The sequence below is a fragment of the Daucus carota genome, chromosome 6 (genome assembly GCF_001625215.2).
Source record: "Daucus carota subsp. sativus chromosome 6, DH1 v3.0, whole genome shotgun sequence".
Lineage (NCBI taxonomy): Eukaryota > Viridiplantae > Streptophyta > Magnoliopsida > Apiales > Apiaceae > Daucus > Daucus carota.
The window spans coordinates 33,198,672-33,338,696 of NC_030386.2; the positions used below are offsets into that span (position 1 = coordinate 33,198,672).

At 34.3% G+C, this 140,025-nt stretch overlaps 15 protein-coding genes, 2 long non-coding RNA genes, 1 other non-coding gene and 1 pseudogene across 36 annotated transcripts in view; 7 read left to right on the top strand and 12 right to left on the bottom strand.

Moving 5' to 3' along the window:
* Positions 1 to 623, bottom strand: part of LOC135146945 (uncharacterized) — a 2,512-nt gene extending 1,889 nt beyond the window's left edge. The window contains exon 1 of one of the 2 annotated variants that reach the window (XM_064078874.1): positions 145 to 623. In XM_064078874.1, coding sequence (XP_063934944.1) covers positions 145 to 211 — 67 coding nt within the window. In that variant the 5' untranslated portion in view covers positions 212 to 623. The other variant, XM_064078873.1, reaches the window with a different exon arrangement.
* Positions 624 to 5,765: 5,142 nt separating this feature from the next.
* LOC108226265 (uncharacterized) lies at positions 5,766 to 6,320 on the bottom strand. The gene has a single exon (XM_017401211.1). It carries the CDS (start codon positions 6,318 to 6,320, stop codon positions 5,766 to 5,768), a length of 555 nt encoding a protein of 184 aa, XP_017256700.1.
* A 3,334-nt stretch (positions 6,321 to 9,654) lies between these two features.
* Positions 9,655 to 11,403, bottom strand: LOC108226748 (uncharacterized). The gene is made up of 2 exons (XR_010284276.1): positions 11,061 to 11,403; positions 9,655 to 10,032 (listed from the first exon to the last, which is right to left on the bottom strand). It is a non-coding gene; the product is annotated as an uncharacterized LOC108226748 (long non-coding RNA).
* A 5,301-nt stretch (positions 11,404 to 16,704) lies between these two features.
* On the top strand, positions 16,705 to 16,776 carry TRNAC-GCA (transfer RNA cysteine (anticodon GCA)). Its single transcript has one exon. It is a non-coding gene; the product is annotated as a tRNA-Cys (tRNA).
* A 183-nt stretch (positions 16,777 to 16,959) lies between these two features.
* On the bottom strand, positions 16,960 to 23,971 carry LOC108227288 (ABC transporter G family member 22). Of its 8 annotated transcripts, none has more exons than XM_017402355.2 (11): positions 23,813 to 23,971; positions 22,635 to 23,030; positions 21,013 to 21,083; positions 20,193 to 20,428; positions 19,456 to 19,611; positions 19,157 to 19,340; positions 18,717 to 19,028; positions 18,256 to 18,543; positions 17,768 to 18,052; positions 17,570 to 17,677; positions 16,960 to 17,456 (listed from the first exon to the last, which is right to left on the bottom strand). In XM_017402355.2, the coding sequence occupies exons 2-11, from the start codon at positions 23,020 to 23,022 to the stop codon at positions 17,244 to 17,246; spliced, it is 2,241 nt and encodes a 746-aa protein (XP_017257844.1). In that variant the 5' UTR covers positions 23,023 to 23,030; positions 23,813 to 23,971; the 3' UTR covers positions 16,960 to 17,243. The 8 variants fall into 8 exon arrangements, with proteins under 8 accessions (XP_017257844.1, XP_017257843.1, XP_063934937.1 ...); XM_017402354.2 differs by having other exon boundaries at positions 22,635 to 23,026; positions 23,813 to 23,957; XM_064078867.1 differs by lacking the exons at positions 22,635 to 23,030; positions 23,813 to 23,971 and adding an exon at positions 21,429 to 21,604.
* A 3,266-nt stretch (positions 23,972 to 27,237) lies between these two features.
* LOC108227289 (arginine-specific demethylase JMJ22) lies at positions 27,238 to 30,830 on the bottom strand. The gene is made up of 2 exons (XM_017402359.2): positions 29,441 to 30,830; positions 27,238 to 27,739 (listed from the first exon to the last, which is right to left on the bottom strand). The coding sequence occupies exons 1-2, from the start codon at positions 30,709 to 30,711 to the stop codon at positions 27,499 to 27,501; spliced, it is 1,512 nt and encodes a 503-aa protein (XP_017257848.1). The 5' UTR covers positions 30,712 to 30,830; the 3' UTR covers positions 27,238 to 27,498.
* Positions 30,831 to 32,060: 1,230 nt separating this feature from the next.
* LOC108228121 (myosin-binding protein 7) lies at positions 32,061 to 36,389 on the top strand. Its single transcript, XM_017403607.2, has 4 exons — positions 32,061 to 32,359; positions 32,446 to 33,976; positions 34,948 to 34,994; positions 35,529 to 36,389. The coding sequence occupies exons 2-4, from the start codon at positions 32,579 to 32,581 to the stop codon at positions 35,653 to 35,655; spliced, it is 1,572 nt and encodes a 523-aa protein (XP_017259096.1). The 5' UTR covers positions 32,061 to 32,359; positions 32,446 to 32,578; the 3' UTR covers positions 35,656 to 36,389.
* Positions 36,390 to 38,046: 1,657 nt separating this feature from the next.
* LOC108225342 (uncharacterized) lies at positions 38,047 to 42,194 on the top strand. Its single transcript, XM_017400184.2, has 8 exons — positions 38,047 to 38,351; positions 38,438 to 38,641; positions 38,725 to 38,818; positions 38,998 to 39,068; positions 40,531 to 40,596; positions 40,723 to 40,823; positions 41,586 to 41,691; positions 41,917 to 42,194. Exons 1-8 carry the CDS (start codon positions 38,240 to 38,242, stop codon positions 42,009 to 42,011), a joined length of 849 nt encoding a protein of 282 aa, XP_017255673.1. The 5' UTR covers positions 38,047 to 38,239; the 3' UTR covers positions 42,012 to 42,194.
* A 3,864-nt stretch (positions 42,195 to 46,058) lies between these two features.
* Positions 46,059 to 63,775, bottom strand: LOC108227420 (ubiquitin C-terminal hydrolase 12). 4 transcript variants are annotated; one of them, XM_017402545.2, is made up of 32 exons: positions 63,596 to 63,775; positions 63,214 to 63,298; positions 62,895 to 63,042; positions 62,648 to 62,805; positions 61,896 to 62,161; positions 61,593 to 61,811; positions 61,411 to 61,519; positions 61,180 to 61,295; positions 59,299 to 59,397; positions 58,551 to 58,660; positions 58,314 to 58,388; positions 56,971 to 57,049; positions 56,679 to 56,825; positions 56,527 to 56,607; positions 56,303 to 56,422; positions 54,121 to 54,243; positions 53,544 to 53,621; positions 53,353 to 53,441; positions 52,165 to 52,273; positions 51,829 to 51,897; positions 51,635 to 51,745; positions 49,786 to 49,841; positions 49,498 to 49,675; positions 49,227 to 49,328; positions 49,072 to 49,143; positions 48,518 to 48,583; positions 47,793 to 47,858; positions 47,573 to 47,659; positions 47,326 to 47,442; positions 47,087 to 47,161; positions 46,899 to 46,982; positions 46,059 to 46,575 (listed from the first exon to the last, which is right to left on the bottom strand). In XM_017402545.2, exons 1-32 carry the CDS (start codon positions 63,623 to 63,625, stop codon positions 46,534 to 46,536), a joined length of 3,366 nt encoding a protein of 1,121 aa, XP_017258034.1. In that variant the 5' UTR covers positions 63,626 to 63,775; the 3' UTR covers positions 46,059 to 46,533. The 4 variants fall into 4 exon arrangements, with proteins under 4 accessions (XP_017258034.1, XP_017258035.1, XP_063935080.1 ...); XM_017402546.2 differs by having other exon boundaries at positions 63,232 to 63,298; positions 63,596 to 63,749; XM_064079010.1 differs by having other exon boundaries at positions 63,232 to 63,301; positions 63,596 to 63,732.
* Positions 63,776 to 67,666: 3,891 nt separating this feature from the next.
* On the bottom strand, positions 67,667 to 82,813 carry LOC108227386 (ubiquitin C-terminal hydrolase 13). Of its 2 annotated transcripts, none has more exons than XM_017402500.2 (32): positions 82,642 to 82,813; positions 82,298 to 82,394; positions 82,002 to 82,155; positions 81,746 to 81,903; positions 79,948 to 80,213; positions 79,651 to 79,869; positions 79,467 to 79,575; positions 79,267 to 79,382; positions 78,134 to 78,232; positions 76,952 to 77,061; positions 76,648 to 76,722; positions 76,126 to 76,204; positions 75,895 to 76,041; positions 75,731 to 75,811; positions 75,473 to 75,592; positions 74,959 to 75,081; positions 73,309 to 73,386; positions 73,118 to 73,206; positions 72,336 to 72,444; positions 72,060 to 72,128; positions 71,823 to 71,933; positions 70,863 to 70,918; positions 70,581 to 70,758; positions 70,342 to 70,443; positions 70,169 to 70,240; positions 69,986 to 70,051; positions 69,325 to 69,390; positions 69,076 to 69,165; positions 68,842 to 68,958; positions 68,614 to 68,688; positions 68,431 to 68,517; positions 67,667 to 68,264 (listed from the first exon to the last, which is right to left on the bottom strand). In XM_017402500.2, exons 1-32 carry the CDS (start codon positions 82,669 to 82,671, stop codon positions 68,223 to 68,225), a joined length of 3,390 nt encoding a protein of 1,129 aa, XP_017257989.1. In that variant the 5' UTR covers positions 82,672 to 82,813; the 3' UTR covers positions 67,667 to 68,222. The 2 variants fall into 2 exon arrangements, with proteins under 2 accessions (XP_017257989.1, XP_017257988.1); XM_017402499.2 differs by having other exon boundaries at positions 70,327 to 70,443.
* Positions 82,814 to 88,053: 5,240 nt separating this feature from the next.
* LOC108226849 (uncharacterized) lies at positions 88,054 to 90,133 on the top strand. The gene is made up of 3 exons (XM_017401840.2): positions 88,054 to 88,407; positions 89,149 to 89,374; positions 89,856 to 90,133. The coding sequence occupies exons 1-3, from the start codon at positions 88,122 to 88,124 to the stop codon at positions 89,962 to 89,964; spliced, it is 621 nt and encodes a 206-aa protein (XP_017257329.1). The 5' UTR covers positions 88,054 to 88,121; the 3' UTR covers positions 89,965 to 90,133.
* A 1,795-nt stretch (positions 90,134 to 91,928) lies between these two features.
* Positions 91,929 to 96,744, top strand: LOC108225412 (uncharacterized). 5 transcript variants are annotated; one of them, XM_064078947.1, is made up of 12 exons: positions 91,941 to 92,086; positions 92,206 to 92,347; positions 92,448 to 92,684; positions 93,113 to 93,235; positions 93,473 to 93,706; positions 93,791 to 93,880; positions 93,974 to 94,123; positions 94,802 to 94,960; positions 95,061 to 95,180; positions 95,275 to 95,379; positions 95,497 to 95,621; positions 96,427 to 96,737. In XM_064078947.1, exons 3-11 carry the CDS (start codon positions 92,649 to 92,651, stop codon positions 95,617 to 95,619), a joined length of 1,140 nt encoding a protein of 379 aa, XP_063935017.1. In that variant the 5' UTR covers positions 91,941 to 92,086; positions 92,206 to 92,347; positions 92,448 to 92,648; the 3' UTR covers positions 95,620 to 95,621; positions 96,427 to 96,737. The 5 variants fall into 5 exon arrangements, with proteins under 5 accessions (XP_063935016.1, XP_017255757.1, XP_063935018.1 ...); XM_064078946.1 differs by lacking the exon at positions 92,206 to 92,347 and having other exon boundaries at positions 91,929 to 92,086; XM_017400268.2 differs by lacking the exon at positions 92,206 to 92,347 and having other exon boundaries at positions 91,929 to 92,086; positions 95,064 to 95,180; positions 96,427 to 96,733.
* Positions 96,726 to 97,911, bottom strand: LOC108226266 (pentatricopeptide repeat-containing protein At2g20710, mitochondrial-like; annotated as a pseudogene).
* A 2,296-nt stretch (positions 97,912 to 100,207) lies between these two features.
* LOC108225172 (probable glycosyltransferase At5g11130) lies at positions 100,208 to 104,220 on the top strand. The gene is made up of 3 exons (XM_017399989.2): positions 100,208 to 100,828; positions 102,881 to 103,451; positions 103,665 to 104,220. Exons 1-3 carry the CDS (start codon positions 100,396 to 100,398, stop codon positions 104,143 to 104,145), a joined length of 1,485 nt encoding a protein of 494 aa, XP_017255478.1. The 5' UTR covers positions 100,208 to 100,395; the 3' UTR covers positions 104,146 to 104,220.
* Positions 104,221 to 105,582: 1,362 nt separating this feature from the next.
* On the bottom strand, positions 105,583 to 109,356 carry LOC108193063 (uncharacterized). Its single transcript, XM_017359636.2, has 10 exons — positions 109,228 to 109,356; positions 108,854 to 109,080; positions 108,570 to 108,774; positions 108,246 to 108,336; positions 108,014 to 108,159; positions 107,150 to 107,393; positions 106,950 to 107,054; positions 106,664 to 106,846; positions 106,364 to 106,565; positions 105,583 to 106,227 (listed from the first exon to the last, which is right to left on the bottom strand). The coding sequence occupies exons 2-10, from the start codon at positions 109,074 to 109,076 to the stop codon at positions 105,749 to 105,751; spliced, it is 1,878 nt and encodes a 625-aa protein (XP_017215125.1). The 5' UTR covers positions 109,077 to 109,080; positions 109,228 to 109,356; the 3' UTR covers positions 105,583 to 105,748.
* Positions 109,357 to 112,304: 2,948 nt separating this feature from the next.
* Positions 112,305 to 115,189, bottom strand: LOC108226565 (uncharacterized). The gene is given in 10 exon segments (XM_064079949.1): positions 112,305 to 112,723; positions 112,726 to 112,947; positions 113,010 to 113,214; positions 113,294 to 113,476; positions 113,585 to 113,689; positions 113,795 to 114,038; positions 114,212 to 114,357; positions 114,452 to 114,538; positions 114,670 to 114,878; positions 114,975 to 115,189. Coding segments are annotated over 10 exon segments (1,800 nt in total). The 5' UTR covers positions 115,147 to 115,189; the 3' UTR covers positions 112,305 to 112,496.
* Positions 115,190 to 115,887: 698 nt separating this feature from the next.
* On the bottom strand, positions 115,888 to 117,270 carry LOC108226828 (uncharacterized). The gene is made up of 2 exons (XM_064080497.1): positions 116,532 to 117,270; positions 115,888 to 116,431 (listed from the first exon to the last, which is right to left on the bottom strand). Exons 1-2 carry the CDS (start codon positions 117,095 to 117,097, stop codon positions 116,353 to 116,355), a joined length of 645 nt encoding a protein of 214 aa, XP_063936567.1. The 5' UTR covers positions 117,098 to 117,270; the 3' UTR covers positions 115,888 to 116,352.
* A 6,533-nt stretch (positions 117,271 to 123,803) lies between these two features.
* LOC108224939 (uncharacterized) lies at positions 123,804 to 128,384 on the top strand. The gene is made up of 6 exons (XM_017399705.2): positions 123,804 to 123,985; positions 125,823 to 125,861; positions 125,950 to 126,625; positions 126,725 to 126,804; positions 126,892 to 127,408; positions 127,523 to 128,384. Exons 3-6 carry the CDS (start codon positions 126,569 to 126,571, stop codon positions 128,282 to 128,284), a joined length of 1,416 nt encoding a protein of 471 aa, XP_017255194.2. The 5' UTR covers positions 123,804 to 123,985; positions 125,823 to 125,861; positions 125,950 to 126,568; the 3' UTR covers positions 128,285 to 128,384.
* Positions 128,385 to 130,721: 2,337 nt separating this feature from the next.
* Positions 130,722 to 133,912, bottom strand: LOC108226964 (uncharacterized). 3 transcript variants are annotated; one of them, XR_010284288.1, is made up of 5 exons: positions 133,731 to 133,912; positions 133,382 to 133,580; positions 132,777 to 132,878; positions 131,816 to 132,460; positions 130,722 to 131,245 (listed from the first exon to the last, which is right to left on the bottom strand). It is a non-coding gene; the product is annotated as an uncharacterized LOC108226964 (long non-coding RNA). The 3 variants fall into 3 exon arrangements; XR_010284287.1 differs by having other exon boundaries at positions 131,816 to 132,535; XR_001807762.2 differs by having other exon boundaries at positions 131,816 to 132,535; positions 133,382 to 133,555; positions 133,731 to 133,911.
* Positions 133,913 to 140,025: the final 6,113 nt, after the last annotated feature.

Genomic DNA, 140,025 nt, shown 5'->3' on the forward strand with positions numbered 1-140,025 from the left:
CAACATCTTCATCATTAAGTCTACTAGGATAATCATTAGCATCTAACTCAGCATTATTAGGAAAGGCATCTCCCATTTCATTCAGCAATTCGAATAAAGAAGTAACTGGATGATCAAGAACGATAGGGGGACGGAAATCCTTACCTCTTTTTGAAGCTCGAGCAGCCAACCTTTTTGCCCTCTCCTCAGCAATAGAGTGATTTTCGGCCATTGACAAACACCAAAATCTTGAAGATCAAACACCAAAAGATGCCTCCGAAAGCTTGAAATCTTGATGAAACTTTGGAGAACAAACACCAAATCTTGAAGATCAAACACCAAAATAGGCCTCCAAAACCTTGAAATTTTGATGAATCTTTGAAGGTGTGAAGAACAAACACGAAATCCTGAAGATCAAACACCAAAATAGGCCTCCAAAACCTTGAGATTTTGATGAATCTTTGAAGGTGCGAAGAACAAACACCAAATCTTGAGGATCGAACACCAAAATAGGCTTCAAAAGACTTGAAAAAATGAAGAACCACTAAGATTTTTTGAAATCCATGAAGAAACTACTAAAATTCTAGAGAGAAAAAGTTGAGATGAAAGGAAGTTATGAAGTGTGGGGAGTGAAACTACACTCACTTATATAAGCCACAGTTGGTCGCAAAAAAAAACAAAAAACAAAAAAAGGGCTATATAGCCGTTGTATAGCTCCTAGGGAGCAATAAAAGAACAAAATAACGGTAGAGCAAAAACCAACGTTTGGTAGAGAAGAAATTGGGCAGGCCCCACCCTTTTTTTATTATTCATTTTCCTTTTTCTAAAAAGGAAAAAGTAAATAGTAAAAGAAAAAACAGAAAGCAGAGTCGCGGATTCAAAACCAAAGTTTGGCTGAAAATAAAATGGGCTGGGCCCCGCTACCTTTTTAATTTATTTTTTCTTTTTCTATAAAAGAAAATGAAAAAAAGAAATAAAAAAAAAGAAAAAAAATAAAAAAATAAAAAATCAGAACAAATAGCGGTCGACTAAGCCCCGCCGAGTAAGAGCCTTATTTCAGCCGAGTAAAAAGAGCTGAGCTCCTAAGATTTTTTTAATTTTCTGAAAAAAAGAAAATGAAAAATAAAATTTAAAAAAAAAAAAAAAAAAAAAGCAAAAAAATCAAGCCGAGCAAGCTCCGCCGAGCAAGATGCAGTTATGGCCGAGCAGGAAAAGAAGGGTGGACCCCAGAGCAGTTTTTTTAATTTATTTTTTGGCAAAAAAAGAAAAGAAAAGAAAAAGAAATGAAAAATGAAATGCAAAATAAAGGAAATCAAGCAGAGTACACACCGCCGAGCAGAAGCCTTATTTCGGCCGAGAAGAAAATGGGCCTGGCCCACAATGTTTTTCTCTTTTTTTTTATTTAATTTTAAAGTAAAAAAAAAAAAAAAAAAAAAATGGAAAACTGAAAAAATCAGAAAAAGCGGCCGAGTAAAACTATACGAGTAACAGGCCTGTTGTGGCCGAGTAGAAAAGGTCATGCGGGCCCACCCAGCTTTATATTAAAAAAATACTAACAAAATAAAAAAGGATTGAGTAAATCCCCGAGCAAGTGCAGCCGAGCAAGTCACTGGTTTTGGCCGACTAAGTCCTTACGTGGGCCCTGTAGGTTTTCTTTTCCTGCTTAAAAAAAAAAAAAGAGTAAATATTTAATTTACTTCGCAAATAATTATGAAAAAATAATAGAAAAATCCCTGAAAATTCTAAAAATTAAGGGACTAAATAAAATATTTTTCTCGGTCGAGAAATAATATTTTAAAAATATTTTGAGTATATATTCAGTACTCAAATAAATACCTGAAAGGTGCGGAAATTCTTAAAAATAGGGAGGAATTCCCGAAAATTCTCAAAAATACCCGGAGGTAAATGAAAAATTGTAGAAAAATATAAAAGACTCGATAAGTCATGAAAACGACTCGATAAGTCTTAGGCTTGATAAGTCGCATAAAAACCTCTATAACTTTTGAAAAGTTTCTACAAAACTTATCGAAAGTTGGGGGGCAAATGATATGGGTCAGAAATAATATTTAATTATTATTAGATATTAAAGGACCAAAAATATGAAAGCCCAGTTAATTAGGCCCTGAGACACTTAAATATTAATTAATTTCGTAATTAATTAATAAGGCCCACAAGCAGGTCCACGATTGAGCTACTTGGACTGTCAAAGTTCAAGAATTGAGCTTCCAGCCCACTCGAGGCTGGAATCCAGTAACTAGCCCTGTCAAGGCCCGAATACACGACTCCTACTCCGTGTAGGAGACTTGATAGAAGGCTCTAGAGCCTCGGTGTTCTACGAGTATTCTAACTCCTCACGATAAACATCTAGTGTCTTAGATAAACATCGACTCTACAAGATAAGAGTCTTATCTTATCTCAAGATAAGAAGCCTACTTCTATGAGGTTTCTAATAAGTAGAATCATACTTCTACCTTGTCTCTGGCACCGAGACTACTATATAAAGGGCTCTACCCCTTCAAACTAGAACGACGTTCAGACTTGATTCTTTACACAGCTAAAGATACGTAGGCATCTCGAATCCCGAGAACAGTCTTAAAAGCACGACGCTTCACCTTCGTTTTTCGATCCATAACAAGTGGGTAAAGTGATGATACCCATTTATTTTTAATAATAAATTTGAGATAGTGGAAGTAGTGAGGGTAATAATGTTTTTGTTATTATATAATGAAAATAGTGGAAGGATGTAGTGGGAGTAATAGTGTTTTATATTGTAAAAATTTGCTTTAAGAATGTATAAAAGTGATGGGATATCTCAAAAACAAAACTGTATAAAATTGACCGGACTTATTGTTTTTTACTCGGCAGAAAGTCACTGAAAGTGAATCTGTTCCATCGTTCAGCTGACACCCACAGAGCTGCAGCCTGCAAGTTGTAAGTCTATTATGCTGTGAAAATTATGCTGGCCTAGAATTTCTTGTGGCCAAATGACTCTCTCCCTGTATCTCTGTATGAGTCTGAAAGCGGTCACAATCCCAGGGGTCCAAACACGGTCCATTCTGTACTGTAAAACTACTTTTCAAACCACCTGCTTTCTATTATCGGTTTTTCTATGGTGTGCCCATTGGCACATGCTAAGCGCGGAAAATTTTATGCTTAGATCATTTTGATTGGTTCCTCTCTCTTGATAATGGTGGACCCCCCTGCAAATACATCAACCACACCAATCAAAATCTTCCAAATACAAAAATTTCCGCGCTTAGCATGTGCCCATGGGCACACACTAGACAAACCGTTCTATTATTACTGCAAAATAATTCTGGAATACGGAAATTAGTAAATTCATATCCACTGCCTTACATTTAATTTTTTAATGACTAATCAGTGATTCAATTATATTAAGATATCCTAATCACTGGTTTTGACGTGTAAAGTGACATGCGGTTCCGGTTAATTACATAGTTTAAATACGTAAGCTTTATTAATACATCTTTAATCATTAGCTTTGTCATCATTATATGATAATCGATTAGCTCTCTCAGATCCTCTACTGTTTACTTAAAATAACAAGAGTCGACCAAGTCATAATTAAAGGGCATGATTTAACAAAATTAACAAAGAGGAGTCACTTTCCCACCTACACGGCTACACTAAACATTATTATTACTTTTCCACCGGCATCATCAAACACAAACGTCAGGTGGTTTGATTTAATTATTGAATGAGCGCATAAGATTGTCAGTTCTTATCTTAACGGACCCGCTGGAAGCTCCGGTCAAATTGATATGGCTTCAAATTTCAATTGATTGTTCAGACAAATTAGCTACAGTGCCGATGTTTGGCATTAGGAAAAAAGGTTTGTCTAGTGTAGTGTGTGCTTGTGAGCATATTCTAAGAATTAAATTTTATAGGTTTGGAAAATTTTGATTGGTGTGGTCGGTGTATTTGCAGGGGGTCCATCATTGTTAAAAAATAATAACCAATCAAAATGTGTCAAACTTATAAAATTCAGTGTTTAGCATGTACTCATGGCACACACTAGAAAAACCGTAGAAAAAATACTAGTAATTGAGTTAAGTTGACATGTGTTGTTGAGTACTGAAATTTAATATATTTAATTTAAAAACAATTAAGTTATTAAGTCATATTAATTACAAATTATAAAATTAAAATTATTATTATCACTATTATTATATATTTACATAATTAATTTTATTTGTATTAAATATTACTATGTAATTATTTAAACAAAAATAAAATTGACTCACGTACGGCGTACCTCCATCCATCTCATACCACCTCTTTGTTGATATCAAAAATTCATGCGTTAAGAGATTGAGATATGAGTTTATATTTTTTACAACAAAACATCATGTGTGAGTTTAGAATTGATGAAATCACTAGACCGTATCTGAATTTATATCTATGAACAAAACAATTCTTAAATTATTCTATAAATATATTTTATTTATAAGTTCCATACAGGAAACTAGAGGTCATGTAAATTAATGTAAACTCTGAAGTGTGCTGCCAGATAACACACTGTTATGCCCAATTTCCTTATTTTTAAAGTATAAATATAATGACTTAAATTTCGAATAAATGACGAGATTTGATATTTGCACATCCATGATTCTCCAAACGTAAATACTGTCGAAACGAAATACAAACACTAAAATATCGTTATCAAGATGAACAAGATGATATAAAATAAAACAAATACGATACGTATTAGAAACCAGCCTACCTGCCAGAGTAAGATAGATTTACGTGTACACTGAGACTAAGAAGCAAAAAATCTCGTTGGTCCTTTAATTAACAATTTTCCGTTAACAAAATTGCGCTAGCATAAAATCCTTGCAACTAAAAGTAGTTTGAACTCCATTGGGTTTAAATTGCATTACAATGTTGAAAATATTGGACAGATATTACAGAACAATATAAATTTGTCGTGATAAATTCGCATTACTCTATTTAGTGGTCACTTACTAGTTAGAACGCCCATCATCCCTATGAACGCATTACTCTATTTAGTGGTCACTTACTAGTTAGAACGCCCTTCATCCCTATGAATAATATACCTTCGGGTTTGGATACAGATACCAAAAGAAAAAAAAAGAAGGTAAGAAACGAGTAAAATTAGATGAAAATTCGGAAAAAGAGTGAGATGTATTTGTTATTAATACTTAGATTTGAGACGGTGAAGAAAAACAACGGATGTAATAATATCATTATTATCATCGAATGGAGATAGTGGAAGTAAAGAGTGGTGTAATAATAATATTTTATATTATACTAAATCGTTAGTGTTTTCAAAATGTACGAAATGATAGACATGCCAACGAGGAACTTCAATTCAAATCGCCGTAATTGGATTTTTCTTACAGTCATGTATTTTAATTAAATATCGATAAAGTTTTGATTTCTCCAGTTTCATAATTTAACAGCCCTTCCATCATCGTGATTCTTCGACGAATTTGAGCCCATAATATATTGGATGTTGAACTTGTCAGCAAAGAAGAATTTGAAATTTGCCAATGAAAATTTTCTATTCCAAACATTATCTTTTTCAACCAAATAGTAAGATTCCGCTTCTGAATTAAAAGACCAAAAATTTCATTTCCGATTTTAGCAAGATTGAAATATCTGAACCCAACCCGAAATTTCGAATCTTTGTGTATATTTGAGCGAGGAAAAAAGCTAGGATTTTTGTTTGCCAGTATGGGACTGAATTTACAGTTGATAGAATAGAACAAACACTGTAAAACTACATAAAAAGCATCATCTATTCATCTGCCTTCCCTTTGAGAGAGGCTTCTCCAAAACCCAGTCCCATAAAACTTATCCCACATTTCCTTCTCCAATTCCATCACTTCTTTATCCATTTCCACCGGCGATCCATACCATTCCTGATCGGATCCGCAGCTCATCGTATGCACCTCGTCGAAAAATCCGCACTCGCAACTTCTTCCACCGTGCCACGACACCGCTCTCTTGAGCAATCTCCTCCGTCTCTTCATTCTCAAGGCTCTCCGGCACAGCCTTGCAGGCACTTTGTAAACCATCAGGAATATAATTGCCACCGCTCCCACGGGTAGGCAGCAGCATACGGCGGCGCAGCCGGCGGTTGTCACGCCGGCTGCCTCCGCGAAACTGAGGGAGTTGTTTTGGTCGGATGATTTTGAGGTGGAGGCAAGGAGCGGTTGCCTCCGATCGAGCGGTGATCGAAGAATCGTGTCTGGAGACATCGCGGGCGAAAATTGTTCTCTACTGGGCGAAGGTGATCGAAAAACGATGTCTCGAGACATCGTATATGAAAACTGTTCTCCACTGAGCGCGACCATAGACGGTACGTGTGTATGTGATGTTGTCTTTTTGAAATTTCGGGATTTGTAATAGGAGAGAAAAAGACAAGAAGAAGAGGGAAGGGAAACTAGGGTTTGTCAAAATGAAGCACGGCAAACCAAATGAACAAGGTCGGGAAGAATATGTATTTATTGTTGTTTAATTTGGGAATTAAGGTGGAGAGAATAAAAGGGGATTGAGGGATGAGAATTAATGGTGTGTGCTTTTATATGTGTAGAGAGATGAATGAGAGAGATGGAAAGAGAGGGAGACGACGTTGTGTAGTTAGTTGTGTGGACGAAATGAAATGGGTTTATATATATTCGCACGCTAATCTCAGAAGTATCTGGATGTTGACGATGATGAGTGAGATGTGCTACTTAAACACGGTGCTATTAATTTTTAAGGGTTTATCTTGTGTGCCTGTGTGCACACATTAGTTACCAAAATCTATAATTTTGGTGGATTTTGATTGGTGTGGAAACTGAATTTTTAATTATTGTATCAAACAATATATCATAATATTGAGCCTCCTGTGAAGTAAAGTTTTATAATATTTTTTAATTTATTTTTTTAAATAAAAATTTAACCGACAATTTTTTTTTAGAGGAATTTTTTTAAAGCAAATATTATGGAACTATACTTTGTAAGAGTTTCAAAATGTGTGCTAAAAAATAACGTAAATAACCTGTTGGGACATGAGAGTAATATTAGAAGTGGCATGAAAAATATTAGTCGGATTTTATTCGCTTTTATATTTGAATAGTAAAAATTTCAAATTTAAAAATAAAAATCATATATTATCTTTGTACTAAGAAAAATGATTAAGGGTCTATTTGGGAGTGCTGTTAAAAATTGTTGTGCAGTCAAAAAAAGTGATGTTATAGAAATCAGATAACTGTTTGGTAATTTTTTTTGATATTTACTTATTTTGAGTTTATTATAAAAAAATAATTTTTTTTGGCGATGTTTGATAGTAAAATTTGTTACGGCTTCCTGCAAAAACTGAAAATAGCTTTTTTCCAAAAGTATGGGAGGACCTGCTTTTTCCAAAAGCAGCTTTACGGTTAAAAACTGCTGTTCAGAAAAACTACCTTTAAATATACGAAACAGTTTTTCACCTGTTTTTCAGAAAAAGCTGCTGTTGTTGTCTGCAACAGCACCCAAATACACTTCCCCGAGAAAAAAAAAAATTAATAACACGGTCATCCTATTACAAATAGGAATTCCGGCTAGGCGCGGGACTGCCGATACGTTACTCTAATATTAATTAAAAAATTTATTTTCAACTCATGATATCGTTTGATTTTGGGTGGAGACTCGTGAACAATTATTTAACGAAATAACTTAAAAATCAAACTAGAATAATTAAACAAGAAGTTTTGAAACTAAAGTCAGTGTGCGGCCATATCTAGCTGGTGTTAACCCATAACAGGTCATGAATGACCTGACTGATAACTGGATAAGAAGAACACACAACATCTGGGTTGAAATCAACGTATACGGTGGGTATACACTCGTTTCATTAGCATAAACAAAGATATAGTTGTGAGGACAATCTACACAAGTGATATTATCGTGGTTTAAATAATTGGTTATGGCAATATGACACCCGAGACGTATATGTTGACTGCGTAAACAGAAACACCTGGACCATAATATCTCGATCAGATCCAACACCGAATCCTCCTTCGTCCCCATCATGTCTTTTTTCTTTTTCACCGCCCAGTTCACCACATCCACTCTCCCCTTTAGAGTATTTTTATAGCTACTGTAGAGTCCATATGAAGGCATTATTTTAGGGAAATAATTGTTAAGTTTCATAATCCGGTAATTAAACTCTGATATTACAATATCACATGTAGGCGTGTTAAAATGTTCAGGACAAAAATGAGCAACAGACTGGAATTTCTTACATCCTAACTTCATTTATAAAATAAGAGAGGACAGGGTTGAAAACGTGAGGGAATTGACCTTTCAGTACACGTATAAGTCGTAAACTTGTGGTGTTCTAGAGGAAGACAAATAAAGAGTTCATTATAAATTGGCTTTCATACTAACCTACTAATTAAATAGAGTGACTCATATTCAATAGACACATTTCTTATTTAGGAACGAGGAGGGCATTTTCTTCTCGTTATTGGTTTCTAAATAATTTTGATCTATTTAATAATTTATATGATCCTAATTTGTATGTTAATTCTCTTGATATTTAAACAATTTAAAAAGTGGTGTGATTGAATGCGAGATATAGGTGTTGACACCGCTATTGATATTGGACTACATATAGAGATTTATCTTTGGTTAAACACCTTCGTTTAAATGGATAATAGAGGCCTCTCTCACCACCGCTACGTAACAGAAAATTGAACTTAGTACAAATAAAATTATTGAGAGAGAATGATAATGAGTCTGTTTTGATGTTACGCAATCAACACTCAGTCCGTCTCGATTCAATGCTTTCTTCCTGTTGATAATATAGGTCCCCATGAACTCTCAAAAATAATTTTGCTCTAGAAGACGAGACAGAAGCACGTTGAAGCCAAATATTATTTCATTTTTTAAACTGTCTAGGTTTTTTGAAAAGAAAAACAAATAAGTACATATATAATTTCTTCGGCATGTAACTGAGTGATGATGCCAGTGGCAACATAGACTTATGGCTTATTTACAAAGAAAGATGGCTTCAATTTTTGTTTGGATTGTTTGGCTAGCTAATAAAAATATTTAAAATGGTGTTTTTGAAGCCAATCAATAACTATTTGATTTGGAGCTTTTTTGTACTTTATAAAATTAAGAAAATCCGACCATCTTGAACTAAATTTAAATATTTTCGATATCCGAATATTATTCGTATTCACATTCGAATACAGGAAATTATCCATTTAAAAGCCCCAAGCGGTCAGGCCTTTGTACTATAGACCGATCAGGAACTGTACCTCTTTGGGCTGCCTAACAAAAGCAAAATTGAACTGATCGGTATTAGGCTAAAGTTGGTGGGTTTTACCCAACGGCCCCAAACATCTTCCAATAATGAAGATCCGTTATTGCACCCATACTTCGGCCTGACACAACTGGAATTAGCTGTGAAAACAATTATGCAGTCTGATTATAGTTTTATTCCTATTTCCAGAAAATATTAATCGAAGAATCTTATCAGTGATTTTACTTGAATTAGAAAGCTGAGCTTAAAAAAATAAAAATTATGTCGAAGCAATTTTAATTGTTGTTGCACCTCCATCAAAAATTCCGAGTACCGTGTTTATCCCGCTTGTTATCGACATTTTAGCGTTTCTGTAATACCAATCTATTATAACAAGCACGCTAAAAATATTTACTTTTAACAACTCAAATAAGCAGGCCATTGATCAAAGGCACAGTACAAATCTAAAGTGTTGATACATACATTTGAGCTGCACCATATAATTCTTGATTTATAAACAGCAAACTTAAAGAAGAAGAATAGAAAGAAAAGTGGGAGTTAAATACAAGGAGTGGACAGCTTCCTGTACTGCAAAATTCCTTTGTACAAAGCTTGCCAGTTCCTAGGCATTGAACCCTCCTCCATTTGTCCATGCTTACCATTATCCCTCAATACCCTTGAGTTATTCGACCAATTTTTCTTCTTTATCTCACCAAATTTTCTATCCTTATTCTCCACCTGCAGGGAGCAAAATCTAACCCTCTTCTTTCTTTCATCTTGTCCAGACCCTGCATGTTTAATATAAATACACACGCATACAAAAGCATCAACATCAACTCAACAAATCATATTAGTACTACTCTAGCTGCTAATTAATATGTTCCTCTGTTTACTCAATTGCTGGTTAACTTAAATCAGTACTTTATGTTCTTCCTTAGATCTGATTTTGAGTACGACTTTTGAAACACAATTACATTATTTGAGGTTTTGCGAGACAGATCCGAGTGCCTGAAAATCCTATACATGAAATGTTTTGGATGAGAACTAAATATTTTGCTCCTAATTTTCTGTAAAATACGACAATGTAAAAAACATCATATACGGTGGGTGTTTGGCAAACTGAGTTTATGGCTTATTTGGAAGATAAGTGGGCTTTAACTTATTTGTGAACCGTTTGACAAGGTAAGAGAAGTACTTAAATGAGGTTTTAGAAGCTCAAAACAAAAAAGATAGAAAACTTAGCTTTTTTGGGTTTGAAGCTTATTGTAACAGAACAAATAACGGGTATCCAAACACTTTTAATAACTTATACCAAACTAACTCTTCATTTGTAATCCGCTTCTATATTTTAAGCTATAAGTGATCACTTCTTTGAAGTCATTCCAAACAAACCTTATAATATACCGTACAGACATCATGCATCATGCCACTACTTCAAATTTTGTGGATTTGATTAATCTCTTTGAAATGGTCATGCAGAGTTCAAACTAATAATTGGTTCAGATAAAGTATATGAATTTTACAAAAATACAATGTCTAGATAACATCAAAAGAGTACACTGATTACAACTTGATTGGAGCTTGGAGAAATCTGAACGTCTGCACATATATATAATCTCCCTTTCATCTTGCAGTAATTATAGACTCATCTTAACTTCTCAAAACTACAATTAACCAAACTTACACATAATTTAACTTCAAAATGTGTATTTACCTACTACATACCTATTACCTAGTTCATTTACCTGCATAATTTGAATTTACACATGATCATGTAATAGAAAACGGATCATAGTTAAGAAAAACTACTGCATACCTAGTTCAAATTCAATCTTCTCCATGAAATCAGAGAGGAGGCGCTTATGAGCTTGAAGAGAGAAAAACACTATGCTTCCGGAGACTGCAATGACAGCCATTATTCCAGCTCCCATAGAATCATCCATCTCTCTCTGATCAAAATCTCTCAACCTTTATTCTCTCTCTAGAGATATTGTGTGTGAGTATTATGTTGAGATCATCAAAGAATGGTGAGATTAAAAAGTATAAAGTTGAACATTTTATTAAGGTCCAAAGATGACCGCAAGAGCGACATCACAATAAAGAATGGGAGGAAACAAGTTGGAAAAGATGTTGATGCATTTCAAGAAAATGAATGCATGCAAAGAATATGATTTGATAAATAGCTAATTGGTTTGTATTGCATATTACAGAGTTTTTGGCGGAGACTCCAATGCTATTTTACTTTGTTTTTTTACATGCACCATCCATCACAACATGCTCATTAACTCGCTTCTTGACCTCATATACTCGACTCATTACAAAGAGAGACGCAAGGTTCACATAAAGATTCCTTTCGTTTAGTCTTAAAATAATTTTAAGCATGTGATCTTAACACGTTAATTATCATTAATACCGCCAAACCCCAATCAATTATGACCATGCTTTTGGTTTGTAAATTTATAATTGACATACTTTCTTGTATTAATCGTAGATATTTTACGTCCAATGATTCCGAATAATACAGTGTTAGATCTACGGATTATTTACGTCTTTCTTAAAAGAGACGACAATTGATGGCTAGCGGCAGCGTGCAATTCTGGATACCAAGTTAACGATACTTGATTAGAAAATGCTTCAGGTATAAAATTCGATACCAAATCATTCTCAAAATGAGTATGTATTAAACTTTAATTGGAATGTACTCTCGCATATGCATTAATAACATCAATTAGAACAACTCGGTCATTTTATATAAAATTTTGTACTAGCACTACTCTACTTATTGTAGAGGCTTCTGCGTGTATCGTTCGTGAGGATCGTGCGTGCAACATTAATCTGCTGATCTTCCTCTCTTATTCCACAGATTATAGATTTATAGTAACTAGTTGATAGCCCGTGCCAAGCACGGGTTTAAATAAAATTTTAAAATTTGTTATTTATCGGAATAATAATGTCTTTTTAGTTACATTGTCATATTTTTATTATACCTATTTAAATTATTGTTTTTATATGATATTTAAATTATTGTTATTTAATATAAGACTTTCTATATATTAAAATTTGATCCTACTTTGAATTTATTTCATAACAATATGGGTCCCTGTTCTATGGAGTCCACAAAATAAGAGTATTGGCGTCCAAAATTATTTAAAAATAATCTACTCGTTTCAATTTTAATTGTTTTTAGTCTACAATATTTGTAAACATCTGACAATTTGCAGGTTATGTTCTACAATATAATCATTGCAATCAAAAGATAAAACAATTATATTATAAATCACTAAACACTATATATGTTCTAAAATATACTCCCTCCGTCCCTTTGGGATGTATACGTTTGGAATGGACACGGAGATTAAGGAAAGTGTATAAAGTAGTGTAAAGTAATAGGAAAGAGAAAAAAAAGTAGTTAAAGTGGTGGGACCCATGTATATTTAATTGATAGATTTGAAAAGGTAGATGGAAGTAGTGGGTACGTGGGTGGGATTTTTATACTATAAAAATTTACTATTTTGGGAAAGTTTTGAAATGTATAGAATTGAATGGGACATCCCGAAAAGGAAAGTGTATAGAAATCAGAGGGACGGAGGGAGTAACTCATAAGTTGAATAATGATATTAATGATTGTAAATGTTGGAAGATGTTAATGATTAATTGATAATTATATATTTAAAACTACTTAAAGATGGTAAATTATATAAAAAAATTTGAATAATTAAAGATATTGTTTATGATTAAACTAAAAGATTATGACTGGTACTTACTGCGTCTTAAATGCGTACTTTATGGAACTTAACTCTAACATTATGCTTTATTTTAGTAAAATTACTATGTTGTTTGATGATTTTTAAATAGTGAAAATAATATTCAAGATCAACACATATAAGTTCGTTTATAGCGTCTTTAATCTTGAACAAAAATTCAAAATTTTAAGTCACAATTATTTTATTCATTTAATAGGCAAACATTATATATAATTCTAGTTGGAGTTTTTGTAGATCTAACAGTTGTTGTAGTTGTTTGATAAACTGATATTGTAGTTTGACAAAATTAATTAACTTTTCAAAAATAATTTGATATCAAATATTTTGACGTATGTGTAGAGCTTCTTTTATTATAAGTTGAAATATGGATAATGACTTCATTTTCTTTGAGTTTCTATTTGTCAAAGTCAGTGTTACCACCGCCTTATTCGTCTTTATCGCAATCTTCTGAAAAACACTGAATATTAATAATAATTATTATTAAAAAAATATGACCAAGTTTTTTGATACTTTGGTATCAATATTGAATCTTGTTTGTTTTAATTCTGAAATATGATAGAAATTTTATAGATTTGTTTCGTAAATTAAATTGTATGAGTTTTAAAAATTAAAACGAATATTTGACGCATGTCTAGAGTTTCGGTTCTTTTATTATATATTGCAATATGGACAATGACTTCGTTTTTTTGAGTTTCTATTTGTCAAGTCAGTGTTACCACCGCCTTATTCGTCTTTATCGTAATTTCCTGAAAAACACTAAATGATAATAATTATTATTATTAAAAAATATATGATCAAGTTTTTTGGTACTTTGGTATCAATATTGAATCTTGTTTATTTTAATTCTAAAATATGTTAGAAGTTTTATAAATTTATTTCGTAAATTAAATTGTATGAGTTTTAAAAATTAAAAAAAATATTTTTGTTGACATTATTACTCTATTGATAGGATATTATATTACTATCAATATGAAGTCCCTATTTATTTAAACTCTAAAGCATAATAAAAGATTTATTGAGTTGTTCCGTATATTAAATTATTTGAGTTTTAAAAAATTAAAACAAATAATTTTGTTGGTAATATATTTTTATTAGTGAGATAATTGTTATAATACAAAATCCTGTCAAATATAGAATTTTTTTGATAATAGTAATAATTGTTAAATAAAAAATAATATGATTATAGCCAAATTTTGATATGAATTTTATAGAACTGTTTCATAAGTTAAATTGTTAGGGATTTAATTGTGCGTATAGGATAAATGTTATATTACAAAATCCTAAACACTATGGAAATCTTTTTATAGCAGGATAATAATCTTAATCAATATTGAAAATTTTAATAATAAAATCCGAATTAATATAGAATTCTTTTCATAAATGTATAATAATAATTATAAAATCCTTAAAATGTATAATAATAAGTATAAAATCCTAACAGTATGAAAATCTTTTCATAATTCTATAATGGTTATTGTTATTAAATAAAAAATTCATATAACATTGTCCTAATCAATATTAAAGTTTTTAATAATAAAATTCTAATCAATACAGAAGTCTTTCATTGTCCTAATGAATATTGAGGTCTTTAATAATAAAATTTTATTCTATATAGAAGTCTTTTGATAATAATATAATAATGACTATAAAATCCTAATCAATACGAAAGTGACCGAATTTTGGTACTTTGGTACCGATGTTCCACCGAAACGTGGTTTCGCTTATTAATAAAGGGTATTGATTGTAATAGGAATTTGCATTAGTTAGTGTGAACTTAAAAATACTCCATCTGTCCCTCTAATTTTTTTTACAGTTTTTCAACACGTGCTCGAAATGTATTTTAACGCGCATATAAAACATAGTTTGTAAACTTATTTTTAAATTTTTTTTTTGTATAAAAATATAAACATCAAATTTTTATTTAGAAGAAAAAAAAAGTTGAAAATAATTTATCGAACTACATTTTATGAGAGTATTAGAATGTGTGTCAAGCTTCCGTCCCTCAATGCAAACAAATGAGGGGGACGGAAGGAGTACATTCAAACCTTGAATACTTGTGTTTTCATTTTAATCTTATGGCAGTTGTTGAAGTTGGACTTGCTCAACTCAAATGCACGTCTTTTACAACAACTTTGTAACCCACGCATTTGTTACATATGACCATATGTTTTATTTCTAACTAAAAGACATGTTGAAGATTGTTAAAAATCTTGTCGGGTATAATTTTATTGAGAAACTAGAATAATTAACTACTGTACTACTCAGCAAGTTGTGCAGCATCACAACGAATCACATGAGCTCCGTTATGAATTAATTATTCTCGCATTTGGTGCCGTAACGTGAAAGTTAAATATGCTTAGATCATTCTCCTTCTCCAATTGCACGTATGTAGGATTCTAGGCCAGCCATCGGTAACTGGTCAAGGTGAAAAGAGCAGTGTTATGTATAAAAATTTAGAATATAAAATTTTGTCAAATAAAATATAATAATTAAGTTGATATATTTTAATCGGTAGTATTTAGATGAATACACGAAACTCATTCCAATAAAAACATGACCCATTTCATTTTGCGAAAATTTTTGTATCAAATTATATCCAAAAAGTTATAAAAATATGTTAAAGTTGATATCCAAACAGGCCCACTACAGCGGGGAAATTATATATCCTATGAGCCACTATCCTCAATCTGTTGTTATTTGGGCCGAAATGTGAAAATTAGTGTACATTTACACCGAAGGCTCAGAGAAATGCAAGCTTGGGCAGTGGTGATGCCGTGATGCTAGCTAGCCCCATGCTCAACATAGTTAGGGCTGGCAACACAAACAAAATATAAAAAAAAAAAAAAAAAAAAAATCTGGAAATCATTCATCCGATCGTAATATCGAAAGTACGGATAAGATTCTAAATGTAAATAGTAAATTTATACTATGGTGGCATGGTGCCATAATGCCATTCTGATCATTAGGATCCAAACAGTTAACGGGAACAAAAACATTAATTCTCGCAATTAGAATCTCATAATCCAACGGCGTCAAAATGACATGAGGTTACAGTAACTGTAAAGCACAAGACTACAAAAACTGTAGTTGTACAATGTTGGTGATAAATACTTTATACTTCCATCTGAAAACACAGGATATTACATGAGATTATTACAAGAACATAAGAAGAGTTTACATAGAGCGAAGAAAAAACAGATGCATAACAAGTACTAGATATCAAGTAGAGGTGAGGAAGAAGATGGGTTGGAGTAGGAAATGGAGAAAAATGAAACAAGTACATGAAACAGATACAAATATAACTCCGTAAACCAATAATCTCATCCTCATCACTATCTTCAAGACTACTACTACTACTACTTAGTCACCTGCTGGAGTGGTAGCTGATCCATCATTCAGTTATATTTCTACATTCCATTCCTTTGCTTACTCTTCACTGGATTGCTCAATTGTACAGTAATTTTTTTAGTTTTTTTTCATTATGACCTTTCTCTCTTGGACACGTGTGAGATTACTAGGTTATTAGAAGTTTGAGTCATCACATCGATTATTATTGAATGTTATATTATAATATGTTGCACTCAAAATCAATTAAAACACACTCAATAGTCAATACGGTGTTAACTCTTCACTGTTATCCCTCCGTTGTTTTAGTCTCGTGTAATTTACTGAAAAATTACGTTTGACGGACGCCCAGGGTCCATAGCTCAGTGGTAGAGCATTTGACTGCAGATCAAGAGGTCACCGGTTCGAACCCGGTTGGGCCCTTTTTTGCTGCAGAGTGTCAAAAAGTTTTTAAATTTAAATGTTTCCACACTTGGAAAGTAACAAATTTCTGTGGTTCACTATCATAAATTAGAGCACGCATTTTTAATAAGCAATCTGGTCTGTCTAACTAGCTACCTGTATTGACAATATTTCTCCTTGTTTGATATTTTTCAACTTAACGAGTTGCAATGTATACAGCACTTGTGATTTCAGTATAAATGTCAATAACAGTTTAATAAACATAAAGTACAATTGATCTATTGTCATCAGACTATGACCATTTGGTAGGCAATGACATCTACATTAATCCGTAAACTGGAACTCAAAAGTACTTAAATTAATACATGGATGTAAACTTCTTCCAGATGTATAGTTTACAAGCGCTTGGCCAGTGATTTTGTCTGGTGAATTGCCTCGCATCATTTAGTATAGCTCTTTAAGTTTTAAGTTGCTCAACTGGTTATTCATCAGTGTAGCCTCATTCCTCGCAGTGATATGTAGGCTAACATACGGTACCCGAAAATCATAGCTGACAAGGCACATACTTCTGCAATGCCACTATCTATTTTTACATCATCAATTGTCTGAGTCACGTCTTCGTACTGCACCTTCAAGAGGAGTCTGTAAGTGTGATAATTGAACGAGAGATACCGGAGCCATGCTATGAATACAGGGACATCCTGCAAAATTGTGAAGCCGTGTTTGTCAGAATGTCAGTTAACATGACCTTTGCCTATATGGTACTCCAAGGAAGAAGGGTGGCAAAAGTTTATAGCATATTTTGTGCACTAACCTTCACAAAGTAGCCACCAGCCAACATGAAGGTCATCACGGTAACTGACCCTAGAGTAGTAGCCTTCTTCAAATCCATTAGTGTAGCCCCAATAGCTATTCCAAGCCCCTGCAAATTTGCTCAACTTGTAATATAGTATAATGGAAACTACTGGTATTGTAGAATGCTGGTGATTGGATTACGGAAATAAATTGATACCTGCGCTGCAACAATACAGAGGAAAACTGTGAGCATGGTTAAGAAAAATGCTTCAGCACTTTGTTTTAAGCCTGCCATGAAATAGACAACCAGAAGGAATAAGGATGGCAGTAAAAGGTCAAGTGGAAGGTCGCTTGTCGTTCTAGCCAGAAAATATGCACTTAGTCTGTACATGTCCGCTGCTCGTTCCTTGTTTAACATAGCTCTTTCTTGAGGAAACATGAAAATTGCTGTAAAAACCGGGAAAAATCCCCAAAACACAGCAATGAAGAATAGCAGCCCTGCCTGAAAACCAATCAAATTGTGGATAAGAAGATTGACAGTACATCCTTATCCTTATATGGGTTAAGTAAACAACTCATCTAAAACCTTAAGGTGTTAGAGAAATGCCCCAACAAGATCACATATTATTCAACCATATGAGCTCAAGAAATTTACTATATATTAACAGTCCTGTAGTTAATTATTTAAATGACTAATAGTGATACCTGGTCGTGCAGTTCTGTTGCACTATGTCCACCTGATTGCCACCAAAGTAATCCCAGTATTACGGCTGTGGTAATAACTTGTGTAACTCTTAACCAGCTAAAGTAGTCATGCCGCCTTTCTTTTAGTCCTCTCCAGAATAATATGGAGAACTGTACCCTCCAGCTTGCTCCCCATTCTCGCTTTGCAGAATTTACTTTTGACTTCACCTCTTCAGTAACCGGTATAGGAACAAGAAGTCTTTTCTTCTCGTTTTCAGCCACTCGTGTCTCATATGATTCCACGAGATACTATTTTGAAAGAAAGCATGATTAGGAATATAACAGATTACCATTTTTTTCTAATGAAGAATGTCACTTAATCGTGTCATTGTATAAAAAATGTGTCATTAAAGAATCCTTTTTTAGCATTTAATTTTAGATCTTTATTAAACTATACTTGTATATGTGATTAATTTCTTCACCTCGTGCACAACCGCTGGAGATGGCTTTCCGTTTTTTGTTTCTCTTTCTGAATTCCCTAATATCTGTACTCTGTCCTCCAATTCGGATGGGACGGAAACATCATTTAAATTTCCATTTGCAAGATCCAGCAGAAACTCAGCAGGGTTCATGGCAATCAGAGGAGAGCATCCTATGGATGAAAAATATTCCATAGCTTCTGATGCATTCCCAAAGTAAAGCAGGCTGCCTTTACTAAGAAGGAGCAACTTGTCAAACTTGTGAAACAGTCTGCTAGATGGCTGGTGAATGGTAGTGACCACTGTTTTCCCATCCTAAAATCAATATACGAACAATAAATATTTACTTTGACTTGCACATTATTACTATATGATCAATTGATCATCAACATCTTAGAATTCTGCAAAAGCCTTTAAAAGCTAGGACTCCAGGTACAATTTACCTCAGCGATGTCATGTAACACTTGAACTATTCTCAAAGCAGTTGTTGAATCCAACCCTGAAGTGGGTTCATCTAGAAACAGAAGGGAAGGATTAATGATTATTTCGTTGCCTATGCAAACACGCTTCCTCTCTCCACCCGAAATTCCTCGAACAAAAGAGCCACCTATCATTGTGTCTTGACACCTGAGTACAATACAATCCTTACCGATCAGCTTTCTAATATCAGCTCTCTTATGATATTCCATAACTCAGTGTTGTATGAGTTTTAAGATTCAGTGTGACATGGAAACAATCTTACCTCTCTAATCCAAGTTCGTACATTACATCTGTGGCTCGTTGCTCCTTTTCCTGTTTTGATAATGCTTTTGGCAGTCGTAGAAGAGCCGCATATGTTAATGTCTCTCTCACTGTAAGATGAGGAAACAGTACATCGTCTTGTGTAACAAATCCTATCCTGCAAGTTACTCAGGATACATGATTATGTCCACCATTAGGCTATTGCATACTTATGCAACGTCTCAAGAAAAGAGTACCATTGTGAGTTGAACTTCATACTTAATTAATTAATATAGACTCCACTGATCTTATAAAAGAACATACTTAATTAATACAGACTCCATTGATTTTATTAGTCAGGGGTGCTGTGATCGCATAGTTGTTAGAGGCGCTTTAGTACAGAGGTGTGTTAGCAATCTCATCATATAAGACTTTCAGTTCCTGATTCTAACATGTTATCATCTTGTAATGTTGATAAATATTATCTTTCGGCTGAAAAGAGTAGCTGATCTCCCATATGTTTTGAAGCATTTATGCTTGCCAAAGTAGTCTTTATTATATACTATTGAATTTCTTATGACAGATTACTTTTTCCTTATCTCCAGAATTGATGATACTGCTGTTAAATAAAAGAAACTAAGTTCTCCTTATACTTTATCATGGTATAATAATTCCCCATTCATTTTCTTCCTTTTGAAACAAGGTCTAGTATTATGATCTGGAAATCAACTTATGACAGTCTGAAATCTATTAGCATACCTGCTCTTCAGGTTCTTTGAATATGGTTGATCATTGTAAGTGATTGAACCACCTGGTGCAGGGTCCTTCACCCTGCCCCCTAGCAAGCTCAGAAGTGATGTTTTTCCACTCCCTGATGGTCCCATGAGTGCCAGGACTTCTCCCGGATTTACTGAACCAGTTATTCCATGTAAAATATTCCTCTCTTCTGTATATGTCACCCCTTTGATAATCACCTTGTATGTCACCTCAGTAAACTGCACGAGTTCAACGATCAAATTAACATACTATAAATTAAACAACAAATGATGAAGCTCCTAAGGTTTAGTGTTAATTTAATGATATGATGGTCCACAGATAAGTTCTCTAATCTTCATGACACCTGCAGTTGCTTTCTTTACTTTCTAAATGCTATGATAAACTTGCACTGAAGTTGAATCATGGACAAGACTGAAATAATTACAACTTGGTAATTAGTAAAGATGGAGGATCTTAAAAGCATCTGTGGCATGACCTAGTTCTTTCTCCTAGGATGGTGTTTCAGATCATTAATGTCATATTTTAGCGGCTTGTTAGAAGGAAAATATTTTGTATATTAATGCCATACATGTAAGATTGTGAGCCTCTATACAAGACTGAACCTGACATGATAGCCATGTTCATTTGGTCTGTACGTTGATCTCTAGCTAGATAAACACCTCCATCCTTGCCTGTTTAATAGATATTAATAATCGATACCTCCATCCTTGCCTGTTCAAGTAGAAACTAAATCATTCATGACTCTCGAACATGTTTGTAGACAAAGGGGGAAGCTTGCGTACATACATGAAAAGTATGTTACCTTAAGGTAAAGTGGCAAGGTTGGCTCTGTTTGAATCCTCTTCTTGCGGGCTCCTGCTTCAAGATCTTCCGCTGCAAGAACATGTACAATGTAAGATAATCTTTCTTGCAGTTCTCAGAATTGATGATTGACTCTCAAATTTAGCAATACTACTGCATGATATTATGATATGAGTAGCTATTTTTTCCCTTGAGACCGTGTTTTCAACTTAGCACCTTCAACCATTGATTTTTCAGTTGAGCACCTGGGACTATTGGTGCTATAGTGGTTGCTTGACAGTGTTCCTAATGCACACTATTCAGTTGACCAAAACATAATTCTTTTTCTTCTTGTCATCCCTTATTCCATGGCTAAAGTATTTTAACTTAAGCTTTATATTATATGGCCTAAATAAGTTTCTAGGAGACTGACAGTACCTAATACTCAAGTATTCGATACTGTTGTTCAACAAGTAGCTAGTTGAACTTTTTTCAAACATAAATCAACCTCAGAACAGATTGAGCTGGGAGACAACATTGAGTAAGGTGATCTTTTTTCAAATCTCTCACTTTCCGAGGACTGTGTTCGATCAAATCGGGCTATCAGAAGTGCTAATAACCACACACACAAAAAATAGATATGAACATAGCAGCTGCATTATTATCCAACTCTGGTAACGTCCAAGTTAATGGGACCAGCAGGAAAGAAACTAAGAAACTTTGGCCAATTTGAATTCATGGCTTACGGTCACAATCACCCTACAACCGGCAGATAACTATTTTTCCAATATTGTGGACCAATAATTGATTAGTTAGACTCTTGCTGCCATTTGATGTACACACATCATTCATCAATTAATATGACATGTTACAGTTGGCTCTTGGTTGTAACCTGTAACATATTTCTTTCCATTAGACAGATTGCAGATGGTGCTTAGACTAACTGGACTAGAGATACATCTAAATAAATTAAAAAGTTGAAATAACAAAATTTGACATATCAACATGACACTTCATTAGTTCCCAGTAAAAATTTTGGATTCTTTGTTCTGTGCATTTAGCAGTCCTCCTATTAGACCAGAACATTGGTGGCTTCACTTTTCACCAGTTTCTCTCTTTTTCTACTAGGCCGCTAAGAATTAGGTAAATTATGGTTGTATTGATTGGAGGATTTAGTTGGCAGTTTCTTTCCTTTTTGGAAGGTATACAGTAAGAATCCGTTACCCTCAGACTCACATGCAGTTAAGCAAATGACTCTACTCAGACTCGAAACCTCAATCTTTTGTTACCGAGAAAAAAAGGGTATCCAAGCTAAGCTACATGCAAGGGATACAAATTTTTACTATGCATGTGCTGTGTTTATAGTCATCAAATTAAAAATGTCATTCCCCTGAGATTGTGTTCACTTGGATGAAATGGAATTAGGGGAGAAAGGAATGAAAATTTTATATATTTTCTCTAATCACCCCCAATTTAGAGTACAAATTTCATTTCATCCAAGTGAAGGCAACTTAAATTTCCTGGCCCACAAATGGATTTGGGGTTCATGAAAATACTGTCTAACCCCCAAAGAAACCTGTTTACAGATAAATTAAACTAGTTAATGATATGATTAATGAAGAACTTTGGGTAAAAAGAGCTTACGAATATCATCGTCGTCACTAAAAGGCCTGGAATCAGCAATTTCATCAGGAGGCACGGTGAAGCCAGTGAAAGAGAAAGACAATCCCAAGCTAGCACTAGAAGCTCTGCTAAGAGCAGCCCCGCTGCCCAAATCATCAAGATCAAATTTCATTTGCGCACTCCTCGTTTTCCTAATATGTGAATTGTGCCTGTTGCTACTGCTCCCACGTCCAGGCGATGCACCTATCAGCACTCCTCTGCTCGACTTTCTTGACAAGGTCCCTCCATTCTCTGGCCCGCCCTCACTCGATGCTGGGGACTTCATGGCCGTCATTGCTGCTGATATCGTCTCCACGAGCTGATCCGATTTGGTTCTCAGTAATCCTGTTGCTGAACTTAGCTTATCCATTTCTCTATCTTGCACCAAAAAAATTTGTAAATGGCAACTCAATGCTTTGTATGTTAAATACTCCTTATAGTTAGTTGCAAAAGAGATACTATATAAGAGCAAGCTGCAAAATTACATGTGAGTTGTGAGCTTCTACTTAAGTAGCTCTGTGAACAACAAAATGTGTTGCTTGAACACTGAGAAAAGAGTTTATGCAGCTCTTTGTAGAAAGAACTAGCTAGCGCATGTGATATTGTAAAAGTTTAAATTACTTTATGTCAAAAGATTTCACATGAAGTTAGTTGGATGGCTCTCAGACTCCCAGCCCCTCAAATTTTGAATTTCTTGCGTGAAATTTGTTTTCGGGTTGTCAATGTACAGTTCATAATTATTGCGGCAAAAAGAACATGTCCTGAAAAAAGAACTAGGAGAAAAACTTGATAAGTAGTATTTGATATGAGTTGAAAGCTAAAAAGACGTTGATATAAGATTAAGTAGTTTCAACATTGAAGGTTCCAACTATTCTTATTTCTGTCGACAAAAAGTTTAATCTTTTCATAATTTGTAAAAATCCTATATTAAGTTTAGGGGTGTTTGTCGATTCTTAATTTCATGTAATAAATAAATATTTGTGAAAAAATAATACATAAATGAGTGATTTTTGTCGTAAAAAATGCCAACTATGTGTAATGCATGTGAGACTAATATCTACATATGTGAAGAAAGACAAATCACATATGGAATATATTCTACATGTGATTGGAGAATTACTATACTAAGAGAAGAAGCTGATTGCCAAAACGAAACATACCTTTGGGTATAGAAAGGAATTTCTCTATTTGTGGAGGCAACCAATATACTAAAAACTCTTTGTATCTCTACCCTCCTAATTCAGTATGCTACTAACCTAACCACATTTCTTCCTTCTTATAAGCAATACATGACTTGTAAACGTAGACATGTCAAGTTACCAAACTACCCCTGATCGCTTTTACATGATTCAGACATATGCATAAACATGCATACATTTCCAGCCTTTTGAAGATTACTTGGAGCCGACCATATCTATCATGTTCAAAGAGTTGTGTAATGACGACCGTACACGTGGTTGAAGTATTGCTAATTCCCTGTAATTAATTACTTTTAACATTAATGGTTTCTTAGCATTATATGGTAGTTGCATGGCTGCCTTATCCAATAATGAGTAGACATAACACCTTTGATTGAAACACTGAGCATCAGTGTGAGGCCTTCCTTGCTTCTTTCTCTACTTCCCCTTTGTGCAGGGAATTGGCCAACTTTTTTGGTGTTTTGCTTGCGAGATAATCGCCATCCTTTGTGTATTAATGTATTTTTCCACAATCGGTTTTCGTATTACTCGTTTGAAGAAGATAGATTTGGCTTTTCCCTGCACAAAGGGAACATCGCTCGTTTAATCGTATTGTCACTGCTTCTAACTAGGTATACTTGACTAATCGATCAATTGCGGACATACATACATGTAACACTTCATTAATTATGAGCATTTAGTTTCAGCCGGCTTTTGCCTAGTCACCGCAAACGAAAATTATACGTTCTCGAGAATGAGAATCAAAAATGAGAATCGGAAATCGGTTCGCAGGCATATAGTAGTATGGCGAAACATAGCATGCATGCATGGCAAATTCCTAAGCGTGCAATGATAAATAGGTGCAGACTCTTGGCTATGAAAGAAAAATAACGTAATAAACGTCTTTTAATTTGATTAAAATTGCCTCTGGGAAAATTGGAACTGATTTACAAAATTTGTGCCGTGGAACGGAGGAAACCGGGGAGGCACGTGACAGCGATGGCACTCTACATGTACGTTTCGTAATTAAGGTGAACGACAGAGTGAGCTCGGACACATACAGCTGTACATCTTACGAGTCGTTGCCACGTGTGCTGAGAATCAAATGCTGGAGAGCAGAGACACCTCATGTTGACTTGCACTATACCGATTCTTCCACGTGGTGTTGTTGATCACGTATCTCCGATGATTAGACCTCTACCCTTCTTTCACCTTTACATACTACCAGTCTACCACCACCTTTATCTCTGTGTTTTTATTATACCCCGTTTTCTGTATCTGGTAATTTAACTTTTTATGCATCTCGCTTTTGCATTTATAATCATATACTCCCTCTGTCCCATTTAATTCTATACGTTTCTTTTTAACTGCTCGACACGCATTTCAATGCTCTTATAAAATATAGTTCCGTAACTTATTTTTGAGATATTCTTTTTCTGTATAAAAATATAACATCCAAACTTTAATTCAAAAAAGAAAAATTTTAAAAATAGATTGCACAACTACACTTTTTAAGAGCATTAAAGTCCGTGCCGCATCCCCGTCCCCCAATGTATACAACTCAGGGGGACGGAGGGAGTAACATTTTGTTTTTACAATACATGCGTATATGCTTTACTGATCATATTTGTTCTAATAATTTTCATTCTATTTTCGGATAAATCAGAGTCGAACCCGGGTACCTGGGCTATCCGTGCTCAACCATGACATTTTTAAGTAGAACACAACTGCTTACAAGGGTCTGGACTCCAAATATACGTTCGAATTCAGCCACGCTCGTTACCTCCTGATGTATATTCGGATTCGTCAGAGCGTCTTGAAATTCATAAAACTCTTAGTTAAACATTATAAATAAAAATTATATAAAAAATCAACTTTAATGACATATTCATTTTATATGTAATTTTAATCAACATCATGATTAGAGCTGTAATTCGAGTCGGGCGGCTCGCGAGCTCGCCCGGCTCGAACTCGTTTAAGTGGGCTCGGCTCGACTCGACTCGTTAAACGAGCCGAGTTCGGGCAAAGGTTTTGGCTCGTTTAATTAAACGAGCCGGCTCGACTCGACTCGTGAAATTAAACGAGCCGAGTTCGGGTAGAGGTTTGGGCTCGATTAAGTGTAAAATTATACGAGCTGGCTCGCTCGACTCGTTAAAACCGGCTCGTTTAGCTAAACGAGCCGGCTCGACTCGACTCGTGAAATTAACCGAGTCGAGTTCGGGCAAAGATTTAGGCTCGATTAGTTAACCGAGCCGGCTCGGCTCGACTCGATTAAACTTGGCTCGAATTAGGCTCGGCTCGAAACTCGCCCGGCTCGACTCGAATTACAGCCCTAATCATGATGTTGTCTACTCCCTCCGTCCCATTTAGATGTATACATTTGTATCGGGCACGGAGACTAAGAAAATTGTATAAAGTAATGTAAAGTAATAAGAAAGAGAAAGAAAAGTAGGTAAAGTGGTGGGACCCATTAATATTTAAGTGATAGATGTAGAAAAGTATATGAAGTTAGTCGGTGAGTGGGATTTTTATATTATAAAAATTTACTATTTTAGGAAAGTTTTGAAATGTATAGAATTGAATTGGACATCCCGAAAAGGAAAGTGTATAGAAATCAGAGGAACTGAGGGAGTATAATTTTACTCAATGATTTGATGTTAGTTAATTTTTTTACAAGTTCAACAAATTTTCCATATATCTTACAACAGTCTCCAATTTATAGAACCATTTTAAATAAACACAGTTGGAGATGCTATGGTGATACAATTAAACATTATCTAGACCCACTGCGAGAAGATTAGGTGGAGTTTATTGATTAGATTCCTAATTTAACAGGAAAAGTAGCACAAATTGCAAAATATGTTATCTCAGAGATATTGCCCGCATAATCCACAAAACTTAATCCACAATGCATGCCAATAACGGAGAGCCACGTTTGCTTGCATTATTGTGGGATGAGGCCATATGCAGCAAAAGAAGAAGCAACTAGAAACAGGAAGTGGTAGAAATGTGCTAATTGTGGCTAATCCACCGAATTAACCTTTAATATTAACAAATGCACCGACCACGGTCAAAAGTTCACAAACAAACATTTTATATTAAAAACATTTTACGCACACGCCACTAATGGAGCCTCGAACACTGCTTCTTTCTTGGCTTATTTCTTTTATGCATCCATAAATTTTCAAATATTAACATCTGCACCCTCAGCATTCGGTTGAGGGAATCAAAATGAAAATGGCAATAATGATAATTGCAGAAAAAACATTTTAAGTTCGACGATCACCTGATGTTGTCATGTAAACAAACCCTAACAAGCGGTGGAAACTCATGCAACTCATTCCCACACAGACAACAGCTAGATCAACTAGCAGGTGGTGCTTGAGTGATCTGATCTGATGAACCAATGGAACAAAAAGGTTATCGAGACTACACTTTTTCATGAATATATAAAATTAATGCCTTTACTTTTATATGCCTATGTCAATACCGTTCTAGTTCTCTCATACATAAGTTAAAACATAAATGAAAGCAATCAGGTGCAAAAACTGATTAATCAAAAAGGAAGAGAAGACAAAATATTGATGGTGCGCTTAACTTTCAGTCAGGTGACGCCTCTGTGAGGGGATTTCTCCTGGTGGCAAGAGCTTGACTTTGCTGCTGTATCTCTAGAAAGAAAACTTAAAGGCACCTGCCTTGGTATCTGTCACTGAATCCCAAAAGGACGGTTTTTCATGCTGTGCCATTCTTTCTTCAGCTTTCTGCATCAACTGATCAATAGTTCCAGGAAACATTGCTTCAATGGCGTTCTTGAACTTGTCATATAATTTAACCCTGTCTTTTGTTCCAGATACAAGACTGCTAGCATTTGGCTTCTTCAAAAAATCAAGAACATTCAATAAATTCCTCCTGCAAAAATAATAATCAAATCATCATATTGTTTGAGTGAATATATGTATATAAGCATTCACTTCCACCATAATCTTATTTTTATACATTTTTATAAACAGAGTATATCACCTCACTACTGCCATACTATTGCTCCATCCACATTCGGGGATGGATCTAAAAATCTAACATAGTGGGGGCAAAAACTACAACAAACTGGCAAAAAAAAAACCCTGGAAGAAACATATCAAAAAAAAGGAAGAAGAAGATTTGAAAGAAAAACAGCTTATTGAAAAAAAAAATTGTCTCAGCGGGCTTTGAACTCAAACTTTCCATTTATATCGGCTCAAAACAAGACTGTGATGCAATCAGTATGAATAATTTTACAAGTGCATCTCCTATTGACTAAACCACGGGGCATCTGCTAGAATCATTAAGATTATCACACATAGTGTAGCTCCGTCCCTGAACATAGTCCAGCAGAACATCAATATTTTTTTAATATATAAATTAGAGGAAACATCTCGACTTTTATGTGAGACTCTGATATTTTTATAAGAACGTGATTTCAATATAACTATAACAAGCATATACAGACAGGCATGAAATGGAAGTGAGCTTTCAACCAATGATTTATGATCACTATGAATCGTCATCAATTCTCCTGTAATACTCTACTGGACATACAACAAATTACTTGAAGATGTGATCATATGTTCATACTTCAGTTCCGAGCGTTGCAACAAAAGTAAACCATTTTTGACATTTATTTTGTCAATTAAAGGACAAATACAAAAATTCACATAGGAAACAATTAAGTTTCAATAATCCCCAGTCTTAATTTCTGTCCCCTCTGGCCTCCACGGCTTAGGTGACCACACTCGGGTATAAAAAAAAAAAAAAAACCGAGGAATTAGGAGTGTTAAGTAATTAACTCTCCCAAAACCTTCAGCTGCCAGGAAGAAGCATTTTTTGATCATATATCATATTCAACATTTCCCCACATTCGAACACGTGGACAGACACAACACCAAACAAACAAATGAATTTAAATCCTGATGGCGTGACAGTTAGACCCAAAAACTGTTAAGTAATGATTCTACGAAAACCTTAAGGCGTTAGGAAGAGGCCTTGGATACCAATTTCCCAATCAGCACACATATATACCAAAGGGACTACCGAAATTGTCATGAATACCAATTTCCAAAATTAGTGTTTTAATAGTGTGATGAAATACCAAGTAGACCGGAAACTATTTATGCACAAAAAAGAAAAAAAAAAAGTTTAGCATATTTTTTTGTTAAACTAGCATGTAAAACCTTTAGTACTGATCCAACCGAGTTAGCAAGTTTATTTAGTACATGGCTGGAAACATAGATTGAGATATGAAACTATGAAGCACATGAAGCACATGAACTCAAACCAGCCTAAATACCGCTTATGTTGTTTTTCGATCTTACTTACTAAATGACATATGCATCATTTAATCAAAACTAAGCCAGTGATTACCATAGAACTAGAAGAATCAGTACACACACATGCGCGCAAAAAATCAAGCGGACAATAAAAATGTGAAAGTCTCATGTACAGCATCTTTAGAATCTTTGCCACAAGGTACTGGACGGAAGAACTGCCACTACTCCCATTATTAGTTATTCGTAAGTCATTTGATATATAAAACTTGATAATTTCAAAGTAGCAATTATATTAAAACCAAAATACCTGCTGACAAAATTTTGGGTGATAGCAACAGAATCTTCAAGGTTGATCACTAAATGCCACCATCCATTGGGGACAAAAATCACCTCCCCGGCTTTACAAATACACTCAATCGGTTTCTTTTTCCAATCCTTTGTAGCACTGTAAAAGTTCATGAACCACTCAATGATTGAAACAGGACATGCCACCTCTGCACCATCCGGGCTTGGATGAACTCCCGGAGGCACCACATCTGGAGGGAACAGTACCCATTTCTTAGACCCCTTGATTACTGCATTCCAAGCTGATGTCGAGTTAGGATCAATGTGGAATGATGAACCAGACCCAGCTGGCCCAATGATAATCCATCTATAATCAGGTCTCTCCTTCCCCAAAACATTAAACAAATCCTCGTTAAAGTACACAGGAACCTCATAATCCGAATCCAAGATCGGAACTTTCTCACCAAACTTTGGGTCAAAAAGATACAACGGCCTTTCTTCCCTCGCTTGATCAGAATACCTAAAAAAATCATCAATCTTCATTTCCACCGGCCCAACTGCAAATCTTACATCACCACACGTCTCAACCAAATATTCCCTGTCCCATTTCCCCAATGCAGCCCAACCATCCAAACACCCTTCCAACAGAACCGGCTTATTCGGTTCCTCAAAATCCCTCACAAACTCATCAACAGAAATCCCTTTCCTCCTCAATATATTATCCCTCTCAAGCCAGTCAGGTCTCATTTCAAGATTTGCACAAAGCCAACTCTGAAACAAATAATCGGAATAAAAGTCCTTAACTTTCAACCCCAATGACCCTCCACCATTCAAACTCCCTGCCAAAGGCTTATAAGCCTTAGCATAAGTATATCTCCAAGACCCATCAAACAAAAAATCCCCACCATACTTTTCCAACACAAGATTTCTCCAGAGAGGCTCATGGGTACAAAAAACATAAAAAGATTTACTAACGGCAGCTAAATTGCCCAAATGGGTAGCATCTAAAAGGCCTAAAATATCAAGAACAAGCTCATCAGTCAGGGTTTGAAGATTACCAAGTCCTGTGTTTCTTGAATTGTGTGCACTTGAGCTGAAATAGAGATTCCCTAATGGTTGGACCCCGCAAGCTGAGGTTTTTAGTTTAAAACCTCCATCATCATCTTCTTCTTCTTGTTCTTTTTGTTCTTGAGCATTTTCTTGCTGTATGTAATTACACCTTTGTTTTGTTGAAGTGCCTCGTCTCCTTCGTTTTCTAGATCGAAATAGCAAGTTTGTGGACCAGCCCACCATTGTTAGCAGGTGTAGCTGGATGAAGGTGAAGGAGGACTTGAGCCGCCGCGGCTGTGTGGGTCAGTTTGCTCAGAATTACTCCCTCCGTGCCTAGGTTTGATACATTGACGACTGAGCATGGATTTTAAGGTATTTTAATTTATTTTTTATATCACTAAAAATAATAGTAGTATTTAAACTTTTGCAAGAATAAATGTGAAATAATATACATTATAAAAAAAAAATTATGAAATAATATTGTATACATATTAGAAATACATGACAATTAATGAGAGAATTATAAAAAATGAGATCGAAACCAGGACAGGAAAAATTTCAAAGCTAAATCACATAAATAGTTTTCTTTTCCCTCTCGTTTTGAGAGTCGACTCCCGTGTTAAATTTCAGCCGTCAATTCTCCGCCTTCCATATCTTCATCTTCTCACCAATTAACCCCTTCACTCTCTCATCTACTCTATTAGAGCAAGTCCCTATTTAGTGTTAAGGCATTTGAAAAACTTGATCCAACAATGTTCTAGTGATGCCCTGTATCATTCAAACCCTATTTTTGAGGTACTCTCCTTTCCCTATCCCATATTTTATAATAAATTCTTATCAGCACCATCTTTCTCTCTCTATTTTATATTATGTTTTAATGATGAAAGTGAACTTTTAATAATAAAATATTAAACGTATAGTGAAAATAAGGCACATTGTTGGAGTTGAAGTTAATACTAGGACATAATTTTTTATATTATATTTAAGGCTCCAACTAGGACTTGCTCTTACTATTTTACTAGTTTAAATCAGTTAAAATTTTAAAATTGTGCATTATATATATATAATCATATAATTAAACATACATACATATAATCATATCAATTTTATATTACAAAAATAATTATTAGATATGATATCATGTTAAATATTTTTAAGATATGATTAAACTTTATCATATTAGAAGATCTTAACCAATGACACTAAATACATACATATATACATAAATCTGTTCATAAAAAATATAACATCATAATGATATTTATGTTTCGTAGATATTAAATTATACATCTTAATATTTTTGAACAATTTTACCAATTTTGACATCAATCTATAATTTTGCAAAAACATAAAAGCATATCTCTTAAAAACATGAATAAAACATTAAGACTTTTCCTGAATCTTATTCCTATCCAAGCAAAAGTTTTAACCTTATTGTATTTGTATTTGATTAATATGAAATCATGATCAAATCAAATAACATGGATATCACTTCATAATGAAGAAGGAAGATATTAGATATTTATTCATTCATCAATTATAAAAAGTTTTTTTGTCGATACAAATGGCTTGAAAAGAACATGGTTTGGGCCATACAAGTTACTTTGACAAAGAAAAATACATGTCACCTACTAAACACATGAGTGGACTATTATTATGCGCCTAATTTTGGTCCTCCTTCCCAAAATAAAAACAGAACTGAATCAAAACGCTCGCTCCATTTTATTGTAATCCTCCCCGACAATTTCTCCAGTTACCATATCCAACACCCCATGTATACATACACATATACATACATACAGAATAAACTATTTTTAGCCCCAATTCAGTAAAAATATACAAAATTAGGGCTTGGATTTGGATCATGAATATCTCTCCATCGTTATTCCCGGTAATTCAATATTATATAATCTGTTTCTATTGATGGATAGAATAATACTTGAGTTTATGAATGTTTTGTTTTGTTTTGTTTTGTAGGATTGCCTTTGATTTGTTGATTAGTTGAGATTGTAGGAGCTGTTTATAAGATTTTTTAGATTAGAGGGGGATTGTGATAGATTTAATAGGTGTTTTTCGGTTTGAGTTGATTTTCATTGGTGTGAATTTGGTTATGGAGTTGGAGATTGCGCCTCATTCTACGAGTAGGGTCCAGTGTGGTGATTGTGAGTGTGATTGTTCAACGATGAATAGGTCATCTTCTGGGACTTGGCTTCGTACGGTGAAGCGGAAGTATGGGGAATTTGAGGTTGAGAAAGAGGAGTTTGAGATACCTGGATTGGATATTGATATTTCTCAGGTTGCGAAGGTTGAGCTTGGGAATGAATGTTTTATGCTTCGTGAAATGGTTACGAATCAACAGGAGTCGATAAATGAGCTATCGGTGGAGTTGGAGAAGGAGAGGAATGCGTCGTCATCTTCGGCTAATGAGGCAATGTCGATGATTTTGAGGTTACAGAGAGAGAAGGCTGAGGTTCAGATGGAGCTTAGGCAGTTTAAGCGGTATGCAGAGGAGAAGATTGCACATGATGGAGAAGAGATCTTGGCATTGGAGGAATTGTTGTATAAGAAGGACGAAGTTATTGAATCGCTCACGTGTGAGATAGAAGCTTATAAGAATAGGTTGATGAGTTATGGTATTATGGATCGCGAGGCTGAGGGAGAAAAAGGTGTTGTTAGCCGAGAGAATAGCACAGACAGCTGGGAGGGCTCGTATGACATTCCGACTTATGATTACCCTCCAATTAAGTGCAGTACAAATGAGAATCAGGTCACTCATGAAGTCAAAAATGATGTAGCTGATGTGGAGAATGTAGTTGGCGACAGGCCACCGTCTCGAGATGATCTGAAGGATTTGGAATATCGGATAAATCAATTGGAACAAAGTCCAACGCAAAGTCAGCCTGATGTAGAAGCTTTTGCCACAAATAATGTGCTTGAAAAGGTGATAGTTGGTCATTCTCCAAGGCCATACAGGCATGTGAGAAGATCCTCTAATGACAGTTCAAGCTCAATTCCTGCGATTGTTAAGGAAACAAGTTCAGATATTACCTATGATCTTGGCAGTGCTAAGAAGAAGGAATGTGTACATGTACATGTAGAGGAATATCCTGATTTAAGAAATTTTGATATCTCATCTGAAGTTGAAGATGACATGAGTGATAGAGTATATACTGTTGATTCTGTTCATGGTGTTCCATATAATAGCGTCACGGAACAAAAGGTTTCTGTTGGAACATCTGAAGATTATGTGACCAAGCATAAGGAGCCACTCTATGCAGGAGATCTGGGGGATCCGGAAATTAAGAGGCTGTATACGAGACTTCAGGCACTTGAGGCTGACAGAGAATCTATGCGGCAGGCACTGATTTCTATAGGTACAGAGAAGGCACAATTGGTATTACTGAAGGAGATAGCTCAACAACTGTGTCAAGATATGTCACCTGCGAGAACACTGCCTGTGAGAAAGACATCTGTTATTAGTAGCTTCTCAATTTTCTCATTTTTTAAGGTAAGTGTATATGGGATTATGCAATCATTTTTTAACCTTCTTGTTGTCCATTCCTTCCATCTATTGAGTTGATTCTTACTTTAACAAATATTGTTATGTTATTGTGCTTTCTTTATTATGTCCGTTATGATCATTTTTAGGACAAGTGATACTCTTCAAATTACTGTAGCTGTAAAATCCAAGAAATCAAGTCAGTCATATGCTTATCTTTATATTCTAATACGGGAACTAATTTCCGGATGTGTCCAACTTGTGTTCTAATTTGAAAAAATCAATAGAACTAGTACACTAATCCCTATAAAGGGCATGTTATTATTAATTCAGAAAAATCAGCAAATAAATCTATAACGTGCTCTGCAAATTACTCTGTAAAATCAATCGAGTTGGTCTTATTGCACCTATCTATGAATTCTGGTGTTGTCACATCTACACTGAAGCACATGAACTAACACAGACATATTTGAGCTTTCAGGTAAACTTTTCTAACGTTAAATTTAAATAATTTTGAATGTCACAGTTATTAATTTACAGGATAGACACTTAGTTACTTTATTTGGCTAATTTATCTTCAAACATGCTCCTAATGAGGATTTTTATCTAAAAGCCACTTTGATTGTATAAGTGTCATGCTTCATGTTTAATATTTTGTGCATGGTCAATTACAAAAAATTTAATACTCTGTTTCACATGCCTCCACCAGGCTCAAACCCAGAACCCTCGATCTCTTGTTACCAAGAGAATAAGGTATATAAATTTGAGATGAAAATATTTCATTACTTTTAGGAGTCATTGTCTTAGAAATTTGTCTATGGAATAGGACTAGGGCCACTATTTCAGACAGCATTGTCCAAATTCTATAATTGGCCCGTTTATTATTATTTTTCGATCTCAGACAGCATTCTCCAACTTTCTTCTTTAGCTTATTCATTAATCATCCTTTTTCCTTACCGTTATTCCTCTTTTGTGTACAGTGGATTGTGTCATTTGTTTTTTGGAGAAGGAAAGTACGTCAACCCAGGTAAGTTAATTATGTTTTCTGTCTCCCTCTAATTTGCTTGTTACTCCAGTGACCTGTTTGTATACTTCTCACTTCAGGCATTTCAGACTGGATTTAAATAGGTTTTATTATTGCAGTTGCAGCAATAATAAAATATTCCTTTAATAATATAGCGCTTCTAGATTTCTTTTGACTCTCAATGAAATATTCTTAGAGTCCTATATGAGATCACTCGTATATTATTTTACTTGTTTAAATCAGGCGATTTTTGTTATGGAGTGAAAAATCTAGGAGAATCTTTGAATCGTCATCTATTATCGTGGAAAGTGGAAACAAATAAGAATGATTTGTACATAGCCTAGTTTAATTTGTAAAAGGACAATAGTATTGGAATAGTGTGTGCCTTAGATGACAACAATTATACTAGAATAGTGTAACTGAATTTCTCAATGCTGCCGTAGTTGGCGGATCAACTCTGTGCTAGTGTGCTAGATAGGTTCTGATCTGAATTTGTCTGATGTAATGCTTTAGTAATATTCTTGAACTTTTTTTTAGGTATACGTTTGGCATGTCACCAAAAAATATTGGATTACTGACCCTTTTGGACAAGGGACCCTATGGAAGGCCATGGAGATCTATTTCAAGTACAAAAATTGGATCTATTTCAAGTACAAAAGTTTGAAATTATGATAATGATGAAGAGTGCAGACCATCATCGTCTTCAGGTTCAAGATTGTGTTTCTGGTTTTCATGAGCAAGTTTAGTATGTGACATTTCAGTATGCAGTGTTCTTATATTTCCTTTGTTAAGATTGAAGTGCTTAGTGCTTGACCACCGAAGATATGGATACAATTGATTCTTGAGCTTGTATTCTTCTGCATTCATTTTATCTCGAGTATTCCGATGTTCAGAAATTAGTCTTGTATATTACCCAACACGAGCATCCTCCCTATGTAGTCTTGTACAGTAGATTCAGTGATGGTTGCCAGTCAGACAAGTTGCTATTCTTTTTTGTGAAGCAGTTTGAATTGTTCCAAGCAAGGAAACCCAAGGAGTGTGATGCTGCTTCTTGCTAGTCGTGAGCATTGCTTGTTTATGTATCGTTAAATTTCTGATTTTTTGTGTTGTGCTGATTGCACTCTGATAAGATTGATCAAATTCTAAGAACTGGCTTGAAATCTTTAACTTTAGTTTGTGAAAATGATTGTAGCTTTTATAGCTTGCAGTAATTTCCTCATTTTAATGCATGTCTGATAGAGTTTTACTTTTGTGGAAGTATTCCACGAAAGAAAGGGTGGATAGGTTGGTTGCAAACATGAAACATGTTCGAGTCCTAGCAACCAAGTATTATGTATGTGGTTCTGCTTTTGTATCAAACGGTATTACAGTTTTCGTGAATATACAGATATTAGTATATTACTGTTTTAGCAGTGAGGCCTCCAATGGCGATACCTAGTGTAGAAATTTTAGAAGTTTGGTTGTAGCTACACTTGGATGCTTGAATACATCTAATTGTTTCAAGTGAGTCTGCCAATAGTTTCACAAGCACAAAAAAGGGAATGAATTTGAATCTTCAAAACAGTGACATGTTCTTATTCAGGTGTTGGTCTGATGCTGTATGTAAATGGTGTGATTGTAGTTCTTTTATGACTCCGGGTACAAGTACACAGTGTGATTGTAGTTCTTTAATGACTCCGGTACAAATTTTTGACACATAAATGCATTCTCAGACTCACCAAGAACTTCAGCATAAGCACCGCAGTGGTGTGACGAATATTTTTAACAACCAAAGCACGAAGTTTGAGTTTATAAAAGCATCACTTTTTCTAATAAAAAGGTCGGGGACTCGGGGGAGCTATGAGCTATCGACTATTGAATAAAAAAAATAAAAATTATAAACATAAAAGAAGTAAGTTTTTTTAATGATTTATATAATATAACAGTACTAAAGGTATACTCCCTCCGTCTCAATTTATACGTCCAGTTTGGGAAAAAAATTTGTCCCAAAATACTTGTCCCTCTCTTCTTTCAATACAAATTTATCTACATATTAATTGTGATTTTTTTGAAACTCAACATTATTCTCATTTCTCAATGCACTAAATCCCTATATTTATTGTGATTTTTTTGAAACTCAACAATATTCTCACTTATCAATACACTAATTAATGATACATGTGATAAGATTCTATCTAACCAACTTTTTTCTTAATATGTGTGTTTATTCCAATATGCACCTATAAATTGAGACGGATTTGAATGGATTAGTATTCTTTTCCGTGAAATCAAATTGGAACAATTTGCAGACAATTAATAAGTTGAAATAAGTGCACCTTTTAAATTTATGAGATTAAGAGCATCTCCAACCCTCCCGAGCCTTTAGCTAAAAGTCTAGGTGGCTTTTCAAAATTAAATTTTATAACCAATGTTCACAAAAAATGTAACTCCAACCACAACACGCCAATGGTTATATTTGTCGATCCGCTACAGATCTGTAGCGAATTCCACGTCATCTCCTGCAATTTATTTTCATCCTTCCCGCTGATTACATATTATTTATTACCATGTTAAACTGATATATTGTATTTATAACAATCTAAATACTAATAACATACTATTTTTAAATTATAGCCAACCAATATAGCCAATACCATTGAAGCATAATGTCTTACAGGAACGCCATTAGAGATGCTCTAATGACATATCTGACTACAACAAGAAGTGGCATGTTTGGTGACAACAAAAGATGCTTATTTTAGCACTTTAATCTGCTTCTATTTTAGCACTTATTACGTATAATCTATTTTTTAATTTAAACAATAAGTGACTTGCTAAGATGTGTTAAGTTACTTTGTGCAAGATCCGTCCTAAAAAACGGTGATTATCACTATATAATCCATGTTTTGTAACTCACCGAACTGATCAATATCCGATTATTCAATTAATCATTCGATTGATTCTGGATCAATCCAATTAATCCTCGACTAATCATTATTTCGTAACTTTGGGACACCGAATGCAAGTCAATTTCATTTATTATAAAAAAAACAATTAATTAACGAAAATGCAATTTGAAGCAGAGGTAGAACTTTGGTTTAACACAGTTTGAAAATAAAAGGGCGGTAGTATCCGAGCAGATGCAGAGAGAAAGCACGAAGAATTGAGGGAGATACGGGCCATACGGCAGGGAAGAATCGTGGGGAGAGAGAGAGAGAGAGACGGCAGGGAAGAATCGTGGGGGGAGAGAGAGAGAGGGAGAGAGGACGATGGAGGAGTCAATCGGGAAATTGGGGAAAACACTAGGAGGCTTCTGCGCAAATCTTCAAAACAGCTGTCACGCTCTCAAGCAGTCCGTCGAACGCCGCCCCATTCCTCTTGGTCACAATTCTCTTCTTTTCCCTAAATCACCTTACATTTTAACTCCATTTCTTCTTCCTCACACATCTCTCTCTTTATATGTTCAGATTCCGCGTCAACTAATTTCGTGCGATGCCTGAATGGCCGAGTATCATCCACCTCCACCGATCTCAACTTGCTCCACTCTATGGCCTTTGATACGGTGTCGTTTGAGGAGCTTCTTGGTCACTGCAATCAAGTTTACAACAAGAATTACACCGATATACTTGACCTCGAAGACCGCTTGTTCACCTTCGGCTACTCTCCTCATGGTTAAACTCTTTTTTTGTTCATATATATATTCGTATCAAATTTTAACGCTATAATATAATAATTACATTACAAAAACACGTAGATGCTGAACCTGAACAAGTCGAAGATAAAGAAGATTGTTTATTAGAGGATTCACCTCCGCAGTCAAGTCTGAAAGCAATTCAAGATGATAATTTGTATCCTCTCTCAGTTTTTATTAATTTTTTCGGATTTCATATTTAGTTCTCTTATGTTGATAAGTATAATTTATAATGGTAATAAATCATATTTTGCACCGGCTTGTAGGAATGTTTTGAAAGAGGTGTACGTTATGTTTGTCATGTCTGCAATTTATCTTTACTTGACTCTTTTATAGATTTGACGATTCAATGAGTTTACAGAATCTTGGACTTTCTGACGCTTGTCTTGCAACTATTGCTTCTCAAGGTTAGTACAATTACTATTTCTACTACTCAAATTCAATGCTAAAGCTATGACTTTTGAGTTTTGACAACTTACAATATTGCTAGGTATCTATTCTACTTTGATGGGTGATTGGGTGTTATAGGCAGCATTGTACAAAACTCTGGCTGCACCAAGTGAGCCAGTGTTAAAAAGTCTAGGTGGAATAGGCAACCCGAGGGCTAAGACGCCTAGACTGTTAAAAACATTACTGTTGGTCAAGCTAACACATCCTTTTGAAAAACTTATCCCAACGACCACGAGTAAGCAGTCGTACTTTTTAAAACTTATGCCACACATACAAAATTTACCTAATAGTCGATAGGGATGGGCTTTTGAGAACTTAACCTGATGCTTAAGCAGAAACGTTTGAACTTCCTAAATTCTAGCTATTCATTTTATCTCAGTATAGAGTTAAACAAGTCAATTTGCTTTCTGTTTCCTTTACCAAGTTATTTTACATTTTTACTTTATGTTTACAGTTTACTGTTACTATTGATATTATTTAACATGTTTCCACACTCGAAGACCAGTGCTTTGGAGATCACATCTCCACTTGTTAGAAATATAGTAGATTAGGGCTATAAGCTGGAAAAGTCTACAGTCCTACTTGATATGATATATTTGGTATCAACAAATACTCAAAAGTTACTTTTGGATGTTTTGCCCCATGTACCGCCAAAGTGTTATTTGATTTGTAAAATTTATTCACTACTAATTATTATTTTAATTTTTGAATGATAATAGATCCAGCCAATAATTTCTTCTTGGTCCTGCTTACATAACAACTCAATCCAGCAAACTAATATAAATGAAGTGGTTAGTCTAATATTACACTTAATCAATCGCCGGATTGTTTTGTAAAAAATTGATGTGAGATGTAATATTCCAGTAACACAGAATTAAACTGACATGGCTTTATCTCTAGTAATTACAGAATTTATGCTGATATTTATGATGTTATTTGAAGGAATAGATGCAAAAATAATTGGGCACCCATCCCCTGATTTTTTTTAATGTAATTTTTTTAATTGTGAGTATCTTGAGTGTTTTCTTTTGTGAGGGCTGTTAAATATATATGGGCGTTTATATATATATATGGGCCTTTTTATAAGATATCCGCAATTCCTCTATTCGTAATACAATACACAATTCAATGGGTTCCTTCAAGCTAGCTATATGCTGTTTATTGTCAGCGACTTCTAGATAAGGCTGTAAGATTTTATGTTGAGCTGTTACATATCCAAGACCCCGAAACAAAAGACGTTCCACAATTTTGTAAAGAGATTACTTCTCAATACAATTTTTTTTTTCAAATTCATTAAAATGTCATGTACCAGTTCTTGAATACCGCACACACACACATATCCGTTTTTTGTGTATGATATTAATGGTTTATGGGAACTTGTCACTTGCCAATTTAAACTTTTGAATATGTCATCTCCAGCAAATGATAACGTTCAGATGGAAGAAGAATATCAAGCTAGCACTAAATTCTTTGAATTGCCTGAAGGTAAATATATACTGGTATATGTTTTTTTTTACTCTGTCCATATTAATCATATTCTGCTCCTTAATTAAGATTTATTTTTGTTTTCTTTATTTTAAAATTTTACTTGGTGCCTGGGGGCAATTTCAGACGAGTTGGAGTCATGCAAGGGTTCTGGATCCTTCCTAACTGTATCCAAAGATGATTATGCAAGCATACCATCATACATGAAAATCTTAGCTTCGTGGGAGGTAAATTATTTTTGCCTCTCATGTATTGTGAATAAATATACTTCTAACAAGTTTTGAAATTTGTCCATGGTTTTTTCGATTGTTCAAATTTAAAGTAATGGATGGTGTGGGAGGCATGATGGTGCCTTATAAGTGGTAATGAGTTGAATAGGAGAGAGTCTTTGATTGCAAAAATAAAGTTTACTTGAAAGTATCAGGTAGCAACCAAGTGAAACTCCACTAGAAGCTTCATTGAGCCTTATTATATTATGAAAAAGAGAATCTATCACAAACTATAAATATATCGGGACGATGTCATTGGTCCAAGCCTGCAGAATGAGCAGAAAATGAGTTTTATTTGATCTGGTGACTTTTGAGTTGCTAAAAAATATTCATGCATTTTTATTTGACCTTGTGACTTATTTTATGATTAGATGACTACGTTACAAAATCTGCAGGTGATAGAATTTATTGCTTAAGAAAACCCTGAATACGAGGTGCAAGGTTTCGTCTAAATGCTCCATTATTGCCATGAAATGAATTTTTTCGGCTTCTTGGGTTGCTTTATGTTCAAACCATTTAAAGAAAGAACTTTGAATAATTAACAGAGATATTAAGGAAAAAAAACAATAAATTAAGAAATCTGAAACATAAAATCATGCAATATTGCTCCCAAGACGAGACACATGCACACTTCATGACATCACTGTTATGCATTTTATTCATAAGGTTCTATCTTAATTTGTGGAGTCGATACAAGTTTATGCATATCACACTTTGCAGGACGTGACAGCTGCTGTTGAGAAGCTGAATGCGAGCTTGGCTATAAAGGAGAAATTGCAGGGAAGCTATTTTTTTGGTCAAGACGAAATTGCATCATTGGGATTAGGTTTTTATATAATCTTCTCACTATTCTTTGGATTATTTTTTTAACTGATATATTTTTAGACTAAAGATCAGAACAATAAAAGGTCGGATATTATATTATGTAGAACCCTGCTAAAATAAGGATTTGGGTAGTATGCTAATACAGATGTTAATCTTTTAAAAATGTAGGAGACTTGTTAATACTTATCATGTATATGATCAAGAGAGATTTAATTTGATGGTGCAGGGCCTAAAGGAAGATCATTTGTGCTGATGCTGTTACGGATGAACAAATTAGTTATTGAGAACATTGATGGTTCTGTATGCTACAAAGTGTTGTAGGCAAACATGATGTTCGACTATTACTGGTGGAAATGAAAAAAACTTGTTAGATAGCATAGTATCATTCAAAAGAATCTTTGTTCTTTTCAGTTACTAAAATTTTTGGTCTTGGCGATAATTATTTCGTAGTTTACAACCATATATTCTGTAATTTGCTGCTATGCAACTCTTTGTTCACTTGTATTATCCTGCCCGAGGATCAGCTAGAAGATTACTGTCTATCCTCATTAAAGCTCTGTCATTGCACTTAAAGTATGGTCAGATTCTGTAATTAATTCAATTTATTTGCTTCCAGGTGAAACGAATAGAGGACGAGAGTAATATTATGTATCTCAAAATTTTACTTCCAAATGACGTGATAAATGACTGTTTTTAATTGGATGATTTATGTGTATACAAGGATCTCATTAATATTAGTGTTAATGGAATTAATAAAAATACCAACTAAGTTTTGGGGATTTTTTTGGTGTCTCGAGCATTTTTCCAAATGATACATAGTATATTTGTGGGACATTATGTAAAATTTGATAAACATTTATGATATTTTGGTTTGTTTATATTAATTGGTTAAATTTTAAAAATAATATGTTATTATTATTTTAAATTTGTATAAATGACGTGAAGTCACTGTGGAGGTTTAGTCAACACTAGGAGTTTGATTAAAATTATAGATATATTTTAGAATTGATTTTTTGTTTAATTTATAATATGTATTAATTAATTGTGGCTAATAGTTGTACATAGACAAACTAATCTAGTTAATATGTCTGTTATTCTCTATGAAAATGTAACATCTTCATACAACATCATTTGGAACATTTTATGAAAATGTAAAATTCTCATCATACAACATCATCATCTGAACATGATTCACTTTGGTGTTTAAAATGTCGTCTAAACATGAGCTAGTTTGGTATTTTTACTCCTAGAACTGGGATAAGTATAATATGTTAATAAAAACTCTTCACATGAGCTTCCAGGGATATATTTTACCATTCAATTTATGAACAATTGTTTTAACAACATTACATACAGCTAGTGACAAAATCTAAAATCATTTTTAATCAAAGTGGTGATCGGGAGCTCAATTTATGACTTTCTCAAAAGAGTAAAACATACCTTTAACATTGTATTAGTTAAAAGAAATGCTAATGTTGCTCATGTAAATATACTTGCTAATATTATGTTTAAGGTGATTCTTCAATTTCGTTTATTATTTCTTTATATTGTTACTACTGTTCATCGTATTATTACTCATCTTCAATTGTTTCAAGTATTAGTACCAATACACATTCATTTTTTCTCTACAATAATAATCACGCAAGACTGATTTTGATATCAAAGAAGTTATTGGTTCTGACAAGATTGCTACTTGGAAATGTTGCAAATCTTAGGACAAATTGTACTAGTTGCTAAAATTCCTACAGAGATCGGACACAAAATTACCCGTGGTATGACTGATATATCAATTTGGAAGATAAGAAGGGTCTTCTGATATCATTATCCTTTTTTGGAGCAATTTGAGATCCCTATCAGTATAAATAATTACATGCCTAGTTTTCTTTCATTTACTCAACTTCTTAAGAGCTCGACTCATTAAGCACAAACAGCGCAAATAATCGACCAACTGAAATTTCAATTACATAAGGCTAAAACACACAACAGCCATTCAAGTTTACACCAATATACACGTCAACCCTCAAAGTTAAAAAATGAACGGTCCAGCCACTGGAGTTACAGAAATGTAACTGTTAGCCACAATGGGCAGAGAGTGCATGCCACACCCAGTTGCTGAGAGTATTCTCACATATACACTCAGCTACCACTGCCACCTGCCACGGTTCGGTTCCTCTGTTGTGCATAACATTGGTGGTGCTTTTTAATTTTTTATTCATTTTATAACAAGGTGCCAAATATTGTTATACACATCCTTCTTAAATAATATTAGCTCAATATTCTATGTCATCTGATTTGAATATATATTATTTTATTAAAATGATTTAATTTAACTTTATAATGAAAAGGTTGTGCTGGAAGAAAATGTATATTTTAAGAAAAAAAGATTTTTATAATTGAAAAATAAACGTGTTTGCTTTAAAATAAAATTATTATATTCAAAATTTATAATTTATTATAAATTATCATAATGATTAATTTTTTAAAAAATAACTTATAAATAGAAAAAATATTCATTCTAATATATTCAATAAATATTCAACTTCACTAATAATATTATAATATATTAATAATAAAAAATGACTGAGAAACACAATTTTTTTCCACGTGCAAAACCCTACAAGTTAGGCCGAGCAAAAAACCGATTTAAAAACGAAACCGAACCGAAATCGAGAAAAATCGATCTGAATGTAACCGAGCTGAAATCGAAACTGAAAAATTAACGACCGATCCGATTTAAATCATTGGGATCCGGTTATACCCCCAAACCGAACCGATAAAAACGGAACCGAAATGATTAAACAATAATAAATATTATATATAATATATAATAAATCTTTGCTATCGTGAATAGTCTGTAATGCCTCAAAGAGTTATGAGCTCAACTCCTGTAATCCTTGGACACGAGCTTAACTCCTGAATGATTCTTAAAACAAGAAACTGAATTATATAAACCAAACTGAGGCCCTTGTAGAAAGCTTGTTTGCAAATCATTAGTAGAGTTTCTGCTCAAAGCTTCAGTCTTCATTCTATTTGGCATTTCAGAAGCCATGACCGCTCCTTGAATTTATTTTATTTTACAAAATTAAGAAATATATATTAACAATACAATAAAATAAAAACACATTCAATGATTTTATTTTAAAGTAAGTCACTATTATAACAATAAATTATAAATTTAGAATTTAACACACCCAATGGTTTTATTTTAAAACAAACATGTGTATTTTTTGTTTTTAAATTAAAAATCTTTTTAATAGAAAATACATATTAGTTTAGAATAACTTTTTCATTAAAAAAATATTTATTAAAATCATTATAACACAATAATAAATATTATAAGTCGCGTGACGTGGATTATGCGTTAACATTATTTAAGAAAAATGTTTATTGCTATCGGGGTGCACTTGTTTTAATAAAGGATAATGTTGTACTAGACATAAAGGTTAAAGGGAGGAGGACAGTGGTTGACTGGTTGTGAACGAGGAAAAAATACATGTATGTGACTCTGACTATACGTCTGTCACTCAAAGGGAAAGAGTGTGCCATTCACTCTACCTTCAATGTGGCTAATGACGACATTTCTGTAACTTGAATGACTGGACCGGACGTTTTTAAACTTTAAAGGCTAACCTGAATATTGAAGCAAACTTGGATGGCAAATGTAGTAATAAGCCATCACATAATTACAGAAACCAAATGCCCAACACTCCGCTTTATAGCCATGTTCATCAACATAATTACAGAAACCAAATGCCCAACACTCCGCTTTATAGCCATGTTCATCACGCGGGGCACAAAGCAACTATGGTGAAGAGTGGAAGACTGTTTATCGTTTCATTTAAGATGACTGACATGTATTCTTGAAGTTTTTAGACCAATATCAAGCTGAATTCTAACTAAAATTCTGGGCTTCAAAAGAAGATTATAATCCAATTGTTAAGTTCTCATCACTACAGTAGCCATTGGACCTTACATCTTCACTAAACATTACGTATTAGTTTAACTGATAACAATAGGTGATCAGATTACATAATCCCCTGTAATAATACTTGTACATAACAAAGGACTGTATTTTTCTCCAATAAATATTGCTCAAACTTACTTCTCTTCAAATATACAATGCCCTAGACTCTAAAGTTACACATATCTCACCTCCTTAGACCCTTGATCTTTGTGGTGATAAAAGATACTTTTAGTTTGGTTTTAAGCAGCATTTTTTCACTCCTTCCCAGGACAGGAAGACACTTCACACCCAATTAAATCATTTCACACAAACATCAACTCATAAATATGACAAATCAATTGGCCAGTTTTAAGAAGGTGTTCTGTTGGGAGAAATTCAGGAGATGACACATACAGGAAGGCATATACAGTGAACTAGGATAAAACTAAGATAATATTCTTTACAAATTCACCATATTGCTGTACATGCACTGTCAATCAATCACAAGACGGCATGATAAGCAAGGATGATAATTTAGATAACTTTGAACATGTAACCAACTTTACCCAGCTTACACCTTCCCTTAAATCAAAATCTTTTATGTACGCACTATCCCGATGACCAAAATAATTCAAAAAATCCAAAGAACTAACCTGCATGTATCAAAGATGAAAAGCAATTTCTCCAATTGAGTCTGAATAATTGCTTTCCTTTGCCTACATAATTACTCAAAACCCAAGAAACTAACTAGGAAAACACAGAACACAACTTATGTCGGGTCTTCTTCCTGCCACATCGCAATTTGATGTTTTCCTATCCTTCCCCTCTTGTACATTCAGTTTGTATCTCCAATCGTATGTCAATTATCAAAATTGATTTCTAGGTGGTTCAGCTCATTTTTTAGTTGTATATTTTGACCGGTTTCGCATAAGCATGCCGATTCTGCAAAGAAGGTTACAAAATTAGCTGCATAAGCTAATTATAACAGACAGGAGATAAGTAAGCTTTGGAATGACTAAAAGATGCTTTGCTCTTGTACTAGTTCCATTCACTGATTCACATACTGTAACAACAATACCATCCACATAAAAGGTTCATCATAACTTGCAAGGCTTAGCCTGACAGATACTCCTCTCTTTTAGGAGATTAGAGATAAGAGGCTTAAGCCTCAGTCGGGGCATGCGTGTTAAATTTCTGTTGTTGACCTTTACAAAAAAAATTTAATTCATCACACTTATAAAGCTAGCATTAACATAAAATTATACCTGGTTTGTTGTGAAAGCCCTTTTAGTAGTATCAGCGTGTTCCAAACCCAGATATTGCTCCCAAGCACCATAAACATCCCTTCTCTACAAAGTTAATATCAATATGAAATTCAAGTCGAGTACAGAAGAATATGTAAAAAGGCGGATATAAGTATATACACAAGTATATATAAGTACATAATCACCACCTTGAAACGGCTAGATATTATGTCCGTGTCCATCAAATATTCTGGCCTCCCCATTAACACGGAAGCAAACTTCCACTAGTCACCACAACAATTTCCAAAAGAGAATAAAAGATTAGTGAACACTGCATTAGCTACTAGGACAGGCATTTAAAACCACAAGAGAACTTAAATAAAAATATGGTGTATCTTTTAATTGTTACTGATCTTCCTGGGTGAAAGATGAAAGGAAGCAGATATACCTTTGAGAATTCTTCATTTGAAACACTCAACTTCTTTTGAATGCGCATCTTAATTTCTGCTAAAGTATCAGCTACATGGACGACCAAGAAAAAGGGCTCCCCAAAATTTTGTATTCTCTGTAATATAAAATGTGATTCAATACAGATACATGCTTATCTGGTAGGTGACTCATCGAATTGCAAATAATGTTCCAGATATGTCATCGTATGACAAACTTATAATCTCTGCACAAGTGTGTAACCTTACCAATTGATTCTGTGCAGTCTCTGTGATGAAGTGATACACATGAATCAAGCGCTCGTGTGGACCAAAGTTCTTCTCTTCCTCTGGAATCTGAATACAAAAAAAAAAAAATTGCTTGCTCAAGACTCTGCATACCATGATCTAGTTCACTTGTTCTACAACTCATGCTTATAAAGCTGAAGTCAACTTAGGCATGTAGAATAGAATAAAGAGTAAAACTTGCCTCCTCCGCACGCAGTGTCCAGTACTGGTCATTTATGTTGTCAATTGTCTCATCTAGAGGAAAGATCTGATGACAAAGTAGCAAAGAAAATATAAATTCAGAGATACAGGCCTGGCATAAAACTACTACTGCATATAAAAGTTATTTCATAATATTTTGAAATATCCTGTAATACAAGCATCTCAAAGTTAATGCATAATATCCTGTAATACACTGCAACCAAGATTTACCACCGAGATCTGACTACTTGATCCAAGCTTAATACTAAAATCTTCGAGAATGGTTCCAAAGTGCTAACAAGAATGGATGTGTAGACATGAAGCCATAGTGGTATACGACACTATATAGGAGTAGGACACAACATTTTCCAAAGAAATTTTACATGGGACTTCACAAACATGTTTCTCTGTATGAGCAGATATCCAATTTTCATTATTGTAGAATTGTATAATGCATGCACTTGACTTCCTTGAATCAAGCTGAATTTTTAGACCTGATAGAAAGATATATGTATCTAGATAAATATAAACCCCCAAGTCCCATGTAATATTTTTTTTAAAAAAATTGTCCTACATTGTCGGTATGTATTATATCCCACCGCGTCCATATCCATATTCATGCTTGTTAGCATTCTAACATCATTCTTGCAGAATAAACATGCAAAGGCAAATAGCCGAAACACATTGTCTTTAACCAATACCAGAACACATTTGTGTTGTTCGTACCTTGTAAATCTTGTGATGCAACAATTCAAGCAATCTGAGTTCTGCATTAGGGTGAGACAGTTCCACCTATAAGATGAGGCAAACATTAAGTGTGTGTATATTCCTTAAATTTGCACGCTTAAAATGTATATCCTGGACAAGAATCGCTACTATAGCAGTAAAAAAACTGCTGTGCAACGCAAACAGGATCATGTGCTAAATTATATTGTCGCAGTTGTTTTATTTAGGGTTTAATAAACTAAAAGAAAATTGGTTGACAAGCACAATACACTAATTAGATACTCCCTCCGTCCCATTTAATTCTATACCTTCACTATTTGGCACGCACTTTAATGCCTCTATAAAATATGGTTTCATAACTTATTTTTAAGATTTTCTTTTTCTGAATAAAAATTTAATAGTTAAATTTTTATTCGGAAAAAAATTTAGAATTTATAGAACTATGCTTTAGAGGAGCATTAAAGTGTGTGCCGTTCCCCCTGCGTATACAACTCAGGGGGACGGAGGGAGTATACTTTAGATGGCTTGTTGATGTCTTAGCTGTCCAGATGTACCTTTGTCTTAATTTCATCAAGAAGATCGCCTACAGTGCTTTTCTTAGGCAGTCGAATGTTGTGGACGACCACCTGAAGACATATATTACAGATTATGACAATCACAAGAATGTTTTAAGTGCACAGTGAAAGACAAATTTTAATTTCAGGCACACCTCTTCCTCAGGAGAACGAAGGAAAGCAACTTTCAGGGTTTTCAGACTCTGTAATTCTGGCAAAGGAATATCCAGCACTTCATAATACAGAATATCAGAGATCTGCAAGATGATAACAAGATTTGACTAGCCTACAAATATTCTTGAAAGAATTCTCCCCACTACATTGTTATTTTACTAATAATATCTGTAAAACAGATGATCCGTCTGGATTTAAAAAAAATATATGTACAGTTCATAGAACCAGCAAAGCACAATTCAGACATATTACCTGATCCCGAAAAGCCAGCATGTCCAATAAATTCTCTGCTGCTCTATATCTAATAGGATGGGGTTTAGGTTGCTGGGAGATGCAGTTGTGGGGAGTCAGCCTAATTTTTGAAGGATCATCAAGCCCGAGTTTGAGGGCCAAGCTTCCAACTACATCGTCATACGTATTCATCTTGGACCTTGCAAAATGACATGTAACTAGTTAAGGAAATGTGAAAAGAGAAGATGATTCCCGATAGTTGAAAACAACACATCATGCTGTAAAGATTACATAAACTCAAGCACTCACAATTCTAGACAGAGATTATCATCCTTAGGGCTCTCAAGTGGTCTAAAATGAACAATCTGCAAAAGGGAACCACAAAAGACAATAATTCATTGCATAAAAACATAAAAATCACAAAATATGAAGAATTGACTTTTTTCATTCATTATCAATTGTAATAGATGTCCTTTGGTCTTGACAACAATACATATGATCGATAGAAACAATCTGTTTCTGCCTATTCCTTTATAAAAAGGAGAGGAGCTTGCCAACCAACTAGCTTGTTTCTTAAGCTATCAATTAACTAGAAGAGATACAGTCACTTAAAAACATTTATACACACTCCATCCCACCTATTTATTTGTTAACATTTCAGTTGGGCATGAGAGAACAAGAAAAAGTGAAAAGAAAGAGTAAATGACATGTGTAAGTTAGTAAGACCAACTAATCTTAATTAAAATATTAGTAAAACTAAAATACAATCACTTAAGAAATGTTAACAAACGGCCAGCTCAACCTAAAATAGAAAATGCTACTTTGTTGAGACAAAGTGAATGTTTGAAATCAAACTAGGGGTTTAATTTGAATGGAAAGCGCAAAATTTAGTTGTTTGACTCTATGTTACCCGGACTCTTCATTTTCAAGTGCCCGTGTCGGACACTCAACACTCGGACATGGATATGGATATGGATACTCCAACACTTACTTTAAGCCAAAAACATGTAAAATTTTCAATAATTGCCGAGTCCGACACTCAGAAACACGTATCCATGTTGGACACTTTTAAAAAGTCCGGGTAACATACTTTGACTTAGTACAGGTGACAATAACATGAAATTAACATAGAATAAGCACAACTCCAATATATATTATTTTCACTTTCAACAACATAATAAGTGGGCAGGCAGGAACAAATTTAACCAGCAAACCAAGTGGTAATGGTATCACAAATTTATGAGAAACTAATGTATTGTGCTTCCAAACACTCCACATTGAGAGTAAAGCGGTGCTAAATTTTTTTGCAAAGAAGTTATTCACATGTACATGATATATCCTGGATAATTATAGAAATTTAAACCCCAGACATGCCCTTCAATTATACTACCTCCGTCCCTTTTACTTGTCACTTTGACTTTTTGCACGTAACTTAAGGTGATTATAAAATATAATTCCGCTCATTATTTTTAAATTTTTTTTTTGTGAATAAAAATATAAACCCCAAACTTTAATTCAGAAAAAGAAATTTTCAAAAATAATAAGTAGAAGTATGTTTTTTAATCACCTTAAGTTACGTGCAAAAAGTCAAAGTGACAAGTAAAAAGGGACGGAGGTAGTATATCAAATATATATAAGCATAAAGGAAAACACTCTGTCGCCAGATTGTAAATTACATATAAATATTTCTTCCAAGACGTTGCCATTTGAAGTTAAATGAGCATACGACCAAGTCGGTGCTAGTACACCAAAAAATTCTTTATGTCGTCATATTAAGACTAATAATAAAGATAATCTTTCCGGAAAAGCATAGAATTGGAGATACAAGCATACATTGGACAATAGCCAGGATATATGATCTTATAGACAATTGGAAATAAATAAAGCTGACATTGCAAGCCATCTGTGTTCTGAAAAACAGGTAAGTGTATGCAGTTGCTTTTGGACACGCGAATGCCAAATCATCACAACAGATGAAATATAAAGCACAGCAATTCAGCAACTAGCATACCTTTAAGGACATGCATGAGCCCCCACACAGTCAAACATAATTTAGAATCTATTAGAAGCAATTCAAATGTATTCACACCAGCAACCCAAAGTAAACACTAAACACATTTGGCACTCATGTATCCAATAAGAGATAAGCAGATGGTACCTGGCGGTTCTTCACATACTCCAGAAATGAAGGAACATCGGAATATCTATATTCCTCCATACTATGAGGTTGAAGGTGTTTCTGAAAGCAAATTATATCCCCGTCCTCAATCTACAAATAGATAGAAATTTGCTCAGTATTCGGTATCGTATACCATACTGGAATGGTACAATTTGCGATAACACGATATGTACCTGACTTGAACGAAATGAAGATCCCTTATCAAGGCGTTCACACATGATGCAAGGCTCGAATTTCACTTCCTATATAAATTAAATAAAAGAAGTTAGCGGGTATATAAGATTTGGTGTCAGAAAAGTTATCTGGCTTCACAAAAACTATGTAAACGCAACTGTGTGAGAACCAAAATAACAGATATTATAACTTCATACATGGACATATGTGAAAGCGTGTTATCAGAAAACACATTTGACTATAATAAACTTAACAAAAGATATAAATTCATTACCATACAAGGAACGGTGAAATACACTGTTCCCGCTAGAATAGAATAACATGAAAAAACAAACCTCATACAGATCAATTTCTTCATCAGGATCAAAACCAGCCAGTTCATTTATATTCCTTAAGATGTCAATAGGCTTTCCAGCACAATTCACAAAAAGATTACCAACATATCTGAGCAATGGAAACAGAAGATAATGTGAGCACCAAGAGAAGGTAATTTTAAGAGTTCCTAGTTATTCCCAGCACAATCTGCCTCACGGGTCATTTATTCCCAGAGAAGGTAATATGTTCCTAGTTATAAAGAAGGAGTATGTTCCTTCTTTATACTTTTACACATTTGTACATACATATATATCAGGCATGTACATAAATAGACATGTTTAAATCTATGTACACAGACGAATATTCATGAAGCCATTGAATTTGTCCAACAGAGAGAGTAATATTTCTTCGTGGGATAGGGGCTAAAATCCTATATCCATTGTATACACACAATAGAGAGAACCAGAGATTAATAGGCAGATAGATAGAAGTGCAAGACATAAACATATTTAGGCATGGTTGTCAAGAAGCAAATAATACCAGTGACATTACATTGTGCTTATTCTTTAACCACTTGCATAAAAAGAATATACAAGATTTTCCTTCATTCATTACGTTCAACGACCTGATTTACAAGTCAGATCTGCTGAACTCATTAATGGAGTACGCTTCCCACTTAATTAGTGCTCAAGCTACGCTCATTGGAGGTGGTTAGAATTTTTCAAAGCAAAGCACAAATTCAAAGCTTGACTAGGCTTTAAGATTAGGAGCACTTTTCACAAAAAAATATTTATTATAGAATTGAAAATATACAAAGACTCTTATCATAAATTCAAATTCAATAACTATCATGTCCCCAAATCTTAGTAAAGACTATTATTATAGATTCGAATTCAATAACTATGATAGCCATAAATCTACGCGAGTCAAACAGAAAGAACCCAGAGAAACAATTACATGTTTTAATCGTCCTGTTGAGATAGGTTTTATCAGTTCACAATTTCTTTTCCTGTGGCATAATAGGGTCCAGGGCAGATCCTTAAAATGCAACTTCACATATAATTTAAAACAGGGGATAATATTCGGGTTTTAGCCTGTGTTGTAATAAGAACCAGGTTGAGGACCATATATACACTAAAGAATAAGCACCACAGATGAACATGCTGAAAATTTGATTTTAGTATGATTACAGCAGGTTCTATGTTTACCTGAGCTCTTCTTTCTTAGGATCGTACAGCTTAAAGAAAACAAGTATATCTTCCTTTTCCCCTCCAGGTGGTGGTATAGGGCACTGTTCCTGCAAAAAATTTGATGAGTTACAAAAGGAAGCTTACAGGACAAGTATTATAGAAAAAACATACAAACACACAGAGTCCTAAATATAGTAAGACAATATTACCGGCCCTGGTAAGACTTCCAAAAACAACTTCATCTCTGCATTGTTACCCTTATTAGAAATCTCTCTCAACTGCCCCACCTGCATTTGCACAAGTCATTAACTATTTAGCCCATACTTCCATTGCCCATCTGCATTACTCAAACCTGTTAATAGTTTGAGCTTCTAGTATTCCAGAAGAAATATATATGACCGAAGACCGTAGTTGACATTGAATTAATTACTATCACAGTCCTATCAATCATGCGTAATTATATAAGAAAATATAATTATCGACTTAAAAAGGAATTGAAGCATGGCATTATATAATACAAAGATTCGAAAAGAAGGAATTTTCAAGACCAATAAGGCATTGCTCCAAGTTAACAAAACAATTACTAACGGCATAAACAAAAACAACGGCATAAACAAAAACAAAAAGAGACAGATGCCTAATAATAATAATAATAACAATAATGACAACAATAAAACAAAAATAACATTTCCCATACCATTTAGACCTTGCGGATAGTGTACAAAATTACCCAAATATCGCGATATCGTCACAAGTTGATAAAGCAAGCAAACGTAAGTAGCTTACCATCTGGGCTTCCTCCCGAGGTGTCAAACATCGATTTGGACGGTATGTATGATTTTGCCGCTTTGCCCAAATCCAGTACCGCTGTAATTGAACAGGTACACCAAATTCTTTGGCAACCTCTTCCTGCAAAAGGACATAGTATTTTATTCTAACTATGTATTTTATTCTAACTATGTAAATCAATTAAGCTATTTTTTAAGCATACAGCACATAGGTACATAGAGACCTGGGTCTGTAAGCATGCTGGAGCAACCACAGTGACAGTAGCAAATCAGATATAACTTTTTTTTTTACTAAAAACACTTTAATGAAGATAAGTCTGGTGCTATGAAGTACGAAATTAAGCAACACAATGGATTCCCCTGTACAAACTATTGATGGAATGTATAATTTGTCGCAATAAAGGTTTTGAGGTTACCGGATGACTTAAATACAAGAGGTAAAAAATAATACCCGAACAAGCAACAAAAGATAGAAAATAAGATGAAAGGTTTTCAGCAAGGATGACGAGATTATGGGGGTATGGTATCGACACAATGATGAGTTGGTACATGTTGCAAAAGTGTGTCGGATGCAAATCAGAAAGTAGATTAAACTTTAGTGAAGGAGAGACCTAATATAAGTTATATTATTGGGAATTATCTTTTCTTTTATTAGTGTCTCCCTAGAGAAACCTCCTTGCCATTGAGAAGCCCCAAGGTAGTGCTTCTTCAGCAGTTGAATCAAGCTATTGTACTCCTTCCGTCCCAGCCATTTGTTTACATATGGTTTGGGCACGGAGGTCAAGAAATATATATATATATATATATTATATATATATATAAAGTAGTGGAAAAGAGAAAGAGAAGTGGGTGAAATGGTGGGACCTATTGATTTTTGATATATAAAATGGAGATAGTGGAATAGAAGTAGTGTGAAAAAGGAAGAAAAGTGGGGAAGTGGTGGGACCCATTGACTATTTTTGGTAAGTTTTGAAATGTAAAGAATTGGATGGGACACCCAGAAAAGGAAACTGTACAGGAATGGTTCGGACAGAGGGAGTAGTTCTTAATTCTAATCTTGGTGTAGTGGGTTTTATGCAGTCAGTTCGTTCCACCCAAGCTTATCTTCTTTTCATTGTTTTTACTTAAATTTCTGTCTAGCATCACTTCACAATGTTGTGAGCAAAAAAATTATTGGTAATATAATGGGTACGAGGGAGCAAAGATTCCACAAGGCCATTAAGAGATGCTGGTAAAGACAGATTCATATGGTGTTATATTTGCCCATATTTAGAGAAAGTACTCCAAAGCAATTTACAAAATAATGACCTCACGATTATAGATTCAATCTGAAATATAAAAAGTTTTTTCCCGATCAAGTGAAGATTAGTCTAAGCTTATCTTAGAAACAAAGAGAACATCTTTAAATGTTGACGAAGTTGTGTTGGTGCAAATTAAAGCTCAATAGGATATTAATGGCAGCCATGACTCCCTCCCTCTTGTATGAGGTGTGTTGCCCACTTATTTCCCCGAAACAAGAGATCAAAGGGATCCTATCAAGTAATAATGAGATTAAAAACCGAAGCTTCTTTGGCCGAACCCGCTGGCTCCAGAACAGGGGACCAGCACCAACGCAACTAGAAAGAGATTCTATAACCACAAAGAATTCGGTTCAGATGTAGGATACACCCATCCAGAGTCTTCTAATCAGTCTCCGGACGCCAATGTCAACGCCCTTAATAAAGGATTACGTATGATTTTAGAATTCCACCATTATACAAATGACACCGTCTGAGAAGCAATCTCTCACTGGTTTCAGAAAGATTACACCAGCACAAAATCTCATGATTATGTTTCCATGCAGACTCATGCTAGAGATATGTTGTATTATAATAAAAATCTAGGGCCAAAAAACAAATTGGACTCCTAGGTTTATTCGTAATTAAAAACAAATGATAATTCTATGTGTTCGCCTGTAAACATAGTGGTCAAAATTGTATATTCAGTTTCCTTGAAGGAATAAAAGGTATCACAAATGAGGTGTGTTCACTTCAAAGGCCAATATTAGGCACTCTACTTCGGATTTGCAATCTATGTCAAGTCGATCCACAACTAGACTCAATGACTCATTTATCATCTACTTATTCTAAGCAATCTCTAGAACTGCAACAGATAAAAGATAACACAAAAAGTGAAAATACCTTGAATTTCATAAAAGGAATCTGCTTCTGAATACGAAAATGACGAACTTTTTCAAAATCAACAAGATCAAAATGAATATCCTTTCCAATCTGCTGCAACAGGTCTTCATCACGAGCAACCTAAAGCTCCAGTTGGATGACTCAGTAACCCATTAATCCTAATATCCTATACAGGACCACGTACGCAGACAGAGGATAAAGAAAGCACTAAAATAAACTATCACCTTTACAATTGTATAAAGGTGTGCTTCTGCTTTATATCTTCTTTTATACTCCTTCTCTTCCTGTTCTTTCTTCAACTTTATCTGAAAACATCAAAATGTGTTACTATAATATTGACAAAATCAGAACTACAATTCATCTCTCTGAAGATTACCCTTAGGTGTTCTGCGATCTCTTCCTCATCCACGTCACAAATTATCTTCTCTTTGTCACTTTCACGTATATAAACAAGCATGTATGCATTTGAGCATTTTGTAAATTTGAAAGGCGCATTGTTAAAACCAGGATTAGTTGGGGTAAACTGTCCACAAAGACAAAGTAGTGAACCAATGGCCATAATAAGAAAAAATATAGTAAATTAAAACACAAAGGAGAGGAAATCAGGTGATTCCACAACTGAAAGCCAGATCAGGCAGCAGGATCACATTAACAAAATGCTACTTTACCTCTTCATCACCGCCATATTGCTCTTCAAGAGCACTGTCCAAATTTTCTTTTGTAACCCGTTCATCATCAAATTTAAACCTGAAACAGCAATTTACATCAATAAGATTTATGCCAGACCAAAGTTTAGATGATTTCCCCTCTAAAATCACTGCAAATACATATATTCAGGTGTAAACTTAATCACAGACGAACCTACATTCGCCATCCAATTTTGTTAGACCAGGAGAGTGTAGCAAAAGAATAACAAGCCATTAAAAAGGGATAACGGTCAATACAATTCACAGTGAATGGGGTTGTAATTCCAATGGAGCATGCTCGAACTCATTTCAAACTCGACTCAATAAAATGTGCTCAATGGCTAGAACCCAATTCGAGTTCAAACAATTCCTTGACTCAACTTGGGCTAGAAAGCTTGTTAATAGGCTTAAACCAGATTCAGTCAAGTTTAAACACATTTTCTAGACTTGAAAATTAAAAAAATTAAACTCAAACTTTAAAAAAAAATTAGAGACTTCTGGTTCGAATTACACCCCTAACCATAAAAATCCAGCCAATTAATTTCATAAGAGAGTTAAATTTTATCCTCTTCCTGCTTTATATAGATATTGTTGTGCAACTCGTTTCAGTCCAGCCAACCTACCATTAGGAACAATCCATCAAGCTCAAAATTAAGATGATGTATATTGTCAGAAGCCAGCTTGTTTAACCATACAAATCAATTGATCAACTTATAAGCCCATATAAACTTGAGTGGTTTGTTTGTCAAATAATAACTCACCTTAATACAGGAGTTCTTTCTTTAATCTTAAAAATCCAGGAGTTACAACTTTTTTAGCTAAATTATCCACACACAATTCATAAAAATAACTTGTATTTATAAGTCATGAACAAAGTATAAAAGTACCAGAAAGCCAAGCAGCTCTATGTGCCTTCTTGCTACATCTTTACAATTTAACTTGCAAAATAATTCAGTTATCAAGTTGGATAAAAAATTATGTTCTGTTCATTAAGTTCATACGCTAGTACTACCAAGGGGTAAAACAATTACCTAGAGTTAAGTTGGTAATTTGACTAGGAAAAATTAATATTACCCTCAACACGTACAACTGAGATGTTATATTTATAAGTTTCAAAATTTGATTACTTGCAAAATTTGCATTATCTGCCAAAATCTCCAAGCAGATAAGAAAGAACTTCTAATAAAGAAATTTAATATTAAACGAAACGGCTCCAGACAAAAAGGATCATTTATAAGGTAAGCCAGAAGCCCCTAGTATGAGCAGTCATATTACCTATGAAAATAAAAGTAAAGGATTTATAAAAAAGATTAGTAAGTGCACACCATTGTTCAGAAAGAGTTGGCCTGATATATGCATAATAATGTCCACCATGCAGCCCTCCACTATGAACCAAAACACTGTGGTCAATGGAAATGAAAATTAAGGTTAGTAACATGGAGACAAAGGAACACGGAAATTTATCAATTTATGTCACAAACATTTACAAAATAATATAAGTACTTCCCAATTTCTAGAAACAATTGTTCCCATCCTCAGGAGATGGTGTAACAATTCCATACCTGTGAAGAGTATAAAGGTTGCGAATACTCCTATCTGCATCGGGTGATAGATATTTTCCATCCTCTATATCAAGGTCAAGCTCCAAAGGAAATTCATATCGGTCATTTATCTGAATGAAACGATCAGCCAAGAATTAAATAACATAATGAAAACCAAACTACAGGAAAAGCAAGACAGTAACCAGGTGCTAGACTTGCATAGAATGTGAAGAAGTACAACCATTTAACTTCCTTTGATTTTCAAACTTCTTCCATCTTCGAAATATTTAATAAAATGATAAGATATGACATGTTGACTATGATAGCCAATTGATATAAGTACTAAATACTTAGGTTAATAGCTGTAAATCCCATGGATATTATGGCATTTTTAGATACTAGTCCTAATATTCAATTATTAGATGCAAATTAGAACTGGTCACAGATTGTGAAACATAAATCAATATCAGTATTTTAGTTGTTTTTTATTTTTATACACAAGTAGATCGACACAGATTAATACTAGAGTAATGCAGAACATGAGCAACAACGATAACAAATCCTTTACCCCAAAAAATTGGGGGTAGACTATCTACTGTCACTCCCTTGTCTTCCATATATTTGTAAATAACTTCCAACTCAAATATTTATTAATAGCAACTTCGATCTTTTAAAGAAGCCTGGAGCAGAAAACTATACATGTATGACATGCATTCACCACAAACAATACACATGAACCGGAAAAATTAAACAAGGTTCTATAATACACCTTAACCATGGTGTCTCGCATAAAATCATATTCAAACCGCTTTAATTGAAGTTGAAGAACCGGAGGGAAGTTGCTGAATAAGACACCTCTTTTAGCATCCTGAAATTCAAAACAAAGGTCACAAGATTTTTAAAAGGAATTAATATATGAAAATACAAACAATGAAAAGTTATACTATGTTGACCAACAGAAAAATCGATACTCCTAAGGTCCTCCAATCATGAAAATTATAATGGCTACAGATCACAACCCTATATTAAATGATTCAATTAAATATAAAATAAATACAATAGTCTAAAATAGAATGTGGGAAATGCATTACATATATAAAGATTAAAAAAATACTGACACTTATCCTGATGGACTGTGAGTCCAACAGTAGGATTATTATAAATAACCTACTACAATAAACTCCTAGCTCCACATGAAATTGATGAAAATAAATATAAGTAGATGTTGATTCTATTCATTAACAAAGACAGAGCTTCCTTTCATTGTCATTTTTCCCATCACACAACCAACCCAGATAAAACCTTTACGAGAGGATGCCTTTTTTGAAATTAGCATAATGGATGTTTAACTTAAATGATGCATTAACCATACATGAAAAGCTTTCTTATCTGCGGAATAAAGAACGAAACCTTTTTCAACCAAGAATAAATTTCGCAGCTTAAAAGACATATTGCGCAGAATCTAAAAACCCGTTTAGCAAATCTTATTGTCAATGTATACTTATATTTACAAAACAGAACTTTCATATGTACTTATGTTCCGTCAAAAAGCGCTTAACTTTTCGAAAATGTAGCCAAACAGACTCTGAAGGTAGACTGTTGAACTATTTGGCAAAGATTCTGATAATCTGTCCTTCAATATGTACAGTATTTGATAGCAATGTAGCAGGGTACCTTGTAGCCAAAGGTATGCCTTCTAATTATACTCATGTCAACCACAATTTCACTAGTGTTGCCCTTTGGGCCTGTCACTATGATTCTAAGAATTGAGAGCTAGGTGATCCATAAGATGAGCGGAAGGTAGTCGGGATGAAAGCCGATCCAATTTTTCATCGATTAAAGCCTGGCTATTGGGGCAACAGACCAAATTTGGATTGTTCTAAACCAAACGTCCAAACCCAAACAGACTTTGCAACAACTCATCTTAGTGAAGTAAAAATGAATACCAACAATTACAAAGCTTCTCGCTGCAGAATCTGAATTGTAATTGTAATTTAACCAGTAAACCAATATATAACGGCAGCTCCACCTGTAGGAAGGCGGAAAAGGTTCATAGATACCGGTAACCCATCTAACTGCAATCTTTAATATCACTCAAGTGAGCTCCTCATTTTACAACATTGGCTTGGAACTGGATATATATTTATACATGTCTCCAACACGCATTTAGATCATATGACAAGCCAAAAGATGAATCAAGAAAAAGTACTGTATAAACATTAAAATTGAAGTCTAGAAGTCTATTTATATCTTAAAATAGAACAGCAGATATTGGCAACCACCTAAAGGATATAATTGCTCATCCTAGATGTAAATGTATCATAAGATTTTGGCTAAAATAACTCAACAGTTAAAATGATCTGTTCGTAAGAAATTTGCAATTGACACAAGCTAAATTCGAGAATCATAACATTCTGTGACAATTGATAAACAAGCAAATTATGCCCCAACAAAACTTTTAAATAGTAAATCTTGAATAATATATCAGATAATAACAACTTAGTCAAATTTTTTCATATTAAAATGACAATTATTCGAATTACTAATGTTTGAGGCAACAAAATAACAACACGATCAAAATTGTTTTCATATTAGAATGACAATTATGCCAATTACTAATGGTTAAAAACACATAGTTGCAATCCCTGACCTGTAAGCCATGATTTTCAGCATGATACTTGTTATCACCCCCAAGATGTTCAACCTCCACATATTTATCAAATGAAGCATAAACATCGCGACATCCTTTAACATCAAGTTGGATATCTGACAGGGAAAAAAATTACCATATTATGTTGTGGGAGACAATTCGGAGGAAACTTTCACCTCTAAAAAATATTTTATAACAAGGATCAGACAGATTATATATCTACTACAATACCATGGAAAGATTCTTTTCTAAGTGATTTGTAGTCCACATTGATGCATTCAATATAATTCACGTGATGTCCTTCAAATAATTTTTGAATTGTCCCTTCCACAGCGGTTCCCTAAGGCAGCATGTTAGTAGTCTAATTTCAGAACAAACTTATGATAACTTGTGTTTTGGTAGTGAAAAGATACCTTCATCTTCTGTTCGAGCTTTTCACTCAACACTCTGTTCAGTTCTTGCACATCATGCTGCATTAAAGAGTCACATGTTTCCCATCCAAAAGACTTTGTTAATTCCTTGGTTCCAACACTGGTATCATGATACTGAAGCTTAAAGAACAAAGTCTGCAGAGCTAGCGGAATGCTTCCTGAGGGTATTTCATTTTCAGTTGTAGGCATATGATACACAGCCTGCCACAAAAAATATCATAGGAAACATAAGGCTATAAAATCTGGTTACCTAGTGAGCATGAAAACCGGGGACTGCATACTAACCTTCCTGAAGTATGGTATATGGTACAAAAATTGAAGAAGGGAGTTCATGTAACAAGTCGCTCCTTGATTTTTAAGCCCAACATAACCGGTCATCTTCTTAGAGTCATAACCCCGGTAGTCAATAACCTTACGTACAGCAACATCAGCTTCAATGAAACATGTATCTCGCAGAAGAAAACCTTTATTGGGGTCATAGAGCTCACTAAGTTGCATGAAAGATGTGAAACCCCAATCGCTTTCCCTTGCATGAAATATATGTTCCGCATCTGCAAAATTGTAAATTTCCTCGGAATAAATCATAGAGAAATGGCTGAGATAAGAACAAATCTAACATGAATTGCTATGAAACCCCAATCGCTTTACTAAAATTATTAGAGAACACCAAATGCAGATAAACAGCTTAGGACTAACCATTGCATCAAACATTTGATTTCATAAATCGAGTAAAAGACAAAGCCAAGTCTATCAAATCTAGCATACATTTAAAAACAGATTTCTAGCCAATGACGCATTCTAATGAACCCAAGTAGGATCTACAATTCTGCTACTGTTTTACTGAATAATATCTGCATGCAACTAGCAATGATGACGAACTGTTGAAGCTACTAATACTGCAGTGTGAAATCTTCTCTGGATGTATCTCGGAAATCTGCTTGTATTAAACCGCCATAGCATAGTATATTTTCAATACCAAGTATCATGTAAAATTAACATCATAAACACAAACAAATTATTTTAGATATAACAGGTACCTTTTCTCACGCTGTATTTTGGATCAATATGATTTATCACAGACATGCTAAACTGGGCGCGAGTGTTCCACCCATAAGGCAAAGATAAAGCATCTGCCACGTCTAAATACATTGACAAACAGTCCACATTGTTCCCATTGGGAAAAATAAGCACACGCCTGTACCAACAGAAAGCATTGTCACAATTCACAAAATAAAACCAGATAACCTTACATAACTTATAAGCGGGTGAATTCAAGTCAAATACCAGTTGAAGCCACCACATGAAAAATGAGTAGAATAAACTTTGTCGTTCAGTCTAGAGAAGTTCCTAAGCTGCCATGAGAATCTATATGCATGAGGCCCATCATCAAGCTCTCGATTCTCCACTGTTCTAGTTCCATTTGTTTGCACTACTGCTCATATAAAACCCAAAAATCAACAAAATTCAAGATACAAAAAGCACTACAAGATTACATTAGTTCAACCTTTTCCAAAAAACTCAACTTCGAAATTCACAAAAGCACAAAATTCAATTAAACAGAAAGTCAAGAAAAAGAGACGACCGAAACCAAACAAAACAAAACCTTCCATGGGAAGAGGACCTTCCAAAGGCTGAGGAACAGGATCAGCGTGTTCTGTACTCGGCACAAGCATCTCTTCATCATCATCCTGCTTCCGAAACAAAAACAGACATTATATTAAACACAATCAATAAACCCTAACCCTAGATCAAAATCTCAATCCCAGAATGATCAATTAAATTCCTCAAATTCAATTCATAAACCTCCGCACAAAACCATAAACCCTAGCTGATCACACAACCAATAACAAATTCACCAAAACAGCATATCCAATCACATAAACTGACGATCACTGAACGTATACATACAAACACATAGATACACACAGATTTCACACACTAAAACACACACACAGGTAGCGAAATTAAGTAAAGAGGAGACGTACGTTCAACTGTTGAGGATTGATTATAGTCATGATTACAGCTAAATCGACGTCGTTTTGATAAATTGCTTCTCAGAAATTCACTTGACGAATTGTGAAAATATGTGTGTGTATCCGTGCGTGACTGAGTGAGGAGAAGCACACTTTATAGTGTTGTGGCCACTTAAAGTTTGTATAAACGGGGTATATTTGGGATTAGGTTAAAAGACTTGGGTATTTCTGGAATCAGAATAAGGGGGAAGCGTTTTGTTTACGAGTGGGTGAGGAATATTTGGGAACTGACAAGTTATGTGTTGACACGTAGCTGACAGGGATTGTGTTGGATTACGTGGAGCGAGCGCTAGGCAGGTGACTGAACCTCCGCTGTGAGTGTAGCACAGGAAGTTCTTCCGCGTTACTCTTCGCGCTTAAGGCATATCAATTGTCTTTCCCCTTTTCCTCAAATCTTATTATAAATATATATAAAAATAAAATGAAAGAGTATCTCACCCCCAATACGATGGAGAGAGTGAGAATTGAGATACTGAATGGCCTGTTTGTTTAACAGAAGCGGCTTCTGTTTCCTTTGATCCGTGTAAAGAAGTAGAAGCACTTTTAAAAAGTTGAGAATTTCTCTCTCAAAGCATCCACTTCTTTTCCAAACACTTTATTAACTTATTTATTTCTCACTTCTAGTCCACATATTAGTTTAAGCAAGAAGTCACTTGTTTTAAGTTTGCCCAAACGCCGCAATGTTTGTATAATGAATTTGATGATAGTAATAGCGAACTCAAAATCAATAAAGAGATTTCTAAAAAATCCAAAAATTCATTGAACAATTGAATGCCCCGAAACCTTGTGTTAGTGGAAACAAAGCTAGTTAGAGAGAGGACTTGTATCCTGTTGGTCACAGGTTCGACTCTCGAAAGAGAGAGAAAGGGTGATTATGCTTCCTGGATCAGAACCTGTCGTTTAAGTGCGGTTTACCTTGGTTCACGTAATTTGCAGGCTATTACGTGAACTCGTGAGTTTACCCGGTGCGCACTCGACGTGTAGCGGTTGCCGGTAGGGGTAAAGATGAGGTGGGGAAAATGAAGAACTCACCCCAACCCGCCCCGAATGGGGCAGATTCGCCCGTTAATATGGGGAATGGGGTAGTGACAGAGAATAATTTTTTGTCCCGCCAAAATATGGGGCAAGTATGGTATTTGTTAGGGTTAAAAATGGGGCGGGTTCGGGGCTGGGACTTCATTTCCCAACCCCACCCCATATATATTTTTCCTGCCCCATCCCCGCCCCATTCCCCGCGGGTATTTATTTTTAATCCACATTCCTGCCCCACCGGAGATTTAATATAATTTCGCCCCGCCCCGCTGCTATAATATTACACTTTAAATAATTACTTCAAAATTTAGTCATTTTTTCTTCGAAATTTAATAAAAATATACGAGACATCTATATTAAAAGCAAAAAACTAAATATAACAAAAATCAAAGAGACATGTTATACATTGAAAAATTATAGTTTTGTGTATTATAAAATAATAATATTAAATATAATAAATATATTATAGTAAATATAATTATTTATTTATGCGGGGCGGGGCGGGGAATCTCCGCGAGGATTCAATAAATACCATACTTGCCCCATATTTGCCTGGGCAGAAAATCATTCTCCGTCACTACTCCATTCCCCATATTAGCGGGGCGGATCTGACCCATACGGGGCGGGTTGGACCGGGTTCCCCATTTTCCCCGCCCCATTTTTAACCCTACTATTTGTTAAATCCGCGGGGATGCCCCACCCCGCCCCACATATATTTAATATAAATAAATAATTATATTTAATATAATATATTTATTATATTTAATATTATTATTTTATAATACACAAATTTATAACTTTACCATGTATAACATGTCTCTTTTTCTTATATTGTATTTATGACTCTTTAAATTTCACTTGTAATTATTAAAACAAATGTGCTTATTATAAAAAGATTGTGTAATTCTATTGTTATTCTAATTTGATATGCATGCATTATTTAGTTTTTTGCTTTTGATATACATGTCTCGTATATTTTTATTAAATTCTGAAGAAAAAATTAATAAATTTTTAAGTAATTATTTAAAATGTAATATTATAGCATCCCTAGTGGGGCGGGGATGGGGATTAAAAATGAATCCCTCCGGGGAATGGGCGGGAACGGGGTAGGAAAAATATATATGAGGTGGGGCTATGAAATGAAGTCCCCGAACCTGCCCCATTTTTAACCCTAGCCGCGGGTTTCTACGTAAAAAAAACTAATTAAAAAATATATAGTGGAAGTGATAATTCACGATACCGTTATATGGAAATAAGAATTATTTGGTGAGATGGGCTAGTACACCATTATCTCTAATTAACAAAAAGTATTATACTCTCTCTGTCCCATAATAAACGTCCTAATGTTTTTCGAGTTTTTTCACGCATTTTCAAACTTATAAAAAACATATTTTTAGATATTATTTTTTCGTGTTTTTTGTTTTGTATAAAAATAAGAAGTTCAAATTTTAATACAAAACAAAAAATAAAAACTGGAAAAAGATTAGGACGTTTATTACGAGACGGAGGGAGTATAATGCATTAATAATAGAGTTATTACATTATCTCTTTCATACTGATTTTACTATTTATTTAGGATAAAATGAAACCCAAATGTTAGAAATCTAATCTTTAAGCAAATTTTTTCATCCAAACCTCATTCATGAACCGTTTTCTTGTAATATTAAATATATGCCCTTAATTTTTAGATTAGTCATTAGTGTGAAAATATAGTTGTTTACAGGAATTAAACCAATGTCATCTCTCAAATAAAATTCAACACCGAAACCCACTAAGCTAAATTCAATATACATTAATAATTTTTTCATTATATTCTTTTTTGTGCTAATCTCACTTCATTACTCAACTCACAAAATATTTAAATGATGATATGTGGTTTTTTTATAATTAAATGTTAGTCTAAAGATGCATGATGAAGTTTTATGTAAAATGAGGAAATTTTTATTTAGAGAGAGAGTATTTTAGGTTGACATTTACATATTAAGAAAAAATTAAAAAAATATTTAATACAGTGTAGAAATTCAGGGAGAGTGAAATGGATGGCCGAGAATCAAGAGAAACAATGGACTTTGGAAAATTTTGAAAGAATATAAAAAAAAGCTTTAAAATTTAGAGTTAAATTCCATGTAGTCCACATATTTACTTTAATACCGTAGACCACGTATGTTCTGCAACTATAGAATGGCATAAAAACATTGCAAAATGTATGAAACTTGTTATTTTGTGAAATACATTCTATAAATATCACTATTTCATGAAAAATATTGAGACAAGTAGAACACATATGTTCTATAATATGTAAATATGTTCTGCAAACTTAACATGTTTTGCCGAATAATGTGTTTTTCACTATTTAACTTGTAGAATGTTTAGGATTGTGAAAATTTTTAACAAAATAATGATGTTTATAGAACATGGTTTGCAAAATAACACATTTTGCAACGTTTTTATGTCATTCTATAATTGCAGAACATACGTGATCTACGGTACTACAATAAATATGTGGACTACATGGAACTTTGTTCTTCAAATTTATTATGACAAAGATTCGGAAGAAAAATGAGCATCGTGGAGGATGAACCATTCCTATTGGGGGGTTGGAGCTAGTGTTTAGGTTGTTAAGAATGGAAAGGATTAATGAATGAAAGTTTTAAACAATACCCATTTTATAGTTCAAAGTCATTCCATTCCCTCCATAGTTGAGCTATTCCAGTCCATCCAATTTCATTCATCCCAAATCCCAACCAAAAACAACAATTAATGACGCAATCTCAATTACAAAGCAGCATGCTGCTATCCTAGATCTTATTAACAATTCAACATCGAAATAATCCCAGAGCTCATCCGGAGAATCATGTTTCTCCATTTCATAGCTCACATCAATGACAACTTTTAGACAAATATTCATTAAGGAAGCTCACAACACTAACTCAATGCCAGTGCTGAAATGGAGTCATCGGAAAGATTTAAAAACACCAAACAGCAGGGGAATGACGATGAAAGCTAAACACATTTACAGTAATTATGATTACAAGCTTACCATCTTTTTACACATACTAATGAGCTCAGCATGTACAGTTCAGCCAACCATAAGTGATGAGGCTTTCAGATGTCACATAAGAGGGCAAGGGAAAAAAAAAAAAAGCAACCAACTATACCAAGTTTACACCCTCTCAATCAAAATCTTTTATGTACTGGCTAAACTACACAGGAAGCACATTTCAAAGGCCCCAACTCCAACTCCCAGACTAAACATATTACCCATATATTAGGGAAAAGACAAGGAAGGAAGAGAGCCTGAAAGGCTCTGTAACAAGAAAGCAGGATCTATCAGAATGAAACTCTCCCGCCCAACCCAAGTCATCAAGATAATTGCCTAAAAGGGTAACCATCACCAATATCTATATAGGAAAAATCAAAGTACAACACTTATGTCAAGTTCTCCAACCTCATGAACTAATATCTTCCTAACTCTTTTTTTAAACAGAGCCCGAGACTCCTGTAGCTGAGTTAAACGCAAATGCTCTCTTGGTGTTGATATCTGAATCTAATTGTATATCTTGATCGCCTTCTCATATGTATGACGATTCTGCAGGAAGATTCAAAATATACAAGTAAGCTTTTTACAATCCCTGACCAACAACAAATTAATTACTGTGTTCTAACTGTAGTCTGCATATACAGAAACATGACTATCCATTTTGGTAGTGTTATAATATATCTTTACACATAAGCTGGACAAAGTGATAGTTCACCTGATTTGCAGTAAAAGGCCTTTTTGGAGTATTATCAGAATGCTCCAGCCCCAGGTATTGCTCCCAAGCACCGTACACATCCTTTTTCTATCGAGTCCAATTTTTATGCATTAAGCGAAGGTATAAATAGAAAGATATTGTTTGAGTGGATTAAATTCTTCTGAATAAAGAAAAAACATGCACCTGGAAACGGCTAGATACAATGTCTGAGTCTAGCAGATACTCTGGCCTACCCAAAGATAAGAACGCAAATCTCCACTGTTTACCAGGAGTAAGTTCCCGAAACAAAACATAAAAATCAACATTAGATGATTCAACACAATGTGTGAGACACAGTAACAAACATACAAAGAACAGGGATCCAATATCAACAGTTAATTTCAATGGTTAAATAAAACAAAAAGATCATACCTTCGAGAACTCCTCGTCTGAAATTTGCAATTTCTTTTGAACCCGCACCTTGACTTCTGACAAAGTTTCACCTTCATGGATGACCAAGAAAAATGGCTCCCCAAAGTTTTGAATTTGCTGTAAAAGAAAACATCAGTACTTGAATATTGTTCTCTTGGTTCTAATTGGCCCAAATTTTTTTACACAAATATGTCATTACAGGATGAAGATATCATCTGATATAGGCAACCTTACCATTTGGTTCTGGGCTGCAGTATCTTTAGTGAAGTGATAAACATGAATTAAACGATCATGTGGTCCAATGTTTTTCTCTTCTTCTGGAATCTGAGTCAACAAAATTTCGTAAACAAAAACTATTAAACACGTAGCATAACATGGTCAATGGCTCTAAACTTTGAAGGGGCCAAATTTTATGAACTACATCAATGAACCATAAAAGCACTTTGATTATATGATAATTTATGAAGGAAGAAAGGTACTTGCCTCTTCTGCTCGCAATGTCCAGTACTGATCATTGATATTTTCAATTTTCTCATTTAGAGGAAAGATCTGAGGTAAAGATTAGGAAAAACAATTACAGTACTGACAATATAGCAGCTACCATGAAATAATATCATTTGAGTATTTGACAAATTGCAGAAATATGTGTAAGCAACGTGCCAGACATGCCAAGGACCACGGATCCATGGATCCTGCAGCACATAATTCAACTCATGCATCTATCCAAGTCTCCGCTAGGTATCTATCTCTCAACTTTTTATTACCACCGACAGAGGCGTGAATCCTATTATTTTTTTATAGTTCATTGTATATGATAGTATTATTATTCAAGAACTAAGAATTTTCAAAGAGAACAAAGTTTGGCTCTTTTGAACCGAAAATTCTGGCTGCTCCACTAGGCTGGGGGCAGGTGTATCAACCAAAGAAACTTGCTGTAAACTTAAATGATGGTAATAGAAAGTCTGCTGCTATTCAATGGTAAATAATTTAGAGAACATAACAATAGCTTAAAATTCCATGGCCGTGTGCAGGGTTTTTAAGCATCATATACGTTTTCGTAAAACATTGTAAAATTCATATTTTCTCGAAATATTTGAAATGTTTGCAACACCAATTCTTTCAAATTCCATTCATAGAATTATACCTTGTAGATCTTGTGGTAGAACACCTCAAGTAGTCTGAGTTCTGCACTGGGATGAGACAGCTCCGCCTGTAACAGGAAGCAAATATAACATGTAAGTAAAAGGAAAAGTGGCACAGACGTGTGCTATGTAGGTAACAATCAGACTCGTTTTAATCTCTTCATCTTAGCATTGCAAATATGTACCCTAGTCTTGATTTCGTTCAGCACATCTTCAACTGTGCTCTGTTTAGGCAGTCGAATGTTGTGGATATCAGGCTGCAACACACAGTAGATACACATGAATATCATAACAAATTTGATGCAAGTGAAGAGTGATAATAACTGGAAAAAAGTAAGTAAACCTGTTTAAGGCACACCTCATTCTCAGATGCACGATAAAAAGCAACTTTAAGAGTCTTTAGACACTGTAGCTCTGGCAAAGGAATATCCAGCACTTCATAATACAAAATATCAGATATCTGCATAGAAAACACGAGTACCAAACAATCTCAGAGATTTACTCAGCTAGTTCTCTCTATATAACAGATAATATTGAACATAGAAATACAACATATATTCAAAATCATGGATTCAGTGAGGCTGGTTCACAAATTACCTGATTGTAGTGAACCAGCATGTCTAATAAATGCTCTGCTGCTCGATATTTAATAGGATGGGGTTTAGGTTGCTGAGAGTAGCAGTTGTGAGGAGTGAGCCTGATTTTCGAAGGATCCTCAACACCAAGTTTTTGTGCCACTCTTTCAACCACATCATCATAAGTATGCAACTTGGACCTTGAAATTAACAAAGGCAGAAAACATTTTACTAAGCAATAGCAGTAAATTGAGATTTCTAATAGGACATGCTGTGTACAGATTGCTGGTATCAAAGTACCCACAATTCTAAAGAGAAATCATCCTCCTTAGGTCTCTCGAGAGATCGAATATGAACAATCTGAAAAGATTAAGCAGCATCAGGTGAGAAAAAACTAGCAAACATATGAGACCGCTAACAAATTTATAAACAATCTATCTACCCACGGAATCTATCAAATCAAAGGTAAAAAAGAAGAAATGTTTATATTCTCGATACAGCTCTCCGCACGCTTTTGTGAAATGTGTGTACGTAAAACGTGTATATATCTTTCAATTATGGTTGATACTCGATTGAAACAATCAGAACACACTTTCTTTGCCTAGGTTTTTAGTTGAAGGCATGCTTTGAACTCACATTTGATGGAAAAAAGTCACAACATTGAGATTTCTGCATTCATTTTTAGAAAGGGCCGATCATAGATAAGTATAGCTGAGTCAATATTCAAGGCAAATCCTGCTCCCAAGTTTTTCTTTTGTAAAGAATGGGAGGGGAGGGAGTAAGAGAAGGTAAATGATCTTTACTTCTCCAAATGTGGGATGAAAGGGATGTAAATTTGGTGAGCATTTATTTATGGTATTTGTTTAGGAAATCATATCTACAATGGATACTAAAACTTTTTTGACCACACAAACTCAATTAATAGTCTATCAAAATTTCCTAGGACTAACAGTACAATTTTGACTGCTATTTGGGAACCGCAAATGCATATGTTCTTTTTCCTCTATGTGTTCAGAAAGAGTATTGGTTCCTCGCGTTTGGAAGCTATAACATCTACTTGTTTGGATGTTTCTATAGCTTGTAGATCATTTATCAAACAAAAGGAGAAAAATAACCTAATCTGTAAATTCACTAGTGTTGCTCCTTTATGCGATTAAATCATTAGATCTATAACGAAAACACGGGAAACAATTAAATAATTAGAATACGTCTGCAGCCAGATTAAAAGGGAAGGACGCCTCAACTAAAATTGTGTATAATCTACCTGTCGATTCTTCACATATTCCAGAAAAGAAGGAACATCAGGGTATCTGTATTCTTCTTCACTCTGAAGATTAGCGATCTTCTGAAAGCAAATAATATCTCCATCTTCAATCTGCACATTCACTTTAATTTAAATAAATATAGCAAACATAAAAAAAATTAAAAGAACAATTTTAATTATAATCATTATGTTGAAAGCCTGTCTTCAGAAGCACAAACTACAATAAATGACAGATACCTGGCTCATTCGAAATGAAGCTCTCATGTCAAGGCGGTCACACATAACACAAGGTTCGAATTTAACTTCCTGAAACCGAATACATGATATATATATATTAATGATTAATATAACATAAATGTGGCACAAGCAAAATAACTGGCCAGTCTAACCAAGACCATAGGCAACATCAAGAGAAAACATGAATTTTAAAGCTAGTTGATTCACAATGAGACCCTAAATTCCCTCAATATGCACTCAATATGCTTTTGACCGAAAAATGGATGAAAAACAAACCTCGTATAGTTCAATTTCTTCATCGGGATCAAAACCTGCTAATTCATTCAATCGTTTCAGGATTTCAACTGGCTTCCCTGTACTCTTCACATAAAGCCGACCAACATATCTGAGTAAACAAAATAGACCAATAAACATGTCACCATTCTTCATAAATCACTCTTCATACGTAGACAATAATTTCTCCTCTCACTCTTCATACGTCATGTGCCATTAAAATTTCATAGCCACGATGGATTTAAATAATTAAATTATAACACATCAATCACTAACAAAATTATCTTACATTTAGTCAAAAGCTACAAAGCAGTAAAATTCAGTTTTCAAATAAATTGAAATGTTCCACAAAAAAACATCAGAATGCTACCAAGTACTCTTCACCCTTGGACTAGAAAAAATCCCCACACCATTCCACAGCTTGACAACACCAACCAAGTATGGAATCATTTCACAAATAACAACACTTATTGACCAATTATACAATTCTAGTACCACATATGTCCACATAAATATTAAATATAATTGTAATATGCACTGCGACAATACTGTAAATGAACCTGTTACGCAGACATATATGCATGTTCATACTTTATTCAGCAAACTCATAAGATTTTTTTTTATTTAAAAAAGGAAGCACGTATCTTTGGAGTAAAAATACAAAGAGCATGTTACCGGAAGTGGACCCCACACATGATGAAAGAAATAATTTGGAGATAAAGAGGAAAACGGTATATATTTATGTAGTTATCTGTTAGGGCTTCATCAAAGGACATTTTAGTTACCTAAGCTCTTCTCTCTTAGGATCATAAAGCTTGAAGAACAGAAGTATATCATCCTTAGTCTTGTCAGGTGGTGGTAGAGGGCACAGGTCCTGCAAAATTTATGAGTGTAATAACAAGCCAAGAAAAGCCAAGGATATATAACAAAATCCAATATTAGTAAGATGGTTCTGCTGTTTGATATGACAACATACCTGTCCTCGTTCGACTTCCAAAAACAACTTCAGCTCTGCATTGTGCAACTTATTAGATTGTTCCCTCAACTGTCCAACCTGGCATTTGGTCAAGTCATTAGGAACAAGGCCATATGATTGCTGATCATAAGATCTAAATGAAGTTTATTCGATATGTCAATTAATAAAACACATGAGGGGAGCGGGCGGATTGAACACATGAGGGCCTTACTGACTTTTTGGATTAATAGGCACTTTCCAGATTTGATCACTAATTATTTATATTAATACTGCAAGACAAACCTTAAACTAATAAGGTTTATGTAATTATTACTTGGTTGCTTGGTACCAATTGAAAAAATACGTTTTACCAAATCCAAATTAGATATACACAATGTTTTGTGTCTATATCACGCGCTAAACAACACAAGGATCATAAGATGATGAAATGCGATATTTTTATACAACTTTACAATTATTTTGATGGAGAATGGACATATAGACATGCTACTGATATATAAATTGGTTCAAAAATACCCAAACACTCATTACAACTTCCTACTATAAAAAAACCCAAGTCAGCACACCCAACATGCGATTAAGCATAAAAATATAAGGAAGAAACAAGAATAAAGCATTCCCTTGAACACCAAATTTATGTGGCAAAAATGTACTCAAATCATATAGAGTATTTAAGAAATCAATATTTAGTTATATGATTAAATCACCTTCTACCCAATGTACACCACAACAGACTATAGGAAAAAAAATTAAGTCCATATCGCTGCGGAGGAACAGGAAATTAAGACAAGCCTGTTTACTTCTCAACCAAGTAGGCCAGCACTCTTTCTTATAACATCATTCCTACCCTCCAACATAAAAAGCTTACTCGAAGTAAAGTAAAATGACAGTACAAAACTATTTAAAAATAAACAAGTATTTTCAAATTAACTGCAGGTTGTCAGGCATTCTATTTTTCCATTTTTTTACTTTTCAAAAATTTAATCAGATACTCCATATATTAATAGGAAGAAGAAAATTTTTACACACCAAACCACAAAACGATCAACAAAGTAACCAGCCAGCAGTAGGGTCATGCTATTTATTTCACTTTATGCAACCCCCTACCCAAATTTTAAATGTCATTCTGCCATCCATTGACTATAACAATGACATGTAAAGTAAGTGTACAATCATTAAAGAGGCTTATGTACTTTAAGTAACACACAAATACATGATCATGCACATAAATCTGAATATAACTTCAAAACTCGAGATGCAACATATGCTTACAAAGTGCATTTGGATCGCTCCAGCAAATGAACCACAATTACCAAACAAAATCATTGACATTGTGTTAGAAGCTGGATATCTAAGACAATATGACTGTCAACACGTTTAAGCTAACACTTTTTAATCTAACAGTACCTTTACTTCCCAAAATAATTGAAAGCACGCACAGCAATTCAATATTATATTCTATCATGCCACAAGTATTTTCACAGTAAGAACAAACACCAAGAGAAGTATAGATAGCAGGCATATCATATGTCTTATATAACAACTTAAAAACTGTGCCAAATGCAACATAGTTGAGACAAATATGTCAATCAAACGAACACTACATGGACGTGTAGCAAATAAATACAAGAAACAGTTGTGGTATTTTACCGACTGCAATTCCTCCTGAGGTGTCAAAGGTCGATTTGGGCGGTATGTGTGATTTTGCCTCTTTGCCCAGTACCAGAAACGTTGACACTGAACTGGTATACCAAATTCTTTGGCAACCTCTTCCTGCAAGTAAAATTAATTTTTAGTTTTGTACAACTACGGTATTAGCCTGTTCGGTGAGGACATTAGTAAAAAGAAGGAATATGCTAGTATGTAGGAAATGTGAATAGTGCAAACAAGGTTAAAAGGACTAAAGATCAAATAGATTTTTCTTGCAAAAAGTAGATGGAGACTAAAGAGGTAGGATTCGAGGATAGAGAAATCAAATGGAAGAAACTGGAGCATTCTTGCTGCAATATAAAGTGAATTATTCCACAAGTTGGCACCAAATTGCTGCCTCTTAACATCAAAATATTAAAATGTTACAGACTATCCAAATAGGCATATGAATCAATTAGTTAATACATTGCACAATGGATAACACATAAATGCAGAACATAAAGGTAGATATTACCTTAAATTGGACAAAAGACATCTGCTTTTGAATACGAAAATTATGAACCCTGTCATGATCAACAAGATCAAAATAGATATCCTTGCCGATCTGCTCCCTCAAATCATCATCATGAGCAACCTAAACGATTCAAATAAATAATTCAACAATGAGTTCAACAAAAAGCTTAAAGAGAAGCCATGAAAACACAATTTATGAATTTTGTGACATTCCTTCACAAAACCGCAATGATAAATTATTGAGATATAGAATCACCACCTTGATAATAGTATAAAGATGTGCTTGTGCTTTATATTTTCTTTTATCCTCCTTTTCTTCTCTTTCTTTTTTCAGCCTTATCTGCAATTACAAAAAGCATTTTATTATCAAAAGAAAAATTTGGAAGAGCCTATATTTTTTTAATATCTCAAAATACGCTTTACCCTGAGGTGCTCGGCGATGTCCTTCTCATCAACGTCACAAAATACCTTCTCCTTGTCACTTTCACGCACATAAACAAGCATGTATGCGTTCGAATACTTTGTAAACTTAAATGGAGCATTATTGTAACCGGGACTGGTCGGAGGCAACTGTTTGACAATGCAGGCAAGTAGATGAGATATGACCAGGACACAATAGAAAATATACGAGAACATAAAGATATACAACTATACCTCTTCCTCGCCACCATATTGCTCCTCTAAGGCTTTCTTCATATCCTCTTTCGTGACACGCTCATCTTCAAATTTGTACCTAAAGAAGAGATAAATCAAAGTAACCAGGATAATGCCAGGCCAGAATATAGCATTTGTGCATATTTATATCATGAACTACAAAGGCACATATGCAAGAGTAGCAATTGTAACGATTGCAGAGTTATCTAATGTTTAGGAGAGGAAAGGAAGAGTAAAGTAGAAAGAAGGCAAAAGGTAATATCATCAAAGAAGTCTAATGCCACATGAACTGGACTCTGCTACACATTTAGCCGAATAATTGGAAAAAGATAATCGGCACTCAACATTTGTGCTAATTGATCCATGAATTGATATTGGCCAAAATTACCCTTACAACTCTGCCTAACAGCTTGGAGCAACAAACAATGAATTAATGTTGTGCCAATTATTCTTAAATTCATTATATAAACAATGCCCACAGTTAACAATCTTGAAAAAGTGAGGAATAGTCTGATAGCTTACCATTGTTCAGAGAGGGTTGGTCTGATAAATGCATAATAGTGCCCTCCATGCACCCCACCACTATGGACCAAAACACTGTTGTAAGGGAAATTGATACCGGGTGTTAGTACATAAAAGTCAAATAACATGAAAAGAGAGAATGAAACCAATCTCCATAAGAGCTGCACAATATTTTAGTGATATGAACTGGGAGAATATAATAGGTAATGTAAAATATTGTATATAAAGGCCAATATGCTCGATAGATTAGCTGATAACAAATCTTGTTCAAAGTTGTGAAACTAATTGGTAAAAACTGCAATACCTATGAAGAGTGTAAAGATTGCGAACACTTCTATCTGCATCGGGTGACAAATATTTACCATTTTCCCGATCTAGATCAAGTTCCAACGGGAATTCATATCTGTCATTAATCTGCACAAGGTATGACCCACTAAGTAAGAAGAGGAAAAGTGATAGATCAGTGATAGATCAGATTTCCACTCCCCACCCCACCTACATTTCTTTAAAAAAAATTACCAGAAATATATCCCACTTTTGAAAATATAATAAGTATACAGTACCCTACTATGGTAACAAACCTTTAAAGTGGAAACATATTCTTGTAATCTATAAATATTAGAATATTAAATGCACCATCCTGTATACATGAGCCCTTTCAGGGAAAAAAAAAATTATTCAGGAGATGCCATTTTTTTGTACATGGCCCATTTTGGAGAACTTCGGTATTCAAATTATTTTCATGCTCGAAATATATGTGTGTGTGTGTGTGTGTGTGTGTCCACTTACGGGGAAAGACCTTAATTGTCAAGATTTTCTTCGATCTTTTATATACCTTAATGATGATACACCATGTATTACAAACATAAACCTTGGAATTAGGATTGGAGGCCTGACTGTTAATAGGGCAAAAGTCAAATACAATTGCTTCTTCCTAATTATTTTCTACTAATCACACCAATACAGAGATAATGCTTATTGATTCAAAAATCAAAGGTATATTAAGGTGCCCAACCAAGTGATGCCAGAAAAGTTTAAAGTTAACTAAAAGGTCAACTGAAACAACGATTCCCTAGTTTCCTAAATTTGCTGCTTAGAAATACAAGTCAAAGGTATATATTCTGTTATACAAAGAAAAAGGACTTTCTAGGATTCAAAAAAAATAACACACTTCTCATTTCCTTTCCTAACATTTTCACAGCAGAATATTTTAACCAAATAATTGAGCTCAAGATTAGGATACATCTCTCGACTCTATAGCCTTTTTAAATATCAAATCTTTACCTATCGTATTAGTTCTCTCTCTTTCTTTGCAGCTAATTGTAGTCTCAGAGCTATATCCTCAGAGACCTTCAGCAATTAGGTGCAAATTTGTGTAATATTATAAACATACATAAAACTTAATAAGGTTTCACACTAAAATCCACGATCAGTAATTAAAAGGTTAACAGAATGCAAAGCAAAGCATAAACATATTTGATACTACCTTAACCATAGTATCTCGCATAAAATCATATTCAAACCGCTTTAACTGCAATTGAAGAACCGGAGGAAAGTCGATGAATAAAACGCCTTTCTTAGCATCCTGAAATTTACATTTCCATAAACTTCTTTAATAACAGGATAACGAGAAAGAAAAGATGTCTGTTTAATATAACATGCCATTAGACAAGAAGGAAAGATGTAAAATTGATCACATACAGACCTGCACAAGGGAGAATTTTCCAGTTTAATGTGAAAAACAATCCAAAATAAAAAAACGCTCCTCTCTAATTTAGTAAGATGTATGAATTTGATCCACATGGATCAAAGCAGAAAGGGCAATATAATTATATCATCTTTAATAATGAGGAACTGATTCTTCTTTTTTTTATAGAGCTACTACCTTTGCGCCTTGTCTACAATAGGTCCCCATTCATATGGTATCTTAACTCTCAGATCTGAGTCACGAATATGGGTCCAATCAGTATTTAAGGTTTTGAGATCGAGCAGTTGATTTTATAAAAGCAGAAGGAAGAATATGATAATTAATGAAAGCTGTTTTACATTAATTTCTCACACATTAATACTAGAAAGTATCATTTGATAATCTTACCTGTTACATGAGATTAACCGAAGCAGCAAGGTAAGAGAAATACAAATCTTTGAGAAGTTATATCTTTAAAAGTGCATATATTACTTTAGAGGACCTCAACAGTCAGAGAACAGCTATGTTACCCGGACTCTTCTTTTTGTCTCACGTACACGTGTCCGACACTCAACACTCGGACATGGGTATGGATACTCCGGCACTTATTTTTAAGCCAAAAACATGTAAAATTTTCAAATTATTGCTGCCGAGTCCGACACTCCGACATGTATCCATGTTGGACACTTTTAGCCGAGTTTGGGTAACGTCGGAAAACAGATAATGTAACATCTTGACCATAAAAAAATAATTTAACATTTAAGCACACAACACTATATCTATATGGATTACTGAATTGTAAATTTATCTCTCAATAATAATACAAAGATTATGATCAATTTTTTGATTTTTTCGAAAATCAGCTAAGTTAAGTGCAAAGTTGATGCAGAAACACAGTGCAAAAAGTCAGGTTCTTGCATCAAATCGCTAACCTGTAAACCATGTTCTTCAGCATGATACTTGTTATCGCCCTCAAGACGTTCAACCTCCACATATTTGTCAAAAGAAGCATATATATCCGCACATCCCTTCACATCAAGTTGTAGATCTGTGAAAAGTGCAAAATGTTACAACAGAACAAATATATTGCAAAAATAAGTCAAGAACAATAACTTCATGCCAGTAGTAATACCATAAAAAGATTCTTTCCTGGTGGACTTAAAGTTCACGTTAATGCACTCGATATAATTCATGTGGTGCCCTTCGAAAAGTTTCTGTATTGTCCCTTCTACAACCGTTCCCTGGACCAAAATAATAGTAATCAGAGTTTGAGAACAAGATATGATAATTAGTGTTTGAAGTGTAACAAGAAATACCTTCATTTTGTCTTCAAGCTTTTCACTCAAGACTCTATTAAGTTCTTGAACATCATGCTGCAAGAAAGAATCATATGTATCCCAACCAAAAGACTTTGTTAATTCTTTCGTAGAAACACTGGTCTCATTAAACTGAAGCTTATAAAACAAACTCTGAAGAGCCAGAGGAATGCTTCCAGAAGGCATGTCACTCTCAGTTGTTGGCATATGATAAACCGCCTGTCACAGGTATTAATAAAAGGAATTAGTTGCCAAATGGACCACTACTGTCTTAAAAACCACAGAACTATAACTGACCTTCCTGAAGTATGGTATATGGAATAAAAATTGTAGGAGCGAATTCATGTAACAAGTTGCTCCTTGATTTTTAAGGCCAACGTAACCTGTTTCCTTCTTTGAATCATACGTCCAAAAGTCTGTGACCTTACGCACAGCAACATCAGCTTCAATGATGCAAGTATCATTCAAAAGAAAACCTTTATTAGGGTCATATAGGTCGCTAAGCGGCATGAATGATGTGAAACCCCAATCACTTTCCCTGGCATGGAATTGATGCTGTGTATCTGCAAATTAACAATATTTTAAAATGAATAACAGGCTCAAAATTGGGCTGGACCATATCTCAAATGATCTGTAAAATTGTAAAAATGTATGAAATCATCTCATGTAAGTGGATGAACAATACAATCTGACTGGTTAAGCAAAGGTCAAACTACTATATCACAGGAACCTGTCTAGTTACTTGCCATAAATTCAATATCTATGCAGGTTTCTAAGGATTAATGGAGCCAAATCCAACAGAAAATTTCCAACATAGTTAATTATACAGATCAAGGTCACCTTCTCTGCCAGCAAAGCTAAAGAAACAACTTATGCGAGTACTTTCAAGCAAACGCCAATTTCTGAGCAGGTGCTGCAAGTGGCTAATCTAGTCATTGTAGCATGCTGGCCTTCTATCTGAGCTAATTATTGTAGTGTATTTACTAAAGTCGTAGCAACACACAATCTTTCATAAAAGAATTATGTTTGCTAACTTGTCTACCGAATTTTTGTCCAATCAAAGTAAATATTTCCATCGTGGAATACAGGCTAAACTGAAAACTATATTTAGTTTTTTCGCCTAAAATCACGTGAGGAAAGGAAAAAAAATGCAGGGCTGAAATAAAATCTATTGAAAAGTTATTAAACAAAAGGTTGCACGTGTTACTTAATTTTGGATTTACTTTTAGAGTGTAATAAGATTGAACGATTAGCCGCCCAGAGATGCTAAATGATTGCAATGCTAGAAAAAAAATTATGGTATAATACTGAATTTAGAAAATGTTAATACATCATCCAAACCAAGTTCGAAAATAAGAAAAGAACATCAGAAAATGAATTAGTTCAAGTCATTTATACCAATACATATGCTGAAATGACCTCCAAGCACACTAGATTTGTTCACAAAAAGTTTACAGCATGTTTAGAAACAAAAACATTCCACACAGTTCCATAAACTAAAAAATAACATTCTGACTAATATTGTGTTTTTAGACATTTTTGTAAGTTGATCAAATAAAATGTCAAATAGATTCAACTTATTGGATTGTATGGGCACTGGTAATGAGATGAAAAGATATAAAAAGGGTACCCCAGTAAGGCAAGGCTACCCTATATTAATTATAATGTCATTCATAGAGAGAATATAATCTAGGATGTAGGTGAATATAACATGATTGCGGGAAACCCTAATTCTATGAATCTCTTTCGACCCTTCTGGTCTAGAATTATACATAAATTGCAAAATCTTCATATGGGTAACAGTCATGCTAAAAAAACAAATCCCGTCTCTAAATAGACATACCCATATAGAAGTCTTCTCTACTCAATTTGTATAATTATTACACCGCTATCAAATTTCAGTCGCTACCACTGAAGAGCAGATCAAGTCACAACAAAAATCGCACCACAACAGCAAGGAACAACAAGATGACACATGTTGCCACAAATAATATAGACAGGGAAAAAAAGGTGTAAGGTTAAAGTTACAGATCATACACGACACAGAACAATAGAAGAATCCAAATGCATAAAACTGTGATAATGTTGATGTTACCCTTTTTCACCGTGAACTTTGGCTGAATTTGATTAATCACAGCCAAGCTGAACTGTGCATATCTGCTCCACCCATAAGGCAAAGATCCTGAATCTGCCACATCTAAGTACATTGACAAGTGGTCCACATTATTTCCCTTGGGAAAGATAAGTACACGCCTGCACCGCAAAAAATATTAAAAACAATAAAAGATCCCCCCGCCACATTTCAGATAAAAATAATAATCAGTTCACCAAAACACAGTTGAATTAAATACCATTTATAGCTACCAACAACAAAAGTGTCGGAATACTGTTTCTTAACATTCAGCCTTGAAAAGTTATCGACAGTCCATGTAAACCTAGAAGCCTGCGGCGGCTCCTCAACCACTTGATTCTCTGCTGCATTAGTACCTTCTGTTTGCCCTACCACTTACAACCCAAAAACAAATCCAAAATATAAAAAAAAACACTCATCAAAAACTAAAATCACATCAAATCAAGTACACAACACCACTCCAAAACAGCACCAAATTAAAACAATTCATATAAATAAAGCGAAAAAGTAGCAAACCTTCCATAGGCTGAGGACTTTCCAAAAGCTGAGGCCCTTCTAGGCTCTGAACTTCAACTAGCCCCGAACTCGGCACCAGCATCTCCTCATCATCTTGCTGTAGAAACACACACATACACACAATCACGCACATTACATACAACAACATCGAAAAAATCAGCTTCTGATCCAATAAACCCTATCTCGGGATCAAATTAAGCAATCAACGAATCGAATTCAATTCAAAACCCTAGCTAATTAAATCATCGCATTCAACATCAATTCATCAAGCATCGTAAACACACAACTGAAAATCAACACAAACACACAGAAACAACGTGGAATTGAGTGGGAGAGAGACTTACATCCAACGGCTGATGAGTCATCAGAGTCATGATTAGAGCGAGATTGACCGTACGATTGTAAATCTAGGGAAATGAGGCGGAGATATATGTGATTAGTGGTGGTGATTGTGAAGATGGGGGAAGAATGGTCACTCTGAAACTCAGTTGAAGGGGAAAATAATAAGGGGCAAGTTTTTTGAGCTTTGGTTTTATATCCCGTAAGGGATACGTGTGGGTTTTATGTCAAGTGTAGGGGTATTTTTGGAAGACAAAGTTTAGTCAGGAGCGGTAGGGCTTTCTTGTGTTCTCTCCGCTGGTTTTGAATTAAATTTTTTTAATATCCGCAGGTGTCTTACAAATTTTGTACGATAGATTATACTTTTGTAACTAGCATAAAAACCCGTGCGAGGCACGGGACTCTAGATTTTGTTGTATTTTAAATAATATTCGTGTGTTATCATATTATTTCGAGCATAACTATTACGTCATATTTTTTAACTGAATATGTAAATATGAAATGTAACATTTGCAATCTAATAGCATTGATAGTAAAAAATTATGGATCAAAAACAACATTTGAACTGATTTTTCTATATTCAATTTTGTTAGGATATAGAGGCCACTACCATATTATCAACATGTTCAAAATTATACTCAAAACTAATACTGAAACTTTTAGAATCTAAATATATTATACCTCATTAAAAAGATCTGTAATTTATTGTTGAAAATTATCAAATTATTTCATCCAATATGAAAACTTGTTCTTGATATGTGAATTACGATATTCTAAATCATGATTAGATGAAGATGTATGGTCCGCGTTGTTTTATATTTATTTCTCTTTTTTTGAGCGTACGTTTGTGTAATAGTTAAGTGATATATGATGGACATACCATCAACACATTCTTTTTTATCATATGTTGCACACACCTTGTATAAATAATAATTGAAACATATATTGTATGTAAAAGATCCTACCTTACTTTATTATAAAAGCATCCATTGAACTACTAACCTTATAATTGTACCCGAAAAATTTCGACACGTTTGATTTGACTTACCCTTTTAATTTTCATATCAATTATATAGTATTTCAATGTCTTATATTTTTTTGTTAATTTAAAATATTAGATGATTATTACTTTAATACCGCGTGTTATAATATTGTCTTGCTATAAAATTTTGTTTTTTATCATTAGTTTTCTGAGCTTGTTGATTTAGGCTTTTAATGATTTTTCATGTAATTGTTATAAACCAGATCTCAAATAGCAAAAATAGAGTAGATGTCAGTTAGGCACCATGAAGTTCATAAAAATAAGAAATATTTAGTTTAATTAGCCGTATAGTTACTTTTTTAGCTTTGTGCAAACTCATATTTTTAAATATTTTGATACTCTTATTTCTTAGGGGTGAGCAATGTAGCATATCATAAAGATCAAATCAGGTGTTCGATATTATGGCTTATGAAAAACTATTCTTGTTCTATTCCCGTTTAATCAGATATTAGTTTTCACCTTATCGCGTCGGATTATCCATTTCAGAATTAATTATATTTTATTAGTTTAATTTGTAATTGATTAATTAATTTAATTATACTTCGAATCATTTTATTTAACTTGTATGTTATACATTGATGGATGGCATATTAAAATTATAGTTTTAAGACTTTAACATATATATATAACTTATTTCTCTGTGTTATTTTATTTTAAGCAAGTAAAATTTATAACTCAACTCTTTTTAGTAGGTCTCGTAAACGCGTTTTATTATTATTTGGTTAACTTTTGATTAACAATATAGAAATTCCCTAAATTCACCTTTGTATCACAAGTTATAATATTTCAAATTCATATATCACCAAAATCACATCATTTAGACGTATTTTCTAACACCAAATTTAATGTATTTGTCACTATTCTTATATCTATAAAAAAAAAAAAATTTGAAAAGATTTGGTTACACGTCGAATTCTGGATTCATCATAAGTTTAAAATAAAAAAGTAATCCAAATAAAAATATTCTCTCAGTTATCTTATTTTATGTTCTTCAAAATATTGTAATTTTTTTATAAGTCACTTTTTATAATTAAAAGAAAAATATGACATAATCCATGTTGAAAGTCCATCAATTTTTCCTTTCAAAGATGCTCACCGAAATCTTAGTTTTTGTGCTTATTTCTCACATTCATAGCTTAAAATTTTCTAATATTGTATCAGTACTCGTCTAAAGTATTAAGTTAGATTTGAATTCGTCCAATTTTATTCAAATATGAATTATATCCATTATTTGAAGTCTGAAACATGGCTCGAGCCCAATTGTTCAAAATTTTTTTCAAATTTAAATTCATTACGTAAGTAATTAATTTATGGATATTAATCTATCATGTAAAAAACATATGAGACTTACCTGAAATAATAACTTATTTCAAATAAATAAGATATTGAAAAAAATATAAATACAACAGTTTTAATGTATGAGTTTAATGCTTTTGAACAAAAAGATTAATTGTTTGTGTAGCTCAATTGGTTTGAGAGGTGTACTTGTAATGAAGAGGTCTTGGGTTCAAGTCCCATTAATAACATTTTTTTTTATATGTATGAGAAAGAGTTAGGTTCGGAGTTAGGCTCGGGTTCGGAGCTAGGTAATTTATTTGAAAGAGTTAGGTTCGGAGTTAGGCTCGGGTTCGGAGCTAGGTAATTTATTTGCTCAGGAGGGAGAAGAGTTAGGTTCGGAGTTAGGCTCGGGTTCGGAGCTAGGTAATTTATTTGCTCAGGAGGGAGGCTTGACACGAACCTGTTGGGCTACTATATATATAATAAGTAGATAGAAGTAGATAAGTAGATATCTTGGAATATCTTATAATTTCGTAAGTATTTTGATGACAAGGTTAAATTGGGTCCCAATTGTATTACTATTTGTCAATATGGTGCGAGTCGGGTATTTAGTTGGGATTTTTAAAATTCTTTTTATAAACGATGTTTTGGTCTTTTTACCATAGATTTTGAGAAATATTAAGATTTATATTAGCATAGAATTAAATTATATTTAAATATATGATAGTATTCTAGTGTGATTATTTAAGATATATTAAGTTGTGATTGTATTAATAAATTAGTTCATTTTTAAAAGATAATGAAATTTTTAGAATTATTCGATGTATTTTATGTTTCTGGAAAAAAAATTCATAATCCATATCTAACTAATACATTGAAATTTTAAGATGCAACATATAAAAAAATATTATACGGTAAAATATCGATTGATTAATAATCAACAATAAATTATATTTGAATTATATATTTTTGGTCGTAACATAATAGCGACAATACATATTTAATCTTGATTATTTGATAATCTCGATAAATTAATAAATGTTGACAGTGGTGTCGCTAATAATTTATAGAAGTTTTAAAGCATCTCCTATATTCAAGCCACTCGAGAACAGGTTTTTAAATTGAAAAAAAGGAGTATGAGAGAAATTAGAACTCCTCCTAAAAACATTAAGAGCTTTTTTATCTCCTATCTTTTAAGAGTCGCCACATGACTCCTAACTTAAATCCTATATTAAAATATTCATCCTTGTCCATTTGAATTTTTTGTCATAATAGAGTTCAAATAAGAATAAAATATAATGTTACAAGAGAGCATGTGCTGCTAACTTTCTAGGGATTTAATATTCCACATCACATTTAGGAACCAATTGCACTATTCTACATTTTTTCTCAACTATATAAAAATTTAAAGTAACCAGATTTTGAAATCTTCAATCGTCTCTTCTATCGTGTGATACTTATAAGGTGTTAGAAACGGTTCAAATAAAATCTTGAACATTATAATAATTTTTCTCAGTTGTACGATAATTATATGGTTGTAAATATGTTAAGTAACTAGCTCGTCCGATTATCAAAATTGATTTTGGCCTAGTTACTCGAGATTATGAAGGTTTACTGATTGAATCCGAAACTTTGTTATATCCTCAGAACAGATGCGATGTTGGGCATAGAAGCTCCAAGCTCCAGTGATCATGTTGAAGGGAGTGTATCATAGAAATTGACTGCTTGATTGTGGTGTAAGCATGGAAAAGTTCAATACCAATGACGTTACATTTTGCTTTGATTATCAAAGATTGTTGATGTGTTTTGAAACAGCTTCACAAAGTTTCTTTATTTATTGTCAAATGATATGCGAATATGGTTGCTCATAATTTTCGCAAACAAATCAGCAACAAAAATCAATAATTAAATTAACAAATGAGATGGAAAGGCTCGAACCCAAGTCTTGTCTTAACTAACCAACTCATCTTAAAATGTGACAAAAAAACGCTTAGTACGCCCTAATTAGCCCGCTCATCTAAAAATGCAACAAAAACGCATGGATTTTAAAAAATGAGTATACACAACTTTACAAAATTTACCCCAATTCCCTTCGCACTCGACATAAAATTGAAACCAACTATATTTTCAAAAAAAAAATTATAATAGATTACTTTTTTTGTTTGAAACAATATAATAGATTATTATTAATCAATTAAAATATGAAAAACTTAAAATGACTTTGATAAGTATGAAATAATAATATATTCTGTTTGAGGAACAACATTTTTTCCCGTTAAATAATATGTGATAGTAACAAGTTACTCCCTCCGTCCCCGTTATTGTTTACGTCACTGTTTGCACGCATTTTGAGATTCTTATAAAGTATAGTTGCATAACTTTTTTCTAATTTTTTTTAAATGAAAGTTTAAATATCAAATTTTTATTTAGAGAAAAAAGTTAAAAAAAATATATTATAGAACTATATTTTAAATGAGTGTAGGAAAACGTGCCGAAAAGTAACACATATGACTTAATAGATGATATTTCTATTATCTGTATTTAAATTTAAATATAATTTTGATTATTTTGTAACTGTCACTTTGTGATAAGTTGTTTTTATATAAAACTCTTATTTGAAGTGAAAAGTATATGCCTATAAATGTTTTACATAAATAATTTTTTATATATAATTATGATAAGAAAAATACGTGTATTTTGTAATATATGATTTATCCATTCAGATATTCGCCACGTGTATAATCTGAAACACCAACACGTAGCAATCCGTCTTCATTTCTCAATGACACGTAGTGGCCATGCAGAACAAGTCTATCCGTATGTATCCAATTTTTTCCATTTATATCATAAAATAATGATCCGATAAGTTTGAAACTGAATCCAGTAACTATGTAAACCAAGGTTTACTTATTTCCGAATCCATATTTTCACCAAAGAATTTTCCCGTAATACCCAAACAACAAGCATATAAAAAAAACTCATAAATATAATTTTATTATAAAACATGGAACAACATACCTAATCTGGAGAAGTAAGTAGTTTGAAATTTTTTTAAATAATACTTTATTGAACAAAGTAGTCCACCCCACCATATATGTTTCATCTGCTTGTTTAACATTTATAGCCGGGCACTGCGAGAAAAACATAATTTCCAACTGCATAAGGATGGAGAGCACAACAGTTGTTGAGCCTATGGAGCTGCCACCGGAGTTGAAGAAGCCACTAGTCCTTGTGCCGGAGAGGGAACAGAAGAAGAAGCTAAAGGTGTTGGTCGCTGTGGATGACAGTGAGTTGAGCTTCTATGCTCTCCGGTGGGCTCTTGACAATCTCTTCAAAAACCCGGGCTCTGGTCAAGCTTCAACGGAGACGAGCGAGCAGGATTCTGATACGATTACAGTAGCTCATGTCATGGCACCTTACCACCACTATGTCTTTCCTGCAGCTGGACCTGGTTTTCATCTTTATCATATATACTAAACTTAATATAACTATTCATATAAAAATCTGCTCTATAATATGCACTCGAAGAACCTTGGTTTGTCATATATGATTTTGATTTAGCTTATTCATGTTACATATCTTACGGCTTGAAAAGATCTAATTAGAAATTGCATACTGATGCTGCTATTTTAGTATCTTGTCTAGCAAAAAAGGCAATATCAATATTATTTACGTATACTTAAAGATCGATAAGAAAATCTGAGGAGATCAAAACTAGCAACTTTTGTAGCTGGTGGCGGAAATAGGACGATCTGAATTCTGTTATTTTACATATTCTGATAGTTTTGTAAAACATCTTTATTTAATTATCAAATATTTATTTTTTTACATGGTGTTGATCTATAATTTACTAGAGATAAAAAAAACTGTATACTGTTTTTGTGAAGGTCTGGACTCTGGAGTATTTCAAGCACCCTCTAGTTCCGCCTAGTTGTTCTAAATAGGCTGATCACTGAATGATTGAGTATTTTAAATAAGGAATGGTAAAGTCTGGAATCTCACACACATGCTGGTGTCCCCTAATGCAATTTATCATGCAATCCTAGAGACGAACGACCTGTGATTTATAATACTTGTGACTGGTGATTAATTTCTAGCTAGTTGTAGGCTAATTGCTTTGAAGTAGGCATATGTAAAAAGTGAAGTAGTGATAATTTTCTACCATGGACTGATCAGTTTGTTCTTTGGACAGGGCCGGTGTACGCAGCAAACAATGTGGTGCAATCAGTAAGGAAGGGGCAGTCGGAAATAGCAGCAGGGATACTTGGCCGTGCTATGAAACTGTGCAAAGAGAAGAATGTAAAAGCGGAGAGTTTGCTACTTGAAGGGGACCCCAAGGACATGATTTGTCAAATTGTTCAGGAGATTCACGTTGATCTTCTTGTTTTGGGCAGTCGTGGACTTGGAATGATCAAAAGGTAATATAACATGATCACTTACTTCAAGTGAGAGTGAACTTATTTATAATCCGCAAGTCATGTGCAAAGCTGCCCGTTGAGTTTTTTCTTATAAGCTTAACTTGAACCAACAAGCTTCCAGAGGAGAGATTACATACAAGTATATATGTTCTTTATCGGATATTCGGAACTAAACGACTTTCGCACCTAATTATTAACTTTGAGGGTTTAGGAGATCACTTAACACTTCTAAATCTAATCAATCCAGGTGTGTGACATATTTTGATGCGAATAGAAAAAATAATACCATCGGATATTGCATTTTAGTTATCTTAAAATTCACTGGAGTGTTTCTGTTTGTAGTTGATTACACATTTGAATGCATCCTACATCCATCCAGACATCTTTTCATTTAGTGAGTCTCCAACCCATGCCTTCTTCAAACTTGCTACCATAACAGGCCAAAAGGGGTAACTATCATGTACTATTTTTTTTGATGCAGGGCATTTTTGGGAAGTGTGAGTGATTACTGTGTGCACCATGCAAAATGTCCGGTCCTCATCGTGAGACCGCCCAGGGAATCCACTCATCCTCAGAAGTCCGGGGAGTAGTTTACCGGCAAATCATGCATGCCCGTGATGTTTAAATATGTTTGTACTTTATAGCCGAAGGACCTTGCTACTGTTCAATGTCTGTACCAAGTATTACTATGTTTGAATTTGGAAATGTTGTGAGTTGCAACTCGTGTGTCAGTGTGTGAATAAATAAAAGGCCTCTGCTGCCTTCTTCCAGACATTTCTCTTGATAGTTGACAGCAACTTAATTGAGTAGCTGATTTCTGTTAAATGTATAAATTCTATACCTGTATGTTCGGTTTAGATTCCTGTTATTAAATTCAGATTCGTACATTTTGAATTGTTTGATGTGGACTAGAAATAACGTAGACGAGTAAGATCAACTTTAGAGTTGCTAAGATGAGCTTTACACCTAATCATATTAGAGCAAGTATAACCTAAATGAGCTCCTCAAAAAAATCCTAGCACATCCCCAAATCTCCTCACCATTTTTAGTTAAACTCTGATCATTACTTATTTAATATTTATGAATAAAAAATTCATCTCCATGCTTTTTTCTTTACCTTTTCCATCCTCTTCCTTCTTCTTCACCTCAAATTTATTACTAAAATAATAGAGAAACAAATATAGGAATTACTATTGAGGTTGATACTAAAATTACATTCCCTCACACCCCCTCTCTCTCAAAACTAGAACCACTGGTTTCTTCTCCGGTGAAAAGCCCAAATCTTTTTGTTTTCTTTCATCTACATTGATTTTCTTTCAATAAAACCCTTTTGGGGTGTTAGTGTGTCTTTTCTTTTGGAGTGTGTTTGGTTTGTGGCGAATGATTTTATAGATGTTTTTTGGATTCGAAAGCCCGGCATCAAATCCTATGTTGGATTTATGGAGTGTTTTAATGTTATTATAAAATATAATTATATAATTTATTTTAAATTTTTTAATAAAAATTTAATATTTAAATTTTTATTTAAAAAAATCTTAAAAATGAATTATAGAACTCTTAGGACCGGAGGGGGTATATGTTTTAAAAAAAACAAATATTCATTTTTTAGATCAAGGGTGATGAATAAAATAACATTTTATTAATGTGAGAATTTTTTTAAGATTAATCATCAAGCGAAACTTAATGTATTAAGTTGCTCACTAATATATATAATATGTAGGAAAAGGTCATTAAAATCAATTACATATACACGTTGATAATTATAATATTTAAGTGAGACAAAAACTAAAGTATTAAAAAAATGAGTTTTGTTGCAAATTGTTTCAACCTTTTAGTTATATATATAAGAAAAAAAATTAAATTTTGAGATTGAATAATACCACAATCGTGTATGATTTTAGATAACATAACAAGGATAATTAACGATGTTGGTGTAATTAACTTTAGCAAATACAAAAATAATTTTCATATTCTGGCAAAAAAATAAATTCATATTAATGACCAACTTGATACATTAAATCCTTAATTGATACATTTGATAATTAATCAATCTATTTATATATCAAATATTTGGATTTAAAAAGTGCAAATCATGATAAAATGAATATGAATAAGCTGGTTCTCTCTGTTTTTTTATATGACGCTTTGACTTTTGGCACACACTTTTAAGTGACTGGGTAGTTAAAAATATTATGTTTTGAATAAAAAGTTTGATTATATATTATTATTCAGAAAAAGAAAATTTAAAAAATAATTTTTTTAACTACCCGGTCAAAGCACAAGTGTGTGCCAAAAGTAAAAGCGTCATATAAAGTAGCATACATAAAGATAAACTTTTTTGGAAAAAGGACACTTAAAAATAAATTACTCACAATACATCAATATTCTGGACAAACACATTTGTCGTTGTATAATTTCGAACTATACAATAAATTCTGTAATGGTTGCGCGGTGACAAAAAATTATACTTGCAGGTAACTTGGTAAGAACAAATGGTGAGATTTACTGTTGAACTTGCACGCACGTTCATTTTCACATATCTCAAAAAGTCCTCTGCGGCTACTGCCTTAAATTACCATAAACATGTACACATCACCTATACAACAGGAGGGGCATTTCATGTCTGGTCAAACCAGCCTACAGATAAAACCATCCTATCAAACACAAAACTTGTGATTATAATTCATAGCAGAAAATACCAGGATTAAACATGTGAGTTAAAAGAATCAATACCCTGTATTTAAATCTTCATTTCACATTTCCTATCTCTCATATTTTGCTTTGAATTTATTTTTTTTGCAAGTCTTGACTATGTATGTATCTTTGTATAGATTGGCGCGTTACCTTTTATAAGCACCAAGAATGTTGTTCTTGGGATTTTTTATATTTCGTGATGCCTCTGCTTCTTGCATGTGTGGATTATATGTACAATTTCAAGAATCTTGAAGATTGTAGCTTTAGAGTGAATCAATGGCATGTTTACTTATCTTAAAGTTGGTTTTTGGTTTGGAAATATTTTTTTGGTGGTTGTAATATGATTTTGGAGGTTATAATTAGTTGGGTGTATGTGTAGATTAATGAAGGTGTAAAAAAGATGCAATATTGGTGCCGAGAGGGAAAACTCTGCGTGTGGAGCTAAATGGAAAGAGCACAAATTAACAAGATTTTGGCTGATAAGAATGAATCTGGTCAACTTGCTGCAATGTAGGCTTTGGATTCGAGGTTGGGGGCAGAGAGAAGGAAACAAAGAGAGAATTATAAGCTTAGCAAGAAGATGAAAGGCTTGGAACCTGATGCTAGAAGTTTAGCTGTATGTTTCCATATGCATTTACATAAGCATTATGATTTGGTGTTCCTAGGGTCTTCATTCTTTCTTCCGTATTTAGATATTCAATGACTTAATCTTAGTATATTGATTTGAATCTTATGTTGGTATTCAAAGTTTAAAGAATACACAAGATTATGGTTTTGTAATAAATTTTGCGAAGTCTGTAAAACTGACTTTTGCATTGGTAAGATCATCTAAACCAAGAGCAGTTCTGAAGATTGATATTCTACTACCAGTTGCTCAAAAAGGCTGAATGTATATCTAATTCGAAATGAAGAGAGTGTCTTGTTGAAGACATCTATGTTCTCTTGTTATACACATTCACATAAACCCGCACATAGAGTTGCACATGCAGATGAATATATTATACTGCGATGAGTTCGCCTTATCGAAAACAGCACTTGGTGCAGGGGCTAAAGAAAACACTAGAAGATAGCAACTTGACAAGACATGTTAATTTTGTGGATATACCAGACAACAGTGAGGTTGACCCTCAGAAGAACAACAATAATTCGACATCACTGATTATTGAGGTACAAACTGGAGATGGTAGTAAAGTAGTGGAAGGGTATTATAATGGAGAAAGAGATAACATATGTGTTAGATCTGACGGTGGTAGAAAACATCTATTATTACTTGTGCCTGAGAGACAATCTGATCTGAATACCGATTCTGCTATATTTTATGAATGTGTGTAGTTATTGATCGCGTGAAAGTAGCTGCTTGTGCTGTCTGTAGTAAATGCAGATTTATTATTTGCGTGTATTTAGGTTGCTTGTGTAGCTGATGAACAAGAGGAAAACTTTCTTAATGCAGCGGAAAATACTGAAGAAATTAATACTGACGATGGCTTAAGATCTGCTATAGTGATTGATCCTGGTTTGTCATTTCCGGAACGACGTGAGGAGAGTCAGAAGACTGCATGTTTGGAGAACACCAGAGGAAATCTTGAAATTGAACAGATGGAGGCACCTGTGAGGGAGATGGAAAAAGTGTTTGATGGAGTAAGTGTCTTTTCTGGTCTAAATTATATATTAGTTCTCATTAGATCTTATAGTACTATGTTTTGCAAAACTTTGTTGCTTTAGGATATTGCAGCAGAGATAGTTGAGCCTGGAGACTCAACAAAAGCTACTGAAATTGCACCTTCTTTGAAATTAGGATCTTTAAAGAAGAAGGTTTTTTGTTAAAATACAAAGATCTTATAATGGATTTTAGTAATATTGAGTGCTTTATGAGTTCTGAACCTTGGTGGTGTTTTTGTTCTACAGAGAAAACCCAGATATTATGATTTCCCTGATAGCAATTTGCAAATGTGTCATAAAGATGATCACATAGCAGAAGAGTGTACCATGGTGAGAAGAAAGAAACCATGCTACTTATGTGGAGTTTTCGGGCACACTGGAAAGCGTTGCAGCCAGGTATCTTGGCATATTGATAAAAAATTTCTTTACGGTGTTTTTTAATATATGCATAGAATCGGACTTACCATAGAAACTCCAACTCATCTCTGGATCCAATAGTCTTCCTCTTATTTTCAGTGCAGCATGCTTTGCAAGATTTTTTTTTTCACTTTTTCTATTAATCTGCTTGGGTAAAAGTGAACATAGCAAAAGTATGTGTATACTGTAGTTATGACTTGTGAGCGGTTGGTTTTTCTGCTTATCCTTCAGAATGGTGCAATATTTCGGTTTCAAATTTAACCAAGTATAGCATTTTCATTCCTCCCCTGCCTCTAATATAAAGGCATATTTTAATCTGATAAATATTTAATAAAATCTAATTTCTTGATGTTTTCTTGACATAGTTTTAGAGTCATATATAGTTCATATGATAGTATTTGTTTAACTCCAATATCAATGGCATATGGAGACTTCTTGCTATTACTTAGTCCAACTTATAAATGTGAAAATAAAGTAAAAATTGAAATATAAAGGTCAAACCATCTCAAATTTAACCACCATAGTAAGGAGGATATAATGTGATTGTATACTCTGGTTTTACCTATATATTTGTTTAATATAACTGTCAAGTGGAAAAATATCGTTACCGCAAGTACAAGCCATCAAGTCTTTATCTTCTTATTGAAATTAATTCAGGGCCGTGAATGCTTCAAATGCGGAGGAAGAGGTCACCTTGCTAGAGATTGCCTTGAAGAACCATCTAGCAATAAAATTACAGATTTTTGTTTGAAATGTGGGGATTCAGGACATCATATGTTTGTATGTCAAAATAAATATTCTTCTGAAGATCTCAAGGTTAAAGTTCTGGATAGTTGAGTATTTTGTATATTTCAAACAGTCCTAGCTTTCCTAAACTGATTGAACCCTCTATTTTGACAGTTGTTTTCTTTGTCAGCAGCATATACAGTGTTATGTTTGCAAGGATTTTGGTCACCTATGTTGTGATAGCTTTGAGTATAAGGGTCAGACAGTAGCTTCTTGTTACTATTGCGGGCAAAGTGGCCATCTAGGTTCTGTAAGTCGGTTTCAATATCTAAAGTTCACCACATATATGTGTTGTTTATGTATTGTTGATTTAAAATCATGACAACCTGGGACTGCCTGCACAGGAATGCATGAGACAAGAAAATTGCACCAGATATACAGTAGCTAAAAGTTTCTGCAAATATGAAGTAAAAGGCCATTTTGCCGGAGATAACAGAGATTGTAACAAGGTTACATATTCATTAGAATAAACACATTAATTAACAATTGCTTTGTTTACAATTCCTCTCTCACCGATGCCTTTTATATGCCTCTTAAATTTGTATAATAGAACTGCTTTTATGCAGGCTGGACAGTGTACCCTTAAATCAACAACAGTTGAAACATCTTTTTCAGACAAGGAGATTCTTCCAAACTTCCCCCATGAGCCTCTTATTTCTGGTCAAGGTGTCCCGAGTAATCAAGGATAAAGGCAAGAATAAATTCTGTACCCTGTTTCTCAACTTTAAATTAAGGTAGTTACCTCTTGACATCTCAGTCGTGAAAGATAGGACTTCGTGAAAGATAGGACTTCCGACATTGCAAGGGTAGATGTAAACGTTGTGTCATTTTGGTCGTGAAAGATAGGGGTTCGATCATTGTGAATGGTTTTCATTGATTGAAGCTATTTGTTAATAGGGTAGGGTGTAACCGCAAGAGTAGATGCAACAGTCATGCAATACTTCGATATATGAAAACCCAACCTCATATTAAACCTTAGGTCGTCACCTGTAGAAGCACAAAATTCTCGAGGCGCCAGAAGATAGCACGTGCACAAGATATACTGTCATACTGATATTTAATAACCTTCCTATATTAAACACGCAGATAGAGTTCTTAAATTTTGTGTGCTATAATAATTCATGTCAGACACTTTAGCAGGCTTAAAAGTTTGTGCGATATGTGCACTAGAAATCAGTAAGGTTTCCATCAATTGTCTTGTTCTCCTTTGGCATCTATCAATCATAATCATATTTATTCTAACCTCAAACGGTCTGCATGTGGTATGGAGTGTCAGAGGGTATACAGTAGCTTAATGAACTCTCTTGTTTCCTTTGTTTTTCAATTTTTTATTTTGGATGAATCTTTTGTTTTACTTCATCTCTAACTAATAAAACCTTGTTTGACATCAAAGTCATATATAGAAATAACAATACTAACATTGTTGTGGTTTGTTTGAGTCCTCTACTTGGATTCGAACCCAAGCATTCTTTTGCTAACATATTTTCTCTGGTCAGGTGCTGTGGTTTAATAGGGTAGACTGCTTTGCGATTGTTGAAGATTTGGAAACGTAACTGAACAGAGCCATGGCAGCTATTTAAATTATGACGGACTTGTAGCAAGTAGTATAAAGGAAAATGTAAGGGAGTAAATCAATGCAATCAGTATCAAATTGTTGGTTATGCTGTAGTTGTTTAAAGTTAATCAGCTTGTGTTACATACTGAATTTGAATTTAGCAACAGAAAAAAAAAGGCAAGAAGAGTAGAGAGTAGATAATTATGCCGAACATATTTGTGTATGCGGATAGTCTTAGTCTTACGTTGCTGCAGCTTCCATGTCTAGAGGAATTTTTTCTTGTATGTTAAACTCTTCGTTGTCATTTTCCAGATAATTTAAAAACTCCTCAATGTCAGTGGAAACAATATCTTTAGCAGCAAGGGACCTTATAAATTCCTTTGATTCCTCCAGATCACCATTTGCTTTCATGTATTCCAGACAAGAAATCAAAATAATCTTGCTTGGCAGCCACCATCCTGGTTGACACTCGGAGATGGCTCTTTTCATTGCTTCTACTGCTTTCTGGGGTTGACCACAAACAACATGACCTGTGGCTAAATAATACTACCAACTATGAAAAGGAGGTTTTTTATCAGCTTGTATGGCTCTTTCTACAAGAGCTTCAGCTTTCCCCACAAGTCCTTAATTTTCTGCAGTCATAACTAACTAACAAGTTTGGAATCAGAGAAAAGTAGGTCAGCTGACTCTGCTCCCAGTCCTCCTCGAACACATTTTCTGCAGCTGTCATGTCATCAAGCTTTAAGAGTGATGCTATCATATTTCCGTAACCTTTATTGTAGATTTTTTTTCATTTTTCTGATAAACTTCCCATAGCCGCAGTACCTCGGCTTTATTCCCCATTGCTGCATAGTGTCTTATAAGGGACTCGTATCCAAGACTCTTTCTCTATCCGAGGGATTGATACAGCGCTGCAGCTGGCAGAATATGTAGCCAATAAGATACCGTATGTAAATCTGTCCCAATCAATGCCTTTCTCTTCCATTTCATGCAACAAAGACTTCAATTTATCATAGTTACCTGTCTTGCAGTATAGATTAAGCATGTTGTTATAAGAGATGGAGTATTTTAGGAATCCCAAATCCCTGTTTTTCTGCATTAGATCCTCTGCTTTCTCCACCGATTTTTCTTCTGCATAGCAGTTGTGAAGAGAACCATAGACCTGCATGCATTTCATCTGTTCTGGGATGTTATTAAAATAGGTCACAGCATGGTCAATCCCTTTAGCTTTGAATATCCTACCGGAGATATTCGCCGGTACAAACTGTCTGCATCATCTCCTGTTCTAGCGGCAAATGCAGTGGAATAATTCAGATAGGAACAGGATGATTTCAACCCAGTAGAAAAAGAACAACAACATGAGGGTTTTAGTGACGAACGAGCACGACACAGCAAGTGTAAAAGCCTCAGCTGTTGCTTCATCTTGCCAGGGTTTTTGTCTTTCTCGATGTGAAAAGGGGTTTAGAACACGAAAAGTTATTCGGCCCAAATTTTATTCTGTCAAATCGGGCTGTTAGGAAAGAGATTGGGCCTCTCTGATTATCATATTGGGCTTGCTCAGATTGATAATTGAGAACCGGGTTGGTTTACTTGGACTTTTTATTCCGTGCTACTTGTACCAACTACCAACCAGTAGGTTTTTGTTGGGCTATATATGTACACGCACAAAAAAAGATTAGATGAAATGGAAGTTCCCAATCTAGAAATATTCAAGCGACAACTGAAAACCAGGAGGTGAAAGGATGGCTGAAATCAAGGCGAGGCATGGGTACAGCCTACCTGCCTATAAATAGTTTCTGCACATAAATGAATTTAAGTCGAGAAAATATGTAGTATTTTGTAAACATGTAAATTTCATCGTTAAAGTATTTGTTACATTTTCTCGCATTCTGATCATGATATAAAACAGAAGACGTTCCGCTATGAAATATATATTATTAATATTATCAGTTAGAAAAAGTATTATCCATCACGTAATTTAATTAACGATGTCATAGAAGAAGCCTCAGTTATCGTAAAACCGGCCTGCCCTGGTATATATCACATTTGTGCATATTCGTTGTCAATACACAGTAACAGGACAATTGACAAGTTGTACTTTGGCGAGGCCAGAGCCCCACAACATGCGAAAAGTTAAACCAACTCATAAGAGATTAAGCATGTAATTGACAATAATCATTCATAACGCTACGTTTATCTTAGCAGCATGCATAGTCTTTTAAACGACAAAAACATAAAGTTGAAGATGGGTTGAGTGGAATCATCTATTCCCATGCTAAACTAGTGCAAGAATATGTTGCAACTGGCGCTGCCTCTTGTGTGCTGGTGCCTCTCTTTTTCTGCACTTTATATAATTTTATCGTTAAAATTATGTTTTATTTCAAGAAATAAAATATTAAATTATATGAATGGAAGAAAAAACTTGATTTCATTTATAACAGTTGAGGGATAATATCCACATTATCTGGAGACTGGATTGCATGAATTTAGTCAAAGAATTGATTTCTAAATTATTATTTTGTCTCTCGACATAGATATACATCTGACATTTAAAGTATGGAATCATGCATTGTATTAAGAAAAATGGATGAGCGGTTTAATATTTTAAAACTTCGTAATATATGTATTTTTTTAACCTGTCATTATAGAATTCATTTTGAATTTGACAAGTCATTATACAAATTTGATGTTAATTTTGACCGTTAATGATTAAATTTAGAACAATCAAATTCATCTGTTTTTTTTTATGAAATATAAATACAAATTATGATTAATTCAATTCGATCAGAAAAACATTACCATAGGAGCCTCGGATTATAATGACAATTCAGCTTTTGAACAGACACAAATGTTGGTAGATACTAAAATTCGGTAGTCAAAACGGACGAAGAATATAAACATAATTTAATAAATGAATGATCAATCAATCTATCATACTGTTAGAGTTCTCGGAATATAATACACTGAGTGATGCAGGCAGCATAACAGCCTTGCCATTTTACAATGGAAGTTTCGATGCTTTACCAACCAGCTGAGTAAATAATTTTTGAATATTATATAAATTATAATAAAAGTATTTAATTTGGTTGCGTATAACAACTTTTCTGGCGTCCTGATTATACAGCTAGATAGCCACATAGTTATAGTTTGACCATTCGTGTACAAAAGTAAGGTCCCATCTGCGGTGGTACTTGGCTTGCCATTATTCACTGCATACAAACTTAATATTGATTTATAAATTATTTATAAAATAAATTAAGAGAATCTTATGGAGTATTAAACTTTATGGATACATGTGGTTAGAATCTTCGAAAGTTCAAAGTTCTAATAATTGAGCTGGTAACTAGTTTAAACTTTAAAGTATATGTATCCTAAATGAATATTTTATGTTTCCATCTGATATAGGTAATAATAATATATGAAATTATTTACATATAAATCTTATATGTAAATACTTTTTGCTCATGTTAAAGCATATAAAATCATTTATATTTTATTTAATTAATACAATTTTTGTCATTGCAAAAGATTATATATCAGTAATTATAAGAAAATAAAACTAATCATTAGAATCTTATGTACTCAATAATACTGGAGGCCATACCATTGTTCAAGTCAAAAGCAAGAAACTTGTTTTTTGTTATTTATACTAAATCACTTGCGATACAAAAAATGATGATTAAAAAAATTAATAAATGAGATAACTTTAGAGTTGAGATAACACTCATCATATATACACATACATAACTAACTATACATTTAGTTCTAATTCTCCCTCCTTGATTAAGATCGATGGCCGTCATGAAAACTTTCGTATATCTTTCTTCTTCCCCTATAGCTCACCAAAACTCCATATTTATATCATCACTGCCGAGCCTATAAATCGAAAAAAATATATTTATTTTCTTCTATGTCGATCATGGCTCGTTCATTATTATCTATAACTTCATTTCCTTCATCTCGTCGTAATCTGAGTGAATTAAAAGGACTATTTTGGATACCCACAGGCTTTCTTCTCGGCATATATTTCTTCATTTTCTTCCATGTCTCTTCAACTATGAAGCTGGTTGTTCGGGATTATCCTCACCATACTCATTTTTACATCACCCCGAAACTTAGTAGCTCTTTCAACAACATCACTTCGCTTGCCGCGAATTCTTCGAGAAAATACGTTGTTCAGATCGATCAACGCGACGAAATCGAAATTTTGCATTTTAATACTTCGGAACCATTGTTGATACCTCGACCTGAACCTGAGATTATTGCTTCCACAGAAAGAAACGAGAGCTCCGATGACATTTATACTCAACGTTTCAGGAGAGTTGACCAAGAGATCACAAAAGGTATTGCCTTTTATCCAACTTGAAATTTGCTAGCTAGCTAGGTGTATTTACAAGTATTTCGTTAACTCAACAATTTATATTAATTATATAGTTTACAAAAATTTTGTACAAAAGTATTGCTTATATTATTTCAATTATTATATGTGTATATATTAAGTTGCATGCTGAAGATATAAGATGACCACCTTTGAATTACACAAGTTTCTAGTTAAACTCGGTTTCTGAGGGTATCGTTGCTTCATATTAAAGTTCGCTAAAGTTGAGTTGTTTTTATAATTACAAAGACTATAAATTTTGCGGGGTTTGTGTTTATAATATGTATTTTTCTTGTTAGCTTACTTATCATTTATCTCCCATGCAAAATGATCAAAATATCTTCATTGTTCTTAGATTTAATTTACATGATTGTTGGACCCATTGACTAATGAGATAACTACTAGGTAACTACTTTAATAATCTTGATAACTTTTAATGACCGAATTGTCATGAAAAATTGCACAAATAATCTATATAAATTTTCATTATAATTCCCGTTATTAAAAATTGTCAAGATTACTGAAGTAGTTAGCTAGTAATTATCTCGATAGTCTAATATGTCAAACAATCATGTAAAACCCTAACTAATTATAGTTAACAGATTATTTATTTTTGATAATAATAATAATAATGATAATATTTAAATAAATAATAATAATAATAATAATAATAATAATAATAATAATAATAAAAATTAAAAAATATCAATAATAATCCTGAGAACGCTCCCTGGTATGTCATTGTCAAAATGCTCATTCTTCAACGTTATTGAGCTGAACTTATATATATACAGTCGTTTCTGTGGTGATCACCTATGCAAAAGATAAAATCATAGATTAGTTAATTATTACTCCTCACATGAGAAGGCATGAAGCTTAGCATTACAAACACGACTTCAGAATATGCACACAGTAGACAGAAGAAGTTTCTTATGTATAATTAAATTTACACGAGGGCCACGTCCTTCGATCGATTAAAAGAGCATAGCCCACAAACTTCTCTTAAATACGACAACGAGAGAGATACAGGGGCCGTTTGGGCAAGTTTAAAAGAAGTGACTTCTGGCTTAAACTAGAGAAGTGGAGCAGAAGTGAGAAGTAAATAAGTTAATAAAGTGTTTGGAAAAGCAAAAGCTGTGAGAAAGAAGTTAGGATTTTCAGCTTCTTAAAAATGCTTCTGCTTCTTTACACAAACGGGTCAAGAAAAACAGAAGCCAGAAGCAGCTTCTGCTCCTCCTTCCCAAACAGACCCATTAGTTTTGATTTTAGTTTTGAGCCGAATAAATTTTGACATAAGGTAGCCAACCGCATCATGTAATGAATATTCATTTGTTTGATATTTTAACTCGATTATTGATTTCTTTCTGAGTTCAGTTGTACATAAATATCGTTTAGCATGGAGTCAAAAGAATGAAAAGGTCTTCCTTTCACTTAACGTGTATAACGTAACAAGAGTTTGATTAACATTGTTGACCCTTGATACGAATAATTTTAAACAATACCAGAACTTATCAATTTCTAAAAAAAATTCAGTGACTGAAAGTCAGATTAAATTAATGGCCAACTGTATTACTCTATATGATTGAAATGTTAAATTTTAAAAGACTAAAATTCAGTAATACAATATTTTATTCTAAAAAATTAATAAGTATTATTTATACACCCAATGGGCGGCCAGAAAACACTAACTGCAAATAGCAGCCGGGTGGATCAGGATCTAATTTTAGCAGCCGGAGGGAGTTGTAGTTTGCGAGATCCAAGATATAATATATTTGTAACAAATTAATATACTACGTCTCGAGTCGGAGAAATCCCCGTAAAAACATATTCAGTTACATTAATATAAGAATTTTAAAGTATAGATCGTGTGCACCTTTTCTTAATTTCAAAGGTACTTTCTTGCACGACTTCCCCTTGCATGTAGCTACTACAGTATTTCTGTTTTAGTAGTAGTATCATTTATTTTTATTATATGTATTAATTTTGGCCTTACTGATAAATCTCGTAATTTATACAGGTGAAGAATTGAAAATTGAGGAGGATATATTTCATGACAGAAATTTATTTCTAGAGGACTACAAAGAAATGAATTCGAGTTTAAAAATATTTGTGTACCCCCACAAGCCCAACCATCCATTTGCAAATGTACTCTTGCCATACAAATTTGAACCGGGTGGCAACTACGCGAGCGAAAGTTACTTCAAAAAAGCTCTTATGACGAGCCATTTTATTACCAATGACCCATCTGAAGCAGACTTGTTTTTCCTACCATTTTCCATTGCAAGTCTGAGACATGATAAAAGAGTTGGCGTTGGTGGCATTCAAGATTTTATTCGAGATTATATTTATGAAATTAGTCATGAGTATCCGTACTGGAATCGGAGCGGGGGAGCTGATCATTTCTATGTTGCTTGTCATTCCATTGGAAAGATGGCGATGGAGAAAGCTGTGGAAGTGAGAGGCAATGCCATTCAGCTTGTTTGTTCCTCTAATTACTTTTTGCAAGGGTATGTTCCTCATAAAGATGCATCAGTGCCTCAGATATGGCCTAGACAAGGAGACCCTCCTAATCAACCACCCTCTAAAAGGTACCATATAACCATAAAATGTGACATTAAGACCCGAATTATAATTAGTTTTTTAGTTTCTAGGCTAACTTAGTTTGCATTTAAACGATATTTTTATGCATGCCATGCATGAAGCAGGACAGGTAATTTATTTTATCGAATATTTATTTAGCGAGGCTTTATTGTACTAGTAATTAATAATGAAGATTTATCTGTATGATTTTGAACTTACAGGAAAACGCTTGCATTTTATGCTGGAGCTATGAACTCTCGAGTGCGCGAGAGTCTTGTTGGTCTTTGGAAAAATGACTCAGAAATTTCGGTTCATCAAAACAGGTTGAAAACACCATACCATGAATCACTTCTTGGAAGCAAATTCTGTATCCATGCTAAAGGTTTTGAAGTGAACACGGCTCGTATAGGTGATGCTCTGTATTATGGCTGTGTTCCCGTGATATTAGCAGATCATTATGATCTTCCCTTTGCTGATACATTGAATTGGAAGAGCTTTTCTGTCGTTGTTTCGACTGCAGATATACCAGAGTTGAAGAAGATACTGAAGGAGATTGAATTTGAAGAGTATGTAAAGTTGCAGAAGAATGTGATGGAAGTGCGGAATCATTTTCAGTGGCATACATTTGCTGTGAATTATGATGCTTTTTACATGGTTATGTATGAGTTGTGGCTTAGAAGAACTACAATTAGGGTTTATTAATTTTTTCTGGTTATGTATAGTTAATGAGCATAATTGTTTGAGTAAAAGACAGAGTGGTGGTTATAGTTTTTCAAATTTTATGGACTTCAAAAACTACATAATGGTGGTCGGAGTTTACTTCCGCCTTCTAATAAGATGGCGGCCGTGAACCTCCATTAATTTTCATTTGTTAACTCAAAAAAGTAAAAGGGCAAACCACAAGGTGGTGGAAATCCAGCCAACATTTTGTAAAATTTGAAAAACTACACCCACCACTTTGTCATTTGCTCTTTTATTTTTTTTGATGTAACGGATGAAAATTAACGGAGGTTCACAGTCACCACCCTATTAAAAGGCGGAAGTAAACTCCGGCTATCATTATGTAGTTTTTAAAGTACAGCCAATATCTTGTAAAATTTGAAAAATAACCGCCACCACTTAGTCGTTTACACTAAGGGGCCGTTTGGTTTGACTGATGGAAACGGAAAGGAATTTAGAAAGGGAAACGAAGAGAAAGGAAAGGAATGGTGCTGAATTGTACTACGCGTTTGGTTTTGATCCGGAAACGGAATGAAAAATTATATGATTATCTTTATATTTGATTTTTAAGAAATTAAATAATATCAAAAGACTCAAATATATTTATGTTTATAATAATATAGTTTATTTATATTTTTCATATTTTTATACAATTTATTATTTAAAAATGTCATTAATGTTTTAGATAGCTTGACTTATAAATTATATCAAAAAAAATTTTAATATCTAAATACTATATTAAAATGTATTTTTGTTTTTTTAATATATTTTACATATTAGTTATAGTTTTAATGAATCCCGAAATAAATTATAAATGAAAATGAAAAGAAATAATCAAAGGGAAAGGAAATACCTGGTGGGTGGTGGGTAATGGGGTATGGAGGATTTTGGGTAAACTTAAAACTAAAAAGAAGGAAAGGGAATGATACTTTTTGCAAAACAAACACCAACTAAGGGAATCAGACTTCGTGTTTCCTTTTCCCTTTCCTAACTACCCCTAACCAAACGGCCCCTAATTGTTTTAGTAGTTAAGTACTTGGTATAGATTCCGGTTTAAATGTGGCGGGATGGATGGAGTAAAACAAATTATCAGTGTATGTATAGAAGGCTGTTGCAGATAAACGAGCAGGTCTTCTATCAAATTTTATATCTTCGATTATATGTGAATTAGAATTTGAAATCCTATAGTTCAGAAGTGTCTTAAAAGACTGTTCATTATATTTACCGCATTATTTTGTTGGGAACCTCTGCTTGTTAGAGCTGTTGTTATTCAATTTGGGAGCTCATTTATCTCGTTTGAATGTATCAAATCGATCACTGACAAATTTTAATCATTAAGTTCGGTGACATACATTTCACTGTTTGAGACTCCGGAGGAGGGATAACATGTATGTAATGCGCATCTGTTAATAACAGAGATAAACAAAACTTTCATATTATTCCCATTAAGATGTTTAACACTCTCATAGTTAAGGCATTACATTTGCAACTCAACTAATGCAAAATCTCAGACGAAAGAGTTCATGTTTTTAGACTTTAGTACATGTAAATCAATGTAGGTACTCTTCTAATTGGCCTTAACAGGTTACGGTTTGGTTGTAAGGCCAAAGCCAAACGGGAATAGAGGATCATAGTGTGAATCCCCTACATTCATTGGAAGTTGATCGACATTTTTGAACCAAGTACGCGCTAGCTTCCCTGTGAATCCATAGTCACCGAACAGAACATCCGCAACACCTTGGCCTTCAGATCCAGGAAGCCATGCAGCTACCAGTGCATCAATTTGTGAAATGTATGGTTCAATAACAACAGGTCGTCCACTAATTAGGACAACAACACATTTAATGGCACCACAAACGTTCTTGATTGTGTTGATGCCAGTTTCAGGAATTGTCAAGCTCAAGCTATCTCCAAAGGTCTCAGCATATGGAGGCTCACCCACAACAACTATGGCGTAAGAGAATTTGTTGTTCTTGACAAACTTAGCATCAGGGTTCTCTCGATACACAACTTTCGTCTCAGGTGCAACAGTTTTCTTTATGGCAGATAGGATTGTTGTACCTCCTGTACAAAAATATTGTTATCATATATCTATTAACAATTGCAAAAGTGATTAAGGAATCTAAGGTATTATGAGATCGAAGTATTCTTTCTGGCATTATATTCTTCCCTGAGATATATGATCAAAAGAACAATTTACCAGTTGTAATGTTGCCACTTTTTCCTTGCCACACGATTGTCCACCCGCCACATTGATTACCAATATTGTCTGCATGGCTTCCAACTACAAGTATTTTTGGCGCTTTCTTGGAAAGGGGTAGCAATGGCTTGTCGGCATATTTACCATTCTTTAACAGCACTAGAGATTTTCTTACTGCTTCTCTTGCAAGTTCGCGATGCTCCTGATAATAGGTACCACTAAGATTAGTTAGCAGATGAATATTTATCATTCCACTTTTGTACATAAACTGTTGATAAATTGTAAATATGGTGGACTTACTTTTTTGCCTAGGTACTTGGCCATGCTATAATCTGCCAAAGGATTCTCAAATAGACCCATACCAAATTTAACTCGTAAAATTCTCCTCACAGCATCATCAATTCTGGTCATGGAAATGAACTTGCCCTTCACCAAAGGAATTATGCCATCAATGAATTCTGTATAGTTGTATGGTACCATGATCTGCAGCAAGGTGAGAGTAGTATTAGAAGTTGTAATTGATTTTCATATTCAAGAGGGGCTCTTTTCATTAAAGGTTGAATAAAATAAAATCTTATTAACTTACCATATCAATGCCAGCATTCACTCCAGTTATAATAGACCATGTGTAGTTGGCATGTTCTGGGGTAGTCATCCTGTCAATGCCCTGCCAATCTGAGATGACGAACCCCTGCAGTAATTGTCGAAGATTCAACACTTAATGCAGTTTCTTCGTTAGGTTTGATAAATATCCAACATGATTTTTTGTTAGATTCATCCACTTACTCTGAATTTCAGTCTGTTTTTCAAAAATCCAGTAATAAGTTGACGGTTAGAGTGCATTTTAACGCCATTCCAGCTCGAGTAGGAGATCATGACAGTTGCCACACCCTTTATGACCGAGTTATAGTAAGCTGGCATATGGATGCTGAACAATCCATTGGCGCTTATAATGGTGTTGTTTTCATTTATACCTTTGTTTGTTCCACCATCTCCCAGGTAGTGTTTCGCACATGCTGCAACCTTCTGCCTGCAGACAAAAAAAGAAATAAAACAAATCTATTATTAAGAACTGACTTAATTTGACATAATACAGAAGTATCTGAAACTCGGATACAAAATGTAGCCATGTTGCAGTCTTCTCTTGCTGATAATTTTTTTTATCAGTTATAGGCACATATCTTATAAATTTTATCATTGATGTCAGAAACAAAATTTGCAGCCTGAATCTTGATGAGGGTCTCTGCTTCTATCTTTTTTGTTTCTTGTGGACATTGTTTTAGTTTATTTCTTTGACGGGTGGGTAAGGACTAAAGCATGGTCTACACGACAAGCTTCCCCAACAAACACTAAAATTTGCACATGTTCTGTATAAATAAAGGTGAGGTCCCAACAAAACACTAAACTAGCACAAGTTGTTCTACACTAATCGAAGAGATAAGGTCCCGACTGAGCACGAAAAGTATTGTTACTCCTGTTTGCAGTAACCAGAGTGATACTAGTACATACTTATCTTTCACCAAGAAATAAGTTCTTATCTTATTCTTACAAAATGCTACAATTGCAAAGAACAAGTTGCATAGGGTGTTTATCAAGTTGCACACACATATCAATAGAAGAAAATGGTAATGCTTGTTTTTAGTTACTCACTTTCCACCGACAAAGGGAACACCTTTGCGAGAATTAGCAGGGATGTCTCCCTGTAATCCTGGTATGATCTCAGTCATTGCTTGCACAATGGTATGATCTTCACTATAGCTTTCAAAACATCGACCCCATCTTGGATCTCTACAAACCTGATCATCGCGTCACAAAAAACTTTTATAATTCGCACCAGCTAACTTGGTCCAACAAAAGAATTACCACCAACTCAAATACTTACTGCAATACAAGGGGCAAAAACATATGGAATGCCAGTGGCTCTAACTTCAAGAGCAGTTGCTGCTCCTATCTTCTTCACCAGAGCCGGGTCCCTGCTCACCAGTAGATAAATTATTCAAATACTGTATATAATAAAATTGCACAGACTAGAAGCAATTAATATATGTAAGCTGGCAGATATTGATTGAAGAGTGTGTCAAAGTGACTCATTCACAATAAAAGTATCCTACACTTCATGTTCATTATTCATATATTCATATTATAGCTGAAGTGGTTACAAATACAAAAAAAATAAATTAAATAAGAATAATGAAAACCAACTTGCCTGGTACATCCAAGGCCAACATTGTGAGGAAAAACAGTTGCACCATACACATTGTTGTGCCCATGAACGGCATCAATCCCATAAATCATCGGTATCCCAAGCCGAGTTGACAACGAACCCTTCTGGAAATCATTTACCATATCAACCCATGTTTCTGCAGATGCCCTTTTAGCCGGAACACTTCCTCCACCGCTCAACACACTCCCTGATCAAAACCGCAAGTAAAAACCATGATCACACTTATACTAAATAGCATAGAAAATTAAGAAATTATAAGCTCTTACCAATAAGGTACTTCTTCAAGACCTTATTTGAGGCCTTGGTTCGATCAATCTGCACCATTTGTCCAATCTTTTCCTCCAAAGTCATCCTGCTCATAAGATCTTTTATACGAACATTTATAGCTAGTTTTGGATCTTTATACTTCATGTATTCTGTTGTGGCCATTGCAGCAGCGGATAAACAAAGAAGCAGGATCCCAGTAAACAGTGCATAGCATTTTGCCATATCTCTGTAACCAATCAATGTTTACTTAGTACAATATCAATAAGAGTTTGCAATATTAAATAAACATTCTAGAGACCAAAATAGACATCAACTATAAAGACATGAGAGGATTAAGAAGCTGAAACATGAACATTCTAAAAACTTTACTTACTAGATTTGTGTAGTGGACTGAGTTACAGATTGTGTGTCTTTGTATGGACAGAAAGCATTGGTATTTATAGTCACATTGGGTTGAAAAAAAATGTTCCTTTATAACAAGAAGTTTTTCTTTCTTTTAAACTGTACAGTGATATAAAATATTAGTAGATCAGCAAGGGTGTCTGTATTCAATTATTTCAATTCATTAGCAGATCAGCGGCCATTAGCTAAGCTTATCTGGTTTTAAAAATAAATAGAGAAGTTATCTCTTGTATTGTATTGCTGTTGCATAGCCCTCCCTTCTCTGGATAGTAAATTTAATTTTGTGTCATGAATTTTTAAATAAGAAATATTGTTTAAAAATATTCTTTTGTGGAGTGAAAATATATATTTAATTTTTTTTATTAAATAAATTTTGAAAAAGTAATTTCAACTTTTTGGATTAAAAAATTAAAATGTATGTGTCAAATTATCAAGCAACTCGTATAAAAAAAATGAGGAAACATATTAATAACAATGAACTATTTTATCTGTTTTTGAGAAACAACTATATCAAACATTTTTTTGTACTATATCTAAATATATGTATATATTTGATATATTATCAAGCGCTGCTGGGAGATTGAAATATATTTATTGGTGTAAGATGTATTTTTTTCCATAACTTTTTAATTTATAACTTTTATTTAGAAAAGTTAATTTTAATATTAAAATAAATAATTTCTTAATTATTGTCGTTGTAACTGAGAATAAGTTACGACTAATCATAAATCATTTAAATTTATTTTAATATACCAAACGTGCTGTGCTGACCTCGGTAGTCCAGAATCCCCGATATCACGTGGCCAGCCGGCAGCAATTATGATCTATGGCAAATCTCGGGCGAGGTAAGCATGTCTGCACACAGATTAGTATCACTAAATTTTAAATTTTATTTAATCAAGAAATTTATAATTTATAATAAATTAGTTATATGATATTTTAAATTATAATTTTAAATTAATATATAAAAATCATCTAAGTTAGAGTTCTAGTCATTTTCTTACATTTTAAAATCTACTTTAAGACTATGTTTTTGTCATTTCCTAAATTTTTAGGATTTATTTTTCATTTCTTATAAACATTTTAATGATTAAATATTAACTTATAATTTTTGCTCACTTTTTTCTACATTTTCTACATTATCATTTTATTAATAAATTTCAAATTTTATATAAAATAATAATAGTTATACATACAAATTATTATTGTAATGGTGAAAATTCTCAAATTTTAAAAACTAAATTATTTTGATCGCCGCCGGCTACTGTGGTTACCTCGCCCGGAGGCCCCGGACCCCGGATACTGTGTAGATGCTCCAGCTCTAACAAAGTCGTATATATAGATGTAGAGGTATATTCCTTAGAAGAGACGCAATTACTATCACACATGGCATGGCTGCTTTTGTAACCCCGTGCTTCACTGTTATGTTTTCCTTGAGTCGTGCCTTCGTGTTGCTTGAATCTCGACCGGTGTTATGTTGATTCAATTTATTCTCATATATTTAGTTTAAAATATATAAATGGAATCATCTTGTATTTATCTTCGCTGGGTGCTATATACTGTATATGTTGTATTAGCAAGTTAATCAATAGTCAATAGAGCACATATGTTATAATTGATCATCAAATAATAATGTTTTAATTTGTAATATATTACTTCTTGATCACCTTATTTATTTATTAATATATATTTTTAACTTCTCCGACAAGATGTTATATAGGTATAAATCTAATTAAATAATAAATGAAATATAAATTAATGAACTTTTATTGAAACAAATTAGATGATAATTCAAAAATTATTTATTATTATATTAATAAATTTTATATTTAATAATCACTAAATATCTGAAAAATTATTTAAAAACACATATAAAGAATAATATTTAATTTTTATTTACTCTTTGGACATGTAACTCTTACAGTACAAGTCAGGCCCCGCAATATGAGTGGAAATCAAATCACCCTCCTTTCTAATTTCAACATGCTCTCCAGAGCAATGTTACATAGGGGTGAGAAAAAACCCGAAACCAAGCCGAAAAATTGAAAACTTATATCGAATAAAATCGAAATCGACAGAAATCGAAAAAATTGTAGCTCAATCGAACCGACGGCTACAGTTTTATACCTAAAACCGAACCACTTATATAGTATTATATCATTTATCATTTATTATATATTATATATAAAATAATTTATTACTTAATTATTATTGGTACACAACTCTGTCCCGACCAATACAGTATACATAGGGGACGGGAGGCGGCATTCCGTCCTAACCAATAGGACACGCACGGATCTTAACGTTTCAATAAAAAATAATTCTGTAATTTGTTTTTAAGATTTTTTTTCTTGTATAAAAATATAATAATCATATATTTATAAAAAAAATTTAAAAATAAATTATAGAACTATATTTTATAAGAGTTTTGAAATGCATGTCGAGTAATGAAAAACAAACTTATACAATTGAAGTAGCTTTCATCCAAAAAAAATAAGAGTAAATGACTAATTTCAATAATATTTTAATTCATTTCTTGAATTTAATATAAAGTACCACATCCCAAATTCAAACTCAAACATCTGAAAATGAAATTTAAGGTTCTCAAAATAATAATTATGTGATGTATTTTGATTATCCCGAAGAGATGATTTAGCCGATAACGAAATAGATAATTCAGTAAGAATATAAAACTATAATTTAGAATCTTTCTATGAAATAAAAAAAATAAATTTGTTTTATTAACAAAAACAAAGACATTACTGGAATCATGAAAGACACCAAAACGTCACACTATCCGTGCAAGATAAGTTGTATACTCCCTCCGTCCCTTTTTACATGTCCATTTTGCGCTTTTCGAGGAGTCAAACTGACCAATTTTTGACTAAACATTACAGATTATCTATTCATTATTTCTAAAATCAGAAAGTTGCATATTAAAATAGATTAAATATACTTTCTAATGGTATAATTTTCATTATTTTTCTCAATCATCTGATACATGTAAATTTCAATCAAAATATAGTCAACTGGTCAAAAATCAAAATAAACATGTAAAAGAGGATGGAGGGAGTATCATTTTAGTGTTGCATTGAAATTGATTTTACACCGCAAATATACTATGATAGCGATGTGGTATTAAATTGGGTCAGAATTGCTCTAAAGATGCCGCATCAATGCAGCTTATTGCTTTGCTGAGACTTCAGCTGCTGCATACCAGCTTATTGATATCACATCTCATCATGTGCTTTGTAGGCCATATGGATAAAGTGGATCATAGTTTCCATCCCCGTAATTCATTGGAAGTTGATCAACATTCCGAAGCCAGGTAACCGGAAGCTTTCCTGTGAAGTCATAGTCACCGAACAAAACATCCGCCACGCCTTGTCCTTCTGATCCAGGAAGCCAAGCTGCTACCAGAGAGTCGATTTTCGACAAATATGGCTCAATAATTACCGGACGACCACACATTTTATGTAGCCACAAACATTATTGATAATGCTTGGGCCAGGATCTGAAATTGTTAAATTCCTGCTGTCTCCCTGCGTTTCTGAATAAGTGTGCTCCCCCACGACTACTATGGCATACGAGAATTTATTGGATTTGATAAAGCTGGGCAAAGGCTCTTCTCGATACACAATCACAGTTTCCGGATCAGCTGTATTTTTTATGGCAGATAGAATAGATGTCCCTGTAAATGTATTAACAAGTTAGAAAATAATATCTAAGCTGTGTGCAAGATCAGTATATTACCATTTTTTATATAGCCGCTAACACCTCTCCAAGTAACTGTCCACCCTCCACACTGGTATCCGATATTGTCAGCATGAGTTCCTGCCACAAGTACTTTTGATGCCTTTTTAGGAAGTGGTAGCAAAGGCCCGTGTGCCAAAGATTGCGAATTCTTCAACAGCACAAGAGATTTTCTCACAGCCTCCCTTGCTAGTTCTCGATGCTCCTATTACAAAACAGAACTCATGATCTAAAAGACAGGTCCCTCGTATTCCATGTATGAAGTTGGTAACTAAGAGACTGACCTTACATCCCAAGTACTTGACCATGCTATAGTCAGCGAACGGTCTCTCAAAAAGACCCAAGACAAACTTTACCCGTAAAATTCTCTCCACTGCATCATCAATCCGCGTCATGGGAATGAAGTTGTTTTTCACCAAGAATGATAGACCATCAATGAATTCTGTGTAGTTATATGGTACCATTACCTACAATATTGTTCCAGAAATTAGGCCGAATTTCATGTAACAGATTGTAGCTTACGAATTCCTATGTACTTTCTGGAGGAGTTCTGAAAGCTATGAATAGAAAATGACCATATCAATGCCAGCACTAATTGCAGTTTCGATGGAATATGTATAATTTGCATGACGTGGAGTTGTGATGCTGTCGAGACCAGACTCATCTGAAATGACGTATCCCTGCAGTAGTTCAATCACCGAAGTTCAAGAATTCAATCTTAGGCGCACGCCAGAAAAGAAATGAAAAAACACATTACATAAATCATGCACAACAACTGGATTTACCCTGAATTTTAGAGTGTTTTTCAAAAAGCTTGTAATGAGAGCACGATTAGCATGCATTTTAACTCCATTCCAACTCGAATAAGAGACCATGACAGTCGCCACACCCTTGCTAATGGAATCATAGTAGGCTGGCATATGGATGTTGAGCAATTCAGTTATGCTCATCAGAGTATTGCCTTCATTAGTACCGTTGTAAGTTCCACCATCACCCACATAGTGCTTAGCACATCCTGCAATTTTATTCCTGCAGCGTATAAATTGTTTCCAGGAGATTCAGAGATGAATTTAGTTCAGGTAGTAGATGGTACTTGCAAGCCTTGCAAAGATTCTATATCTGTTGTAGCTTTCATTAAAGACATAAAATGTTGTCAGCTGAGAATTTGCAAAACAAGGGTGAATGAAAGAACTAGCCCTTACTGTCCAGAAACGAAAGGGTACCCCTTTGGGGAATCAGCAGGGACCTCTCCCTGTAGTCCAGATATGGCTTCTGTCATCGCTTGAACTAATTTGGGATCTTCGCCAAAACTTTCATAACAGCGACCCCACCTTGGATCTCTGCAGACCTGTAATACAATTGGTTCTTATGAATTATAGGGGGGAGAGATATTTACACCACAATATCAAACTTTTTGAGATGTTTTCCACAAAATTTATTACCGCAATACAAGGTGCAAAAGAATAAGGAATCCCTGTAGCTCTGACTTCAAGAGCGGTAGCTGCTGCAATCTTTTTCACCAATTCAGGCTCCCTGCTTGAATAACAGAACATTGCATATGAGACCACATTATCAGATGTAATATAGAAATTGTTGTACAAGTCCTCAATTTCTTCTGGGCTAAAAAGCAGGATTATACCAAAGAATCAAGAACCTCCACTTGCCTGGTTGCTCCTAAACCTATGTTGTGTGGAAATATTGTTGCACCATAAGCACTGTTATGGCCATGGACAGCATCAACTCCATAGATCATAGGTATACCGAGCCGCGTTGACAGTGAGCCATACTGAAATTCATTTACCATGTCTACCCAGGCTTCTGGAGATGCCTCTTCGCTTGGAACACTCCCAGGATTACTCAACACACTTCCTGCAAAGACCAAAACAACATACACACATCATGCAAATACAAATTATTATTAGCTATTAAGACTGCATCTTAGAGAATAATTAAAACAAAGTTTACCAATAAAATATTTCTGCATGACCTCAATGGATGCCACAGTGCGTTCAATCTGTGTCATTTGTCCTATCTTTTCCTCTAAGGTCATCCTCTCTAGCAAATCCGTAATTCGTACTTCTATCGGCTGGCTAGGATCTGTATATTGCAGGTACTCTGCTTGTGCCATGAGGCACATGACAGCCCAAAAACAAACAAAGACACTCCCATATAGCCAAGCTCCTTCCATTTTCCTCCGCTCAAATGCACGTGTATGGATTTCGATTTTATGCTGTCCGTAGCGGATTTAAGGTAAAATTTACAAAGTCTCGTGAATTATGAATTATGATGAGATTTTAAGAGATAAAAGATATACCGAAGTATTCTATAAAATTTATCTTTTTATAAATTCCAAAAAAATTAATGGACTTTTAAATATTACTCTATTAGATTTTAATGGAATTTAAATTCTCAATTGAATATCATCATATTCTTAAATATAATATAAAATCATGATCGAACACTATCATATTTGTTATTATAATTTAAAATTTTATTTAAATACCTCAAAATTATAATACATTTTCAAAATATGAACTAAATATACTTAGATTTCGAAAATAAAAAAATATCTTTAAAAATATCAGTTGAATACACTCATGAAACTATGGACTAGGATGGGTATTCTGAGCTGATCCCGAGCCGATCCCTGTCCTGTTCGGATTGAGAATTCGGAGAATTTTTCGAGAGTGGGACGGGGAATAAGAAAAGTTTTATAAAAAATTCGGTATGGGGCTGGGGATTCGTGTCTCCCCGTCCCAATACCCGACCCCGATTGCATATGTATATGTATATGTGTGTGTATATTATACTAAATAAATTATTAAAAATATATTCCATTTATAATATTATTAAAATTTAAATATAATCCATAGTTTTATTTAGGGCTGTAATATGAGACGAGCTGCTCGCGAGCAGCTCGAGCTCGAACTCGTTTTGTAAAGCTCGACCCGGCTCGATCCCGTAAAACGAGTCGAGCTCGAGCACACTTTTGTACCCGTTTTGATAAACGAGCCGAGCCGAGTATGTGCCGAGCTCGAATAGAACTCGACTCGATACCCGAGACTCGACCCGGCTCGAGCCCGAACTCGAACTCGTTTGTAAAAACAAGTATCAGATTTTATAAATTCATATATAACCTGTCAATATAAGAAATAGCTAACAGTTGATAAACATCCTTAGTCCACAGTCCAGACTCCAAAACATCATATCACAAATTACATGATTTGCATCACTGGCTCATTTCATTACATTAATAATTTCAATCATATTGAACTTCTAGAAACTAGGTCGTGATAATTTATACAAAAAGTACTGATGCCATTGATGAGCCAGTAGCAGCATATCAGAGAAGAGGACTTTGCAATGTTCCTTTCAACACTCCAATGTTCCTTTCAACAAAAATAATCACCAAAAAAGAGCATCTGCAAGAGTTTATGCAATAGTGGAAGTATGAAGAAAAGATTAATATTGGAAGTATGAACAAAAGATTAAAATGCAGGAGTTTAATATATATGTACATACCTTTTGAGTTGCAGCCATCTAACTACACTTGTTACTAGTACAAATGCAGAAACTTGTACCTCATCGCCAAGACCTCGTCGAACTTGAAGTTGTGGTTGCAGAGTACCACTGTGTGCCTTCACACATTTTTCAAGATGTCTTTTCATTGAGGAAGTTGAAGAAGTCTTACTTTTCAGAAAGAGTTTAGAACAGAGCGTGCACTTGTATCTTTCGACACCTTTAACATTAACCGTATCCATATACTCCCAAACACCCGAGGTCTTCTTCTTAGGTTTTTTCTGAAAAGGCTGGTCACTGGTTTCCGGCACCGGTACAGACCCATCTTTTTCGCTTCCAATTTCAGGTTCTTCCGAATTCCTATTTTCATTTGCAGCCACATCTTGGACATCCCTTTTACGTTTCGTTGATAATTTTGAGACTTCTTCTTGTTCAACATCTTCGTCGGAAAATGATTCATCCGCAAAGCTTCTAACTGTGATATGACTATCATCCATATATGGTGCGTTCTCTGGTATTATCTCAATATTAGGAGCATTCGTTTTCTTTTTGTTTTTTGACGAATCCATTTCCCTGGATCAAATAAATGGGCAGACAAGTTAATCTCAAGTCTCAATTATAGTAATATACACTTCACACAAGTACACAACTTACACTAGATTACTAGAAGCATCAATGGATTCAATTTAATCAGAGTCATTTTTTCAAGAATATAAACAAACACCTTGTTTACATATACCCAATGACAACAAGATATTAACAAGATAAAGATATATGATTGTATTTGTATAAATATGCAACTTATATTGGTAGTATTAGTTAGCTACATGTCACAGCTAATTAGTTGTACATATTCCAGCTGTCAATTAGTTGTAGGTTAGTTAGAGCTAGTTAGTTTTCCACTATTCTGCTTGTATATATACTCTGTTGTTTAGTGAAATGAAACCACTTCTTCTCTTTCATCATTCTTCTCCTCTCTCACTACTCCTCCATAACTCTCTAAAAGCAGAAATTAACATGGTATCAGAGCCAGCAATGGCGATTACGTAATAAGTGCATCGCTCGATCCTACATTCATCTTCATCGCGAATTCTTCATTAGTTCTTCAGATTCTCAGGTCATTTCTCACTCCAGTAAGAGATATTTTACTGAATTGTGTTGAGATTGTGTTGTCATTTCATAGATCGAGACTTCTAATTGACGTTTCTTGCTGTTCTGATCATTATCGAGATTGTTTCTTGATAATTTCTGAGTTTCGATTTCTTGAATTGTGTTTTTGTTGACAAATTGTTCGATTGCATTTCTTGACCTAAAATCCATGGCAAATAATGATCCTACTAGTCATTACTATATTCATCCATCTGATGCTCATACTTTACAACTAGTTTCTGTGAAATTCAATGGAGATGGATTTCATAGCTGGAAACGATCTATGATTCTCACTTTATCCACTAAGAACAAATTAGGTTTTGTTGACGGTTCCATTGATGTACCTGATATTACTACTGCTGAGTACAAGTGTTGGGAACGATGTAACAATCTGGTTATTACTTGGTTATTGTATAATCTTGATGAAACAATTGCCAAGAGTGTTCAATATTTTCCAACTGCAAGGGAACTCTGGGAAGATTTGGAAGACAGATATGGCTGTACTTCAATTTCACAAGTATACGCTCTTGAGCAGCAATTGTTTGAACTCACTCAAGGTTCTGATTCTGTATCAGTGTTTTTCACTAAAATGAAAACTCTGTGGGAAGGACTAAATGATGCTAGTCCACTACTCTACTGCACATGTAACAAGTGTACATGTGGATTATCTCAAAGGCTGGTACTAAAACAACAAGAACAGAGGATCTTGCAATTTATGATGAGGCTAACTGAGGCTTTCTCTTTGGTGAGAAGCAATGTATTGATGATGCAGCCTCTGCCAAACATATCTCAAGTCTACAGACTGTTTGCTCAGGAAGAAAAGCATAAGTCTATTGCTAGTGGCTCTACTAGTACTGTTCCAGCTGAATCTTTGGCATTCTATGCAGACAACAAGAAATACAATCCACAAAATTCAAGTCAAAGATTCAATTCCAATTATCAGAAGAGCACAGGTTCAAGAAACACAGCAGATCCATCAAAGAAAAAGTACTTTTGCAATCATTGTAAGATTCCTGGTCATAGCATTGAAAGATGCTTCAAAATCCATGGTTATCCACCTGGATTCCAAGCTAAACAACAACAACAACATCAGAGGAAGGGATTTGCTGCTATGGCACAGCAAGATTCTGCAGATGATGCACCTGATAACTCTAATGATACTGTGAGCATGGAGCAGTATAATCACTTGCTCAAGCTGCTAAGTCAACAGAATATTCAGCCAGATTCAGATAATGACAATCCTAAACTTGCAATGCTGGCAGGTAATTTCTGTCTTCTTGCTGGTATGAGTCATCAATGGATACTTGACAGTGGCTCTACTGATCATATCTGTCCTAATCTGGATAGTTTCATCTCTTATGATATTGTTGATGATAAGGATAGTTTTATTACTATTCCTGATGGTACAAAAGTTCAAGTGACACATATAGGGACAGTGAAAGTGAATGATGATCTCACTTTACACAAAGTTCTTTATGTTCCCCAATTTCAGTTCAGACTGATCTCTGTTAACAAATTATGTGCTGATTTGAAATGCAACATAATTTTTTCTGATGATCAATGTTTTATTCAGGGCCATTCTCTGAAAAGGCCTCAGATTCTTCTTGGTAGACTATCAGGTGGCTTGTATTGTGTCCAGAATACTATTACAACACAAAATCAGGATCAATCAAAGTTCTGTCACACAGCTGTTTCTAAAGATGTAGAGGACACAAGACTCTGGCATTTGCGGATGGGACATCTACCATTTTCTAAGCTTCAGTTGTTACTACCTCTTAAATCTGTTCAAGATTGTGTAAATACTACTGTTTGTCAAATTTGTCCTGCAGCAAGACAAGTAAGGAAATCTTTCCCTTCTAGCTATATCAAGAGTACAAAACCTTTTGCATTGTTGCACTTAGATATATGGGGGCCATACAAAACCCCATCACACTCTGGTTGTACTCAATTTCTGACAATTGTGGATGATTTTACGCGTTTTACTTGGGTTCATTTGCTTAAATCCAAATCTCAAGTATATGATGTTCTGATCAATTTTCTGGCTTATGTGGAGAATCAGTTTAAGACAACTGTGTTAAGTATTCGTTCTGACAATGCTTTAGAGCTTAGTGCTGGATTAGTTGCTCAACTTTGTAAAACTAAGGGGATTCTCCAGCAAACATCATGTGCTTACACTCCACAACAAAATGGTGTTGTGGAGCGAAAGCATAGACATCTGCTAGAAACTGCTAGGGCACTATCACTTCAGGCCAAATTACCACTTAAATTTTGGGGGGATTCTATCTTATGTGCCACTTACCTGATAAACAGAATGCCTCTACAATCCATTGCCAATCAAACACCTTATTTCAGACTCTATGGTTCTCTTCCTACATATGATGACTTAAGAGTTTATGGTTGTCTGTGTTATGTTTCTACACTGAAAGTCAATCGGTCTAAGTTTGAACCTAGAGCTACAGCTTGTGTTTTCCTTGGATATTCTAATTCTCAGAAAGGTTATAGAATTTATGATCTCAGGACTAACACAGAGTCAGTCTCCAGAGATGTGGTATTTCATGAATCCATTTTTCCTTTTCACATGATTGCTGATACATCTAAATCTGATTTTCTAAATAGTACTTTCCTTCCAAAGTTTTCCAGTTCTGTTCCATCTGTAGACACTCCTGTTGAACCTCCTAATACAAATCATCACACATCCCATGAATCTCAGAATAATAGTGATAGTACTCATAATGAGCATGAGTCTCAACAGCATGACAATAGTCATTGTGAACAGCATGATTCTCAGATAAATGACCCTCCTGTTAGACAATCTTCAAGGTCTAAACACCCCCCCACTTATCTGACTGATTACTATTGTAATCTAGCTACACATACTGAATTCCCAATTGATCACTGGTGCAATTTAGTGGATGGTACTTGTTTGCCTCCATCCCATTTTACCTTTTTATCACAACAGTCTGTCATTGCTGAGCCTACATCATATTCAGAAGCTGCTGCTAATCCAATTTGGGTTGCAGCTATGGAGAAAGAGCTTACAGCTCTTGAACATAATAAAACATGGGATCTTGTTCCTTTGCCACCCGGCAAGAAAGCCATTGGTAGTCGTTGGGTTTTCAAAGTGAAATTAAATGCAGATGGTTCATTAGAACGATGCAAAGCTCGTTTGGTAGCAAAAGGGTTCAATCAGAAACCTGGAATTGATTTTACAGAGACTTTTTCACCTGTGGTAAAGATGACCACAGTGAGATGTTTGTTATCTTTGGCTGCTAGTAAACGTTGGAAACTTTACCAACTTGATGTTAATAACGCATTCCTCCATGGAGATCTGCTAGAGGAAGTTTACATGACAGTACCTGAGGGTGTTCCAAACCCATATAATCTTGTTTGTCGATTAAGAAAATCTCTTTACGGGTTGAGACAAGCATCTCGACAGTGGTTCGATAAACTGACTGATACATTGTTGCTACAAGGATACACTCAGTCTAGAAATGATTACAGTTTATTCATCTACAAGCATGGAACTGATATCACAATTCTAGCTGTGTATGTGGATGACATTATTCTCACTGGAAGTAATCTCGAGCACATTCAATCAGTAAAGCAAGATCTTCACGATAAATTCAGCATAAAAGATCTTGGTGTACTGCATTATTTCTTAGGTATTGAAGTTACTTACTTCACTGATGGAATTGTCATGAGCCAAAACAAGTTTACTAAAGAGTTATTACAAGGATGTAATATGGATCTCTCCAAGCGTGCTGTCACACCACTACCTATACATCTCAAATTACATGCTGATGATGGTGATTTGTTATCAGACCCTGAAACTTACAGGTCCCATGTAGGCAAATTAAATTTTTTGACCAATACAAGGCCTGACTTAAGTTACACTGTACAGTGCCTCAGCCAATTTATGCAGAATCCTAGAACATCTCATCTCCAAGCCTTGCATCATACTCTACGATACATTTCTTCTACTGCTGGGCAGGGAATCAAACTTCAAGGTCCAGAAAAACTCACTCTCCAAGCCTTTTCAGACTCTGATTGGGCATCTTGTCCAAATACCAGACGTTCTGTAACAGGCTATGTTCTTCTCTTAGGAGGATCTCCTATTTCCTGGAAGTCGAAGAAGCAATCCACAGTTTCAAAGTCAAGCTCTGAGGCGGAATATCGAGCTATGGCAGCAGCTGCTTCTGAAGTCACTTGGGTCGTTCGACTTCTAGAAGAAATAGGTGTTTCTGGTCTTTCTCCAGTCACTCTCCATTGTGACAATCAATCAGCTTTACACATTGCAAAGAACCCAGTGTTTCACGAACGAACGAAGCACATTGAGGTCGATTGCCACTTCACTCGTGATAAAGTTCTTGAAGGATTGTTACAGCTCTCTTATCTTCCTACAAAGCATCAATTAGCTGATATCTTAACCAAGATTGTGCCGTCTCCACAGTTGCAAGATTTATGCTCCAAGTTAGGATTATCTGATTCTCAGATACCTCCTAACTTGAGGGAGGCTATTGGTAGTATTAGTTAGCTACATGTCACAGCTAATTAGTTGTACATATTCCAGCTGTCAATTAGTTGTAGGTTAGTTAGAGCTAGTTAGTTTTCCACTATTCTGCTTGTATATATACTCTGTTGTTTAGTGAAATGAAACCACTTCTTCTCTTTCATCATTCTTCTCCTCTCTCACTACTCCTCCATAACTCTCTAAAAGCAGAAATTAACAACTTAGTAACTTACTTCATGAGTCGAAGCATTTGAAACTCTCACTCGCACCCGCCGTAGTAGTCGACAATCGGATTAGGGATTTGTGTGTTTAAACTCAAGTGTATTCGCCTTGCTGATGAGTTGCTGCCTTGCTGGGTTAGGCACTTGGGCTGTTAGGGGTATTATGTTAACGGGTTATCATTTGTTTTTGGGCCCGGGCTTATGAATTATTATGGACAGGGCAGTTTTAACAAGTGAGTTAAACGAGTTACCCGAACCCGGCTCGTACGAACCCGACTCGTTAAACTCGCGAGTAAGCTCGACCCGGCTCGTGAAAAAAACGAGTCGGTTTCGGACACAATTTTCAGCTCGTATAACATTTTCGCCCGGCTCGGCTCGTTTATATTAAACCCGAACTCGAACTCGAATAACCTAAACCCGGCTCGACCCGGCTCGAATTACAACCCTAGTTTTTTATTGATCAATTTGTTTATAATATAATATAAATATTTTATAATTTTAATATTATCATTTATTTTTATTACAGATCAATTGTAATATGATTGATGTTAAAAATATGAGATAATATCCGTTTATTAGGACATTACGAGTTAGTAGATTATTATTTTTATTAAATGTATATAATAATTATAAAGTTATTAATTTTTTATTATAAATAAAATTTCCAGAATCTCCGCGGGGAACCCGTTTCCCGTTCGTGGCGGAGATCGGGGATGATAAGGATCGTCGTTCGGGGTTCAGGGATCGGTATGAAATTCGATGATCGGATTATAAAATTATAATGCATCCTCCCTCTCCCATTCAATTATACACATTTTTTTATTGTCCAACACACATTTTAATGCTCCAATAAAATATAGTTTTATGACTTATTTTTTTTCTATATAGACATTTGATTGTTTTAAATTTATTATACAGAAAATAAAAATCTAAATGTTAATTTTTTTGAGAAAATAAAAAGTAAATTATAAAATCATACTTCAAAAAATATTAAATGCGTGCATCGTCGCGGTACTCATATATACCGGTAAGAACTAAGACGGACGGTGGTAGTATAATTTACTAATTTAGTGAGACAAAGGCAATAATATCGGCTCCCTCTCATTTATAACCACTTTGTTCGACCACTTTTCAAAACTAACCAGTTTTTTTTCGAGTTTTCAAAACTAACCAGTCTAAATCAACGAGAAACAGCGACCTGCACGAAAACAATTTTACAACACGGGTCGCGCTTTGAAACAGCGACCCAAACATAAATATATACAGTATGGGGCGCGCTTTGAAACAGCGACCCATACACAAATATTTCTGTAGGGGGCGCTGTTTCAAAGAGCGACCCTAGCTGAAGTATTTTATACCCTAGTCAGCCGAGACACGCATAAAACAGAGGAGAAAAAACATAAACTTCAGTTGAGGCGAGTGAAGAAGAAAGGGGCGGCTGGCCGGAAGAAAACTAACAGCTCGGTGAAACGCAAATTAGGGAGGAGAGGGTCGCCAAGATCGGAAAACAAAGGAGAGGGTCGCAAGAAATCTGATTACAAGCTTCAAAATCAACCTCGATTAGCACTAATTTGAACGTATTAACCTAATCTTCTCTCAAAAATAGTGTATGTATATATATATTCATATATAATGCTCTCATTTTAATTAATTTGTTGTATGATATGGTAGATTTTGCATGATTGAGATGTGATATGAATTTGATATGAAATTTTGAAATTTGAAATAGCTTAATAATTATGAGATTTTAAGGAATTTTTAGGGTAATTTTTTGGAATTTTTAGGCATTTTTAGAAATTTTTAGGAATTTTTAGGGTAATTATGAGTTTTTAACTAATTTTTAGGATAATTTAACATAATTCGAATTAATATTAAAATTCAAATCAAAATATTAATATGATAATATTCGAAAACATAATATTCATATTTTAATTCGAAAAACATAAAATTCGAAAAACATAATATTAAAATATTGATATTATAATATTAAAATATTAATATTATAATATTCGAAAAACATAATATTAAAATTAAAATATTAATATTAAAATATTAAAATTCGAAATTAAAATATGAAATGAAAAACATGATATTCGAAATATTAATATTGTAACTAAAATATTAATATCTGAATTTAGATTTTAAATTATGCTTATTTTAGGCATTTTTAGGAGTTTTTAGGAATTTTTAGGGTAATTATGAGATTTTAACTAATTTTTAGGGTAATTTAACATAATTCGAATTAATATTAAAATTCAAATCAAAATATTAATATGATAATATTCGAAAACATAATATTCATATTTTAATTCGAAAAACATAAAATTCGAAAAACATAATATTAAAATATTGATATTATAATATTAAAATATTAATATTATAATATTCTAAAAACATAATATTAAAATTAAAATATTAATATTAAAATATTAAAATTCGAAATTAAAATATGAAATGAAAAACATGATATTCGAAATATTAATATTGTAACTAAAATATTAATATCTGAATTTAGATTTTAAATTATGCTTATTTTAGGCATTTTTAGGAGTTTTTAGGAATTTTTAGGGTAATTATGAGATTTTAACTAATTTTTAGGGTAATTTAACATAATTCGAATTAATATTAAAATTCAAATCAAAATATTAATATGATAATATTCGAAAACATAATATTCATATTTTAATTCGAAAAACATAAAATTCGAAAAACATAATATTAAAATATTGATATTATAATATTAAAATATTAATATTATAATATTCGAAAAACATAATATTAAAATTAAAATATTAATATTAAAATATTAAAATTCGAAATTAAAATATGAAATGAAAAACATGATATTCGAAATATTAATATTGTAACTAAAATATTAATATCTGAATTTAGATTTTAAATTATGCTTATTTTAGGCATTTTTAGGAGTTTTTAGGAATTTTTAGGGTAATTATGAGATTTTAACTAATTTTTAGGGTAATTTAACATAATTCGAATTAATATTAAAATTCAAATCAAAATATTAATATTATAATATTCGAAAACATAATATTCATATTTTAATTCGAAAAACATAAAATTCAAAAAACATTCGGAATTAAAATATTAATATATATACGAATATTAATATGCTATAATATACGAATATAATATATTCGAAAAACATTCGGAATTAAATTATTAATATTTAAAATATAAATATTAATATGCTATAATATACGAATATAATATATTCGGAATTAAAATATTAATATATATGGGATTTGATATGAAATTTAGAAATTTGAGTTTAATATATGGGTACTTGTTAGGAATTTTTAAATTCGAATTAAAATTGAAATTTATTTGTTGGCGCATATGGATCCCGTAGTTCACCATCCCAACCTAATCGATGACAGCTTGTTGACATTGCAGACGGATCACAGGTCTGAGGCGGTGTGGAACATGAGAGAGGTAATGACCTGACTTATTGCTATTTATTAGAATAAAACGTCTGCTTTATGATAAACTACTGACACATTTTGAATTTTAATTGTGCCAGCCACCGGAGGATTTGGTAGTGAGGGTCAACTTCGGTGATTATTGGAACACAGTTAAAAATCACCGGCCGCATGTCTCGATAGTGGCTGCCATCACGGCCGCGGGTTTTGGATGGATTTTCAGGCTGGGGAAGGTCAGGCATGACAGGGGGTGATCACAGCCTTCATTGAGAGGTGGGTCCAGAGACGCACACTTTCCACTTTTCATTTGGCGAGGCCACCATCACACTGGAGGATGTTCATCACATTCTCGGCTTACGGACCACTGGCCGACCACTTATCCTGCACGGGTACACCTTCACTCCAGCTCAGAAGGTGGCTTGGGTACGAGATTTACTTGGACTGGCTCCTGACACCGCTGATTTGAGGAAGGACAATTTGAAGATCCGGTGGTTGATTACACACTTTGGCAGATGTCACCGGTTGGACGAGTCGGCTGAGGATTTTGGTGCGCAGTCTATCTTTCACATTAGGGCACACCTACTTTGTGTGATCGGATCGTTGTTTCCACATGCCAGCGGGAACTCTGTGCCGCTAAGCCTTCTTCGGTTACTAGATGACCTGGAGAGCCTGGGTGGTTATAGTTGGGGTAGTGCTATTCTTTCCTACACATACAGGAAGATGTGTGATGCGAGCAGAGGAGTCAAAGACTTCACTGGGTATGCCACATTACTTCAGGTACGCATTACTTCCACTAAATCCCATTACTGTCATTTAGTTTTAACAAATTGTCTTCCCATACAACTTGATGTGCAAATATATGTACTTTGATACCAGGTGTGGATATACGAGCGGTTCCCTACGATAGCTCCACATCTCAGGTCTCAACCCCAGTACACTTACCCACTTGCGCTTAGGTATGTAATATGCTACTCTTCTCATAAACGTATTCAATTATTGCACATGCACTACTTCTCGTCCTTAATTTAAACATTTTGTTGTAGGTGGGTGGCTTCAGTGACCCGTACTCAGGTGCCGGACGCTCAGAGTCGTATGACCCGGTACGAGTTGGATAACATGGGTGTGGAACAGTTTTTGTGGTGGCTGTATGCATATTTAGATGATGAGTTTCAGCCCGAGCAGACATTGTACTTGCAGTGGACAGCTCCCACCCCTTTGATGTACATGGCATATGTGGAGTGGTGTTATACTGACAGGGTCACGAGGCAGTTTGGGTTCGTACATGACATACCTACATCCTCCCCACGTAGGAATCATCATGAGTTGCACGACGTCGTCAATGAGTCCATTGACTGGCAGGGCGCCAGGGAGATATACATTCATTACTGGGATACGTCTCTTGCACGAGCTATGACATCTCCGCCATTCATTTTGGGCAATGGTTGCTCTCCCGCATACATGCCTTGGTACCTCCAGGTTACACGTAGATACATGGTTAACCCATTGTTCTGGCGTAGAGCGGATGCTTTTCAGGGGACACAGGGCGCCACACAGTCATTGGTAAACAACTATTTTACTGTCTTCCACAATTACTTTTGTTCTACTGCATATGTTATGTCATCTAAAATGTATTCTCGGCCTGACTTCTCTTTGCATGTTTATGTTTGGTAACAGGAGGAGCAGCTTCTAGAGGTGGACTCTGCCATTGACCCTGCTGCTCCCGATCTCAATTGGGCACAGAGTCTGCTACAGGGGGTGATTGCTCGTGTCAGGGGTCACGGAGGCCCTCCGACACGCAGAGGTCGGCTTCCTGTCACACCAGTTGACCCGGAGCCTGGCACTTACTACACTCATGTGGGCAGTAGTAGCTGGTCGCACCATGTTGGCACCTCTACTGCGCCAGATAGGGATGCACGGGGCCCTTCAGGGGCGGGGGAATGGCCCCGTTGGACCGAGGTGGCAACTGAGACTGCAGGGGATGACTACGTAGGTGGTGATGGTGGTTTTGCGGTGAATTTAGGGGCTGACGAGGACACCTCTCCTAGTGGTGGGCACACACATGTTTCTCCTCCACTTCAGGAGTCATACCAGTTTGCTGATCGAGATGTTTATCGTCCTGACATGTCATTCCTGACCGATCAGTACACCACACCTCCGCTACAGGCCCCGGTCCCGTCATTTGGTAGCCCATCCTACGTGTTCGGGGCACATGCGTTTCCAGTTACACCGGCAGGGGTGAGGTCCACTCCTACTCCTGTACATATGCATAGTTTTGGTGCGTACGCTGGTGAGAGTAGCCCGTGGGCAGTACGAGATCAGTCGGAACCCGAGGGGCCGTCCCAGCCTGAGCAGAGACAGCAGCCACCCAGAGATGCAAAGGGGAAGGGCAAAAGATGTCACACGGGCAGCCATATCTTCGGGCATAAGAAGAAGTAGTTTATGTCTTTTGAGTTTATGTATTTTCAGTTTGTAGTTGCGTTGTTTGCTTATGTATGTTTATTTGGTACTTGTTGCTTATGTATGAACACTTGGTAGTTGTTGCTGTTTTTCAGTTTAGGTGTCATTATGTATGTAAACATTATTGCATAACATCAGTTTTTTTCCGACAAACAATGACAAAGCCACATAAACATAGTAAGCATCAACGTAACACTTAAAATGCCACTCAAACATAGCATATTTAAAATGACCTTATATATCTCATATTTTAATTACGCCTAATTTTCTGGAAGTAAAATTACGCAAGAGAAGAAGGCATGAAACACTCAAAATATATTTCTTCGTATGAAAATCAAATATTTAATTGCTAAGTACTCCAGAGAGATACATAACCAAAAAGAAGAACCTAACGCTCCCTTAAAAGTTAAAACCGTTTCTGTACTCTACATAAATGTTCATTACACTCATAACTAAATGCTAATGCCATATTGTGACAAAAAAAAATTACGCCTTGCCAAAACATATGGAGAAATCTGATAAGAAGAATCTAGTGTTTACACAATTCCAACCAAAACAAAAATGAAGCTTACTTCAAGATCCGTTCATCCGGTAAAGAAGCGAGGTTTTTTCAAGATTATTGTCTTTGTGCACGTATTTTGTGGATAACATAAACATTCTTGCATAACATCAGTTTTATTCCAACAAACAATGACAAAGAAAAACACATAACATGAAAAACACGAGATAACAATATTTGGAACACTTATAAAATAGATAGAGATGTGCATAAGTTAAAAAACATTGAAAGACAAACACAAAACATGAAAAACATCAAACATCCTCAGCATCCCATCGAGATCCATCACCCTTCATGGTCTTCTTCAATTTTTTTACTCTTTCAGCATGCTTCGTCTCCATTTCTGCAATTTCCACTGCCTGAGACCATTTGAGGTCACTTATTTCCTCAGAAAGTTTGTTGATGACCACAGTTGACCGGGTGTCTAGCCGCTCATCTAGCCATACTAAGTAACCACAACCACTAGCGCCGTTAGGACATTGCAACATCCGTCTACCAACGTCGGGACCGTTGTCATGACAAACTCTCTTAACAAGGACTTTGTCACAGTAGCACTTATCGACAACAACGGAATCCATAAATGTTATAATGTGTTTGAGATAGTGATGAAGGTGAGATGATGAGGGAGGGACTTATTTATAGGTGAAAATGATAAGTCCATCAGTTTAAAATATAAAAAAATAAACAACTTAATACATAAGACTGGGTTCGTAAAGTGGGGAAGGACAATGTATTATTGTAAGTACATAATAAGAAACACAACAACACATGCATGTTACTAGGACATGAACTTAAATCAACGTTCGTTTTTATTTTTTGAACAACCCTCCCCTTTCTTTTTTCCTTTCACAGATTTAACTTCTTCATCATGCCTCTCCCTAATCCTCTCCTTTGCAAAGTGATGATCCCATATGAGGTCGCTCATCTCCTTAGTCATCTCAGTAAGCACTGTAGTAGCACGCGCCTCAAGTGGGTCATAGATCCAAAACATGTATCCGCACCCCTCTGGCCATAGTGCACACCGGGACATCATTCTTCCAGCATTAGGCCCAGTCCCTCGATAAGTACTATGAACGGCAAGCCTTTCACAGTAGCACGTATCCCCTTGAACAACCTCACCTATTGGATCCATGTAATTAAGATTTGTTTAAAAAGTGTGAACAAGTTTTCCACTATTTATAAGGCCAATTTCCCAAGTACGCTCCCTTCATACAAATGTTTACTCACCATATTACCATTATTGCGGAAGAAAATAATGGAATCTCTGTCATGGGTGCATTATAGGCTTCACATGGCTACAGTCTCCGAATTTCTGCAAAAAATAATTCACATGGGTGCATTATAGGGTTCACATGAGTACAGTCTCCGAATCTCTGCCAAAAAGACCATGTCATTTACTTTTATCATGGTTACAGTAAACGAATCTATGCAGTTTCACATGGGTCACTACACCATAGATTGCTTATAGCAACGCTGAGAAAACATTACTTTAAGTGCTATATTTGTTGCAATTGAGTCTATGGCAACAAAAGTGCAAAATTTTGGCGTTGCATCTGACCGCGTTGCAATTGGTGGATTTAGCAACGAATATAGCACCATATAGCAACAGAATTAATTCATTGCGATAAATCGATTTAGCAACAAATTTTTGCCTACAGCAACGTCTAAATAGTATTGCATTAGCTTTAATTCGTATGATTTTAATGACTTTAAAGCAACAATATTAGATCAATTGCAATGATTTTGACCAATCTATTGCAATGATTTCGATCATATTGCAATACTTTTGTAACTTTTTAGCAACATAGTTCGATGAAATAGCAACATTTTTACAAAAGAAAATTGAAAAGATCCTTGTTGCAAATACATACAATTAGCCAGGCATATAGCCACAATTTTCAATTGTCAATTAACAATCCAATTGTATCAGTAGCCAGCAATCCAAAATCGGTACTATGGCTGTTACAATATAGTCTTACAAAACATTCCAAATCTAAATTGCATACATAAATTAGCCATTAAAGTCTAAGGCAAAATTTAAACAAAAGACTGAGTCTACATAATTTAAACAAAATACTAAGCTGATGGTAGAGCCGATTGGTGATGGTAGAAAGAGATTGGTAGTGAGGATGTGACAAGATCTTGTTTGATAATAAAAGGCCTACACATATGTTAATCATCTCTTCCAGGAGTTGTGCTTTGGCTTTGTCCACATCGCCGCCTTCTTTCCATTTCAGCAACCACATTGCCCACCGCCTGATGGAGCCAGGGATAGATATTAAATCCATGTGCGCTCTTTGCATCCAGCATAAGCTACTTTAAAGTTGCTTCTAGTGTCCCAAGGAACTTTTTAGGCTTTTCAAGTACACTTCAGAATGGAACTGTCACAATAATAAGACAAGTTAGTCTAGCTGATTGAAGTACCAAGAGTATCAGTAATTTTACATTTTAGTTAAGCAACCTAACCTTTTGATGTATACTAGAAATATAAAAGACTAAAGTAAGAGAAGCCTCTCATATGTTGTTTAATTCTTAATATCTACAGGATCTGGAAATAACAAAAACTCTAAGCTGAGTGACCATTAGATGTAGTCACCATTCCACAGATTCTAAATCCTAGGTATTTCCTTCAGATACTTCTTCCTATTATATTAAATAATTCTTACATAAAATAACTGAAACCTACTCAACTAATGCAATTCTTAGATTTCTCTTACAACCTATAAAAACTTCTTACTGAAGTCCTATATAATTTAATATAATCTTCATTATTCTTTAATAATTATTCAATAGTGTACAAATATGCAAGCGAAACAGGTCATTGCTTCCTACCCTTGCATTGTAGGATAGCAAGAGCAAGATCAGAACTTGTGAAATAGAAAACAAGTACAAAAGCAAGTTTTACAAGGCTTAAAGTCATGATGAAAATTTAAGACAGAAAAAAGTTTTACCTGTTCCATCAAATTGTGAAATGCTAAGGCTAGTCTAGGTAAGCCATTAGCTGAAGTTTCACTCTACACTCCCCCTGATATTGGAGTTCTAAATAATCCAGCCCTTGTGCTTCCCCCAGTTCTGCTTCCATATGCTACTGCAGGCGTCGCAATATCTGATCTCCAGTCTATAGGAAATCCCCGAAGTATACAAGCAGGTAGATAACAGACAGTGCATTGGTGCTTACGTTCCTAAAGACAATTATTTGAAGCCAAACAGGCCATATGAAAGAAAGAGTAAGTAAGTTTTTGTATCTTCGTAAAGTAATCAACTAGATTTCTTTCTATAATACTGAAATGAGAGAAAGGCCGCATCACCGCATCATTAAACTACTAAAGATTCAAGTACTAAAAAAAATAAAAAACTTTAGTAGCACACTAGCCAGAACTTATGGTGGCAATCAAACAACTGCCATTGTTCTTGTCAATAATCAAGAACATCTGCACAAGAACCTCTACAGCTCTACCTTTATTGGAAGCCTTCCATCAAATATAAAACTATCACCTTTCAAAGCATAACCATATCCTAAATCTTGAAAGGCTCAGATATCAACTTCTCAAGCATCGCTAGGGCCCTGTATTTGATATGGTCCTCTTGCGTTGGCCCTGGAAGATCCACACACAAACACACATAACTTGAAATCAGCCTGATAGACATCGCATTTGCTACGTGCACACCACCTATAAATTATCATCTCTCATTAATAAATTATAACAATGCTTTAATCTAGAGTTGACAATTGGATTAAAAACTGATTAAGACAGAGTAGTTTTAAACACATAATACATCAATTCAACCTGATTTTAGATAGACAAATAGTTAGAAATTATTAAATAAGAAATTTTCTCCTCTTCTTACAAGGGTCAACTGCTATGTTTACATAAATAAAAATACATTATCTTCAAAATACTAGTTTCTTACCTGCATATTAATGAGCCATGAAGGAGGAGCATTATCAGGCATCCCAAGAGCATCTTTTAATTCCTGCGATCGCATTCCTGGCTTCATCTCGTTTAGTTTTGCCTTTGGTAGCATGAACCAGCATAAATCAGTGTCGTTTTGCATTATCTATACTTGGTAGATAAAAGATTGACATTCAAATATAGTCTCAACACAGAATAAACGGCATTTTTCATTTTGGATTGGTGCCATAAAACTTGTTTTGGCTTCCCCACCACATAACTAAAATCTTTGACATAATAAAATGCAGTAGTTGCATATGTAAAAGACAAATAAAATGCAATTTAAGAAGCTGAAAAGAGGAACAAACAAATTTGGTCTCTGTTCTTTCAAAATTCAAACAGAGGAACGAAATTTATGTTACTGGCCTTGTAAGTGATTTACAAGACACAGACTCACTCATCATCCACCAATTCATTTTCTTACTCACTCATTATGCATCAATTTAACACCATTAACAAGAAAACATTATACCACATATAAATCCAAAAATCTGTCCAACGAAATAAACATTCTTATAATTAAAAATTCAGGAAATTAAGACTTATAAAATATAAATTATGTACCTTAGAAGCAAGAAGAAGATAATTCAAGTGCACCCACTTCTAGTCAAGCCTTTCCCCCAAAATTTAGCTAGAACCCTAGATTTGCGATATGCCAAATTTAGGTTTTACCTTCCAGCTTGAGTATTCAAGCTTCGGTGTTCTTCGATCTTGCAAGTTCGAGCTTTAATCTTCGATCTTGAAATCAACAAATTAACAAGACCTGATTAACAAATTAACAAGCCCTGATTGCTCTAATCAACAAAAAAGCACTAATTGAAACACCCATTTCGATTTACAAACATATAAACATCGATTGAAGGAGTAAAATTGATTTGGGGAAGAAAATCGACTATACAATTCAGTTATTTACCTACGAGCTTGAATGTTGTTTGAGAAATTGAGTGGGTTCTTCGAGCTTGAATCTTCGATCTCAATACTTTCTCTAAATATCGGACGTCGAGCTTGAATCTCCCTGACTAGTCCCCTCTTTCTCGCGCGCTTGTAGTCGTCTGAGTGCTCAGCTTCGATCTTCAGACAATAATGGATGTAATAATATAATAAGTAATAATATTAGTAATAACAATGCATGTGTGTTGATTGGGCTGGAAATCCCGACAAAAAGAAAAAAAAGGAAAAGTCCGCTTATTTTTACAATCTGGGAAACTTTTGGGTCCAAAATTTTGAACTCTATTGTAACAATTATAAAAACTCGTTGCAGCTGCTATGGATTTTTCAAATAATTATACTCATTTGTAACATTTTTTAAAAATATTGCAATAGTTATTGGTTTGTCAAAATTTGTTAACAAACAGCAACGATTTATGAGCAAATTTCTGGCTTGGCGTTGCTATAGCCCTTTTATGGTGTAGTGGGTGCATTATAGGGGTTCACATGGGTACACTTTCACATGGCTACAGTCTCCGAATTTCTGCAAAAAATAATTCACATGGGTGCATTATAGGGTTCACATAAGTACAGTCTCCGAATCTCTGCCAAAAAGACCATGTCATTTACTTTTATCATGGTTACAGTAAACGAATCTATGCAGTTTCACATGGACCGATTCAGACACCTTCACCACTATACTCAAGTAGCTTCACATGGCTACACTCCATGAAAGTTGTGCAACCCTAGCCTTCCAACTCAACTACTTCACATGCCTACAGTGGATTATTAGTCTATATGTACTCATGTTTATTGAAGGTGTCTACACTTACAACTTCAAACTTAAATCTTCTCATCACGATATGTTCTCATCCTCTAGAATTTGGTTGCTACCACATATGGATGACGACTACTATAGTTTGAGATACACCGATCCAAAAGAGTATTTCGCTGGAGTGCGGCGCGAGTGGGCATTCCGTCTTGAAGAATCGAATCAGTTGCGAAATGATCTGATTGGTCTCGGTGCAAAGCTCCCCGTCCGCGATTCTTTAGGCGTGTATCCGGCTCGTAACTTCAACGGTAGTTGGGGTGATTATCGCCGTTTGGTCATTGAAGCTGTGGGACTAATAAGGGAAGAGAACAACAGAATGTTGTTGCGTCGTTGTCGTTTCTACATGCTTAAGTTGGTAAAAGATTCGGCAGCTGCTAGCAGCAGGGAAATGACTTTTGAAGAAGAATGTCAACTTCTTCAAAATCCAAATTACTTGTCCGATGAGCCGATGTCGGATGAAGAGGCAACTGATGATGATGATTCCGAATAATATATTTTGTTCTTGCTTTTATTTTCAATAAATCTAGTTGTTTGTACTTGCATTATATTTATTTCAATGAAATTGCACTTAGTAAGAGCATAAACACAACATTACAACTACTTCAAAATCACTCACGTCTAACATATGACAAAATTCATCACGGATGCTTTGCATACTCGTCAAAATTTGATTTCACAATATCTATCACTTTTGCATCGTATTCTGCCCAGCTCTCTTCCAACAATGCTACCCTTTGCTCCTCCGTGATCTGTCCTTTCAAGAAAGAAGTATTTGTATCTCTATCTTTTTTGAAGTGATATTCTCGCAACGCCCTGCCTACTCCATACATAACCTCAGTGTCGGTCTCATCCATGGTCGGCACCCATTGTCTGCCCTTTCTTTCTTCTCGATATTGCAACAACCGCATCTCCGCAACAAACTTCATCTTCCTCGATGCCCTTTCCGCAGCAATTGAAAGCTCGCCTTTCGTTTGTTCATAAGCCCATTCTTCCATCCCCTCGTCTTCCTTTCTCGATCTTTTATGGTTCTCCATTCAGAGCTTTGTTTGTACGAGTCGATCTAGAATATTGATAGAATATATTTTTATATATATATTCTATATGATTTTATTCTGTATTTTATTATATTTTGCACTGATTTGGATATTTATTTAATATATTTTCATGTTTTATTGTAGGGAATAAAGAATTCCAAGTTGAGAAGGATTTGAAGCTAAAATAGCTATTTTGTAGCTAAATTCTAAGGAAATTCGGATTTATTGGGTTCAACCCGATTTCTACACTGTTTGGGCCATATCTTGAGTTCCGGATGTCAGATTTGGACGTTCTTACAGCCCACGCGAAGCTTGGGAAATCTTCTTTAATTCAGAGACAGCCCAAGAAGCCAAATCCAACTGGAAAAGCCGGAAAACTGGACAGAACAGAAAGCTACGAATTTTGAGACTAAATCCTACTTGGTTTTGGAGTTTTATTTGTATATAGTTTTAAATATTAAAAGACACATATTATTTAGATAGAGGATTAGTTTTTATCATTGTACACTCTTAGAATAGAATTAGGGTTAGAACTAATGGAGGAGGCCATGACTTTTATAGATGTGACACTTTGAAGGTTAAAGGTTCTCTTCTTTATTCTTATTAGTTTTATTATGTCTTTTGATTGTCTTGGTTATTTAGTTATTATTGAGTAGTGTGTTCTAGGATTTAAGGGGAAGCCATGTTTGCACTATGATATTGGCATGATTTTACAGTGATTTGTTTGATTGGTTAATTCTAATTGATATGTTTTAATATTGGTTTGTGTAATCGGCCGATATCATGAATTGATTCTATGCAAATAGGAGTATAATCGAGAGATATACTACTAGAGGCACACATACAATTAGCAGAATTGAATTTGAGTGCGAGAGCATCATTGGATTTCTGAAAGCGTTAATACTCGAGAGAGATTAACCTTACTTTAATTACCTGATTAATCGAATTACTAAAAGTGATTATTTGTGTGAGCATGTTTCAAGAGTGTTGATACTCGAGAGAGATGAACAAACTCTAGTTGCATGACCGCTTTAATTGCTTTAGCTTAGAGCTAGTCATTGTGTAAGCATGGTGGACCTGATTGCCCTAGATTTTTAATATATTATTTTCTTATCTTTTTAGCGAGTGTTATTTAGTCGTATTAGTTAGTTAAAAAAATATTTCTCATAATCGTTTGATCTGGAAACAATTGACTGTGATTGAATAAAATTGATAGCATCTGTCTCCTTAAGGATACGACCCGCATTTGCCAGTCTGCACTACAACAGACACCGTGCGCTTGCGGTTAGTTATAAAATAACACATCAAATATGTGTGTATGTGTGAGAATGGCTAAAAACCAATGGTATTTTATAGAAACATATAGGTTACAAAAATTCACAATTTTATTATTAGCTATGTAATTACAACATTATTAATTAGATACCTACTAAAACTTGAATTAAATATATATATACATATATATATATATATATATATATATATATATATAATTACCTTTTAAATTATACTTCAATATGAGCTTAAATATTTAAATATTACAATCTATAATATTATATTATATCATTACATAATATAATAATATAAAATATAATATCACAAATAATGTATCACTATATAATATAAAATATTTTTATATTATATCATTATATAAATAATATTATAAAATATTATAATATAAATAATATGGGTCGCCCTTTGAAATAATATTTTCCGATTTTTGAATTTTTTTTTTTTTAAATAACCCATATGGGTCGCTCTTTGAAAGGGCGACCCATATGGCAATAACTTCAGCATGGATCGCTCTTTCAAAGTGCGACCCTTACTGGAGTGGTTTTTGGTGGGGGTCGTGCTTTCTCGTTGAATTAGACTGGTTAGTTTTGAAAGCTCGAAAAAAAACTGGTTAGTTTTGAAAAGTGGTCGAATAAAGTGGTTAGAAATGAGACGGAGCCCAATAATATCACAGAACCAATGCCTGTTTTATAGGCTATGTTACCTTTCTTCATTCTGACACATCACACATCCCACCTCGATCAAACTCTATCATCTCTGCAAACAAAACAAAGTAGTACTCCCTCTGTCCCATTTTAACTGATGTTTGATTTTTTAACACGTATATTGAGGTGTAAAAAAACAATATCTACACTCAATAAAAAATTTCATTTCTTATATCAAATAAAAGTTTAGACTCTAAACTTTTATTTGATATAAATTTTATAAAAAATAATCATGTTTAGATGTAATTTTTTTAACATCTTAAAATACGTGTAAAAAAGTCAAAAGCAGTTAAAATGGGACGGATGGAGTACATCTTATCGCGATCAAATTCAATCATCCCAGCAAACGAAACAAAATCGTACATCTTATCGCAACCAAACTTAATCCAATCCATAAAATAGTTATAAACTCTGTCTCATTTCAATATAAATAATTAAAATGAAAATTAAATTTAAGAAAACATAATTAGAAAAATGGAAAGGGTTGTGCAAAGATGGACTTGAATAGTGCTAGTCGAGACTTAGTAGTGACCAGATTGGGTCTAGCAGGAAGATACGAGATCGAGATCAAACTCAAGTGAGTGTATTTAATTAAGATTTTGAAAAAAAATTCATTTACGAATGTGAAGGTATTTGTGATATCCCGTAATTTTTAGAATAATATTAATAGATTAGTATTAATAAATAGGGGATTAAAAATTGGATTATGAAAAGGATTTAAAATTAAACTAGGACGATAGAGTTAGAATATGGATCAGACTTGTATTCGAATAATGGATAGGTTTACGATTAGGGTTTCAAGACTCTATACAATGATTGTGTTTTCCCTCAATTTTTTATATACACTTTTGAAAGCCACCCAACCTTCTCTTCGTTTTTATTAAAAAATTCGCAGGGCTTTATTCTCATAAATCAGCTGTCTTGTAAAATTCGTAGTAAATTCAATTCTTATCGGATTTCGACGATTCTTGATGTTTCGGAAAGCTCTTTCAATCTCCTACAACTTTCGTTCACAATGTTTTCTCAGATTATGTTCGAACTGTTTTCAAAATTACAAAACCTAATCAGATCCTGCTTATTCTTTGAGTTCTGAATCAGCGGACGTTTTATTTAATTCCCAATTCGTTATAACTCCGATTTCAATGAGCCTTCCCTTTTCAGAAAGGTCTTTTCGTTCTCTACGACTTTCGTGTTTTGAGTTTTTCCAGAAAACATCGTTTAGAGGGTCAAAACAGTACATTATTGGTCTGGGCAGATTGCAATCATGGAAATAATTGGAGTTTAAGTTAAAGTCGGGGTTCGGGAGTTTAGATGGTCCCTTGTGAGGTTCGCTAGTGTTTGAATTTGCTATTTTCGAGGTACGGATTTCGTTCTCTTTTATTCAGCACTACTTCTATTAGTGTTAGGTAAATTTGATTACGTTGTTTTGATCCTTTCTGTTCGGTGTGTTTGTACGGATTCGACCCTGTTTAATTCAGCGATATTCATGTTACAACTTTTTATATTCGCTTCATCTTTACTATGTTCCTTCCCCGAATATTTATTTGACTGATTTGATTTCTGAAAATTATCTCACAATCTATTTCAAAATCGTTTTTTTCAATTGTATTCCAAACTATAGAAGAATCTGTTTTACTTATGTTCGAATTTTACTCGGCTATTCCTGATGGAAATAAACTATTTTGATTCGTACGGATTTTGTCATTTTTATTCATCGCTATTCGTGCTAAACTGTTTTGGACTGTTTTCATGACTTCCAAAAATTATTTTAAAATCTGTTTTGAGATATTCAAATATTTGTCCTCCGATTTTCAAAGATTTTACAAATTATGATTTGTTCGGCTTATTTGAAATATATGTATCGTATGATTTTTAAATTGTGAAAACTATTTTATGTGGACCCTTAGAGATATAGGGTATACCGAGTTTCTCAGCTGTAGGGGTATTACAACCATGTCTTTGCGGCATCATTGACATGACACTTCCGTGACGGTGTGATTGGTCACGGCGTATCCTTCTGTTAGCTCTTGGGAGAAGCTTTGGCCATTTTGATTATTTGTTCAGGATACGTGGATGCATCCAGTTCAGTTTGATTTGATTTGTGATTTGACGGTGACGTTGTATATGCCGTACATGTTATCCGGTTTGTTACACGCATTAGGTACCCTATGATGTGTGTATCTGTATATGTTCTGATTTGATCTCGGTATGAAATATCTTAACCCCTTGTTGCTTCAGCCTATTATTTTAAAATAACTGATTTATTTTACCGTCAAAATATTTTAAATGTTTCTTGTTTTGTAAATGCTTCCAATTCGTACTGGGCATTTGGCTCATGCCGTATTCTTCTTCTGGCAGGTTCTTAGAGGAATCCGGGGCTGTGTGATGGAGAGCTGCCCTAAGTTACAGTGATCGAGT

Bases quoted from the DNA above. Each gene is read 5' to 3' on its own strand.
- LOC108226265 (XM_017401211.1), bottom strand. From the start codon at position 6,320: ATGGTCGCGCTCAGTGGAGAACAGTTTTCATATACGATGTCTCGAGAC.
- LOC108227288 (XM_017402355.2), bottom strand. From the start codon at position 23,022: ATGGATAAGCTAAGTTCAGCAACAGGATTACTGAGAACCAAATCGGAT. The intron at 21,084-22,634 runs GTAAGCTCTTTT...ATGTTCTTGCAG, and splicing joins TAGTGACGACGATGATATTC to CGGAAGATCTTGAAGCAGGA. The intron at 20,429-21,012 runs GTAACATACTTT...GAACTCGTGCAG, and splicing joins CCTTGCCACTTTACCTTAAG to TTTACTGAGGTGACATACAA.
- LOC108227289 (XM_017402359.2), bottom strand. From the start codon at position 30,711: ATGGTGGGCTGGTCCACAAACTTGCTATTTCGATCTAGAAAACGAAGG. The intron at 27,740-29,440 runs GTATTTTGGTTT...TTATTTTTGCAG, and splicing joins ACCCAAAATTTTGTCAGCAG to GAGGAATTTATTGAATGTTC.
- LOC108228121 (XM_017403607.2), top strand. From the start codon at position 32,579: ATGGAGTTGGAGATTGCGCCTCATTCTACGAGTAGGGTCCAGTGTGGT. The intron at 33,977-34,947 runs GTAAGTGTATAT...TTTTGTGTACAG, and splicing joins CAATTTTCTCATTTTTTAAG to TGGATTGTGTCATTTGTTTT. The intron at 34,995-35,528 runs GTAAGTTAATTA...ACTTTTTTTTAG, and splicing joins AGGAAAGTACGTCAACCCAG to GTATACGTTTGGCATGTCAC.
- LOC108225342 (XM_017400184.2), top strand. From the start codon at position 38,240: ATGGAGGAGTCAATCGGGAAATTGGGGAAAACACTAGGAGGCTTCTGC. The intron at 38,352-38,437 runs GTCACAATTCTC...TTATATGTTCAG, and splicing joins ACGCCGCCCCATTCCTCTTG to ATTCCGCGTCAACTAATTTC. The intron at 40,597-40,722 runs GTAAATATATAC...GGGCAATTTCAG, and splicing joins ATTCTTTGAATTGCCTGAAG to ACGAGTTGGAGTCATGCAAG.
- LOC108227420 (XM_064079009.1), bottom strand. From the start codon at position 63,625: ATGACTATAATCAATCCTCAACAGTTGAAC. The intron at 61,296-61,410 runs GTATTGTAGTAG...TTTCCCTGTCAG, and splicing joins TAGAAAAGAATCTTTCCATG to ATATCCAACTTGATGTTAAA. The intron at 53,622-54,120 runs GTAAGCTACTTA...GTGCAAATGCAG, and splicing joins CTCGGGAGGAAGCCCAGATG to GTGGGGCAGTTGAGAGAGAT.
- LOC108227386 (XM_017402499.2), bottom strand. From the start codon at position 82,671: ATGACTCTGATGACTCATCAGCCGTTGGAT. The intron at 82,395-82,641 runs GTAAGTCTCTCT...GTGTTTCTACAG, and splicing joins TGACTCATCAGCCGTTGGAT to CAAGATGATGAGGAGATGCT. The intron at 72,445-73,117 runs GTAACTAAAATG...TTGTTTACTCAG, and splicing joins CCTAAGAGAGAAGAGCTTAG to ATATGTTGGTCGGCTTTATG.
- LOC108226849 (XM_017401840.2), top strand. From the start codon at position 88,122: ATGGAGAGCACAACAGTTGTTGAGCCTATGGAGCTGCCACCGGAGTTG. The intron at 88,408-89,148 runs GTTTTCATCTTT...TTCTTTGGACAG, and splicing joins CTTTCCTGCAGCTGGACCTG to GGCCGGTGTACGCAGCAAAC. The intron at 89,375-89,855 runs GTAATATAACAT...TTTTTGATGCAG, and splicing joins GGACTTGGAATGATCAAAAG to GGCATTTTTGGGAAGTGTGA.
- LOC108225412 (XM_064078946.1), top strand. From the start codon at position 92,649: ATGAAAGGCTTGGAACCTGATGCTAGAAGTTTAGCT. The intron at 93,707-93,790 runs GTAAGTGTCTTT...TTGTTGCTTTAG, and splicing joins TGGAAAAAGTGTTTGATGGA to GATATTGCAGCAGAGATAGT. The intron at 94,124-94,801 runs GTATCTTGGCAT...AAATTAATTCAG, and splicing joins CTGGAAAGCGTTGCAGCCAG to GGCCGTGAATGCTTCAAATG.
- LOC108225172 (XM_017399989.2), top strand. From the start codon at position 100,396: ATGTCGATCATGGCTCGTTCATTATTATCTATAACTTCATTTCCTTCA. The intron at 100,829-102,880 runs GTATTGCCTTTT...TAATTTATACAG, and splicing joins TGACCAAGAGATCACAAAAG to GTGAAGAATTGAAAATTGAG. The intron at 103,452-103,664 runs GTACCATATAAC...TTGAACTTACAG, and splicing joins AATCAACCACCCTCTAAAAG to GAAAACGCTTGCATTTTATG.
- LOC108193063 (XM_017359636.2), bottom strand. From the start codon at position 109,076: ATGGCAAAATGCTATGCACTGTTTACTGGGATCCTGCTTCTTTGTTTA. The intron at 107,394-108,013 runs GTGAGTAACTAA...TTTTGTCTGCAG, and splicing joins GTTCCCTTTGTCGGTGGAAA to GCAGAAGGTTGCAGCATGTG. The intron at 106,847-106,949 runs GTAAGTTAATAA...ACCTTGCTGCAG, and splicing joins TGAATGCTGGCATTGATATG to ATCATGGTACCATACAACTA.
- LOC108226828 (XM_064080497.1), bottom strand. From the start codon at position 117,097: ATGGATTCGTCAAAAAACAAAAAGAAAACGAATGCTCCTAATATTGAG. The intron at 116,432-116,531 runs GTATGTACATAT...AAACTCTTGCAG, and splicing joins AGATGGCTGCAACTCAAAAG to ATGCTCTTTTTTGGTGATTA.
- LOC108224939 (XM_017399705.2), top strand. From the start codon at position 126,569: ATGTGTGATGCGAGCAGAGGAGTCAAAGACTTCACTGGGTATGCCACA. The intron at 126,626-126,724 runs GTACGCATTACT...CTTTGATACCAG, and splicing joins GGTATGCCACATTACTTCAG to GTGTGGATATACGAGCGGTT. The intron at 127,409-127,522 runs GTAAACAACTAT...GTTTGGTAACAG, and splicing joins AGGGCGCCACACAGTCATTG to GAGGAGCAGCTTCTAGAGGT.